The 104,591-nt window shown below is 49.3% G+C and overlaps 1 protein-coding gene across 2 annotated transcripts; it reads left to right on the forward strand.

Annotated features, from left to right (window-relative positions):
• The first annotated feature begins 9,075 nt into the window (after positions 1-9,075).
• SPNS2 (SPNS lysolipid transporter 2, sphingosine-1-phosphate) lies at positions 9,076-95,161 on the forward strand. 2 transcript variants are annotated; one of them, XM_053275586.1, is made up of 13 exons: positions 9,079-9,572; positions 34,090-34,155; positions 51,322-51,458; positions 63,140-63,291; positions 66,471-66,537; positions 69,146-69,288; positions 70,483-70,635; positions 72,191-72,380; positions 72,508-72,573; positions 75,211-75,309; positions 75,844-76,007; positions 85,209-85,255; positions 93,188-95,161. In XM_053275586.1, the coding sequence occupies exons 1-12, from the start codon at positions 9,230-9,232 to the stop codon at positions 85,249-85,251; spliced, it is 1,623 nt and encodes a 540-aa protein (XP_053131561.1). In that variant the 5' UTR covers positions 9,079-9,229; the 3' UTR covers positions 85,252-85,255; positions 93,188-95,161. The 2 variants fall into 2 exon arrangements, with proteins under 2 accessions (XP_053131562.1, XP_053131561.1); XM_053275587.1 differs by lacking the exon at positions 85,209-85,255 and having other exon boundaries at positions 9,076-9,572.
• The last annotated feature ends 9,430 nt before the right edge of the window (positions 95,162-104,591 follow it).

The following is a 104,591-nucleotide window of genomic DNA, read 5'->3' on the forward strand; positions in this document are numbered from 1 at the left end:
AAGAAGAGGCTAGCCAGAAGAGGCTAGATCTTGAAGAAGAGGCTAGCTAGAGAAGGCTAGTTCTCATGGAGTTGGCTAGCTAGAGGAGGCTAGCTCTTGCTGAGGAGGCTAGCTGGAGGAGCCAGAGGAGGCTAGCTCTTGAAGAGTTGAAGAGGAGGCTAGCCAGAGGAGGCTAATTCTTATGAAGCTGGCTAGCCAGCATGCTGGACAGGGGTTGCCCTTCCATGAAGTGAGGTTCCTAGGGCACCAGCAAGGCAGGAAGAGGTTCTCCCATCTCCCTTTAAAAAAATAAAGCCAAAGAGGAAGTCACACGGCGGGGTGCTGACACAGGGTGCCCTGCCTCCCTCATGTGCACAGAGGCCCTGAGCCACCATTGATGCTGGGTTAGAGACCCACTCTGATCAGATCAGATCCACGCACAAGGATTCGTTCCACAATACAAACTCCACTGGAAGGGGAGTTCCACCAGGAACCTGGCTTAGGCAAGGATGCAGAGGCATAATTAGGGGGCGGTCCATGGGGCACATCCTTGAGCAAGTTATGATCAAGTTTAATTATGCAAAGTGGGGCTGTGGGCCTGGGCCCCGGAACTTTTAAGCAACTAGCAGCAGGGGGGAACACGCAGGGACGGAATGCCGGTGCTTCTCAGCTTCTCTGCACTTCTGAACTGGCAACTACCTCACTGCCATGATGCCCTTCCTGACTCGTGAGTTACTTCCTGGTTCTCTCCCTTGGCTGTGATCTCTCTCCCCAGCCCTGGAGAGCTGGTCTTGTGGTAACAAGTGTGGATGGTCCCCTTTGCTAAGCAGGGTCTGCCCTGATTTGCTTTTGGATGGGAGACCACATGTGTGAGCCCTGTAAGATCTTCCCCTTAGGGGATGGGGCTGATCTGGGAAGAGCATCTGCTGGCTTGGAAGGTCCCTCCCTGGCAGCATCTCCAAGATCGGGCTGAGAGAAACTCCTGCCTGCAACCTGGGAGTAGCCGCTGCCAGTCTGGGTAGACAATACTAAGCAAGATGGACCAAGCGTCTGACTCAGTAGAAGGCAGCTGCTTATACAGACTGACAGCGGCTTCTCCAAGGCTGCAGGCAGGACTCTCTCTCCGCCGGGTCTTGGAGATGCTACCAGGGAGGGAACTTGGAACCTTCTGCATGCAAGCAGGCAGGTGCTTCTCCCAGAGAGGCCCCATCTCCTGGGGATATAAGATACTTGTGGAGAAAAGCTCTGCCGAGAGAGAGGGGGGGGGGACTCAGATTCACACTGCCACACCTGCTCTCAGTCTGCTGTGACATTCAGCACAAAGATGTGACTGTGTCACTCATCACGCATCTCCCAGATCTGGAGGCTTCTTTAGCAAACCTCAACAACCAGGATTCCTAGAGAGCGCCTTGAGAAACTTCGCCAAGATCTGCCACAAATTCATCTTGGGGAGTGGCGACCGTCTTCAGGTCATGTGCAAAGGGGAAGCCATCCAAGGAGATTTGCCATCACTGCATCCTGTGGCAGAGAATTCCACAGATTAATTCCACAGACTAATTTCCTGGCAATTGATTTCATGGGACAACCCCTGGTTCTGGTATTGTGAGAGAGGGAGGAAAAGTTCTCTCTGTCCACTCTGTCCAAAACACGCATCCTCTATAATAAAAGGCTTGAGTGTGCACCCGTGTCCTTTTCCGGCCCGTGTCTTTCTCGGCCGTTCTGGGCATGCGCGGAGCATGAAAGATACGGCCGCCCAGACACTGGCGGCCATGTTCAGCGACAGCAGGGGGACTGGGAGGACACAGGCAGCAGCGGGGCAACCGGGAGGGCTGAGGCGGCAGCGGGCGGCGCGCGCGCAGAAGGCTTCCTTCCAAAACATGTTTGCAGAGCAGACAGATGGCAGGGAAGGGGGCGGGCGGGCGGGCATCCCGCTGCTGCGCCGCCCGCCCATTTGTAGAGAGCGTGGTCGGTCCGGGGCGAGATTTAAGGGGGCGAAAGGGGGCGGCAGCAGCAGAGGCCTTCAAGGGGGCGGCAGGGAAGTATCCTGCCGCCTGATTTCTTTAACAGGGAGGCGCCATCGTGTTGAATTGAAGCGGGCGGCGAGGGATCCTGCCGCCCGGATTTTTTCAATAATTACGGTCACTAAAGTGGAAAGCGCGGGAGGGGTAAGTAAAACCCCCTCCAGCCCTAAATAGAACCCCCCACCCCAGTGCCGAACCAAAACCACCCCAAGTCCGGGGGACTGGGCCCGCTGGCAGCCCAAGGCGAGGCTGAGAGCAGCACCCCCCCCCCACTAGAGCCCGTTATTAAAACGGGCTTACAAATACTAGTAATTTTATAAACTTCAACTGTGTCTCCCCTTACTTGTTTTTTTGATGAGCTAAAAAGCCCCAGATATTGTAGCCTTGCCTCAGCATTAAGGTGCTCCAGGCCCCTGATCATCCTAGTTGTCCTTTTCTGCACCTTTTCCAGTCCTAAAATGTCCATTTTGAGATATAGAGCAGTATTCCAATGTGGCTGCACCATAGATTTTGTTTTTATTTGATATTACTGTATTTTGTTTATATGCAAAGACCTATGGCTGAACATAATAAATCTTGATTGCATATTGTATACTGTAAAGGCATTGTCATCTTAGCCTACACCAAGACAGGAATCTCAGATTGATCTCGGGCCGTAAACCACCATGGCGTAGATTCGCACAATCACACGAATGTCGGCAACCCACACGGAACCTCGATTTGGATGACTGTGTGAATTGGGCCATCAGCTTTTAAGAAGTACCACTGTGCATAAGAGGGCAGTCTAACTCTCCAATCTACAAAGATGCAGGTGAGGTGAGCTGTGTTCCTGTAACAGGGACTCCCGGATGTTGACTACAACTCCCATCATCCCCTGCTAAAGGCCATCGCAGCTGGGCATGATGGGAGTTGTAGTCAACAATGTCTGGGAATCTCTGTTACAGATAACATTGCAGGTGAGATAATTTTGGAATCCTAGAAGGCAAGCAGTGATATCTCTTGAGTCAGCCACTCTCTAGAACTTTGCTGGATTGGGGCAATAAAATAAATAAAATCAGTGCTCCGCTCAGATTTTGGTTTTGGGACTTTTGCTCCCCACATTGCTCAAATGTGGAGATCGTCAGCATAGAGAAGGACGCTCAGGGAATCACTATGAGTCATCTGCTTCCCGGACAGCTAAAGCTGCCAAACAGTTCAGAAAACCCCAAATCTTAAGAATATCACAGCGGTCAGGAAAACCTCAGGGCACTTTTTGGCTTTTAGGGCAGGCTACTCTGATTAAAAGTCCTGTGGTTTAGGTATTTCCCCCCTAAAGTTCCCTTATTATTGTTTAACTGCTTGGCAACACTGATTTGGTTTGGTTTAGAAGCTCCGTGACAGCAGTCATATAACAGGAGTTCCAAAACGAGGCTGTCGGGAACCTCTTTGCCGTGGGAAACATGACCGTGGCTTCACCAGGGAGTCGGTGACAGGTTTAGAATGTAGTTGTTTTCTGCTTTGCAAAGGCCCAGATTAAAAAAAAAACATAACATAAAAATGAGTTGGGTGTGTTTGTTTGGGAAGGCTTTTGAGATTTAGTTATCTGGGGAGGAGAGGGAGCACGGCTGAACCCAGAGGAGATAGCAAGTTTAGGGGGAGAATTTGGAGGTGGGGTGAATGTCTACACATTTACTGGCCAAACTATATATTGGGCAAAAAGTTGTCCAAACTATTTTTCCACTTCAGAAATGGCCTAGAGTCTCATAGGAGCAAAGGAGGAAGCTGCCATTTACTGAGTCTGACCACTGGTCTATCTTGCTCAGGACTGTCTGCTCTGACTGGCAGCTGCTCACCAACATTTCAGGCAGGAGTCTCTCCCAACCTAGCCTGGAGATGCTGCCAGGGATTGAACTTGGGACCTTCTGCATTCAAAGCAGATGCTCTACCGCTGAGCTATGGGTCGCATCCATCCCTTTTTCCAGGAATCCAGGAGAATCCAGGTGGCTACTAAAAGCAATTGTGGATATTTAAAATTGCTTGTAATTGTAAAATCTTTGGGTGGAAATATTGGAGGGGGAAGAATCTGCAGGAAGAGCTTCAGACAGAGTTGTCTATCCTTGACATGTCCCTCTCCTCCCCGGGGTACGGTGTTTTCGCCGTTTCTACTGCTTTCGGCCCAGGGGACTCAAAGACGGGAATTCACAACAGCAGATGTGTGTGCATGTTATGTCACAGTGTGGGCCTTATGAATGGCAGGAAAGCATGCATTCCAGGGGCTTTCACTGAGGCCGTTGGTCTCCTTTGCTAGGCATTATTTTTAAAGCACTTTATTCTCAAGATGACAAAGGAAGAAAGAAAAGAGGTGTGGATTGTGGAAATCAGAGCAGGGAGACCGAGATGCAATGGTGTGAATTCTAATTTTGTCTCTCTTTTGCAAATGGCATTGGTGGGAGATCTCCCTGGCTCTGCCCTGGTTGCTGGGGGGAATTATCCAGAGAAGTGGCGTCAAAACTTCTGTAGCCTTTTTGCCATCATCACTCCTGGCAGAGGAGGGCTTTAGTGTGGGTCCAGCGGGTGGAAAGGGGTCACGACCTGGTCTTTAGCCGGTGACCAGAAAAGTGGCCTCTGAGGAGCTCCCAACTTCATTGGCTTTTTAAAATCCCAGCCCATCTTCGGAAGGAGACAGGCTGGCAGATGTCGCCGTAGCTTCCTTGCCTGCATTATCTGCACAATGACCTTGCAAGGTAGGACAGGCACAGGGCCCAACACTCTTTGCTTCTGCACTGCTCACATGAAGGGGCCTCAAACCGTCACAGCGCTGAGGTGGAGGGTTGATTGACCCTGGGCCCTTCTGCATGCAAAGCAGATGCCCTCGCACTGAGCTATGAACATGGGAAGCAGCTTCCTACTGAGTCAGGCCCTCGGTCCATCCAGCTCAGCGTTGGCTACACTGACTGGCAGCAGCTCTGCAGGGTTTAAGACAGGGTCCTTCCCCCCACACCGCCCCAGCCCTAGCAGGAGACGCTGCTAGGGATCGAACCTGGGGCTTTCTGCATGCAAAGCAGATGTTCTGCCCCACTGAGCTACAGGCCCAGACCGCGAAAGCACGGGCTCGCCTTGCTTTCTGAGTTCCCACGATTAAGGACCAAACTTATGACTGCCCAGACGTTTAGGACCGACAAAAGGAAGCCCTTTCTCGCACAACGCACAATTAACCTATGGAACTCTCTGCCACAAGGTGTGGTGACAGCCACTAACCTGGATGGCTTGAAGAGGGGTTTAGATAAATTCACGGAGGAGAGGTTTATCACGGGCTACTAACCTGGAGGGCTATAGGCCACCTCCAGCTTCGGAGCCAGGATGCCGCTGAATACCATTTGCAGGGGAGCAACAGCAGGAGAGGGGGCATGCCTTCACCCCCCCGCCTGTGGGCTTCTCGGAGACACCCGGTGGGCCACTGTGTGAAACAGGATGCTGGACTAGATTGGCCTCCTTGGGCATGATCCTGTTCTCGTGTTCTTATGACTGCCGATCTGGAGTGAACTTGGCTTCCCTACCCTGGCCCTCTGACCCTGTTGATGGTGGTGTGAAGGGTCCTAGGATCGTTCCATTCTCTCTCTGTTCCCACGCAGAGCTGGGGGTGGGTGGGCTGTGTCAAAAGGGCGATGCCGCCCCATATCCGCCCAAGCGTCCGCTCCACTGGAGGCTCCTAAACAGCCGTTCACCAGACCTCCAAGTATTTGGCAGTTCTTAAGAGGCGGATTCTTTGGGTTGTCATTAAATGCACACACGCCACGGCCAGTGGGAAGCCTGAAGCCCTCGGCTGTTTTTGCAGAGAGCCTCTGGTTCTCGCCTGCCTGTGCCTGCTGCCAAGGATGTGGTCCGGAGAAGATTGGAGTCTCTGCTGAGATCTGCAGAGGAGACCACAAGAGTCATTTTGCTCCCGGAACATTGATATCCTGCTGGGGGACAATAAACAACGTGTGTGTGCATGTGTGTGTGTTGGAATCACTGCCGAGGAGAGATTTCTAGATTGGGTTTGCTGGTCCCCGGAGCAATGATTTCTTGTTTGCCGGGGAATGACATATTTCAGGTTGGAAACGACTGAGATCTAGGTGGTGTATAAACGTGGGTTGTTTGCTGCGATTCTTATGAACAGAGTCTGTTTCCCAATCTGTGCGACGGGCAGCGAGCGCGAATGGTCCCCTTTGCTAAGCAGGGCCTGCCCTGGTTTGCATTTGAATGGGAGACCACATGTGAGCACTGGAAGATCTTCCCCTTAGGGGATGGGGCCGCTCTGGGAAGAGCGTCTGCCTGCTTGCCTGCAGAAGGTCCCAAGTTCCCCCCCCGGCAGCATCTCCAAGAGAGGGCGGAGAGCGACTCCTGCTGCCTGCAACCTTGGAGAAGCCGCTGCCAGTCTGGGTAGGCAGTCCTGACCTTGATGGATCAAGGGTCTGATAAGGCAGCTTCCTATGTTCCTATGGGATTCGACACATTCCTGGTGCAGGAGAGGTCTGGCTATTAGCAATGGTGTCTAACTAAAGCCTCAATGTCCAGGGGCAGTATGCCTTTTTAAAATAATTGTGAGCCCCTGAGGGACAGGAGTATAGAAAGAATGATGTAAGTTGCTCTGAGCCTGTGGGGTATACATCAAACACTTCTATCATGGAGGTCAATTGTTGCCTTTGTCCACTTCTTGTGGGCTTTCCAAGGATTCTCAAACTTTGGTTCCCAGATGTGATTGGACTACAACTGCCATCATCCTCAGCCACCGTGGCCAAATGGATGATGGGAAAGGCTGGGCCAGTGGGGCTGAGGGAGATGGGGATTATAGTCCAGCAGCCTCTGGGCCATTGGGGATGGGGATTATGGGATTTGTAGTCCAGCAATACCTGGGCCAGTGGGACTGGGGATGATGGGAGTTGTTGTCCAGCAACACCTGGGCCAATGAGGCTGGGGATGATGGGAGTTGTAGTCCAGCAACACCTGGGCCAGTGGGGCTAGGGATGATGGGAGTTGTGGTCCAGCAACATCTGGGCCATTGGGGCTGGATGATGGGAATTGTAGTCCAGCAGCCCCTGGGCCATTGGGGCTGGGGATGATGGGAGCTGTAATCCAGCCACCTCCAGGGACTCAACTTTGAGAACCCCTTCACTAAGGGAAACCAGATTCTGGGTTCCATAGAGTTTGGGTCTACAGCTGAATATTCTGGAGCTGAATTGCCAGATATCCCGCCAGATGAAATACAGCCAAATTGGTAGCCTATTTTACATGCAGTTTGAAAGGTATGCGTGGGAATCAGTAGGCTGCAATCAGTTGCTTCAACAGGGAACACTCAGAAAGCAGGCAGGGAGCATTTCAGGTGCCTGGGGTGGCATTCTGTAGCGGCAGAGACGACGCTGGCCTACCCCGGACAAGAATTATCCCCCAAGACAGCTGGCATTGAAACTGGCACTGGTGAGCGATCCTGGGACCCCCTGAGCCTTTCCCAGAGCCAAGTCCAGGGGTGGATTCACTACGGATCTTGTGATCGCGCTTCGCCACCCGCAGACACGCTCAGGCCGGCCGGCTCCTATTCATGAGGTCGGCTTCTGCCTCTGCCCAGGAATGCGGCACACCTGCAGCTATCTCTTGCATTGCTTAACCTTTTCAACTCGCTTGGTTCAACACACATGCACACACAATATTTATGCAGTGCATCTGCCAACTGGACCAGGAGGCGCCATTCCCAATGATGGATCTCTCCCCGCTGTCCCCATTCAGCTGAGCATAATATCCCTCCCAGACTGGATGTTGTGGATTTCTCCTCCCTGTTTCATTTTCAATTGGGAGCCTCTTTGGGGCAGGGAACCATCTTTTTTCCTTCTTCTGGGAGGAGAGTGGGTCTTGTGGTTGGTGGTTGTGCCATCGGGTTGGTGTCGACTCCTGGCAGCCACAGAGCCATGTGGTAGCAAGCACGAATTGTCCCCTTTGCTAAGCAGGGCCCATCCTGGTTTGCATTTGGATGGGAGATGCGTGAGCACTGTAAGATGTTCCCCCTTAGGGGATGGGGCCACTCTAGGAAGAGCACCTGCCTGCTTGCGTGCAAATGGTTCTGGGTTCCCTGCCTGACAGCATCTCCAAGGTAGGGGCTGAGAGAGACTCCTGCCTGCAACCTTGGAGAAGCCGCTGCCAGTCTGTGCAGACAATCCTGAGCTAGATGGACCAAGGGCCTGACTCAGTATATGGCAGCTTCCTCTGTTCCTGGGTTCCACCTTTGAGAACATTTTCTTCAGAAGCAGTATATAAAATAGTAGTAGTATTTCTTCATTCTATTTATGTATTTTTACATTTATTTTCCCAATCTTCCTCCGTGGAGTCCAGGGCAGTATACATAACAACAACTGCAACAATAATTTTTTTAAAAATACAACTTTATTTGTTAGCCGCCCCATAATATATTGTTCTCCGGGAGACTCACAACAACACAACATTAGAAAAGAATCCAATAAAAACACAACATAACACCACAAATTACAACACAAAATTTTTAAAAAATACAAAACATTTTAGAAACTGTTTTGGAAATGGTTATCTTCATCCTCACAACAACCCTGCAAGGTAGGTTAGGCTACCTCATAGCCGGTTATGTATTTGTTTGCTGCCTTTACAGAACCTTGGGGCAACCTTAGAGAAGGCCTGGTTCTGGGTCGCCACCAAGTGGGCCAGAGACAACCTCAAGTGGATCTCCCCCGATGATCTTAATTAATTTAATAATAATAATAATAATAATAATAATAATAATAATCAAATAAATAGTTTCCCCCTCTCTCTATGCAGGGTAGATACACCCATCCACTTAACGCCACCCCTTGTCATAGACCCAGGCTTGTAAACACCCCCAGTTCTCACGCTCTCTTCCTTCCTTCCTTTGTTCTGCATGCACACAGCCCTGTCTGCTCTGACTGGCAGCGGCTCTCCCCAGTCTCGGAGAGGGGGGTTCTTTCCTCCTCGGCAGCGGCTCTGCCACGGGGCTTCCTCGCGAGTAGAGGCCGGCGGGGGGAGCGAGAGGGAGGCGCGCCGCGTGCGGGCTGAGCGGCCGCGGCGCGCCGGGGGCGGAGAGCGGCCCGCCCCCTGCCGGCCTGGGCCGGCGGCGCAGCTGCGGCAGGCGAGCTGCAGCGCTGAGCGGGCAGCAGCGGCGGCGGCGGCGGCAAGAGGCAGGAGCAGCCCGGCAGCAGCAGCGGCGACAGCAGGTGCGGCGGCCGCGGCTCATGATGTGCCTGGAGAGCGAGGGCTCCTCGGCGGGCGGCGGCGGCCCCCACGGCTCCAGCGGGCGCCTACGTGCCGTCTCGGCCGCCGGCGGCGACGAGGACGAGGAGGACGACGCGGGCGGCGGCGGCGAAGGAGGCGGAGGCAGCCGCGGCGGCTCCGGGGAATGCGGCGAGGTGCGGACCCTCGCCAAGAGCGCAGCGCCGCTGGCGCCGGCGCAGCAGCAGCAACCCGGCGGCGGCTCCAAGCCTGCGGCCCCGAGCCTGGGCAGAGCCCGCGTGGCCGCCGCCGCCATCCTCAGCGTGGGCAACGTCCTCAACTACCTGGATAGGTACACCGTGGCAGGTGAGCGAGCGAGCGAGGAGCCGGCCGCCTCTGCCCGCCCGAGAGCACCGCCGCGCCCGCCGCTCTCCTGCGCTCGGCGGCTCAGCTGCTGTCCCCCTCCACGCGCCGGTCCTCTTTCTCTCCCGAGTCTTGTTTTCCTGCCTGTCTCGCTCTTTCTTCTCCTCCTCTTTTCCCCGTCTCTTCTCTCTCTCTCTCTCTCTCTCTCTCTTTCTTTCTTTCATTCTCTCTTTTTCTCTTCCCCACCATTCCTTCTTTTTCTCCTCTCTTGTTCTCTCCTCCTTTCTCCCTCTCCCCCCTTTTCTCTCTGCCTCTTCCTTTCCTTCTCTTCCCCATTCTTTCTTTTTGCTTCTCTCTCCTCTCCTTTTCTCCCCCCCCTCTCCCCCCCGCCCCCCCATCCTCTTTCTCTTTTCTCTCCTTCCATCTCTCCTCCTCCCGCTCCATTCTGCACTTCCTGGGAGACCACTCCAGGAAACCGGTGGCACCCTACTCCTGAGGAGCCCGGCAAGCGCTTTCCTTTCCGCTGAGGAGATGGCTCTGGGCTAGAACTTCCTGTCACCTACCCTGGAAGTGTGGTGGTGGTGGTGGGAGGATCAGGATCCAGGCATGAGAAGAAGAACCCCTACCTTTCTCTCCCTTTTCTCCCTATGCAATCTTTCCCCATTCTAGCCTGGGTTTGATCCCCACACACCCCAAATGCTCTTCTCTCCATTCTGGTCCAATTTTTTATTTTTCTGCTTCCATATTTCCCCCTTCCTCCCCCCCATCTCCCCTTCCCGTCTTTCAATTTCTCCTCTGCCTCCCAGCCTTCTCCCCCTGCCCCTCTCTTTCTCTCGGTCAGCTTTTCCTCTTCCACTCCTGCCCTGCTCTGCTCTCCATCCCTGCCTGGCGCTCCTGCTTCCATTTCTGCCCTCTCGCCTCTCTTTCCCTGTCGCATCTCACTGGAGAAAGAGCTTTCCTTGCTTATAATGGGGGCCAGCACAGAAAAGGTGGAAAGGAGCCACCTAGGCAGAGAGGTTCTTTGGAGAGCACTCAAGTGAGGCTCTTTCTGCAATCCGAGGGTGTGCGGAAGAAGGCTTATTAAAGCCGATCCACACGTCTATGGGGCACGTGCAGAGGCACTCTTACACCTGGGCCTCCACAGCCCCTGCCCCCCCATCCTCTTAAGTCTGTCCCAGGTGTTGTGGTCACCTGGCAGAGTACGATGGTGCTTAATTTGTAGGGAGGTGGGCTTCCCAAGGCTTTTGGGTCCCAAATTCCCTGGGTGCTCCTCTCTGGGCATGTGCCCACAGAACATTATTGTGCCAACCTGTTGTCTTGTATCCCGTCTCTTCTATGGGGTGGTGTTGAGAAGTTTGTCCCAGTGGGGAGTAGAGCCCAGAAGGAGCAGGAGAAAATTGAGTTGTTTCCTGAATAAACTTTGCGTTAAATCTATATGCGGCTACTTTTGTGTTGGTGAGGGAGGCAGCGATAACACACGCCGCCTTCCTGCGTTACTCCGCTTTTCCTGGGAGAATCCTCAAGAGCTCACTGACACTCTCACAGGCATATGATCTCTCTCTATGTGTGTGTTTAAGGAGAGAAGAGAAAAATCTACTCAAATCCAAGGGTACCCAGGCTGTGAATCAGCCCAGCCGCCTTTCCACCCGTGTGTGCAATGGCCAGATTGTAGTGCTTTCGTTGGAAATAATAATAATAATTTTAAAAACCAAACAAACCCAGGCCCACACAATGCAATTGACACACTGCACGTGTCGGTTGATCAGCTTGTCAAATTATTCAAATCAAATTATTATTATTATTATTATTTCTTGTTTACACAGTCAGACAGGTGTTATTGACTGGTTTGTTTTATCCAGACATTGAGTCCTTCCCAAGGACCTGGGATGGCTGAATAATAATAATAATAATAATAATAATAATAATTATTATTATTATTATTATTATGGCATTCTTTTCCAATTCTCCCTTCACGGTGTGCCTCTTTTCTCCCCAGCTGAGCATGAAAAATCATGTGTGAGAGGTTTAGGGGGGGCCGGGGGGGAATCGGCAGGGTGTCTTCCATTCTGGATGCTGCTCCAGAAACTCTGTGGGGTTCTGTGTGCTTTGCACATCATGGCTTCCTCGCAGAAAGGGTGTGGGGGAAAGCACAGGGTTATCTGGACGGTTCTCCAGGGCTGACAGCTGCTAGGAGTGAGATAAGGAGCGCTGGGGAAGGAGGCTTTGGAGTGACTGTGGTTTTCCAGGTTATTTGGAAATAGTGTGCACCCAGGTCAGGATTTATGCCCCCCCCCCAACAAACACCAGGAGGGCCGGCTTGATTCTGGATTCGGAAGGCTCTGGCAGCGGTGGAGAGAGGTGGAGGTGAGAAAATGGGTTATGATTTTTTGCCCTGAGGGGAAAGCATGCTGAAAGAGGAGCCGGCAGCAAGCATGAGTGGAGTGTGTGTGTGTGTTTTCCCTCTGTGAAGGGCCGAAGGCTGGGAAATGGTGTGCTCCGTTCCGTTCCGCAGAGCTTTGGAGCTCAGGGTTGATGCTCTGAGCTGGTGTGTGGTTCAGAGAACAGGATCCCTGACTGGTTTTCTGGGGATATTTGAGTAGGATCCCTGACTGGCTTGCTTGGGATCGGTGTGCAGAGTAATAGGGATGCCCAGATGTTGTCGACTACAACTCCCATAATCCACAGCTGCGGCCTTTGGCTGGGGATGGTGGGAATTGTAGTCGGCAACATCTGGGAATCTCTGTTACAGGGAACACTGCTTGGAATCCTTGAACGGGACCCCTGATTCTTGAACGAGACCCCTGATTGGCCTTCCAGGGATGGGCATGCTTGGGCGTCTTGCTATGCCTCAGTTTCTCAGTAGGAACATGATGTTGGCCTGCCTCACAGGTCTGTTGTGAAGTGGACATTGGGATTTCCTTGGGTCACCTTTGAATCATAATATCTGTTGGTTGTATCTGAATCTTGCTTTTTCTCCGATGAGCCTGGCATGCAGTCTAATCCCCTTGGCACCCCTATGAGATAACTCATGCTGAGGACTAGTGACTTGCCCATGGCAATTAGTTTGAGCATGGGGGATTTGAATCCCAGTTCCCCTTTCCAGAGCCAATGTTCTAGCCTAGGGGTAAGCAACTTCTGGCACGTGGAAGGATTCTGAGTGGTTTTCACGCAGAGAGGAGGGCTGGTCTTGTGGTAGCAAGCATGAATGGTCCCTGTGGCTAAGCAGGGTCCACCCTGGTTTGCATTTGAATGGGGCGCTACTTGTGTGAGCACTGGAAGATATTCCTCTTAGGGATAGGGTCTCTCTGGGAAGAGCATCTGCATGCTTGCATGTAGAAGGCTCCAAGTTCCCTCCCTGGCAGCATCTCCAAGAGACGGCTGAGAGACTCCTCCTGCCTGCAGCCTTGGAGAAGCCGCTGCCAGTCTGGGTAGACAATCCTGAGCTAGATGGACCAAAGGTCTGATTCAGTATATGGCTGAAGTAGTGGTATAGAAATAGGATATGATCAATTTCATATTTCTTTTTAGACTGTGACTTTGGGGAGAGGGAGCCCTCTTGCTGGTTTATTCTGTGTAAGCTGCTTTGAGAACTTCTGTCAAGAAGAATATATATATATATATATATATATATATATATATATATATATATACACGCACACGCACACACACACGCGCGCACGCGCGCTAAGGCCATACGTGGCAAGCCCCGCCCATGCAGTGCTTTACCAATTGGAGGTAAGGGAGCAGAAGCACTGTGTTGATTGGGCAGTGGGGATTCCATATGCAGATAGGGAAGAGGAAGAGGGTGGCGGGGAGGGGGTGGCTGAGAGTGGGTGGAACCCCTGGTCTACACTGACTGGCAGCGGCTCTTCAGGGTTTCGGGCAGGGGTCTTTCCCAGGCCTACCTGGAGATGCTGCCAGGGACTGAACCTGGGACCTCCTGCGTACAAAGAGAGGCTCTGCAACTGAGCGATGGATGCTGCTAGTGAGCACATGACGCTGCCAAGCGGAGTCACACCCTTGCTCACTCTCACTCAGAATTGTCAGCACAGGCTGGCAGCCTCTCTCCAGGGCTTCCGTCCTCCCTGGATATGCCAAGGATGGATCCCAGGCCCTTCTGCATGCCAAACAGGGTCTCGGCCACTGAATCGCGGCCCCCCGCCTGTGCCAAGTCCCATATTCTGCCTTCTGCCTATAAGGAAGTTGCTCTCTTCCCCAAGCTACAGCCCCATCCTCAAAGCAGATCTGGGGGAGAGGATTTCTTCCTGCAGGAGAGGAACTGGGGCGGGCGGGGAAAAGCTTGCATTCCTAGAGTCGGGAGGTATTCTGTTTACCTAGCAGAAAGCCCTGCGTTTTGCTTTTGAACAGGAAACCACACACACGAGACCCCCACCTGGCGGTTCTTTCCCGGTCACTCGCGGCCTTTGGCTGCATGAGGCCTGACAGCTGCAGGAAAAGATGAGCACCAGGGCCCTTCCGGCCGCGAGGGGAAGCGGGCCGCTGCCCTCTTCCAGGGACGCCGGGAAACGCCTGCGTAAACAGAGGCTCGCGAGCCCCCTGGGATCGGTGCCATTTCACGTCATGCCGTCTTGCTCGGGGACACCTCTGTTTGGATAGGCCACTGGGCCTTGAAGGCTGCTAAAGGGCCCAGCTTTGCAGTCTGATAGCCGAGGCCAGAGTTACATAGGAAGCTGCCACATACTGAGTCAGACCCTTGCTCCATCAAGTGCAAGAATGTCTGCACAGGCTGGCAGCAGCTTCTCCAAGGATTCAGGCAGGCGTCTCACTCAGCTAACCTCGGAAGCTACAAGAATGCCTCCCTGTTCTGCCAAGTTTCCGTTCAGCCATGGGCAAACCCCGTGGCCTTATATCAGCGCTAGAGGGGCAGTCCGGTGTAGTGGCTAGAACCAGGGTCAGTAGGCTTTTGGGGTGCAGGTTTCTCTCTTGTTATTTTCATCTGTGTGCAGAATGAGTTTTGTTCTGTGCGGCAGGATCGAGGCTGTGTGTGCATTCAGAGTGAGGCCTTCCGGAGTGGGATCTAAAATTAACTGATCAAAAAATGTGTGAGCATGTGCACACGCCTGAGAGGGAGCACTGGAAGGGGAGGAGAGCTGGTCTTGTGGTAGCAAGCATGGCTTGTCCCCTTAGCTAAGCAGGGTCTGCCCTGGTTGCGTATGAATGGGAGACTAGAAGTGTGAGCACTGGAAGAGATTCCCCTTAGGGGATAATGGGGCCGCTCTGGGAAGAGCATCGAGGTTTCAAGTTCCCTCCCTGGCAGCATCATCTTCAAGACAGGGCTGAGAGAGATTCCTGCCTGCAACCTTGGAGAAGCCGCTGCCAGTCTGTGTTGAAGACAATACTGAACAAGATGGACCAAGGGTCTGACTTGGTATTTGGCAGCTTCCTATGTTCCTATGGTTCCTATGAGTGCCAAGTCTTCATTTATTCCCTCTAAATTTAAGGGTTTTTTTGTTGTTGTTCCAGCAATACACGTTAACATAGGAAGCTGCCTTCCACCGAGTCAGACCCTTGGTCCATCTAACTCAGGATCATCTGCACAGACTGGCAACGGCATCTCCGAGGTTGCAGGCAGGAATCTCTCTCCGCCCTCTCTTGGAGATGCTGCCAGGGAGGGGACTTGGAACCTTCTTGCTCTCCCCAGAGCGGCACCATAATCCCTGAAGGGGAATATCTTCCAGTGCTCACTCATGAAGTCTCCCATTCAAATGCAAACCAGGGCAGACCCTGTTTAGCAGAGGGGCCCATTCATGCCAGCTTTCTTCCCTTGGTTCTAGGCAACCTCAGCTCTCCAACTATTGTTGAAGTAAAGGAGAGGTTCATCTCCAGGTGCTTCCAGTTCACCTGGCGGCAACCTGGGATCGGGTCTCTGAAACTTTGCAGAGTCTCTGCCAGTCGTTGCAAACAATACTTAACTAAATAGACCAATGTTCTGAGCCAGCATTTGGCGGCTTCAGATCCTCATCGGGAGCATCTTTAGCTCAGTGGCAGAGTACCTGTTTCATATGTAGGGGGCTCCAGGTTTAATCCCTGATCTTTTTAGGTGGCGATTAGAAACCTTGGAGACACGCTGCCAGCCTGTGTAGACAACACTGAGCTCCATTGACGAATGGCTTGACTCAGGTTACAGCAGCTTCCTGTTTTCCTCTGTAAGGGCCAAGCTGCACAATAAGTTAAACATACGTGTAGTTCCTGACTTTAAGTTTGCTTGTGAGTCACAGCTGCTGTGGTTTGGATCAAGACCACAATGTAAAGATATTTTACCTGTGAGATGTCTGCCTGTCACCCTGTGGCTCTTCACCCCATGAATGCCACAATACTCTATTTACCTGAATCCAAGACTAGGTTCCCCCCACCCCCCTACCAAGTTCTGTGATGTTAGAAATGGGGGTGGGGAGGTCATCTTAAATTCAGAGTGCTGTTCATTTGGGGGTAAATGCAGGCATAACCTCTATTTTTTTAAGGGCTCGTCTTAAATTCGGAGCTGTCTTCTATTCGAGTAAATACTGGTAGCTGATGGCACTTGCAGAATTAATTAGTCACTGGTGGAGAGAAATGTGCAAAGGTTCTCCTGGTGGAATTTTAACCATGTCCATGGAAACACAACAGCCAGGGGTCATAAAGAAGAGATTAGCTCAGGTTCATTGAAGATGCACTATTTTTACGAAGTTCTTTCTTCCCACAACACAGTAAGAATCAAAAGGTCCAATAAATATTATTATACCAATCATAAAAAAAGTTTAATGACACAAAGGATTACCAAGATGTTTCCAATGACAATTTATCATGTTTTGATCCTGCCTGATATGTACCTCTCTAGGCAGTGTACAAAATTTAAAACTATTTTAAAAAAGGAAAGCAGATGAAAAATCCACGAAATGCAATAAAAACCATCTCATAAAACAAGTGGTTAAAATTAATTCCAGGTATGTCTTGAGGGTCTTCCTGAAAACAGAGGAGGAGATGCTCTTTTTTTCAACAGGGCGCATATTCCAAAGCCCTGGGGCAGCCACAGAGAAGGCCCAGTCCTGAGTCGCCACCAAACGAGCTGGTGGCAACCATAACCGGACCTCTCTGTGCTTATATGTTACATCCAAATCATCTCTCTAATTAAAAATAGCAACCCCCGTATATAGGTCAATTATGAAGATCTCTATCCTAGCTACTGAGGCCGATGCATTAATAGAACACAATTGTGCCTGCTGGAGATGCACACAGATCTTTCCCAGAGAGGCAAAGGAATACTGGAACTATTTTTAGGATGACGTTCTCTTTTCCCACCCACCACCATCACCTCTAATTTGGAACTGGTGATTCAGCATTTTGGAGATGCCGCTCTGGACTTCAGATGGTGTCAGCCGTGTGTGTGTACATGTGAATCAGGTCACCAGGAGCCAAATCTGGTTTGGGATAGGTGGTATTTAGCATGAGCTGCCCTCGGAAAACTGTCCCTGGCTAATAACACGGCCGCTCTGGGAACTGGGCATGGCCTCAGATGCCGGGGAGGAAGCGGAGTCAGAGGTTGGGATAGACCCAGGGCCATTTTAGGCAGTCTCTGTCAGAGCAGAGAGGAGGTTTATTCATATCTCAGCCACATCCTTGTGCCTAGCAGGTAAGTAATCACCTGAACCTGCTTGGCAACGTGGCCGAGGAATTCGTGGGTGTGTTTCCTGATACTTCTCTTGAGTAATCTGTGTGTCATCTGTTGACCTGTGGCTTGTCATTCAGATGTGCTTAAAATATTTCAGACAATAATAACAGTTTAAAAAAAACAAAAAACACCAGAAGTGTATCCAGGTACAATCAGCCTCTCCAGGTACAATCAGCCAGAAAGAAAATGAGAGAAAGAAAGCTTCAGAAAGCTGGCTCACTTCATCCCCTTTTAAACTTTTTTGAAATGTCTCCCCTTTCGTGTCCTGAAACACAATTTGCAACAGAAAGCAAAGAACTTGCATCAAGGAAGAAGGTTTCCTGCCTGAGGTTTTCCGTGGGCATGGTCCAATTTCGATGCCACAAGGATAGAGTCCATCCCTGAATAAATTTCTGGTTGGAATCTGAATTGCCTGCCTGCCTAACGTTGTAGGAAAGCAGTGTGTTTCTCACGCCAAGGGATAGGCAAATATCTAACCTTGCTGTACCTCTGATTTATCTCGTAATGGGTATGAGATAATGATACATTTTTAGACATGCAGCAAAGCTAACAAGCCCTGTTTTAGATCCCTAGGATAAAGTGTTCAAATGAAACCCAGAAGGCAGGATTTCAAACTCGGCTCTCCAGGTGTTTTCAGACTCGGGTCTCCAGATATTGTGGACTACAATTCCCAGAATCCTCAGCTGCAATGGGTTTTGCTTGGGGGTTATGGGTGTTGTAGTCCACAACATCTGGGACTCTCTGTTAGAGGGAACACTGATCCCCAGTGACAGTGGCCTTGGGAAGCTGCCGCCTACTGAGTCAGACCCTTGGTCCATCTAGCTCAGTATTGTCTACACTGTTTGGCAGCAGCCCTCCAAGGTTTCAGGAGTCTCTCTCAGCCCTACCTGGAAATGCTGCCAGGGACTGAACCTGCAACCTTCCTCCTGCAAGTAGATACTCTGTCACTGAGCTACAGCCTTATCTTCTAAGGGGAATAATTTAGAGTGCTCCCAGGTAGACACCCATCCAAATTGAAACCAAGGCATGCCCTGCATAGCAAAAGGCACAGTTCATGTTCATGGCCACAAGACCAGCTCTTTTTCACACCAATTCTTGGCAACCCTCTTCTGTTCTTAACCCACTCTTTCTCCAAGAAATTCAAGGTTTTCAATTCAAGAAATCATTCGTGGGTACTTCCTGCTGTTTTATCCTTCGAACGACCCTGCAAGGTAGGCAGAAAAGATGACCAGCCTGAGGTCCTCATTCTGACCAAGGGGGGATTTGAACCCAGGTTCCCACTCTGACACTCTAGCCACTATATCACACTGCTTCTCTCCATAGTCCGTGTGTGATGCAAATTCCACAGAGGGCAGGAGAGTTTCTATGTGGATATGAGAGGGAGCTCTGTCATCGGAGCAATCGCATGACTCTGCTGAGAGAAGGGCCGAGCAGCATTCCAGAGACACCTGTTGGCACAGGGTGGCTCTTTCCTTGCCAGTGACATTTCCGGGGAAATCCAGGTTGCCTTCACGGCTCTGGAATGTTGTTTTGCAGTCCACGCTGCCACCGGGACGACCATTCTCTGTCTTGGCGATACTTGACGTGCTTCCTGCTTCCATATGTTTGCGACCCTGCCTTTTCTTTCTGGAGTGGACCCGGCACTCAGAGTTTTGCAGATGGGGAGGTTCAATGCCGTTTATTACGATCAAAGATCAGCACAAGATGTGGAGGTTATTTCCGGGCTCAGGTCCAGCATGTCATTTACTTGCCTTGGTATCGGAGAGTATTTTCTTTGGTTCTTGCATGTTCTACAGTAATCGGCATAATAACTCCCTTTTTACCCATTCAGAGGGATTCTGTGTTTCATATCTCCTCTCTGATAAGAGCAGGAACATCGGAAGCTGCCACATACTGAGTCAGACCTTTGGTCCATCTAGCTCAGGATTGCCTACCGAGACTGGCAGCGGCTTCTCCAAGGTTGCAGGCAGGAGTCTCTGTCTCTCAGCCCTATGGAGATGCCAGGGAAAGAAGCTTCTGTGCATGCTCTTCCCAGAGCGGCCCCATCCGGGGAATATCTTGGAATACTGACATGAAGTCTCCCATCCGAATGCAAACCAGGGCAGACCCTGCTTAGCAAAGAGGACCATTCAGGCTGGTGACCACCCGGCCAGCTCTCATCCCATAGCACACCCAACACAGCTGACAGTGTTGCTAAATTTTGTGCTATAGTGCACAAAGCTCTCCGTGAACTTAAAAAGGCCCCCTTCCTCTTCCTCACTGAAGCTGTAGTAAGTCAATAAAGGCCTGGGACTAGAGACTCCTGCTTGCAACCTTGGCACGGCGCTGCCAGTCAGTGTTGACAATCCTGAGCTGGATGGCCCAAGGGTCTGACTTGGTAGGAAGCCGCTGCTAACCATATTCCTTTGTTTATCTTCTCTGTTTGCATGCGACCCAAATGTTAGCATTCAAGGTCCTGCTGAGCAAACATTTCAACAAAAACAAAAAATATTTTCATTCCAGGGAGATGCGGGTCTATAGAGACCCTGTATCTTCCTGGCGTGGAAATGTTTTTGGTTGAAGTGTGTGATCCGCAGCATCCCAAATGCTAGTGTTTGCAGGCTTTTCGGTCCAGGCTCCAAAATCACCTAGGTGTACCTCGGGATGCAGTCAGGCTTTTGCCGTCCTGTCTGGCTGGCGTGCAATTGCTGACTCCACCCCAGCAGATAGAACGGTGCCTGCGTTGAGGCTCTGATGTGACACTTCCCCCCACCCCCACCGTCCTTTTGCAGAGGGATCAAAAGGAGGGAGAAAGGAAAAGAATAAAGTAATCATCAGCCTCTCGGAAGGGCCCAGGTCACTGCAAAGCCGTTTCTGCTTGCATCGATGCGTCTGGATGTGGCATCGGTGTGTGCCTCGTGCGCTGTCTGTCGAAAGAGGAGGCCGCGGGCCTTAGAAGCACCACTGCCTGGTTTGGGCGGGGGGCTAGTTCTATTTTTGCACAGGGGGAAGGCTCTGTGTGTGTGTGTGTGTGTGTGTGTGTGTGTGAGAGAGAGAGAGAGAGAGAGAGAGAGAGAGAGAGAGAGAGAGAGAGAGAGAAGCACAGCAAGAAAGAACTTTTGCAAAAGCAGCCATGGGTAAGAGTGCACTGTAATTACACGCGTCCTCTGCAATGCCATCCCTTGCGTATTATTAATGTATATAATTTAGAATATGTAATTTAGATTCTCGTGCGGTGTTACAAGCGTGGAGGACAGGCTGGGGTGGGGTGGGGGGTGCTGCTTTGACTAGTGATGTGGCTGGGTTTTTAGTGATCCCCTGGGCAGAGACCTCTCCAGTTCTGTTCATCTGTGTGTGGACTGCGTTTGGTTCTGGGCAGCAGGATCAAGGCATGGGGGGCACCCAAGGGGGTGGGGTGGGGGCTTCCTAATTCAACCTGAGCAGGATCGAAAATGAAGTGAGCGGGCATCAGAAAACGTGTGAGTGCGTGCACGCCTGTGTTCCTTCTAAGAGGGATTCCCAGATGTAGTTCACTACAGCTCCCAGCATCCTGAGGGCAATAGCCTTTGGCTGAGGATTATGGGAGTTGTAATCCACAACATCTGGACCTACATTCCTGTTAGAGGGAACATTGGCGTGCACATGCCTTAGAGGGAGTACCGCCCGCTGGGGAGGAGCGGGAAGCAGAGAGAGGTGGGTATTTTCTGAAGAGGTCTGAGAGGGGACATGGAACCCCGTGGGGCCATTTTTGATGCCCTTTTGCTTCTCGCAGTGCCGTCTTGTGCACGTCGATGCAGAGGGAAGTTTTCACTGTACAGTATAAGCTGCCATACTGAGTCAAGCCCTTGTTCCATCTCTCTCAGGATTGTCTACACGGACTGGCAGCAGCTTCTCCAAGGTTTCAGGCAGGAGTCTTTCCCAGCCCTCTCTTGGAGATGCTGCCAGGGAGGGAACTTGGAACCTAGATGCTCTTCCCAGAGCGGCAGCTCCATCCCCCTCAGGGGAAGACCTTCCAGGGCTCACACATGCTGTCTCCCCTCCAAATGCAAACCAGGGCAGACCCTGCTTAACAAAGTGGAGAAGTCATGCTTGCTACCACAAGACCAGCTCTCCTCCCACGGAGGGAAGGGGACTGCATTTCTCGGACTGCATTTTCCAGGATGTTGAAGCAGGCCCTTTCTGGGGAGGTGTTCGGTTTTGTGCGGGCGGATCTCTTCTCCATTGGGGCCTGAGGGCTATTGAAGCTCAAGCGGCTGCAGAATTCCCAGCCTCCCCAAAAGGCAGTGCCTGCCACACGCGGTGATCCCCGGCAATCACTCCGTAGCAAACCCATCCATTTGATTGTCACCAGGCCGAGATTTCGAGCAACAGGCCGGGGCTAAATTACAGGGGGGTTGGGGAGGCTGGGTAATTGGCAATTCACAAACACAGTTTGTGTCCTCTGACAGGGCTAGGCGCATGTCCATGTGCAGGGGAAAAACTGAAAGGCTCTGCATGATTTTTTTTGCCGGAGACTGTAAAAACGGGCAGGCATGCAGGAAGCCGTTGTGGGAAAGAGGAAGCGTGACTGGGTGGAAGAAACTCATGTGCTGTGCACGGCAAAGACCTCGGGGCCCAGTCCCCAGCTGTGTGGCTGGTGGGACAGGTTGCTGCCAGCCAGAGTGCTGCTAACCCAGACAGGTCACTGGTGAATGGGTTTTGCTGCCGAAAATGGCCACTGCCCTCCAGTTAAGCTTTTTACACAGGGTTTTTATTTCAAATCCACTCCTGATTGGAATCTACATATTCATTGGAAGCTCCTTCAGGCTATCACGGACCAGGACCGACAAGACTCCCCCCCCCCCCCGAAGTATTCTGGTTTTTAAAAATCCTCTAGTTTCAGTGGCTTGGGCGGGGGGTGGGGTGGGGGACACCCGGGACTTCTGTTCTGCCCCATAGTTCTCTCCGTTATATTTGGGGTGGTCCATGCCAGTAAATTGGCATTTTTGAAAACTCAGTGAAGGGTAGTTTGACAGCTGTTTGGGGTATGGTCTGCTCTCAGTGATTTGCAGTTGTAAGCAGGGTGGGGCGGTGTTGTTGCAGATTGGCTGATACTCTGTGGAGGGAGGGGAAGGGAGACATTCCTGAGTTAAACACCAGCGCAGACTGCAAAATGTATGTCTTGCTATGTTTTACGTAGGCTTTAGATATGCAGAATGGATGTAACCTGAACCCTCTGTTATCTAAGCTGATTCTATTAGGGTGTATGTGTGTGTAAACATTATGTGTTTACGCATAATCCACTTGTGGAATTCTCTGCCACAAGATGTGGTGACAGCCAACAACCTGGATGACTTTAAAGAGGGGTTTGGATCACTTCATGGAGGAGAGGTCTATCAACGGCTACTAGTCGGAGGGCTAAAGGCCACCTCCAGCCTCAAAGGCAGGATGCCTCAGTTGCAGGGGAGCAACAGCAGGAGAGAGGGCCTGCCCCTTTCAACTCCTGCCTGTGGCTTCCAGCAGCATCTGGTGGGCCACTGTGCGAAACAGGATGCTGGACTAGATGGGCTTCCTTGGGCCGGATCCAGCAGGGCTGTTCTGATGTTCTTATGTGCCCTGAAACAAGGAAGTGTTATCAGGAGTTTCTCAGATTAAAGTGCTTGGTAGTGAGCAGGCTTTCCGGACAGGCAGCAGTTCATCGACGGAAGGGTGTGTTGGGGGCGCTCTTGGTTATTAAAATGGCAACCCACGTCAAGGCCTGCTGACCCGATCTTTCGCCGTGCTCTCACGAACAATTCCCGGAGTCCTTTGCAATGGGCCAGGGATCTGCGTCAGACGTGCCAGGCTGATCAACTCCCCTCAGAGAGCATTCCCTGACACCAGCAAGTTCTTCAAAAGCCACAAAACCCAGTGAATTTTCTGCATCCAGGGCGCGAGCCGATGGAGATGCTGCTGGGGTCGAGGAACAGGCTCCTCTCTTGCCCGAGAGCACATGGGACGAATCTTGCCCTGCCTGAAGAGCACGGGCTAATTACGGAGAAGGGTGACTGCAGCCCACCCAATTTCACGGAGACGTGAACAGTTCGTCAGCAAACAAAGCTCTCCCTTTCTGTCTCCCGGCCACTTCATCTCCAACCTCGGGGAGGAAAAAGCTCTGCTCAGAACGAGGGCCCGTCTAATTCTCTGTGTGTGTGTGTTTTGTTTCTCTTACCTCAGCCTTAATTTGTCTTCTCCCTGGTATTCCGGATTCCATGCAGATTACAGGTTTCTCTGTGCAATGGCTCTCCCCATAACGCTATAATTTGGGCTTCGTTGCCACCGAGTAGCCGCCAATTTTGGAGCTGGCACCTCGCTCAGTTCCAGCCAGTCCTGGACCGTTTTGACAGACTCCAAAATAGAGGGCCCGACAGGAAAGTGTGTGTGTGTGTAAGGAAAGTGTCTATTTGCAACACAAGAAGCTGCTGTTTACTGAGTCCGACCATCGGTCCGTCTACCTTAGTGTTGTCTGCTCTGACTGGCAGCGGCTTTCCCAGCGTTACCTGGAGATGATGCCAGGAATCTAACCTGGAGACTTTATTTGGCTTGATCTTGGGAGGGGCGGAAATATTGGGGTTGTGGGGGGATAGCTCAGTCAGTCCTGCTGACAGAACAAAACCACCTGGCGTGATAACCTCTGCCACAACAACCAGGCCACTAAAATGTAGAGTGGTGTCACTTTCTTGTCAACGTCACCTGTAGATAAAATTGCTTCCATGCAGCTCCTGCTTCCTTTTGGAACGGGGAATCTTCCATGTTTAGGAGGAGGGATGTGTCTCCTGCCTTGCAGTTATACAGGACAAGGGAGCTGGTCCTGGGGTCGCAAGCGTGAATGGCAAATACAGATTTGTCAACCAGGGCTGAGCCTGCTGATCAGGGGACAATTTGTGCTTCTTACCACCAGGCAGACTCTCCTCCCAAACAAGCGAGTGTGCATGGCTCGTTCAAGATTATCAAGTGAACGTAAGAACAGCCCTGCTGGATCACACCCAAGGAGGCCCATCTAATCCAGCATCCTGTTCACCACAGTGGCCACACTGTGAAACCACACAACCAGGAGATGAACCCAAGCCCTCTCTCCTGCGTTTGCTCCCCTGCAACTGGGATTGAGAGGCATTGTGCCTCTGAGGCTGGAGATGGCCCACAGCTACCAGACTCGTAGCCATGGATAGACCTGTCCACCATGATGAATCTGTCTAAGCCCCTTTTCAAGCCGTCCAAGCTGGTGGCCATCACTACATCCCGTGGCAGAGAGTTCCATAGATTAATTATGCGCTGTGTGAAAAAGTGCATCCTCTTGTCGGTCCTACATTTCCCGTCTTTCAGTTTCATGGGGTGACCCCTGGTTCTAGTGTTGTGAGAGAGGGAGAGGAATTTCTCTCTGTCCACCCTCTCTGCTCCATGCCTGATTTTATACACCTCAGTCATGTCTCCCCTTAGTTGCCTCTTTTCCAAGGAAAAGAGCCCCAGATGCCTCGTAAGGCTCCCGTCCTTCAGTTTCATGGGGTGACCCTGGTTCTAGTGTTGTGAGAGAGGGAGAGAAGGTTCTTTCTGTCCACCCTCTCTGCTCCATGCCTGATTTTATACACCTCAGTCATGTCTTCCCTTAGCCGCCTCTTTTCTAAGGAAAAGAGCCCCAGATGCTGTAGCCTTGCCTTGTAAGGAAGGTACTCCAGGCCCCCAATCATCTTGGTTGCCCTCTGAACTTATGTCTGAGTGTGGGATTCGAATGTGGGTCTCCCCAGCCCTTGTCTAACACCCGAACCTAGGGCTGCACACTTTAGCCCTTCTGTGGATGTAGGCTCACAGCTCCCATAATCTCTGACTATTGACCACTGTGGATGATGGGCACTGTAGTCCCCCCAAAACAGTTGGAGAACCAGAGTTGAGCAGTCGTGTTCTAACCCCTGCACCATACTACCTCTCACGCTTGCTCTTATCTGCATCTTGAAAACTTGCCTGTGGCAAGATTTTAGTACCATGTAAATGTATTCAAATACAGCTGGTGGGAAAACGATTCTGTTGAACCATTCAGTTCTCCTGATTAAATTCCTTAACCAATTACATTGAAAGGGGGGGAAAACAAAACACTGATTAGTTATTTACCTTCCAACCAATTTAAATTTTAAATGTGTGTGTTGCCGAAACGTTGGTATCAGTAATCCTGCAGGAAGCATAATCCCTAATGGGTGTGTTACCTGAGAATCTTAGAGGTGAGTTCTCAGACCTCCAGTCGTCTCTCTCCCTAGGCGAGCGTGTCTGGCTGTCGTATCGGAAAGCCGAGTTCAAATCCTGCCTGCGACTGGTTGGATGGATCTCAAGGCACGAACTGCTTGCATTGGAAGTTGCCGTCTACTGAGTCAGGCCCTTGTTCCATCTAGCTGGGAAACGTCTACTCTGACTGGCAGCATCTCTCCAGGGTTCTAGGCGGGGGTCTTTCCCAGCCCTGCCCGGAGATGCTGCCAGGGGTTGAACCTGAGATCTCGGGCATGCAAAGCAGATCTCGCCCCCCGCGCACACACACACACACACACACACACACACACACACACACACGTCTTTGGCTGTTCCTGACAAATGCATGAAACTGCCTTTTGCTGAGTCCGGCCCTTGGTCCCACTAGCCCAGTATTGTCTGCACTTACAAGCAGCAGCTCTCCGCAGTTTAAGGCTGGGGGGTCTTTCCTACCTTGAGTTGCCAAGACTGAACCTGGGACCCCTTCCGCCTGCAAACCACATGCTCCTCCACAGTGCTATGGTTCTGTCCGCAGCTTCTGGCTAAGCACTCTCTGTCTGCTCCTGACTTCCTGTGGTGCCCTTGTCAAGAGGAAATGTTGAGGTGGTGGTTGTGTTTTATCATTGAATGATAATATATTTATATCCCTTGCTGCCCTCAAAGGTCCCAGGGCAGCGCCTCCCCTCTTGTTCTTTAAACAACCCTGCGAGGCGGTCTAGGCAGAAAGAGAGAGAGAGAGAGAGAGAGAGAGAGAGAGAGAGAGAGAGAGAGAGAGAGAGACTATACTGGTCTAAGGTCACCCTTTGTGACTGAGCCGAGGTGTGAACTCTGGTCTTAGTCGGACACTCTAATGGTTCCAGGCCTGCACAACATAAGGCCCGGGGGCTGGATTCGGCCTGCAGGGACTATTTCACTGGCCCCCAGGTATACTGCAACAACACAGGAGCTGGAAACTGCCTTATTGTTATGGTCATTTGACCAGCAAAGAAACTACCTTATAGCGCCATCCTGTGCATGCTTTCTCAGAAATATGCTCCATGGTGTGCCCAGCAAGGCTTACTCCCATGTAAGCGTGCCAAGCATTGCAGCAAGAAAGCAACAACAATTTAGGGAGAGGAGAGGACTTGGCATTTGTTTGGGGCTGGCATACACTCCAGGGGCCCCACTGATTGAGCAGGGATGGGACCTATTCTCTGGCCACTATCCTTGATTAAAAACCATGGGTCCATTGACAAGGGGAAGAGATCCACAAGTAACTAATAATATTTAAAGTTAATGTCATAATGTGCTAAAAATTTGACCTCGGCCCCTGCACATCAAGTTGTGGATGGTTCCGGCCCACCAGGGCATTTGAGTTGTGCAGCCCTGCTCTAACCACCACATCACACTGTCTCTTGCAGAAGGTCCCAGGTTCAATCCCTGGCAGCATCTCAAGGTAGGGCTGGGAAACAGCCCCTTGAAAAATCTGGTGAGCTGCCGCCAGACCTTGCTGACAACCTTGAGCTAGATGGGCCAAAGGTCTGACTCAGTCTAAGGCGGCTGGCAGTGTTTTTAAGGGCAGGATCTCAAATGCTGTAGCTTCTCTCAAATCTCTGGAGAGGGCAAAAGTAGGGAAAGCTCAAATTGGGTCCACCGAACGTATCTCGAAGCGGTGCGAGATCCTTGTCACTTGTGAGGTCTACCTGCCGGCAAGACTCCTTCCCAGGAATCCTCGGGGTGAGAAACGAGGTTGGCATTCTGGTTTTCCTTTGGGTTGGCTTTTAATTAGCAAGATCAAAGCCCTGATCCGGGTGTAGCCCTGCAGCCAGGGCCGTTGTGCAAACCCGCTTGCATTCCACCCTCTCGTCTCGGAGATGAGGCGAGGCATCGGGATCGCCACACACACTTTCTTGTCTGCGGGGGACGATTCGGGGAGAGGCCCCTGTGAATTATCCCTCGTGGACAAGGAAAGGAGAAGGAATTTGCAGGAGAAACTTGGGCAGCAGTTTCTTTGCTTTCCTTCTCCTAATTTAGTGGTAGAGTCCCTGTTTTGCAATCGGATCCTTGGTTCAGTCCCTGCATCCCCCAGTAGGGCAGGGGGGAAACACCTGGATCGCTGCTGCCAACCAGTGCAAACAATACTGAGCTGGATGGACTGACAAACTCAGCAGAAGGAAGCTTTAGAGCAGATTATTTTAAACAGCGCACTTGGCTCCCTGGAAGAGCCTCTGCTTCGCATTCTGAAGGTCCAAACTTCAGTCCCTGGCAGCATCTCCAGGTAGGGCTGGGAAAGGGGTCCCCCTGCCTAAAACTCTAGTGGCTGCTGCCAGCCGGTGCCGGCAATACTGAGCCAATGATCTGACTTGGTATACAGCACCTAGCTGACTCCTGTAAAGTGTCCGCCCGCGGTTACAGACCTCCAGCTCCGGTATTCCATAGAGATTTTTAGTGTGTGTGTGTGTGTGTGTGTGTACACATACAACAAATTTAAGTGTTACAGCTAAGGCTATTCCAGTCATAAGAACAGCCCTGCTGGATCAGGCCCAAGGCCCATTCAGTCCAGGATCCTGTTTCTCACAGTGGCCCGCCTGATGCCTCCGAGAAGCCCACAAGCAAGAGGTGAGGGCATGCCCTCTTTCCCCGCAACTGGCACTGAGAGGTATCTTGCCTCGGAGGATGGAGGTGGCCTCTAGCCACTGGACAAGTAGCCATGGATAGACCTGTCCTCTATGAATTTGCCTAGGCCCCTTTTAAAGCCATCCAAGCTGGTGGCTGTCACCCCATCCTGTGGCAGAGAGTTCCACAGATTAATTATGTGCTTCATCTTGTCAGTCCTAGATTTCCCGGCCTTCAGTTTCACGGGGTGGCCCCTGGTTCTAGTGTTGTGAGAGAGAGGGAGAAAAATTTCTCTCTGTCCATTCTCTCTACTCCATGCATAATTGTATACACCCCGATCCTGTCTCCCCGCATTCGCCTCTTTTCCAAACCGAAAAGCCCCGGATGCCATCGCCTTGCCTCACCAGGAAGGTGCTCCAGGCCCTTTTTCATCTGGGTTGCCCTCTTCTGCACTTCTTCCGGTTCTACCGTGGCTTGCTTGCATCCACACGGCGTTACTCACAAGCAGTCTTATTCAAATCAATGGGAGAATTAGGCCTACGACTTTCAATGGGAGTGCTCAGCACTAATTTTTTTGAGGCCTGCCTGTCGGGCTGAGGGGAGGGGCCTGCTGAGCTCCAGCACGTAGCCGGCCAATCGGGAGCAGAGGGGGAGCCTTCTCCCTCCCTCCCTCCCCCTCCGCAGCAGACACATCGGCTTCAAGCCGGCGATCCTCAGGTGGGGAAGAAATAGCCCGGCTCTGCGCACCCCACGGCAGTCCTAAGGGTACCAGGACCCCCTGCACTGGAGACTGAAAAACAAAGGAGAGCCCCAAACCTTGGGGAAGATGTGTGGATTCCACCTGTCCAAGGAGGACTGGTGTGTGTGTGTGTGTCGCTCAAATGTTCGATGGCGTGGCGTCACTCTTTGGGTCCTGCCCGGTGCAGAACACCCAGGCCGGATCGTAACTGCCTCTTATAACCCACCTCATCCCAGCCCCTTCCAGAGCGAACGGCCTCTTGGTTTCTAAAGCGCTTCTCTCTCCTCCGATCTCCTCTTCCCCAGCCTAATTGCTTTGCATTTTCCTCCTCCTGATGATGATGTGCATAATTGCCTCCTCCGTGGGCTGGCGGTGAGCCAGAAGCCCTTTGGGGCTGGAAGGCAGAGTTCAGAGCTCGCCTTGCCACAGAGATGATAACGCTGACGGGGAGAACCTGGCTGGGAGAAATGGATCCTCTTGGGTGGGGCGGGCATCTCAGCCGCCTGCGCTCAGCAAAACTTGCTCTCCGACCGAGAGTTGGATGTTTCCCAGAAGAGCAGGCAGAGAGGACGCTTGGGAAAGCGATTGCGGCAGTCAGCGTAGGGAGCTGCTGTCCGCTGAGTCAGGCCTCTCGACCACCACCCCCCGAGCTCAGGATTGTCAGCACTGACCGGCAGCGGCGCTCCAAAGTTTCAGGCAGGGGCCTTTCCCAGCCCTACCTGGAGACGTTGCCAGGCCTTGAGCCTGGACCGTCTGCATGCAGATTGTCTTCCGCCAAGTTCTCGCCCCACATACTTTACTTTACTTCCGCCAAGTTCTCGCCCCACATACTTTATGTAGCCACCCACCCAAATGCAAACCAAGGCAAGCCCTGCTTAGCAACGGGGACAATTCATGCTGCCTACCACAAGACCAGCTCGCCTCCATAGGAACATAGGAAGCTGCCATATACTGAGTCAGCAACCTTCCCTAGAAATTAAATCACCAAGAAGTTAGAAAGTTTGTTTACTACTTTGTGTTTGGGGTGTGAGTGTGGATGGATATCGACTGTTGACTATCTTAGATATGTTTTGTAAAAACAACCATCACCGCCCGTCAAGGTGAAATAACAAATCATGGAGAGGTAACCTTGGAGGTATTTTAAATAACTACACAAATATAACTTGGGTCAGGCCCTGATGCCAGGCAATCCTAACTTCACCGCTTGGATCCCTGAAGCTGCCAAACCGAGTCCGGCCCTTGGTCCACCTAGCTCAGGATTGTCTGCCCTGACCAGCAACAGCTCTCCAAGCTTACAGGTGGGAGTCTTTCCCAGCCCTACCTGGAGATGCTGCCAGGAATTGAACCTGGGGCCGTCTCCATGCGAGTAGGCAGATGCTCTTCCACTGAGCTACGGCCCCATCCCTGAAGGGGAATACCTTAACAGCTCTCACATATAGTCTCCCATCCTAATGAAGCCAAGGTGAACCTTGCTTAGACCTGAGTGTGGGTGTCCGTGCATGAGTAACAGACACTGCCGGTCCCTACCTCGCAGGGTGGTTGTGCAGAGAAATGCAAGCCAAAGCCTGCCACAAAATTATTTATTTTTAACCGAGTAAATAAATACGGTAAACGAGGCCACAAGGAAACCCACGAGAAGCGATAATGAAGGGTGTTTGCTCCGGGTATAATTGGCTCGCTGCTGTTTATCACCGCTTCTCAAGGCTCTCCTTTTTGCCGCCTCGGCATTCCACAGCATTCTTGGGTTGCCAGTTTGGCTTCTGCTGCCCTGTCGCGGTGCCATCTCTCAGAATCTGAGTGGGTGGGTGGGTGGCTGGCTTGCCTAATTCTGGAGACAGGAGACGTCCAGGGCAGATTCTTGGCAACCTGCGTGTGCCTAACGACCTAATATCTGTGCGCTGTCGGGAATAACTTCTGCACGAGGCACATCCCGTCTGGCCTTCTCCGAACAGGAAGGGGCCTTTTCCCAGCCATGGGCATTGCCTGCTGGCAGAATTGTTGCTCCCTGGCTTCTCCGGAGACACCTTGATGGAGGCTCTGATTAGGCCCGACTTTGCTGCCACCAGTTAACAACTTTGCTGAATCGCCGGTGGCATCAGGTGTCTCGGCTCGGGTGTCGGGCTGCCTTATGTGTCGTTCGAGCCGTTCAGAATATTCCCCCTTTCCTCACTTCGCGCCTGATCTCCGGGCCGCGTCCAAACGACACGAGCTGGTCTTGTGGGAGCAAGCGTGACTTGTCCCCTTAGCTAAGCAGGGTCTGCCCCAGTTTGCGTTTGGATGGGAGATCACATGTGAGCACTGTCAGATATCCCCCTTAGGGGATCATGGGCCCGCTCTGGGAAGAGCATCGAGGGAACTTGGGACCGTCCCAAGTTCCCTCCCTGGCAGCATCTCCAAGATAGGGCTGGGAGAGAGACTCCTGCCTGCAACCTGGGAGAAGCCGCTGCCAATCTGTGCAGACCATCCTGAGACAGATGGACCGAGGGTCTGACTCAGTAGACAGTAGCTTTTAGAGGCAGGGCTATAGCTCAACGGTGGAGCATCTGTTTCACATGCAGAAGTTCCCAGGTTCAGCCCCGGGCAGTATCTCTAAGCAGGGCTGAGAGAGACTCCTGCCTGAAACCATGGAGAGATGCAGCTGCCAGTCTGTGTAGGGATTGAACATAGGACCTTCTGCATGCAAAGCTAGGCAGCTATGGTCTCTCTCTTCTTCTAGTAAGCTGCTGTCTACTGAGTCAGACCATCTAGCTCAGTATTGTCTGCACTTCCAAGGTTACCAGCAGGATACACCCAGCTTTTCCCGGGGATGCTGCCAGGAATTGAACCTGGAGCCTTCTGCATGCAAAGCAGATGCTCTGTCGCTGAGTTACCGCCCTTCCTCCCATCATTCCCATTGGCTGCTGTGGATGATGGGAGTTGTAGTCTGAAAGTTGCTGGCGGGCCGAAGCGGTGCAGCCGATCTTTATCCCCTGGGACTCCTCTGACAAGGAATTGGTTTAGGATTCTCCAACGTGGGCCCCAGGTGGTGTTGGGCTACAACCCCCATCGTCCCCTACCATTGTAGCAGTAGATGATGGGAGTTGTAGGCCACGTGGGGTGATCTGTGATGGGTGGGGTTTTGGGTGCAATACGTGGGGCGGTTGCTGGCTTGAAAGAGAAATCCTCAGAGGGAAGTTTGCCCTGTAAGGGAAGGAGGGCAAGAAGGGTGATCACCCAAGATAGATAGTAGCTGCCAGTGTCTCCTTAATGAAGGCACCTTCCTGCTGGAAAGCCGCAGCGAGGTTTTTGGGTCATTCACAGATGCGAGAGAATGAGGCACGTAACTGAGGCAAGGTGGCATAGGAACATAGGCAGCTGCCATATACCGAGTCAGACCATTGGTCTATCTAGCTCAGTATTGTCTTCACAGACTGGCAGCGGCTTCTCCAAGGTTGCAGGCAGGAGTCTCTCTGCCAGCCCTTTCTCGTTGGAGATGCTGCCAGGGAGGGAACTGGGAACCTTGATGCTCTTCCCAGAGCAGCTCCATCCTCTAAGGGGGGAAGATCTTGCAGTGCTCACATATCAAGTCTCCCATTCAGATGCAACCAGGGCAGACCCTGCTTAGCTATGGGGACAAGTCATGCTGGCTACCACCAGACCAGCTCTCCTTTGCAGCTTACCCCAGGAGGTGCTTCCAGGGCAAGATGTGCAGCCAGGAGCCCCTCTCCCTCCCCCCGGGCGAGCGGCTTGCATCATCGTGGTGGGTCTCCCTGGCTGCTGCCTTGCCAATTTAACTTTTCAGGAACGGTAGGACGCCACCTGTGTGGCCCCGAAGGACCTCATGTGCGGGGAGAGGAAATTGGGTCCAATTAGCGAGGAGCCGACCCCGGGGGGAGGTTTCCTGGGCTGCCGTGCAGGGATCGGAGCAGCGGGTGTATCCAGCTTTTCTGGACCGACTCGGACGCTCGCTTCCCTGTGGGAGGAGAAAGCCGGAGGACAGCAAAAACCCATTTAGTCTTTCCCAAGCAGCTTACCAATGAGGCGCCGTGGTGCAGGCCCCCCTTGCATGCTAGCCAGGGGTAGACTGCTTCTGACTGTGGAGGCTTCATATAACTGTCATGGGGATTGGCCTTGGCATAGGAAGCTGCTTTCTACCGAGTCTGGCCTGGGAAAGTGGTGCATTGTTCCGAGAACTCTTTATTGTTGCAAAGCGGTATCTTTGAGTGCAGGGGTAGAGGCAGCTCTTCCTCAAGTGTACATGCCTGAAAAGTGCATAGTGCATTGACGCTAAGGCCTCAGAACTGCCCCCCCCCTTTTTTTTGGCTGCGGTTGTTACTCAGCGTTTTGCTTCGAATATTCAGCTGAAGGGGGGAAGAAATTCTAAATATTCTCGAATGTATATTAGAAAATGGTTAAACAATCATGAACCACCCAGCATATTTTTGGTATAGGGCAGTATACAAATGCCCCAAATAAAATAAAAAAATAAAATAAGGCTTCTTTCTCCTCTAGCTGGATATTCGAAGCACAGTTCGAATATAAAATTCGAAAATAACCACCCTGTGCCATTTTTTGGAAGGGCGGTATATAAACCAAATAAAGAAATGAAAATACATAACATGTTGAGCAAGGACAGCACAGTTGCCAAGTTCAGAAGAGCCCTGCTAGATCCGGCCCAAGGCCTATCCAGTCCAGCATCCGGCTTCACATAGTCGCCCACCCGATGCCTCTGAGAAGCCCACCCAGGCAAGGGTCGGGGGAGCATGCCTGTGTCCAAGCTGCCCATGCCTTAGTGTTGGTGTGTGAGCGCTTTTGCACATGTGCACTACAGGCAAAGATGCACAAAAGGTGCAGATCGATCAATGGGCGACTGTATTCAGTCAACAACACAGGCCTGTGGTCCGTTCTGGGCGGTGACGTCATGAGCTTTTTTCCTGCCACCACCAAGGAGAGAGGCGGTGGTGGCGAGAACCACCCAAAATGTTAGCCTCAGGCCACCGCCCACATAGCTACCCTAGTGGCTGGATCCACCCATGTGCTCCCAAATGCAGACTCTAGAGGGCGCTAGGCTGAGGACGCCTGTCCTTGAAGGACCCCGCAGATTAGCACCTCACCCTAACGCAGTGTTAACGAGGCATTCTTCAGTAGCAGTAATAAGCAATGCTCCTCGCAACAGAGACTGCCCTTGACAAGCAGAGACCACGGCGGCGTGTTAGGAGAAACCCACCCGCGCGGCTTTCAGAGGCTTTTATATTTGATTTGTATTCATCCAATCCTTTTCTCTCTCTCTCTCTCTCTCTCCCCTCCAGGTGTGTTGCTCGACATTCAGCAGCATTTTGGAGTCAAAGACAGCGGCGCCGGCTTGTTACAAACAGGTAAGAGAGCCGTCCAGCGCTTTGCTTCTGTGTGTCTTGCGGCAGGGTCTCGGTGTCCTTGTGAGTGGTTCTGGCTTTGTTTTGCATCCGAACTAGCTGGCAAGAGCGCGCTTTTCCTTTCATGCCCATGGGGGGGATTTTGGGAGCAGAGCTTGACGCCCAGCTGAGCTCGCGCTAAAAGGGACAGCCAGTTGGGGTGGTTGGTACCGTCTGGGGGGACGGATTCTTGCTGTGATTTTTTTTTGGGGGGGGACAAGGTCCACACCCCTAGAGAAGGGGAAGGAGATGGTAGCATTCCAACTTTCAGTGTCGTATCCGGCCTGTATCCGGGCCTGCAGAGACCACATTAGCCATGTGGCCACAAAACCTCACCAAAAAGAACGACCATATATCCGTGTTGTCGGAGGAATGGAGATGCAAATGGGCAGAAATGTCCTTTTAAAGATGACTCCATGGAGAGAGGACAACCATTTGGTCATTGTTACCCTAACCCTGACAATAATCCTGAGCTCTCATGCTCTCCCATAAAATGTCATCCCTGTTAGAGGAACAGAAATGAAAATGGGCAGCAGTGTCTTCCAAGGATGACTCCATGGAAAGAACACAACTGTTAGTAGATTGTTGCTCTAACCCGGGCCCCAATTGTGAGCCGAATCCTTTCCCTTTGTGCAAACATGACTGCAGCTTGGCCCAAAGGGTTTGGGGGTCAAAAGGAGGAGTGACAACACACAGAAAGTGGTACGTGTCCCCTCTAACAGCGAATCTCAGATGTTGTTGACTACAACTCCCATAGTTCCCAGCCAAAGGCCATTGCAGCTAGGGATGCTGGGAGTTATAGTCAACAACATCTGGAATTCCCTGTCATAGGGAATGCTGATCTTTAGGGGAGCAGACATTGCCAAAAATCACGATGAGCATCATTCCCTGAGATGTTATCTTTGTGGGCCAAATTCTCATATTCTGTCATATGAGGATAATTTAAAAAAACAACACCAAAAACAAAAAACCACACCACCACTGTAATAATAGAAGATCTTTTTTAAGCCCGACTGGATCAAACCCAAAGATCCATCTAGTCCAGCATCTTGTTTCACACAGTGACCAATCAAATGCTTCCCAGAAGCAGGGCGTGAAGGCTACAGCCCTCTTCAGCAGTTGCTATGCAGAGGTACACTGAACCTGGAAGGTTCCGTTTTGCCGTCCGGCCCAAGAGGCACTGGTAACCAAATTCATGCACAATGGGCCCAGTTCCCTTTTTTTCAGCTGCCTGTCACTCATCTAGTGGCAATGAGTTCCACAGGCTAATTAATGTACTTTGCAGTGGAGACTTTTGCTTTGGTCTGTCCTGCATCTCCTGCATGGATGACCCCTGCAGGAGGTGAGAGAGGGAGACAAGCTCCCTCACCCCCGCTTTCCTTCTCTCTTCTCTCCCCCCCCCGCCAACTCTCCATGCACAGTTTTAAAGCTGTGAAACGCCTCTGAATAGCAGTCCTTCTCTCCCCCCCACCCCGCTAAACGAATAAGCCTCAAATGCTATATTTTGAAGCCTTTTCTTGCTGGGAACGTGTTCTAGCCCCCGATCACTCTGGTTGCCTTGTTCTGTACTCTGCAGCAGCTCCTAGGACAATTGGGGCCCCTCCCAGAATGCTAAATTAAATGGGGAAACGATTGTGCTCGTAAGCCTCCTTCAATCCAAACTTGTATTCTGAGCATTGATCAGGACTGATTTCCCGCCAGCCGGGCTTGGCTTGCAAACATGTGGCCAGCTGGTGCTCTTTTCAAAAGGCTGCATTTTGGTAAGCCAATGCAGGTGACTCATGTTGGAAACAGGCGGCCTGAACTTTCCAGAGCGCTGCCAGCGAGAAACGTCACCTATCCGCCACAGGCGGGGTGGTGTAGGCATGCGTGTGTGCCCGAGATTGCCTTAACCACTCATGCTGTCCTGGTATTGTGCGGGGGGAAACAACATTAGAACTTGAAATGTGCTGATGAGGGCCACCAAAATGATCAGCACCTTGGATAGCTCCATGCAGGCTTATGGATCTGGATAGAACAAGACCGGAGGGATGTTGCACCAGCAGCTGCCGAAGCAGGGCCTGACCTGGTTCACGCAACCCTTCACATCTAGGTTTAGTGTGGGTTACTGACATTAGTGTGATTTGTGTGAACCCACACTCAGGTGGGAATCTCAGATTCATCTTGGGTCATAAAGCGCCTTGTCGGGGGTGCTTGACCCACACAGATGTCAGTAACCCACGTTAAGCTTAGCTTCTAATGATTGTATGAATCTGGACAGTCAGTTTTGATGATTGCTTCTCAGGTAGAGTGGATTGACACTGGGGAGGCTCTCTTGTTCAAAATCTTGCCCAGTTTTCCTAAAGGCTGGCTCCAGTGGTGCTATGGGGGTCTCTGCTTAGGCCTGCACATCCTTGAGGAGGGACTCAGAGTCGGAGGATGAAGGCAAGGCCACGTTCTGGGGTTGGGGGATCCCAGGGTTGGGACTTCTCACCTTGCCTCATTCCTTGAAGTGCCCACCTCGTCCGCCAGTTGGTCCTGGATCTGAAGTCATGAATGTCCCCCGCAACAGGGATTCCAAGATGTTGTTGACTACAGTGCCCATCACCCGCTGAGTCACTCTTCATATGTTCTCTTGAACATATGGAACTACCCTACTGAGTCAGAGCCTTGGTCCATCTAGCTCAGTATTGTCTACATTGACTGGCAGCAGCTCACCCATATTTCAGCCAGGGGTCTTTCCCAGCCCTACCTGGAGATGCTGCCAGGGATCAAACCTGGGACTTTCTGCGTGCAAAGCAGATCCTCTGCCACTGAGCAACAGCGCCATCCCCACTTCATCAGGTATCTCACACTCCTGTTTTCTCTTCCCGCTGGCCATCCAGTGTGTATCTCCCGTCTTGCAACAGTGTCCAGGGAAATAAGAACAGAGTGATTCCACTTGATAAAACACAATGATTTGGGGCAGGGTTCTGCATGCGGAATTATGCCTAGATTAATGTTTTGGCAACAAAAAGAGGAGAACGTTTGTGCCGACACAGAGCAGGCTGCATTGTCCTGAATGCCAAAGGCTTTCGTTTTTCTTTGTCCCTGAGCACAGAATGTGCCGAAAATAATCTTCAAAGGTCTTTTCTTTGTAGGTTAAATGCCAGTAATGCTGGGACGGTATGCCTTCCATGGAACCATAAGGGAAGGGATTGAAGGTTACTGTCAGCAAACCTTCCCTCTGAACTGGCTTGATTTCTCTATCTTACTTTCTCTATTTACTTTGTGCCGTGCCCCCATTTTCTAGGGCAAGTGCCGATCCCTGCAGAGAAATTGAACTCGTTTCACTTCCCTGGATCGTTCTCTGGTGTTTAGTCTCACATAGGAACACAGAAAGACAGAACACATCTTACTCATTATTGTCTACACTGACTGGCCCCAAGGTTTCAGGCAGGAGTCTTTGCCAACCCTACCTGGAGATGCTTCCAGGGATTGAACCGGCAACCTTCCCTATGCAGCCAGACACTCAACCACTGAGTTGCAACCACATCCTCTAGGGGGAATATCTTCCAGCGCTCGCATATACTGTCCCATCCAAATGTAGACCCTGCTGGACCCTGCTTAGCAAAAGGTATAACTCATGCTTCCTACCACATCACTGGCTCTCTTCTACAAGACTGGCTCTCTCCTCCTAGCCTTCAAAGTTAGCTTGACATTTATTCTGAATTCCACTTTTGGCTAGTAGGCGGTATAGAAATGCATTCAGTCGATCAAAAGTCAGGGGAACTGTGAAAGGCAAAATTGGGGATATCCATGTAGCCACAACCCAGAGCAATAGTGGAAAGTTATTTGTGTGCCAGTGTCTCTTTCACAGTGGAAGCACGTTCATTTTCTTTTCACACTGAACTCCATTCCAAACGAAAGAGAAAAAAAGAGACCGAAAGAAACGGAATCAAAGGTTCTTGATCCAAAACACTCTCTGCTTGAATTGGAAAGATCACGGGGCAAAATAGGCCCCAAATTAAGCCCCTCTCCATTTTTCGTCCCCTTAGATTGAGAAGGCAGCGATGAAGTATCATTCCAAGGAGGCTTCTGGGTGAGAGGGAGAATGAGGACCCTTCATCATCCCAAGGGCTTTTGCAGGGAATGTGGTGGCTGTTCAGGGACCCACAAATTCAGGCTTAGCTTTACTAACCAGCCATGAATTGTGGTTGCCCCGATCCCCTCTCTCCTCTCAGACAGGAGCATAGGAAGCTGCCATATCCTGAGTCAAACCCTTGATCCAACTAGCTCAGTGTTGTCTACACAGACTGGCAGCGGCTTCTCCAAGGCTGCAGGCAGGAGTCTCTCTCAGCCCCCGAGTGACAGTACTGCCTACATATACTTTATAACCCTGTTGGTTACCAAAACCTTGTGTGTGAATCTTTGTATATATGATGTACAAACAACCACTTTGTATATAATTCTGCTTTGGCAACTTACTGTATGCTTTGATAGTTTATTGGTGCAATAAAAATTTTTGTTGTCCTAAAAAAATAAAAAATTGTTGTCCTGTCTTGGAGAATACAGTACGTTACCAAAGCACAATTATATACAAAGTGGTTGTTTGTACATCATATACACAAAGATTTACACACAAGGTTTTGGTAACCAACAGGGTTACAAAGTATATGCAGGCTGTAATGTAACTCGGGGGTGGGGGATTTCAAGGGACATCAGGTAATCGGGGGGTTTACGTCCAACGTCCATTTCCACAATTTGTCCCATTGCTGTTTAGAAGAGATACACTTGTCTTTCTGCACATAACCATAAAGACTTTTCCAGAAGAAATTTACTGTCTGACCCACGTGAACCTCTTGGTCGCGTCTTCCCTCCCTATTCCTATGCAGGAGCATTGCATAATTGACATACAGGTTTAGTAACCTGATCACCAGAAGGGGAAAGTTCCAGTTCCCTAGTATGAGGGCACCCGCTCCATCCCGTTTCCTTGAGGGCTTCTTTCTGGGACCCTGAAAAAATGTTCTATCTAATGTCCCGAAGTCAATTCTTCCCAAGTCTGTTTTTCCAAATCGGGCCCCTCTAACAGCTTGCTTACTCCCTGCCACACTCTTTTAGCTACCGCACACTCTTTCAAGAAATGTGAGTGGGTTTCCCTGGATGTCCTGCCTACCTGACTAGCTTTCTGTTGGCAAGTGATTTTGGGACACTCTTGCTGGTCCTCTGGAGGGCTAAGAGAGATTCTTGCCTGCAACCTTGGAGAAGCCGCTACCAGCCTGGACCTTGAATCTTGAGCTAGATGGACCAAGGGTCTGACTCAGTATATGGCAGCTTCCTAGGTTCCTAATGGCTCGCCCCCAGCTTTAAATAAAAGGGAGAGGTCCAAAATATGGCAGCCCGTTTGGTTTCCAGGGTCACCTGGAGAGACCATATCATGCCTGTTCTTCATCAGTTGCTGGTATGTTTCTGGGCAAAATATAAAGTGTCCCAAGCCATTTAGGACTTTAAAGGTTAAAACTAGCACTTTGAAATGGGCACGGAAATGGACAGAGCCCTCCCTCCCTCCAGAGGGCCTTCAATGGAGCTGCAAAGACTCACCAGCTTTGCTTTTAATAATTTTTAAATGGCTTTGATGTTTTGTGTCAATGGCTTTCATGATTTGTAAATGGTTTCAATTCACGTTTTATGTTAATACTTTAAATGGCTTTTAGTTTGGATTGTGGACTGCCCTGAGCCATTTATGGAGGGGCAATATAGAAATAAAATAAAATAAAAGGGACACACATTTGGTATCCGGTCCCATGCACACACAGTTCTGCAGCCACCAAAGGACTGCATGTTTTCATATGGCTTGAGCGGACTCTGATTGCAAGATCTGCGGCCACGCGTCCCACTCCCCTCCCTTTGATTTGCTTGACAGGTATCTCTCCGACTCTTGAGGCTCAACAAAGGTTAGGCTCAGCCCAGTTTTGCAAAACACACAATCAACCTACGGAACTCTCTGCCACAAGATGTGGTGACAGCCTGCAGCCTGAATGGCTTTAAGAGGGAGTCTAAGTCAATACCTTAAGTGGCACAGTGGGGAAATGCTGGACTCTCACAAGCACAAGGTTCCTGGTTCGAATCCCTGCTGGTACTCTATCGGGCAGCAGCGATATAGGAAGATGCTGAAAGGCATCAGCTCATATTGCGTGGGAGGAGACAACCGCCTTGGGATTGTTTTAATGAAAGGCGGTATATAAATTTAACAGTAAATAAATAAATGGTCAACCCCTCCTGTAGTCTGCCAAAGAAAACCGCAGGGCTCTGGGTGCCAGGAGTCGAAATTGGCTTGAGGGCACACTTTAGGCATGCCCCCCATAGGCATCTGGTGGGCCACTGTGTGGAACAGGATGGTGGACTCGATGGGCCTGATCCAGCAGGGCTGTTCTTAGGCTCCTGGTTTCAGACATTTCCAGAGATTTGAAATAACTTCAGCAGCGGTGGGGGGAGGGAGGGAGCCATGCATGCCCCTCGCCAGGGGTGAAGGAGATGGTTCCCCCGGCCCTTGCAGTTCTCAGCCACACGCTTGTAACTGTGTCTCGGACGGAAGGGCTTCTGCGTGCCCAGCAGGGCAGCATCAAAGCGGAGCATGCCGCGGAGGTGTGGGTCTGGCTTCCGATCGCTGGGGAGGGCGGCCTGCTTCCCCTTTTCACGCTGGTTGCAATGTTACTCCACTTCCCCCTCATGTTTTCTGTGTGTGTGCGCGCACGCGCGCGTCCACAACTCCTGCAACCACGGCCACCCGTCGAAAAGTCAAAGGTGATAAGCTGCCCTCGCGGGAGATGCTGCCAGGGGTTGAAGCTGGGGCAGAGGCCTTGGGGGCTGGAGGTGGCCTTCTAGCCATCAGACTAGTAGCCGTTGTAGATGGCTAGTAGATGCCCCTCTGCTGAACTTCAGCCCTACAAGGGTATCAACCACCTTTTAATGGGGGGGTTCTCTTATATTTCGCATCCTCCCGTGGCTGTTGGTGTGTGCGCGCATGTAAGAGAGAAGGGGGTGGGCACATGGGTTAGAGAGCGGGGGGCGGGGGCGCATGGACCAGAGTGGGGGGGCTGATGCGCAGGGGGGCTGGTGGGCGGGGGGGCGGGTCAGAGCCAGGGGGCCACTGTGCCGGCTGGCCGGTGGGCGCATGGGCCAGAACGGGGAGGGGGCTGGGGGCGGGCCAGTGCCTGGGGGGGGGCTAGCGGACATGGGGGCCAGGTGGGGGCAGCAGGCACACGGGAGAAAGAATCATTTTCAAGTTGTATATAAATTGCTTTCATAATATACAACCACTTATATACCATTTTAGAACAACAACAACAACAACAACACCGTCCACGTCGGTCTATTGGTCTTCCCACTGGTTCTTCTGTCGCAGATCTTCTGTGGAGATCTCAGTTGACAAAATGGCAGAAGGCCAATGAGCATCAGAATCTGCCTTCAGACCATGCGAGTTAGACCTCGGTGAGCAGACAGGCACATCGGTCAGGGCAGACATCACAACTGGCCTTGGTTTGCGTTCCGCTGCCGTCGTGCAGAATTCTTTTGAGGTCCACGTAGGCAGGGGGCAGGGGGCGGGGGGCATGCACCCGCCTCCGAGATTTAATTGTGGCTCCCTGTGACGCCTGAAGCATCCCGCTGCCTCTCTGACCACCAGATCCTGGGGGATACCTGTGGGGGTTCTCTGGTAGCCTGCTTTGCCTTATCCAGACCCTCAGTCTGATCTCGCCAGACAATCGGTGCTTGTTTAGAACCGTTGCTTGCTTAGGATTTGGAAGTCGAGGGTTAAAAATGTGACTGTGGGGATGATTCTCTTACTATTTTTGTCTGCTTCTCTCCCTGCTGCCCCCCCCCTCGTGTAAAAGTGTATTTCCCAGCAGTTCCCTTTGATACAATTACTCACATGGTTTAAAGAGAAACCCGGAAGTGGGGGGATATCCTTTGCTGAAACTCCCGGGGGCCGTTGCCACGCCAGGGCCATTTTCCACTCTGATTGGCGGAGCTTCAGGCCAAAGCTTTTTCTGACCCCAGCAATCTGCATCTCTTTAACAGGAAACGCCAGACTTCGAACCCGAGACCTTCTACATGCCAAGCAGGGCTAGGAACCTAGGAAGCTGCCGCATACTGAGTCAGACCCTTGGCCCATCTAGCTCAGAATTGTCTACCCAGACTGGCGGCAGCTTCTCCAAGGTTACAGGCAGGAGTCTCTCCCAGCCCTCTCTTGGAAATGCTGCCAGGGAGGGAACTTGGAACCTTCTGCTCTTCCCAGAGCGGCTCCATCATCCCCTGAGGGGGAATCTCTTGCAGTGCTCACACTTCTGGTCTCCCATTCATATGTAACCAGGGCAGACCCTGCTTAGCAAAGAGGACAAGTCATGCTTGCTGCTACGAGACCAGCTCTCCTTTGCATGTACCATTCCTCCCTTTCCGGGGGCAGCTCGTCCACGAGGCAACTGCCTCGGGCATCCTAACATGTCCTCACCCCACCTGGGCATCGCCTCACCTGTTTGCCGCAGGTAGACACTCTGCTGTCCTTCCTGATCACTGAAGGGATGGATTGGGCCGCAAGAAAGGCGGCTGGAGAGGAGGCTGGTGTTTAAAATCATTCCCCACGGTGACTGACGATCAGGGTCTGGGGCAGCACTGTCTGACCCACAGGCCGGACCCCTCTCCGTTGCCACTGATGTGATGATGGCGTGGCCAGGGGGCTTCGCCAAAGTATCACAGGCCTCAGTTCAGGCAGCGCCAGGGATTCAATGGGTGCTGTTGCTTTGAAGCTGCCCTGCTGAGTTCAGAGCCTTGGTCCGTCTGGCTCAGCGTTGTCTTCCCTGATTGGCAGCAGCTCTCCAACATTTCAGTGAAGAGGGCTTTCCCATTTGTGGAATAGTGGTCAGAATCAGAACTAGGTGACCCGGGTTCAAATCCCCGTTCAGCCACGGAACTCACCCTGGGCCGTTTTGTGCAAGCTAGCTTTCTTGCTTCCTCCTTCCTTACTTAAAGGTAAAGTGGTGCCGTCGAGTCGGTGTCGACTCGTGGCGCCCACAGAGCCCTGTGGTTGCCTTGGGTAGAATACAGGAGGGGTTGACCATTGCCTCTTCCTGCGCAGTATGAGATGATGCCTTTCAGCATCTTTCCTATATCTCTGCTGCCCAATATCGGTGTTTCCGTAGTCTGGGAAACACACCAGCAAGGATTCGAACCAGCAACCTCTTGCTCCTCCCTGCTGCGCCTTTCGGTGGCTCCTTATTTACTTACTATTATTTATATGCCAGTGTGCGTTCTTTTTTTTAAGCCTACCACTTGGAGAACCTGTTGTTTGAAAAAATGAAAGGGGTCTCAAAGCAAGTTTGCTTAGGAAAAGGATAAATAAGAAAAGGCAGTGTTGAAATGAATGGAGGACGTTGTAATGAGATAAAATTCTGCCATGAGTTATTTGGGGGGAAAGGTGAAATAAAAATGTAATGGATACTACTACTATTATTTATATGCCATCCCGGCCTCCCACCCCCAACAGAAATGGTTCTCAACACAGTTTATAGGGAATAAATAAAATTTCTCCATTTAAGCCGGAGATGTTGGGGATTGAACCTCTGTGTCCCCTCTAACAGGGATTCCCAGATGTTGTGGTCTACAACTCTCAGAACCCTCAGCGGCCGTGGCTTTTGCTTGGGTATTGTGGGTGTTGTAGGCAACAACATATGGGAATCCCTGTTAGAGGGAACGATGCCTGCATCCTTTGCATGCAGAGGAGATGCTCTCTCACTGAGCTCGGGACCCCTCACACGGCAAATGGCCCTTCCGCTAAAGAAGCCCTGGCACTTTGGGGTGATACTAGCATGAGATTAACCACATAAGGCAGAGGAGCCAGGCTGGCGGGAGCGGCGGGGAGCAGCTTGATGTTCAAAACACATTTCACACATGTGTGCCCGGATTTCTCTCCAGTCAGATCCTGGCTTTGTGGGAAGACCTTGGGAGCCCCCTTAGGGGATGGGGCCGCTCTGGGAAAAGCACCTACCTGCTTGCATGCAGAAGGTCCCAAGTTCCCTCTCTGGCACCTCCAAAGTACAGCTGAGAGAGACTCCTGCCTGCAACCTGGGAGAAGCCGCTGCCAGCCTGGGTTGACAATACTGAGCTAGATGGAGCAAGGGTCTGACTCAGTATATGGCAGCTTCCTATGGGACACTGGGAAAAAATTACTAAAAATATTAAAAAGCAATGAATCTCCTCTCTTTCCTGCCTGTCCATAATTTCGATTGTATCCTCCATTTTCTGTGGGGGTCCCCCCCTCACCCTGCAGCGAATCAGTGCCACCTTGATTTTTCTGACGGAGGCCTGGTGATTGGCAGCTCCTTGGATGAAATCACTGAGCCAGGACTTGTGGGTAGAAGCGCGTGAAGGAAGGAGCGAAAGGAGCTTGGAGACAATGAACTGTATTTCCCTCTTCACATAATTAAAAAAGAGAGAGCGAGACGGAGAGGAAATTCCAACCACATACGGAAAAAGAACAGAGCAAGCCAGAGAGGGTAGCTCCAACCCACCTGTATAGGGCAGGTCGGCCATCCCAAGCCAAAATAGATACATATCCTAGATCGCTAATTAAACCTTTTCCTGTGTTTTTACCACAAATGCGGTGGGAGGGTGCATTTTTCAGACTTTTGCTCCAAAATAGCACCCCAGATCTGTCTGTTTCGGGGAGTAACTGTCGCCTGGCAGGGCGTCGGCGTCCTTGCGTGTGTTATTCTGGTCCAGCTGCCCTTCGGAGCTGGGGTTGGGCTTTCACCCCGCAAAGCCGCACCCAGCTCCATCCTCGGAATGGAACCTGACGTCTTTTTTAGGTGTGTTTCGTGGGGTGGGGTGGGGGGTGCTTAAATATGTATTTATTTTTACATATCCGTCCTGCTCTTCCTCCCAGGAGCCCTGAGCCCATGGTTCCGTTTCTCTTCGCAACGGCCCTGTGCGGTAGGTTAGGCTGAGAGGGAAGTGGCTGGCTCAGAGCCACGTGGCTGAAGGGGGGGATTTGAACTCGGTTCTCCCTGGTCCCGATCCGACACTCTAATCCAGGGCTGTGCCACTTTGTCCCTTCAGTTCTTTTTAGACTACAGCTCCCAGAATCCTCAGCCACAAGGGCCCAAGAGTCGGGGATGTTGGGAGTTGACGTCCAACACCTGCAGGAGGGCTGAGGTTTGGCCGCCCTGCTCTAACCACTAGACCATGCTGTGTGATTCATGTTTCTAAAGGTGACTGCCATTTTGGCTTATTTAATGTGGGGATAGCTGAGGTTGCCCTGTGCTGTTGGATTGCATGAATCAGAAACATATTTCCTGTTTTCCTGTTCGTTTGAGTGTGCCAGAGGGAAGAGCTGGAAATACTTTGAATGAAATCAGTCCATCATTCAATAAAAATCCAATCAGCCGGGGCGGGGTGACGTTTAAGAACACAGGAAGCTAGGAAGCTGCCGTTGGTCCATATAGCTCAGTACTGTCAACCCAAATTGGCAGCGGCCTCTCCAAGGTTGCAGGCAGGAGTCTCTCTCTCTCTCAGCCCTCACTTGGAGATGCTGCCAGGGAGGGAACTTGGAACCTTCTGCATGCAAGCAGGCAGATGCTCTTCCCAGAGCGGCCCCATCCCTGAGAGGAATATCTTGCAGTGCTCACACACGGAGTCTCCCACCCAAATGCAAACCAGGGTGGACCCTGCTTAGCAAAGGGGGCCATTCGTGCTTGCCTCCTCTGCAAGACCAGCTCTCCTCCCTTTCTGGCTGTCTTCAGAATGCCATCCATCATTTCCTAACACCGTCCCAGGAATTGATTTGTGGCTAACAAGACGGGCGGGCTGGCAGGCAATCTGGCCGAGCGTCATTGAATTTGTGGAAGAGTCAATCAGTGTTTTGATGGTCGTGTGTAATTGGAGGCGTCTCTGGGGTCTTCCCGTGGTAGGTTTTGACCTTTCCCCTACCCCCGATCTCCTGGGTTCCCTGTTTATTTCTGTGTTCTGCCTGCATTTTTCTCCTCTCTTGTTCCACGCTGTGGCTCCTTTTTAATCCACTAATCATCGATGAAAAATAGATCTGACTTTCAAATAGAAGGGGAAAGATCAACGCAATATTTTGTACAGCAAAAGCTCACATCTATTTTAGCCAGCTCGTTCGAATCGGAGACAGGCGATCTGGATCGATACGCTCTTCTCTGCTCTGACTTCGTCCATCTGTTTAAATTCTGGCCTGCTTAGCCCGTTAATTATTTATTCTCTTTCATTTCCTCCACTTGTTTACGGCCTCTTCAGCGGCAGGACTTCATAATTAACTGTTTGAATGGAAGATCACTGTCCGTCGTGTCTTTTAATGACTCTCTCAACTTCCATCTCGAGAAATAAAAAACCAAAACATCCATTTGTAGGGCAGGTGCCAGTGGTTACTTAGCTTATTGGCTTGATTAAAAACAAAAACACTTATAAGCCAAAAAAGGTGCCCTCAGTTTTTCAGGCAGCTGATTTGGGAGGAGGGGAGGGAACAAATGTATTTTTTTAAAAAAATCTACAGAAGGCAGGTAGAACTTCTTGGAAAATTCAACATCTTGGAAGAGGCACTCCCTGTTTCTCACCCAGAAGGAATGCATCTTCTAAGATGTTGCCTGCTGCTGTGACGCACCTGTGCAGAAGCTAAGCACCGTCTTACAAGAAGTCTTCTCCCTTTTCTCATACATATAGGGGAATGCCTGTGCGGATGGTAAGCACTGTTTTAGAAGAGGTCTCCTCCATTTCCACAGATAGGAGTGAATGCCTCTTCCGAGGCCATGGCTACTGTGACACCCCTGTGTGGAAGGAAAGCGGTGTCTGAGAAGAGGCATCCCCCTTTTCTCACACATAGGGAATGTCTCTTTAGGCAAATGCATGGAGGACATGTCTCTCAATGGCTGCCGCTCTTGAGGGCACTGTGGAGCCTGCACATTCAGAGGCTGTATACCACTGAATCCCAGTTGCTGGGGAGCAACGACAGGAGAGGGGGCATGCATTCATCTCTTGCTTGGGTTTCCCCAGAGGTGTCTAGTCCACCCCAGGTGGGAAACGGGGTCCTGGGCTGGATAGATCCTGACCTGATCCAGCAGGGCATTTTCTAGTGTTCAGGTTCTTCTGATAACGTAAGAACCTTTTGTGTCCTGCTCTTCTTATGTTCATGTGTGGCTTTAAGATTTCTGTTATTATTTCTTGTTTACACAGTCAGACAGGTGTTATTGACTGGTTTGTTTTATCCAGACATCGAGTCCTGCCCAAGGACCTGGGATGGCTGAATTTTATTATCAGTGTTGTTGCTGTTATTATTATAGATATTGTCGCAGAATATAGGCTGTTCCCAGTAAAGCTGCTTTTTGTAATTGGCTGATGGTGATTTCTGTGGCCCTTATGGTGTTGAGGTGCTCTTCAAGTTGTTTTGGAATTGCGCCTAGGGCGCCAATGACCACTGGGATTATTTGGGTCTTTTTCTGCCACAGCCTTTCAATTTCAATTTGTAGATCTTTGCATTTGGTGTTTTTTTCTATTTCTTTTTCTTCTATTCTGCTATCCCCTGGTATTGCTTTGTAGATTATTTTGACTTGTTTTTCTTTCTTCTCGACTACAGTTATATCTGGTGTATTGTGTGGCAGATGTTTGTCTGTTTGTAGTCGGAAGTCCCATAATATTTTTACATCTTCATTTTCTTCAACTTTTTCAATTTTATGGTCCCACCAATTTTTGGCTACAGGTAGCTTGTATTTTTTACAGATGTTCCAGTGTATCATCCCTGCTACCTTGTCATGCCTTTGTTTGTAGTCAGTCTGTGAGATCTTTTTACAACAGCTGATTAGGTGGTCCACTGTTTCATCTGCTTCTTTACAAAGGCGGCACTTGCTGTTTGTGGTGGATTTTTCTACTTTTGCTCTTATTGCATTTGTTCTTAGTGCCTGTTCTTGTGCAGCCAGTATTAAACCCTGTGTTACTTTCTTCAAGTTGCCATTCTTAAGCCATTGCCAGGTCTTGGTGATGTCTGATTTTCCACTTATATTGTGCAAATATTGACCATGCAGGGGCTTCTTTTTCCATTTTTCTGCTCAGTTCTTGACTTGTTCTTTCTTGTAGGCCTGCTTTGTTTGATTGGTGTTGAATAGTTTCTTGTTCTTGACCATTTGAAGTGCATCTTCTTCACTGTCCTTTATATATTCTTCAAGGCCTCTTTTCTCCTCCTCTACTCTTTGATGGACTTGCAGCATTCCTCTTCCACCTGAGCTGCGAGGGAGGTATAGCCTATCGACATCACCGCAGGGGTGCAGAGCATGATTGATGGTCATGATTTTCCTGGTCTTACGATCTAGCATCTCTAGCTCTGCCTGGGTCCAGTCTATTATTCCTGCAGTGTATCTGATAACAGGTATAGCCCAGGTGTTTATGGCTTGTATGGTGTTCCCGCCATTGAGTTTGGACTTGAGGATTTTTCTAACTCTCCTGCTGTATTCACATCCAATTCTTCTTTTAACTTCAGTGTGTTCAATGTTAGCCTGTAGAATGCCCAAGTATTTATAATGTTCTTTCTATTCCAGGTTCTTGATGTTGCTTCCATTGGGCAGTTCTATTCCTTCAGTTTTTGTTATTTTTCCTCTGTTTATTATTAATGCAGCACACTTGTCTAGTCCAAACTCCATTGCTATATCAGTGATTCGATTTCTGACTGGGACTTTCCATACAACCTCAGATCGTCCATGTACAGCAGATGGTTGATTTGACTGGATGTTTTAGATGTTTGGTATCCGAGGCCTGTTTTGTTTAGTATTTGTGAAAGTGGGGTCATGGCGATTACAAACAACAGAGGGGATAGTGAGTCCCCTTGGAAAATGCCTCTTCTAATGTTAACCTGTCCAAGTGTCTCGCCATTGATTGTTAACTGTGTACTCCACATGCTCATTGCTGTTTTTATAAATACCTGAATGTTTTTGCTGACACCAGTTGTTTCTAAACATTTTAGTATCCATGTGTGAGGCAATGAATCGAAGGCTTTCTTGTAGTCAATCCATGCAACACTTAGATTTGTTTTTCTTCTCTTGCAATTTTCTAAAATCATTTTGTCAATCAGCAGCTGGTCTTTTGTGCCTCTGGTGTTCGGGCAATTTCCTTTCTGTTCAACTGGAAGCTGTTTGTTAGTTAATAAGTGTTGCATCATTTCATCTGCTATTATTCCACTTAATAATTTGAACATGGTTGGCAGGAAGGTTATCGGTCTATAATTACTTGGAACTGCACCTTTTGCTGGGTCTTTCATGATGAGATGAGTTTTCCCAGTTGTTAGCCATTGTTCAATATCACCTCCTTGCAAAATGTGATTGAACTGTTTTGATAGTTGTTTATGAAGGCTTGTTAGGTGTTTAAGCCAGAAGCCATGCAGTTCATCGTCGCCTGGTGCAGTCCAATTTTTAATTTTCTTTGCTCTTTCGCTTATTAATTCTGGTGTTATTATTAGATCATGCATTTGTTGGTTACATTTTTTACCTCTTTCATCCAGCCAGCTTTTTTATTATAATCTATTGGATTGTCCCATAATTTCCCCCAGAATTGCACTGTTTCTTCTTCATTTGGTGTTCCTACGTTTCTTGCAGTTTCTCCTTCTATGCTTTGGTAGAAACGTCTCTGATTCGACTGGAATTGGAGATTCTGCCTGTGTTGTGTAATTCTGGCTTCGTATCTGCTAATCTTCTTTGACACAGCTGTTATTTGCTGCTTTATTATTTCCAGGACTTCTCTAATTCTCCTTGAATCTAGGTGGTATTTTTGGATCAGATACTGTTTGGTGTTTTCATTCTTCAGCTTCTTGTCTTTCATATCTTTCAATTTACTAGCATCTGATCTAAGCCTGGAGATTTTATTTTCTAATCTAATCTTCCATTTAGGTGATATACTGCTTTCTTTTTTTACAGGTCCACTGATCTTATATCCGAGCTCTTGTGTTTTTATTGTTGCTGCACTGTACATTAGTTGGTTTGTTTCTTGCAAATTCTTGGTTGTTATTTCTGCAAGTGCAGCATTGACATCTTTTAATGCCTGAGTGAGTTGTTTTCTGGCAACTGTTTTTAGTGCTGGAAGTCGAACCCTGGTGGTTGTTTGGTTCATGTGCTCCGTTATTTTTTTGCTTTAGTTCTTGTTGCTTTTCTGTTAAATGGCATTTGGGTTTTTGAGGTGAAGGCAAAGGGGAGGTTGCCTGGTTTTGATTTTGGAACAGTTCAGCAACAGTGGCACCCTCTGTTTCCAACACCTCCTCCACCTGCGCCTGAGCAATTTCTTCAGTTGGTGGTAATTCTTCTTCCATATCTTGAGCCTGTGTTGCTCTTTGCAGTTCTTCCAGCTCAACTCCTGTGAATACTTTATTTCTTATTATGAATCTTCTCTGGTCTGCTAGCCTTTGTTCTGTTATTTCTGTATCTGGATGCTTCTCTTTCCAAATTTGGTACATTCTTTTTAAATAAGCTCTTCTAGTTGGACTAGACTTGTAATAGCAGATCATTATTTCCTTGTTGGCATTTTTTGTATATTTTTTTCGGTTAAGCGACGTTTCTTCCAGTAACATTGCAGTCTCCATCCCTGGTTGCTCAACTGAAGATCCTGAGTCCTGTTGCCCACTTGCCACCAGATGTCCAGGGACTATAGCACCTGGTGCGGTCCTTGTTGACCCGGGCGACGACCAATCCGGTATAGATTTATTAAAGTTACGTCTCACCATATTGTTGATGGGAGAGGCACTCATCGTCTGGCTCCTCTGGTGATCTATTATTATTGTTGTTGTTGTTGTTGTTGTTGTTAATAATAATTCACTTTCTATACTGCCTTCCAAAAATGGCACAGGGGTGTCACCAGTAGCCATGGCCTTGGAAGAGGCATTCCCTCCTATCTGTGGGGAAAGATTTAAGAGGAATTCTTGGAGATTCCTCTTCTCTTCTAGCGCTTGCCAGTGTGGGATTATGGTCTTTTTGCAGACAGTTGGCCGCCTGTGATGTGGCAGGATCCTTACCCACAGAACACAGGATTAGCCCTGGGTTGGAAGTCCCCAGAAAAGAGGGTGTGTGCGGAATCCTTCCCGATGGAAACCAGATTCAACCCCTCTTTCCTCTTTCTCCTTCTGCTCTGCAGTCTTCATCTGCAGCTTCATGGTAGCAGCCCCGATCTTCGGTTACCTTGGCGACCGTTTCAACAGGAAGATTATCCTCAGCTGTGGAATATTTTTCTGGTCGATCATCACTTTCTCCAGCTCCTTCATCACCAAGCAGGTAAGCCCTTCACAGGGGGAACGGGAATTCTGCGGCTGGTGCTGGGCCCTGCTGGCAGCAGCGTGTGAGTCACGGGTGCTGGGATCATGAGAGTATAGGTAGGAGGGCCCTTCCTGAAATTCACAAGCCACACTAGCCAATTGGGTTGTTGACACTGACTGGCAGCAGTTTTCCTGCAGTTTCAGATGCGAGTTTTCCCCAGCTCTGACTAGAGATACTGGGGATTGAACCCTACTTTCGTCATGCAAAGCAGACGTTCTGCCACTGGACTATGGGCCCATCCCCTAAACCATAGGAACATAGGAAGTTGCTGTCTACTGAGTCTGACTCTCATTATATCTGGCTCAGGATTCTCAACACGGACTGGCAGCTGCTCTGCAGAATTTCAGATGAGAGTAATTTCCTGCCTGACCTGGAGATGCTGCCGGCAGGACTTGAAACTCGGAGCTTGGGCATGCTAAGCAGATGCTCTGTCACTGATATATGGCCCCAGTCCCAAAGGTGGCATACATGGGTCTCCCATCCAGGCACTGACCACACCAACAGTGCTTGGCTTCAGCAAGGTGGCTGTCGTCCGGAATATAGGAAGCTGCTTCATGCTGAGTCTGACCTTTGGTCCATCTAGCTCAGCATTGCCAACACTGACGGGCAGCAGCTTTCCAGGGTTTAAGAACATAAGAACAGCCCTGCTGAATCAGGCCCAAAGAAGACTAGAGTCCAGCATCCTGTTTCACACAGAGGCCCACCAGATGCCGCTGGAAGCCACAGGCGGGAGTTGAGGGCATGTCCTCTCTCCTGCTGTTGCTCCCCCACAATTGTTACTCAGAGGCATCCTGCCTTGGAGGCTGGAGGTGGCCTGTAGCCTTCCGACTAGTAGCCGATGACAGACCTCTCCTCTATGAAGTTATCCAAACCCCTCTTCAAGCCATCCAGGTTGTTGGCTGTCACCACCTCTCGTGGCAGAGAATTCCACAAGTTGATGATGCGTTGCGTGGAAAAATACTTCCGTTTGCTGGTCCTAAATCTCCCGGCAGTCAGTTTCATGGGATGACCCCTGGTTTCAGATGGGAGTCTTCCCGAGCTCGACCTCCACCACTGAGCTGTGCCCCCTGGCCAAGAAAGCCGTGTCCCCAACTGCCTCCCTTTTTGCCAAGAACTATTCCTGGATTCCTGTCACTTTTCTTTGCTCGCTGCCCTTGCGAGGCATTTTCCAGGGTTCCACTCCCTCCCCAGAGAGCCTCTAGAAGTGGAAATTTCCAAGTGGGGAGCAGACCAATCTCTCTAGAGTGCACATATAAACGCATGCGCATTGGCCCCAGTTGCCTGCTTGCGCAAGCGCACTGATAGGTTTCAGTCCCTGCAGCTGCTGTGCCACATGTTTGGCGCGGGGTTTGAAAGTGTTTGTTTTCCAAGTGTATCCTTGGACTAAAAGAACGCCTGGCCTCTCACCTTTTTAATTCGACAGCAGGCGGGGGACTGCAGAGTAAATAGCAATAGCAATAGCACTTACATTTATATACCGCTCTGTAGCTGGAAGCTCTCTAAGCGGTTTACAATGATTTAGCATATTGCCCCCCAACATTCTGGGCACTCATTTTACCGACCTCGGAAGGATGGAAGGCTGAGTCAACCTTGAGCCCCTGGTCAGGATCGAACTTGTAACCTTCTGGTTACAGGGCGGCAGTTTTACCACTGCGCCACCAGGGGCTCATAAAAAAAAAAAAATTCTTTTTACTCCAGAGGCTCCAAGGTATTTCTGAAATAAAATTAGAGGTCTCCGCTTCAATATTCAAGAGAACTTCATGTAAGCTTTTGCTCCAAATAGACTCAGACAAGATGACAAGTATAATGTTCTTGCAAGCGAACTTTGTGTTTCTACAAAAATAAGTTCACTTGCTGCAGAAATATGAATTCAGACATATTTAGGAGAGGGAATACATAACAACTATTACAATTAAAAGAGTGCTATTCCCCAATTTATTCTTTCTGAAAAGTCTCCAATACAATTCTCCCTTTGAGTTTACATTACTGGCACAGAACTATTACTGCCTTGTGAAACCTGGCAAGAGATGTATTCTGCTTAGTGCTGATCTTATTTCCCAAGCAGAAGATAAGAGTGGAAGACCCACCAACATCGCTTGATTATCTTATATGTTCTGGACCTAAGATATATCCCAGAAGCGTTTTCCAAAGCTGCACAATACAACCCTGGTTTGAATGTGATTTCTAGACACAGATTTGCCAAGTCCATGAATTTGGAATCATAAGATGTCCATTATTGTTATATGGTCAGCCAGCTTGGATTAAAAAGGGATCCTGACAGAAGCAAAGGCAGCAGGAGTGGCCTTATCTAGGTCACAAATAACACGGGGGGGGGAGGAGTCATTCTGCAGTGATGCTCCATATAGAAATGAATCTTGCCAGTTGACAGGCCATGAGGCTTACTGCAGAACATTTGTGTTCCTGTGGGCTTGGGGAAATGGGAGATTCCATCTATTTTTCCTTGCTCTAATTTCTACAACATCGATTCATCATCGATTCAGCCATTGGTTATTCTTGATCCTGGGCGGTCTTTGGGGATCTAAGCAAAGTTAGGAACATAGGAAGCTGCCGTATACTGAGTCAGACCCTGGTCCATCGAACTCAGGATTGTCTGCACAGACAGGCAGCAGCTTTTCCAAGGCTGCAGGCAGGAGTATTTCTCTGCCCTCTCTGGAGATGCCAGGGAGAGAACTTGGAACCTAGATGCTCTTCCCAGAGCGGCTCCATCCACCGAGCGGAATATCTTCCAGTGACCACACGTGAAGCGTCCCATTCAAATGCAAACCAGGGTGGACCCTGCTTAGCAAAGGGAACAAGTCATGTTCGCTACCACAGGACCAGTTTTTACTAGCTGATGCTGGGTTGTCTGTTATGAGAAAAGGATCCAGCTTCTTATTTTCTGCCATCAAAGTACGTGGCAAGGTCATACCTCCTAACCCTAACCCATATTTACCCAAATACAAGAAGACTCTGAATTTAAGACGAGCCCCTTAAAAAAATAGAGGTTAAAAGACAAGTTCTGCCCTTACTTACCCCAAAGGAGGAGGCCTCTGAATTTAAGATGGCCTCCTAACTTCTAACATCAAAGAACTTGTGGGGAATGTACTTTAGATAAATCCAGTAATAGTGCTGAATTGTTCCGAGCTTGTGTTTCCATTTTTGACATCCTGTGAATTTTTGTCTATGCTGTTGTTTTTTATTTTATTTATTACATGTATATCCCGCTCTTCCTCCAAGGAGCCTAGAGTGGTGCACGTGGTTATGTTTCTCCTCACAACAACCCTGTGAGGTAGGTTAGGCTGAGAGAGACACGCCTGGCCCAGGGTCACCCAGTGAGTGTCATGGCTGAATGGAGATTTGAACTCGGGTCTTAGTCCAACACCCTAACCACTAACAAATGTCTTTGTTATGGCTATGACTAAACAAAATGATCTGACTGTTGAAATGCATGCCAACATCCCTCTGTTCCTGGGCGAAATGTGAGGAAATGGTCCACACCGTCCCTTTCTTTTCTGCGGCCGGCCAGAAGTTAGTTTAGGTGTGACTCTGTGTGTGCGCACGCGCATGGAGAAGGTGTCTCTGGCACCTAATTTTGGGCGGCTAAATTTAGCGCCAGCCGGCAACCTATGATGAGTGATGCGACCTTGTCATGAGGCTTGCCTGCCAGTACAGGATCTTTCCCGCTGCCGGCACCGTTCTGGAGACCTGTCACACACACACACCCCGGCACGCATTCCTGGGGAGAGCGCTTTTCAATCACAGCACGGCTCTGTGGAGTGATGGTTCCCCTCCAGGGCTCCGGCCGGGCCAGGCTCATCCCTGTAGCCTGCCTGCATTCCACAGGTTGCCCGGATCCCCATCACGCCCTGCCGGGCGGCTAACCAACCACCCGCCCACCCTGCAGCTGTGTCCTTCCTCCTAAATGGCTGTGGCAGCGTCATAGGAAGGGGGAGGAAATGGCAGGCCGGCTGGTCACCCAGGTGGATTTCCCAGCAGTGATCCTGGCTCTCGTGTTAAGGTTTTCTACAAGGGTGCCTCGTGGCCTGAGTTCAAATCCCCCCTCAGCCGTCAAGCTGGCCATGAGCCAATCATAACGAGGCCAGCCCCTGCGAATTCGGCCAAGAGGCACCTTTTCAAGGGGAGGCTTTCTTGCATTGAGCAATGGAAGAGCAACCAGTGGGGGAGGCTAGGGTGAGCGCCCCCCCCCCGGGAACATTTCTCTGCCCCCCCTACTAAATAATATATATAATTATTTCAGAAATAATTTATAAGTATATAATTACTAAGTAGTTACAATTATTTCATAAATATTTGGAAACAATTTCACAGAACAGAACTTTATTACAGGCATAGACCGATATACAAGAAATACAAACCATGCATTTATAAATTTAGATTTCTGGCTTGAAATGTCTTAAGGTGGCCTTTAAATGATTTTAACGGCTGAAATGATTTAGCCTGGGTTTTAATTGTTCGTTGAGTTCAGTTGTTTTTATTTTGGGGTCAACCGCCCTGAGCCTTTTTTTTTTGGTGGTGGTGGGGGGGGAAGGGCGGTATAGAAATCAATCAAATAAATAAATGATGCAAATAATTGCATTATTGCAAATGATGTCGCCGGCCGGAAGCTGTCGGTCCCCCACCTTATTTTTTGCTCCCCCACACAACTTTTAGGCTGGTCATTCCAGCATAGCATCCCTCCAGTGGTTCTTGTTGGTGTGTGTGTGTGTGTGTGTGTGTGTGTGTGTGTGTGTGTGTGTGTGTGTGTGTAGATTGTGAGCCCTCTGGGGACAGGAAACCATTTTCTCATACCTTTTAGTTGGGCTAACAGCTCACTGTGTACACCTAAAGCTGCCTCCGATTGAGTCAGCCCATTCGTCCGTCTCGCTTAGGATTGCCTGCCCTAGCCAGCACTGCCTTTCCAGGGTTTCAAACCAGGGTCTCCTCTCCAGAGAGGAGAGCCGGTCTTGTGGGTCGCAAGCATGACTGCTCCCCTTAGCTAAGCAGGGTCCACCCTAGTTGCATATGCATGGGAGACTTCATGTGTGAGCACACTTGTGGCAGCCAGTGTGGATGGTCCCCTTTGCTAAGCAGGGTCTACCCTGGTTTGCATTTCAGTGGGAGACCACATGTGTGAGCACTGTAAGAGATTCTCCTGAGGGGATAATGGGGCCGCTCTGGGAAGATCACTTGCCTGCTTGCACGCAGAAGGCCCCAAGTTCACTAATAAATGTGTTAGTCTTCCAGTCTCTTTGTTGTGTTTCAGTGGTAAGGGCCATGCTATGGAAATAGGCGAGTATTCCAAAAGCATTCCTGGTTGTTGTTTCCCCCCCGCCCATGTGTCAAACGCCAGGGGGGATGCCTTCACCGTTTCACGATTGCAAGCTCCAAGCAGAGGATTTCCTCCCTTCAGTGTGTGTGTCCGTTCTGAATGGAAGAATCTCGGTTTGGGGAAAGGTAGTCCTTTTTCATTTGGCCACGGTTCCCCGAGGATCTCACGTGCCACTAGCACAGCCCTCCATGTTTTTCCCCAACGTGGCCACGTTGCTTTTATTTCAATTTTAACATCTCCCCTGCCCCGTCCCTTCACCTCTACCCATCTGGCAGATGTGTCATGAGGGAGCGTTGAAGTGCTTAATATGCAAGCAATTAACAGGAAATCTGGTGGAGAAGGTTGGCATCATTGCATCCCCTTGCTGGCGTAGCCAGATGTAAGAATTGCTCCCTTTATTGTTTTTCGGGATCCTTTTGTTTCTGGAACTTTGGCAGCGAGCAAAAGCGCTTCCCATATTCTGGAGGGACAGGGTGGCGTGAGAACGTTTGGCCTCTTTGGGAATCCCCACAATAAATCGAATTAATACCTCCTTGCTACCGGAAGGTGTGGGGATGTGATGGTCAACTACGTCAGCTGTCTTTCAAAGGGGATATGGATGGAACTGTTGGCTATGGTGATTCAATTGAACCTCCATGCTCAGAGGCAGTATACCCCCAACTGTTGAGATTGGCAATGTGTTGAGAGCCGGTGCCGATGTACGAGTTACAGCAGGGGTGGGCAGCCATAGCTCTCCAGCTGTGGTTGAACTACAGATCCCATCATCCCCAGTCACAATAAATTGTAGCTGGGGGTGGTGGGTGCTGTCGGCCCCATTATCCCCAAAGGGGAATATCTGACAGGGCTCACAGATGTAGACTCCCATTCAAATGCAAACCAGGGCTGACCCTGCTTAGCAAAAGGGGCCCATTTGTGCTTGCTCCCCCGGGACCAGCTCTCCTCCCACAGTGCCGTGCCCAAGTTTCCAAACTGCTTGGGGGAAGGAGCCCTCAACTGCAAAGACGTTGGCCTCAGCCTTCCAGCACTCTCTCCGGGACCTCTTTGCAGGCTCTGTCTTGCATCACGTGCAGTTCCTCCTGCTCCGTGACCTGGGATTTGGAGCTCATGTGCTTTCAGCGATGGCAGGACCGATGCCTCTGGACTTTCGGCATACCGCGGCGGATTACAGCTTTATCAGTGGCCGCGAAACCTCTTGGAGAACAGTAGCGTCGTTCTCTTTTTGTAGAGCCATCAAAGAGGGCATCTGTAGGCTTCTTAGAGTGTGGATTACTCGCTTGGGCAGTGTGAGGGCTTTGGGGTCTCTCCCCCACCCCCTCCCCCTCATACCTTTTGAAAACCTGAACCTTGAAAACAAATTATGTGGTGAAAGCATTCAGAAACAGGGGAATGGTCAGGAAAGACAGATGGCAGAGAAACAAAGATGGATGAAACATAGGAAGCTGCCATACACCGAGTCATACCATTGGTCCATCTAGCTCAGTATTGTCTTCACAGACTGGCAGCGGCTTCTCCAAGGTGGCAGGCAGGAGTCTCTCTCAGCCCTCTCTTGGAGATGCTGCCAGGGAGGGGACTTGGAGCCTTCTTCAGCCCTGAGCTGGATGGACTTACGGGGCTGTCCCAACAGAAGGCAGCTTTGTAAGCTCATTGGGGGTATCTGTAGCTCAGTGATCGGGCATGTGCTTTGCATGCAGATGGTCCCACATTTCAATCCCTGAAAGCAGCTCCCAGAAGGCTGGGAGACTCTTGCCTGAAGTCCTGGAGAGCTGCTGCCAGTCAGTGCAGACAACCCTGAGAGAGATGGAGCAAGGGCTTGACTCAGTAGGCAGCTTTGTAAATTCACAGGCAGCATCCATAACTTGGTGGTTAGAGAGAGTATCTGCTTTGCATGAAGAAGTTCCCAGGTTCAATCCTCGGCAGCATCCCCAGGAAGGGCTGGGAGAGACTCCTGCCTGCAACCTTGGAGAAGCTGCTGCCCATCAGTGCAGACAATACTGAGCTAGATGGGCCAAGAGTCTGACCTGGTATAAGAGAGCCTCCTATGTTCATTTATTGTGGGGAAAATGGGGCCGTAATTCAACAGTAGAGCATGCAGAAGGTTCCAAGTCCCCTCCCTGGCATCTCCAGGTAGGGCTGGGAGAGACTCCTGCCCAAAACCTTGGAGAGCCGCTGCCAGTCAGTGTTGAGCATCCTGAGCTAGATAGACCAAGGGTCTGACTCTGCATGCAGCAGCGTTCACGGTTGCTCTCTGCCGCTGCAGTGCTGTTTTCTTCTTTTAAAAGCAGCACAACGATCTTGTTGGTGGTGATGTGATCCCACCCACTCAGAACTACGTAGCCAGTCTGATTGTATCGCTGTGTGCCACTGCTCCAGATCCAGGCACCCCCTGCTATCAAACGAGGCATCTCATGTCCTGGAGGATGGATTCACCGCCTAGAGATTTACATATCAGGCGGTATAAAAATATGATTGATAAATTGTGGAGAGACCTCGGAAGTAAACACCTTCCCGAAAGATTTCCAAAGATGGGCAATTCCAGGAGGCAGCCATGCCTCCATGGTCAATGCCTGTGGCGGTCTGACACCATCCCCAGAGCCATCTGAAGTGTGAGAAGACACCCCCCCCCCGCAATACCACACTGAACCCAGGGAAACAGGCTGTTCTCCGACACCTGCAAAATAAGGCACAGCCCCTTTAAATCTAGGCATTTTCTCTCCAAGTGGGGAGGAGCCTGGGTCACCCATCACACTGCAGGGCGTCAGACTATTGCTGGAGCAACATCCCAGGTTCTCTGGTTCTTGCCCTCCCTTGTAACTAGTCTCGTGCTGAGCTATCCATGGTCCTGACCTCCTGCAAACTAGCCTGGATTTGTGATGTGCTCTGCTTGGCTGATTCCCCACCCCACCGCCTGCCGCTTCCATTATGCAACAGGGCACTCTGCCCCCCTCCTCCCCGCCGCACTGATGCTTTAGAATTTAAAAAAACAAAAGATGAGATTTCATCCCTGATCTCCTGTGTGAAGCAAATATTTGTCCAGGGGCTCAGACAGTGAGATTTCGAATGCCATGAAAAATTCAAACTAGGGATGCTGCTGAAAATTAGGGGGCGGGTGAGTGGAATTTGAAAAGAATGTCCGGGTTTCTCGCAAAGAGGAACATCTGAAATTTTTCTTAGGCATTTCCTCCACATCTCTAAAAATGCAAACCCCACTTCTTCCTGGTCGGGACTAGCTTCTCTAGCCCCCACACTCCTGGTCCCTGCATTTCAATCACAAAGTGTTCGAAGATCGAGAGCACAGGTTTTTTTAGTTGAATTGCTGAATTATAATTTATTCCCTCAGCAGGCGTTTTCCAGCCGTGGAAAAAGCTCCGTCCTCCCCTTGTTACCTTCGAGCGCTTCTGTGATCTCTTCCCCCTTTGTATGAAACGCTTCACGCTCGGTCAGGGGACAGGGGAAACTTGACTCACCTTCAAGCATGGAAGCATATTTTCTTTTCACGCAAAATTAAACCCACTAAATGCCGTCTTTTCGGGGAGCTTTCCTTTCTTTCTCTACCGCCATCGCCTCCATCGGCTGAAATACGTTGGTAGGGCAGAAAATAATCCTCTCTTGCGCTGATACGGAATTTGTTCAGAGCGGATACTAAACTGACAGCATGAGAACCATACATACCAGTTAGGGATGCGCCTGAATTGCGGCCTTCCCAAAAGGCCATGTATGGTTGTGGCCATCAGCTGCACGGCGGAGGAGCAGGTAAAGACCTGCATACATCCTCCTCAAAGCTACCATTCCACACACACCCCCGCCAACATGTTTCGGGTGTGGCCACCTGAATCGTCTCTAATGAGGTGCTGAAACGATTCAGGCACATCCTGAATACCAGCAACCGTTGGCCAGATAGCGGTCGCCATTTCTTGCGTCTCAAACAGGGCTGCTCAACTTCGGCCCTCCTGCAGATGATGGCCTACAGTTTCCTTAATCTCTGGCTATTGGCCGCCGTGGCTGGGGATTATGGGAGTTGTAGTCCAAAAACAGCTGGGGGGCCTGCGTTGAGCAGGCCTAGAGGTTCACTGGGGATGGCGTTACATCGCATGCTCTGTAGCAGTGAAAGGAAGGCCAGGGCAGTTTGGGGGTCCTTCCCACCCTCCACATTTCAAGCCAAATGTTGTGGGAGAATTTCTAGCTCGGAAGTTGCCAGCGGAGTGGACTAGTACCCCTAGGGGTTCTTGAAAGGCGCCCACGGGGTGCTTAGAGCCCTCCATTCCCCATCCGCGGATCGCCAACTTGAAGCCGACGTGCTCGCTGCAGAAGGGGAGGGAGAAGGGTGAAGCCCCTCCTCCTGGGCTCCTGATTGACTGGCTGAGTGCTGGAGCTCAGCGGGTCCCTCCCCTCAGCCTGACTGACAGGTTTCGGGAAATTAGCACTGAGTACTCCCACTGACATTAATGAGACCAGGAAACTCGTGAGTAATGTAGGGTGGGTGTGAGCCAGTGACTGGATTAGCCTCTCTCGGAACTGTAGCATTTAAGTAAGTGTGTGTGTGTGTGTGTGTGTGTGTGTGTGTGTGTGTGTGTACATGCACATGCACATGCACACGCACACAATCTCTGTGGGGTACTTGAGCGTAAGGTGTGCGATAGAAATGGTACACTTGTTTTAAAAAAGGTTGTAAACCCCTGTTCTAATTCCACTCAAATTAAGAACATAGGCAGCGGCCTTCTACTGAGTTTAGAACCTTGGTCCATCTAGCCCAGTATTGTCAACCCAGACTGGCAGCGGCTTCTCCCAGGTTGCAGGCAGGAGTCTCTCTTGGCCCCTGTCTTGGAGATGCTGCCCGGGAGGGAACTTGGAGCCTCAGATGCTCTTCCCGGAGCGGCCCCATCCCCTAAAGGGAATCTCTTCCAGTGTTCACACACGTAGTCTCCCATTCAAATGCAAACCAGGACAGACCCTGCTTAGCCACAGGGACAATCCATGCTTACTCTCCCAAGACCAGCTTTCCTTCTCAGTAGTTCTGGTTGAGAAGGGTGCCTCCGTGGTTTTTCCATTGTCATTTTTCATTCTTGTTAGGCCTGGCTCATTTGCTCAGGACATGCTTGGGTGAAAATTATGCTCCCTCTGAAATGACTCTTGGCTCCCATCCAGTCCTGGCTTCGGCAGCACTCCAGAGTGGTTTGGTGGCCCTGAGTCACGAGCTTGGCCTTTAGGACTCGGCCCCACGCACATCTGTCTCCAATAAGATGAGGAGAGCAGGAAGGCGCTTAATTATACCTGTAATTATAGGACGCTTGGTGACCTTTCAGTTCTCGAAATAGGTATTGGTGGAAAACTGCTGGCACTCCAAGGAGGAAGGGTGACAGCAGAGAGGAACTGTGTCAGACCCTTGGTCCCTCTAACTCAGGATTGTCTTCACAGACTGGCAGCGACTTCTCCGAGGTTGCAGGCAGGAATCTCTCTCAGCCCTCTCTTGGAGATGCTGCCCGGGAGGGAACTTGGAGCCTCAGATGCTCTTCCCGGAGCGGCCCCATCCCCTCAGGGGCATATCTTCCAGTGCTCACACACGTAGTCTCCCATTCAAATGCAACCAGGGTGGACCCTGCTTAGCAAGGGGGGCCATTCATGTCTCCTCTCCTCCCTTAAGCTCTGTTGTGCAGGGTTAGCCGAGGTGTCAGGATGGTGCTTTGAAGGGAAAACGTCTTTCAGCACAGTTTAAAACACAGGTGGACTCACCGTAGAGAGGTGATGGTTCCTGGTGGCGTAAGGAGCCCAACTTCAATACCCATCTTAACTTAACCTCAAGTGAGACTGGGGAAACCCCACTTCCTGAAACCTTGGAAAACGGCTGCCAGTCAGTGTAGACAGTACTGAGCTAGGCGGACCGAGGGCCTGACTCGGGATAAAGTAGCTTCGCACACCTGCAGAGGGGTCCCTGGCCGATGTGTGGTTCGAAGAGCAGGCCTCGTGATTCGTAGCTTGGTCTCTTAGCCAGCATGGTGTAGTGGTCAGAGCGTTGGGCTAGGCCCAGGGAGACCCGAGTTCAAATTCCCTGTTCAGCCGTGAAACTCCCCAGGTGACTCTGCGCCAAGCACTTCTCTCTCAGCCTAGCCTTCCTCACAAGGTTGTTGTGAAGATAAACCTAACCATGTGCTCTGCTTCTCCTGGGCTCCTTAGAAGAGGAGCAGGGTGTAAGCACAGCAAATAAATAAACAATAAATAACCTTTTCTGGTGGGCTGTATGTGGACCACAAAGCCTTTTAAAATAGCGCTGTTAAAAATGATATTGGGTTGATTTTTCCTCCCTCCTTTCCTCCAGTATTTCTGGCTCTTTGTCCTCTCGCGAGGTTTGGTCGGCATCGGTGAAGCCAGCTACTCCACGATCGCCCCCACCATCATCGGAGATCTCTTCACCAAGAACACCCGGACGCTGATGCTCTCTGTCTTCTACTTTGCGATCCCTTTGGGCAGGTAGGCGCCTCTGGTTAACTCTCTGCGCCCTATGTTCAGGTTGGTTTCTCAAGGTTGCCGGCCTGCCTTTCCACACAGCGACCTCCGAGGTAGCTGTAAAGCACGTGCAAAGCAATCTGGCTTGCCTCCGAAAGAGGCAGTCGCGCAGACTGTACCATTTTAGTCGGCGGGCAGCGGTGTGTGTGTGTTTTAGGGATGTGCATGGAACCGGTTTGGAGGCCCTTTCTTGGCCTCCGAACCAGTTCGAACAACCACCGGTTCGAAGTTGGGGGGTTGACTTTAAGGGCGGGGGAAGGTCTACCTCCCTGCCGCCCCGTTCCCTTGTAGGACCCTACATCAGCGGAAGTAGCCGACGTGCCTGTGCGCACGCACATTGGGTGTGCACGTGCAGGCACATCAGGTACTTCTGCTGTTGTAGGGTCTGATGAGGGAACGGGGTGGCAGGGAGGTGCACCCTCCCTGCCCTTAAAGTCAAACCCCCCTGCCTTCGAACTTTCCCCACCTGGATCCATGCACATCCCGTGTGTGTGTGTGTGTGTGTGTGTGTGTGTGTGTGTGTGTGTGTGTGTGAGATCTCCCGTATCCCGGCTTCCTGTGAGTTGTCCACATTGAATATCATAGAACGTAACCTTGTTTTAAATTGTCTTTAGCTTTTTCGTTTTGTTTTAAATGGTGTTTCATTGTAAACCGCCCAGAGATGTGAGTTTTGGGTGGTGTATACATATGTTAAATCCATGAATGGGGTAGCTTTTCCAAGCAGTTCCCACCAGGGAACGCCGTTTTTCAAGACCGATGGACATCTTATCATGACTGCTAGATTGGCTGCAGTTAATCAGCGAACGCAGATAAAGGGTTCTTTCCCAAAAGGCTTTATTCCCACACTTCATCTGTAACTGTAGAGTGACAGTACAGATTTATTTAAAAGATTCTGACGTTTACTAAACTTTTTTTCTTTCTTTTCCAAACCCACTGTTAGGAATACATTGCTCTAGTATCAAAAAAACCCCTTCCGTTTCAAAGGCGGCAATGACAAATTAACTGGTGCCCTGAAAATATGGAGATTGTAAGCTAAGGCGCCCTCCTCTGTAACCTTGTGTGTTCTGCTTATCTGGCATGGAAGGAAGCTAAGGCGCACAAGCACCTTAGGTGGGATTGGACATCCTATTCCAGCGGGCTTCACTGTTTTTCAAGCAGTGGCCACTTTGACGGGGCGGTGGGGAATCTTCCATGTGAGAAACATTTCCCACCAGGCTGTCGTCTTCACAGGACGGTGCTTTTCTCAGTGGTTTGAGGCTGCACTGGGTGGGAGGGCAATTTATTAAGGGAGGAGAGCTGGCCTTGTGGGAGGAAGCACAAATTGTACCCTTTGCTAAGCAGGCAACACCCTGGTTTGGATTTGGATGGGAGACTACATGCATGAGCACTTCTAAGATGTTCCCCTCAGGACATGGGGCTGCTCTGGGAAGAGCATTTTGCGTGCTTGCATGCAGAAGGTTCCAAGTCCCCTCCCTGACAGCTTCTCCAAGATAAGCCTGAGAGAGACTCTTGCCTGCATCCTTGGAGAAGCTGCTGCCAGTCTGGGTTGACAGTACTGAGCTAGATGGACCAATGGTCTGACTCTATAGACGGCAGCTTCCAATGTTCACACAGGCCCAATAAACGATTAATCAGGGAGCTGCCTTGAGGGTTCATGGGGGGTCCTTGGGTCTTGCCATATCTGCTCTCTGCCGACCCATGTTTAAGAGAGGTGGGGCTTCGACTCGTAGCCATTGATAGACCGGTCCTCCATGAATCTGTCTAAGCCCTACAGCTCCCATCACCCTCTGTCGTGTGGCAGGGGATGATGGGATTTGTAGTCCAACGCCATCTGGGGGGTGGGCAAGCTAGCAAAGCCCTGGCATTTCCTGCTCTGCCGCCTTTCCCTTATCAGCCGCGTGCAGGATCCGATTCCGTGGCCCTGAGGAATGTTGCCCTCCACAGTGACAGCCGGGACAGGCACGAGGGGGGCGAGGTCCCGAAATTCCAGCCCGCAAGGCCATTTCCTGCAGGGAAATCCAACGCTGTTTTGTTTCTGCCAGGGGAAACCTTTCCAGCAATCAGCTGGCCGGCCGGATGTCTGTGGTAGGAAGGTCGACTGTCCCAGACTAGGAACGGCCAACCTTGAAACAAAGTCTTGAAAGTATTTCTTCTGTTCTTCAGGCAGGGGGAAATATATATATAAAAAATTAAGTGTAAGATTGATGGAGGCGGCTTTTTCCCGGAGACCAGCAGGAAGTTGGAGGGTTGATGTTTACGGTTGGCACTGACTTATTCCTTAAAACCGGGGTTCTCAAAGATGGGTCCCCAGATTTTGTGGGACTCCAACTCCCATCATCCTTGGCATTTGCAGGAGGGCGAAAAGTGAGCAGCTCTTAAGAGCTGGTCTTGTTGTAGCGAGCATGCACTGTCCCCTTTGCTAAGCAGGGTCCACCCTGGTTTCCATTTGGATGGGGGACATGTGTGAGCACGGCAAGAGATTCCCCTCAAGGGATCATGGGGCCACTCTGGGAAGAGCAGAAGGTTCCCAGTTCCCTCCCTGGCAGCATCTCCAAGAGAGGGCTGAGAGAGACTCCTGCCTGCAACCTGGGAGAAGCTGTTGCCAGTCTGTGAAGACAATACAGAGCTAGCTAGACCAAGGGTCTGACTCCGTATAGGGCAGCTGCCTATGTTCCTAATAATGGATGCCAACGTTCTGCATCTTTTCATTTATCTGTACCAGCATCCTGTGGTTACTTATCAAGCATGGACATAACACTTGCATTTGAGCCACACTTGCTGGTTAATTGCAGTCGGTTTGGCTGGAATGACGTGTCCGTTGGTCACCCTGGCCTTGAAAACACAGCATGCATTGTGGGAATTTTGGGGCAAGTCTACATTTTGAGGGGAATGCCTGTGCAGAAACGGCCAAGTTCTTCTGGGAAGCCCAGAAGCAGGTACCCAAAGGCAGCTGTTACTCTTGAATATTATTTCCAGGCAGCTGGAATTTGGAGATAGACTGCCTCTGAAGCTGCAAGTTCTACTTGGCTGTCCGTATGATGGTCGCTGCTAGATCGGAACAAAATCTTTGACGAATGGATGTTGCAATGCTTCATTTTGCATCTGGCGCCATTTTGATGTGTCTCTCTCTCTTGTTTTTCCAGTGGCTTAGGGTATATCACTGGATCAAGCGTCAAGCAAGTTGCTGGTGATTGGCATTGGGCATTGAGGGTGAGTGGCAGCTTCCTTTTGGCTTCTTATGTGCTTAAACGGCTTTTGTCTAGATCTCCGCTTCCTTGCCCCGAGTTCCAGTCTGTGCATTCAGCAGAATGTGACGGGAACAAACCAGTGGAGTTCTTGAGGGGGCAGAGAGGACTGTACCACTTTATTCCGCAGCTGGAGATACCCTTTTGAATGTTCTCTTGTGGCGGGAAGAGAGCCCATCTTGCAAGCGGAAAGCTAGTATATCAAGGAGTGAGCTAGGTGAAAGAGCAAGTTTTCTACTTGCAGGGAAGGTGTCTCTTTTTATTAACTCAAAAGAGGATTTTAAAAAACGACAAGACGCTTCCGTTGTAATAAGTATCTCTATCAAAGACGATTCTGAAATCTGCTGCCCAGTTAACAGGGGCGGGGGCATATTTTTGACAATTTAAAAAAGAAAAACAATTAACCTAACCAATTATTTCTTTATTTTATTTATTCTTTATTTGATTTCTATACTGCCCTTCCAAAATGGCTCAGGGCAGTTTACATTAAAACAGAACTAAAATCAGTTAACTCTTAAAATCGAAAACTGTAAAAACAACATAAAGCCATTATTGAAACAATTAAAACAGTTTTTAAAACCCTGGAAATCAGTCAGTCTGCAGGGCAGTCCTAAGCAGGTTTACTCAGAAGCAAGTCCCACAGAGCTGAATGGGTCTCCTTCCCTTGCAGCCGTGCATGGATCGCAGTCCTAACTTCAGTGTTCCTCCGGCTTAAAAAGACTGATCGCTGCACAGGCAGATCTTGTTTGTCTAGGAAAATGTCCTGGGCTCAAAAGAACGTGGTACAGTCCTTCCCAGGCTGCTTCTTGCTAGAACAGAAATAACATTTGAATTGGAGTTTAGGGACAGGTGTTTTCCATCTTGGGTCCTCAGGTGTTGAACTACAGCTCCCATCATGGAGCTGGCCAAGGCCATTGTGGCAGGGGATGATGGGAGTTGTAGTTCAACAACATCTAGGAACCTTCGTTTCAGAATCCCAGGTTCAGGGCATTGCTGGGCCACGGTGGCACAAAAGCAACGATTGCAGCTTCTATAACCCCGCGGTTGTTTATTCCCGGCACGGTCATGACATTCTGGAAAGGATATTTTCCTGTTTTCGAGGACGGCCCTTTTGTCTCGCCCCGCGTTTATTTTTCTGCACGGAGGCGCTCTGTTTCCTTCCGTTCCTTGGGGAATGTGAGAAATGTGTTGGGAAGAATAGCACACACGCAGACAGAAGCGGGACTGGGCCACCCGAAAGGCCAGTGGGAAACGGGCAACAGACCTGTTTCCTGACCTTTGGCCCCGGTTGGAGTCGAGCCAGCTGAGCGGGCCTGCGCGCTTTCTGCATGGCTGGCATTTCGTGAAGGTGGTGTCATGTGGGTGCTCAGATGGCTTCAACCTTGACTCAAATGACTTCAACCTTGAAGTAGTTTGTGATTCCATATGTTTGTGCCAGGGGTCTCCAACTTTGGGGCCCCAGATGATGATGGACTACAGCTCCCATCATCTCCCACCACAGTGGCCTTGGGCTCCCCAGATCTTGCTGGACGACAGATCCCATAATTTCTGGCCACAGTGGCTTTGATTCCCAACCCTGAGTCTCCAGATCTTGCTGGACTACAGCTCCCATCATCCCCCGCCATAGTCTAGAAACATCAGAGGGCCTAAGGCTGGGAAGTCCTGAACCTGCAGGCATAGATCCATCGCCTCAACTGTTCTGATGCTGTGATTCTTTTTAACAGGGAAAGGTTGGGTGTCTGGCAGAGGACACCCAAGATACTTAATTTTTTTTTTTTAAGGTTGCACCTTTAAAAAAAGATAGCACCTTTTTAAAAAGGTAGCAGGAAGCGCGTCCGGGATGTGAGAAGAAGGAGGAGCATCATCTAGAAGCCACAAAAGTGTCTTCTTAAACAACCATCTGTGCATTCAGTCATAAGTCAGGCATGCAGCAGGGGTGTGCACGGATGGTTTGTCCCAAATCGGTTCGCTTCCAACCGAGCCCGGTTCGGCCCATGATCGAACCGAACTGGGGCCGGTTCAGGCGAAATGGTTCAGGATGGACGAAAAGGGGCAGTAGGAGTGGGGAACCTGCTTACCCTAGACCAGCACGGCTGCCAGTGGACAAAGAACTGGATCAGGCCAGGTCGGTTTGAATCCAGTTCGGATTCAAACCAAACCGGTTACGTGCACACCCCTAGCGTGCAGTTATTTAATTGGTTTTCTGTGCAACATACGCTCTTCCCCTTGTGGGTGTACTTCCCTTTAGGAAAACCTTAAATCCCCGACTATTGTTCTCCAGATGTTGCTGAACACGATCAAGGGGGAAGATGGGAGTTGTAGTTCCGGGGCATCCAGAGGGCCCCAGGTTGGGCACCCGTGCTTGAAATGAAAGCCTGAAGGCTTTCTTTCTGGAATGCCTTAAGGTGCTGCTTGAGCATTTCCCATCTCGCTGTCCTCGCCACCATGAGGACTAGCAGCTCATTTGTTTCTTTTAAAGCAGAGACCAGGCTAGGGCAGGGGAGTGCTCGAAGGCAGGCCTAATGGTTCTTGGCTCTCAGACACTCATGGCTGGTTCCTCCTCTCCTTGCCAGGTCTCCCCTCTTCTGGGTATGATCACGGGGACGCTCATCCTAATATTTGTCCCTGCTGCTAAGCGAGGCAACGTGGAACAGCTCGGGGCACAGCTGAAGGCCCGGACCTCGTGGCTGAGAGACATGAAGGCCTTGATAAGAAAGTAAGCAAACTCTGCTTTGCAGTCCCTAAGCTTGAGCAGAGCTGGCCTTGTGGCTGCAAGCATGAGCAATCCCCTTTGCTAAGCAGGGTCCACCCTGGTTTGCATTTGGATGGGAGACTGCATGTGAGCACTGGAAAATATTCCCCGTAGGGGATGGGGCCGCTCTGGGAAGAGCGCCTGCATACTTGCATGCAGAAAGTTCCCAGTTCCCTCCCTGGCAGCATCTCCAAAATCGGGCTGAGAGAGACTCCTGCCCGCAACCTTGGAGAAGCCGCTGCCAGTCTGTGTAGACAATACTGAGCTAGATGGACCAAAGGTCTGATTCAGTATAAGTCCCTGTGTTCTTGTACCTTTCCCTGCATGATTCCTGTGTTTGCATGAATGATCCTTGTGTTTGCATTTGCGGGTGGGTGTGCAGCTTTCAACTTGGTTTGCATGGATGGCACGGGTCATTATTTTGGGTTCAGTTTTCTCCCCAAGGGCCCTTGAAGTTAAGTATCAGAACAGGTGGCTGGATCTCTTTTAATCTTTAGTGCGCATGTGTGTGTGTACATTAAACGCATGTGCATTAAGTGCAGCAGCCTACCCCGTTGCTCTCCGCAGCTGCCGGGATCCATTTTGGACTGTCAAAAACATATTGGACAACATAAGCCACGTTCATACATTACGTTCAGTGGATGCACAATCTGTGTCTAGTGTGCCCATCTACAGATCTGTCCACACAAACACAGTGTTTCATGCCTTATATTTAGGGCATATGCTTCCGATCTGAATCCTGCACCTGAGTGGAGCTGTTCATCGGCATGTAGGAAGCTGCCCCATACAGAGTCCGACCCTCGCTCCATCGAGCTCAGGATGGTCTACCCTGACTGGCAGCAGCACTCTTAACATTTCAGGCAGGAGTCTCTCCCACACCTCCCTGGAGATGCTGCCTGAGATTGAACCTGGGATCCTCTGCATGCCAAGCAGATGCTCTCCCCCTGAGATACAGGCCCATCCCCGAAGGGGAATGCTGTACACACGGAGTCCCCCATCCAAATGCAAACCAGGGTGGGCCCTGCTTAGCAAAGGGGACCGTTCATGCTCAGCACCACCAGCCCAGCTCCGCTCTGGAAGATTTACTTCTCTGATTGTTGCATGCGCGTTCAGGATAACCCGCTAGTGCTCACCCCTGCCTCCTTTTCGTCTCCCCAGCCGCAGTTATGTCTTCTCGTCTCTGGCCACCTCGGCCGTCTCCTTTGCCACGGGGGCTCTAGGGATGTGGATCCCCCTCTACCTTCACCGGGCGCAGGTGGTTCAGAAAACGGCGGAGACCTGCATTTCCCAGCCTTGCGGGACCAGGGACAGGTGAGTTCCTTCTCCTCCTTTTCAGTCTCTTCAACCCGGTTGTGCGGGGGCCACCACCGATCAGGCCCCGAAGCGGGGACTAGGCTCAAACATTGTGCTTTGCAACGGATTCCTTCGTGCATTTAGCAGCAGGTCGTCGCGAGATGAAATCGGTGGGGAGATGCATCCAAATCTAAGCCCTTGTTTTAAAATAATCGGCGCTGTCCTTCCTCCATGACTGATGAAACTTTGCAGGGGATGTGAAAAGTTCACTCCCCAGACCTTATATCAGGGGTAGGCCATCTTGGCTCTCGAGCTCTTGTGGAACTACCACTCGCCTTGTCTCCAGCCACAATAAATTTTGGAGAGTTCAACAGCTGGAGAGCCAACATTGCCTGCCCTTGCTTTACATGTCCCTGATGCTGCTATGCGGAACTTTTTCAATGAGTGACTTGACCAAGGCCAGACGGTGAATGTGTGGCAGAGGATGAAATAAATATATTTCCACATCACAGCCCTCGGCAAAGGTTCCTCTTCTGAAAATGGTGGCAATTTCCCTGAATTACACGAGAGAGGAGAGCTGGTCTTGTCACAAGCCTGACTTGTCCCCTTAGCTAAGCAGGGTCTGCCCTTGTTGCATGTGAATGGGAGACTAGAAGTGTGAGCGCTGTCAGATATTCCCCTTAGGAGATAATGGGGCCGCTCTGGGAAGAGCATCCAGGTTCCAAGTTCCCTCCCTGGCAGCATCTTCAAGAGAGGGCTGAGAGAGACTCCTGCCTGCAACCTTGGAGAAGCCGCTGCTGGTCTGTGTAGACAATTCTGAGCAAGATGGACCAATGGTCTGACTCAGTATATGGCAACTCCCCATGTTCCTATGAGAGCCTCCGATTCCCACGCACAATTCAGACAGTCCCCTGCACCTGAGCGTTTTTCACACATCTCCTCTGGAATGGGGTGGGGTGTGTTGACGTATCGGCCAGATTTACCCCGAAATCCCTGCGAGCGGTCAGGGAGAACTTCACACATGATTTGGATTTTTCATGGCGTGTTAGTGTAGTTCTTTTTGTTTGTTTATTGAATTTCTATACCGCCTAATACAGAAATCTCTAGGTGGTTTACAGAATTAAAACATATAACATAACATAACATAACATAACATAACAGAAATTGAATGAATGAATGAATAAATAAATAAAAATAAACATACATAACATAACATATAAAACATTTAAAATTCATAAAAAGATAAAAATCATAGTAGATAAAAACACATTAAAATTTAAAAATTAATTTTTTAAATTTTTTTTCCGTTTTAGTGTAGTGTTTTCTATCCAGAGGTGTTTTTTCCCAAAACCCCACTTTTGGGGCCACTTCAAACTTGCAGTAAACTTGCGGTAAAGCCTGCTGTGTGAAAAATGCCGAGGGGATCCTGTAAACGTCAGGTTTTTGCTACCAATGTCTGATTCGTGGCTTTGGGTTTTCTGGGTTCTCCCGTATCTGCCTCTCTAGCCTTCCTGCCTGTGTATAAATAACCCATACAAATGAGACACCCCTTTATTTTTGGAATCTTCCACAGCTTGATCTTTGGAGCCATCACATGCTTCACTGGGTTTCTGGGCGTCATCACGGGGGCCGGAGCAACGAAATGGTGCCGCTCAAAAACGCAGCGGGCCGACCCCCTGGTCTGCGCAGTCGGGATGCTGGGGTCGGCCATTTTCACCTGCCTGATCTTCGTGGCGGCAAAGAGCAGCATTGTGGGAGCTTACGTATGTATCGAGTTTGGACCACTTTTTTAAGGGGTGGCTGCAATTTTTCGGGAAACTTGGTGGGAGATGCTTTTCATTGTTGTAGTTCTCACAAGTAACCCCTTGCGTCTCTGTGCTTCCCCGATAGGTCTGCATTTTTATCGGTGAAACGCTTCTCTTTTCCAATTGGGCCATCACTGCAGACATCCTCATGGTAAGTTCCGTGGGCGGAGTGCCTGCACCTCCCTTTTGGTCGGTGTGCCGTGATTCTGCAGACATTCTGATGCAATGACTCCGCAATCGGGGATTCTGCAATCTTTCGCAGAATGAGGGGGGATTCTGCAATCTTTCGCAGAATGAGGGGGGATTCTGCAATCTTTCGCAGAATGAGCAGGGATTCTGCAATCTTTTGCAGAATGAGTGGGGATTCTGCAATCTTTTGCAGAACAAGGGGGATTCTGCAATCTTTCACAGAAAGGGGGGATTCTGCAGTCTTTCGCAGAACGAGGGGGGATTCTGCAATCTTTCGCAGAATGAGGGGGGATTCTGCAATCTTTCGCAGAATGAGCAGGGATTTTGCAATCTTTCGCAGAATGAGCGGGGATTCTGCAATCTTTTGCAGAACAAGGGGGATTCTGCAATCTTTCGCAGAAGGGGGATTCTGCAGTCTTTTGCAGAACGTGCGGGGATTCTGCAATCTTTTGCAGAATACGTGGGGATTCTGCAATGTTTCGCAGAATCCGTGGGACTTCATCGGTGGTTCTGTTTGTTTTTTTGGTATGGACACACATGGTGATCTCCCAAGTCGTCTTCCTTTGGAGAGTAGACTAATACATGAATATTATTATTATTATTATTAGTAGTAGTAGTAGTATTTTTACATTTATATCCCGCTCTTCTTCCAAGGAGCCCAGAGCGATGTACTACATACTTGAGTTTCTCTTTCACAACAACCCTGTGAAGTAGGCTAGGCTGAGAGCAAAGTGACTGGCCCAGAGTCACCCAGCTAGTTTCATGGCTGAATGGGGATTTGAACTCAGGTCTCCCCGGTCCTAGTCCAGCACTCTAATATTAAGCTATCATTTCAGATCCCAGTTAGGAGCAAGCCCTGCAATGCATGCCCCTGAAGCATCTGGCCTTCCAGATGTTGGGAACAGGTTGTTGGGAATGTTGGAAGCTGCCTTCTACTGAGTCACGCCATTGGTCCATCTAGCTTTGCATTGACTGGCAGCAGCATCTTGGAGGTTTCAGGCAGGAGTCTTTCCCAGCTCGACCTGGAGATGCTGCCAGGGAGGGAACCTGGGACCTTGTGCATTTCCACTGAGTTCTGGCCCCATCCCCAATAAGATGGAACATGATGAACTAGAGCAGGGGGTGGAGAGCTGTTCTTGTAGTAGCAAGCATGAATTGTCCCATTTGCTAAGCAGGGTCTGCCCTGGTTTACATTTGAATGGGTGACAGTGTGTGAGTGCTCACTCCCTGGCCGCATGTCCATAAGAACGGCCCTGCTGGATCAGGCCCAAGGCCTAAATAGTCCAGAATCCGTTCCACACAATGGCCCACCAGATGCCACTGGGAGGCCTCGGGTTGAACCCCTGGTAACAGGTGGGATTGGAAAAGATTCCTTCCTGAAACCTTGGAGACGGTGCTCCCCGTCGATGATATGTACAGTACAGAGCTAGAAGAACCAATGGTCCAATTTGGTATGAGGCAGCTTCCCTGTGTGACCTTATAGTGAGAAATTTAGCCTCCATTTCCAGTGGCAGTCTATCTTACAGGTGCTGGAGACAAACTGGGGAGGTCCCTGTCCAGCTCCCCTCCGGGCTTTGATTTCTGTTCGGGGGGCTTCGGCCCCCTTCCCCTGTGGGATGGTACCCACTTGTGGATGTTGCTTGGAAGGGACTCCTGCCGTCCCCCGGAAAGCGTCGCTGCGGTTCTCTCCTCACGGGGCGGGCGTTCGAATCGGTGCAGGAACCCTCCACGAGGCACACCCATCGGCGGCTCAGATTCCCTATGAATAGCTCTGGTGGGGTTTTGTGGCAGGAAGAGGACGCTGGGGGCAAAACCCGAGAGTCCTCTGCAGCCTCTACTTACGAGGTGTGGTCCGCCCTCTCGGCCCCCACGCTTCCTGAGCGATGGGTCCCGCCGAGCACAGGGCCACCAGGGTGACCCCAGGTCCTCCCTCAGCCCTTGGCCGACGTAGCCAAACCACTTCCATCTTGGGCCGGGACCCCCGAGCCAGCCCTGTGGTGTGCCTTTTGGCTGCCGCTCTATTTTCAGACGCAACAAAGCTCTTCTCTGTAATTATCTCCGTCTCCAAACACTGGGAGTTGCTCTGACTAAGTGCTCTTTCTGCCGTAGCTCCGCATCTGCTTGGCATGCAGGAGGTCCTTGGTTCAGTCCCTGGAGTTCACTCCAGGTAGGGCTGGGAGAGACTCCTGCCTGGAACCTTGGAGAGCTGCTGCCGGTCAGTGCTGACAATCCTGAGCTAGATGGACCAAGGGCCTGACTCGGTAGACAGCAGCTTCCTTTATAGTATTACCTCAAGGACTTAGCCTTCAAGCTTTTCAGATCCAGGGCACACTTTTAACTTGCACCAGGGACACACCTCATCTGCATTTTCTAATATGTACCTGTCTTTAAAAGGGAGAAGGGTTAAAAAAAATCACATTAGAAATTTCATCAACTAAAATAAAAAATAAATGTTAAAGGAGTAAAAAAAAACCAACCACCTGTAGTTCTGTTATCCGGGCCCCACTTTTAACTCCGCCAAAATGCTTTTAAATGCTGAATATATCGATGTGCCCCAAACGTTAACTCTTTCCCTCTTTGCCTGTCCTTTCCCGCTTAGTATGTGGTCATTCCGACTCGCCGGGCGACGGCCGTGGCGTTACAGAGCTTCACCTCGCACCTTCTGGGAGATGCTGGAAGTCCTTACCTGATCGGTTTTGTAAGTGCCCCTTTTGAGATTCCGACTTTGGGGAAGTGGCCAGGGGTCCTTTCGCAGTGGAACGGCCTACCCCGCCCCCAGGACGTACTGGGATTGAAGCTCCCCATCTCTGTCCGTGAGCCAGGCCCACACGTTTTGCTGTAGGTACGATCAGAGACCGGCAACAGCCACTGGAGGGATGGATACGGCCAGTTGATCTCCCCACTGCTAAGTATCAGAGCGTCTCCACTTTTAAAAGTGGCCTCTTTGCTCAGCAGCAGAGCGAAAGGGAGTTTAATTAATGGTCCACCGAGGCCCCAAATGCTCCATGAAAAAAAATGGTGTTTGAAATCTCTGCCCTAGGTCAGTTGCTGGCGAAAGCCGCCTCTGTACGGATCGCCTCCCTTTGTGAGGTTTGCTTTTCGGTGGACATCCGAGTCTCTTGCTGCGGAAAGAATTGCTTTTCTCTGTCACATTGAATAAATGGCCGCAATCTGAGCGCCCGGAAGCATGCTTACGCCTCTCCCCCCCCCCCCGATTCTGCTTCCCCTCCAGATCTCGGATGTGATACGGCAGAGCACTCGGGAGTCTCCGCTTTGGGAGTTCCTGAGCTTAGGCTATGCGCTGATGCTGTGCCCCTTCGTCGTCGTCTTGGGGGGGATGTTCTTCCTTGCCACAGCCCTTTTCTTCCTCGGAGATCGATCCAGAGCTGAACAGCAGTGAGTATCGTGTGCCGCCGCGTCTCGGCTGTGTCCGAGAAAGTGTGTGTCGGGTTCATACGGGCATCCCGGCCAGCATCGGATGAAAAAAGGACGTTGGGTGGGGTACATGAGCAATAGAGATTTTCAAGCCAGTTTCAGACCCCATTAATTGCCAAGGGGGCTGTAGTTAATAGCATAGGAAGCTGCCATATACTGAGTCAGACCCTTGGTCCATCTAGCTCAATATTGTCTTCACAGACTGGCAGCTGCTTCTCCAAGGTTGCAGGCAGGAATCTCTCTCTCAGCCCTGTCTTGGAGATGCTGCCAGGGAAGGAATTTGGGGTGTTCTGCATGCAAGCAGGCAGGTGCTCTTCCCAGAGCGGCCCCATTTATCCCCTAAGGGGACTACCTCCCAGTGCTCACGCATTGGTCTCTCATTCAAATGCAAACCAGGATGGACCCTGCTTAGCAAAGGGGGACAATCCATGCTTCCTACCACAAGGTCATTTCTCCTCCCTTAAAAGTGCAAACTGTCGTTAGTGGAGAAATACCAGCCCCTTGCTAAACGACCGCTCCAAAGGGTTATTTGCAGCCAGGTCCCACCTGCCAAAGCCACCTAATGGCACAGCAGGCAAATGCTTGACTCACAAGCAGAAGGTTGCCGGTTCGAATCCCCTCTGGTACTTTATCGGGCAGCAGCAACATAGGAAGAGGTTGAAAGGCATCCTCTCATACTGTGAGGGAGGAGGCAATGGTCAACCTCTCCTGTATTCTACCAAAGAAAACTACAAGGCTCAGTGGGTGCCAGGAGTTGAAATCGACTTGATGGCACACTTTATTTTATGCAGCAGCCAATCCACTTACGGACCAGTTTGAATTTTCAATGTATGGTGGAACACAGGAAGCTGCCATATACTGAGTCCGACCATTGGTCTGTCTAGCTCAGTATTGTCTACCCAGACTGGCAGCGGCTTCTCCAAGGTTGCAGGCAGGAGTCTCTCTCAGCTTTCTCTTGGAGATGCCGGGGAAGGAACTTGGAACCTTCTCCTCTTCCCAGAGCCAGCCCCGTCCCGAGGAGAAGACCTTCCAGTCCTCACACATGGAGTCTCCCATCCAATTGCAAGCCAAGGCAGACCCTGCTTAGCAAAGGGGACAATTCATGCTGGCTACCACAAGACCAGCTCTCCTCTCTGGTGGAAGTGGCTTGTCAGCCAGCTGCGCTTGGTGGATGGCCACATTCTTCGACTATTGGGCCACCATGTCTGCTAGCCACCGCCCTCCTCATCTGCCGCCATTGGCAGAGAGCTGGTGGGGCTGGCTGGTGACATCACTGTCTGGTGACGTGCTGGCCATTGTCGACAGTGGACAGCACTCTTGACATGCTCAGAGGCTGGCAGCTCGGATTCCCATCCTTTTGCAAGCAGTGCCTGGAGAGCCCGTGTGGGGCTGTGACCAGACTTGGACTGATGAGACGCGTGTTCAACATCTTGTTCAGCCATGACTCTGGTTGACCCAGAAGTCACCCTTTTGGCCTACCTTGCAGGGTGGTTGTGAGGAAGAAAGGGAGGAGAGCCTTCTGCGCCCTCCTCGGAGAAAAGGAGGGATAGGAAAGATAGATATAAATTGTGCATGTGTATATATAATATTATTCGAGGCTCCCAAGTCACTCCCTGAAAGGTGATGCTTTCCGGAGCCTTTACTATTGTTTGGGGAAACAGAGAAAAAGATCTACCTGGGCTCCGTGTTTTGCAGTACCGATCTGGACCGTCTCCCTGTGGGCAACTCCAGTAATTCGGAAGACTCTGCCACTTGATAAATCCCACATGAGATTTTTGGGGGTTAGTTGGTTTTTTCCCCGCTTTTCTACTCGCCAGCCAGGAGTGGCTGAGTGGGTGGGTAAGTTCTGCCATATATATAAATATTTCGGTAGCCAACATAAGACGTGGAGAATGCTGACATCCTCCTTGGAAAGAGAGAGCTTTGGAACGGGCCGGATTTTAAAAAATTATCATTTGTGGGCGGACGTTCCCAAACATGTGGTCTCGCAAGCATCTTTGGGGTTCGTCCTCTGTGATGCGGTTTTTTAAGCTTGTGTGTTTAGTGCTTTTGCCATACCCCTGTCTTTATTTTAACTTATTATGAGTTTAGGGCTCATAATCCCGCCAGCAATTCTGTGGCTCAGTTGGGCAGATGGCAAATTTCCTTTGTTTGGAATGGGCCAGGCCTTCAGCTGTGGCTAAAACAAAGAAATTCCAGGAGTTCCCAACCTTGGGGCCCCAGATGATGTTGTTGGACTACAACTCCCATCATCCCCAGCTGCAATAGCCTTGGTTCCCAACCTTGGAGCCCCAGATGATGTTGGATTCCAACTCCCATCATCCCCAGCCACAATGGCCTTGGTTCCCAACCTTTGGGGCCCCAGATCTTGTTGGACTACAACTCCCATCATCCCCAGCCTCAATGGCCTTGGTTTCCAACAGTATCAGAGGACCTAAGGTAGGGAAGATCTGATTTATTAAGTTGTTTTTAAAAAATCATTTTGCACAATCTAGTCTGGCTTTGTTGATCATGGGGACAGGGACCAGCTATTCACGGTACCAGAGCTTTGGCACTTATTGCTGTAGGTTTCCTCATCTCTCCCATACTCATGGACTTCCGAAAAGCTAGCTTCCAAACATCATCTTCCTAACTATGAGGACTAGTGCTATGCTGCTTGCTCAAAGAACAAAACGAAGCTACGATTTCTCGGAAGCTGAGTTCTGAGACCCACTGAATCTGGCCTCTCTGCCACAAATGTCTGAGTCTTCAGTAGGCACCACTCCCATGCTTTCAAGCATTGTCATCACCACGAGGACTAGCACCATGCGGGTTGTTTTTAAAAAGAAGCTGGATTCTGGGCTCAGCCTGATTTTGTGTGCTGCTCTGATGAATACCAGCCCAATTTTTCCTTCGCGACCTCCACAGGGAGTGAATCTACCCCCTACCCCATTTTTTTGCGGGGGAGACTTTCTCAAATATTTATATGTATGGTGGGAATCATCTACGCAGTCGGGGCTACTGCCTGCTCAGAAGGGGCGCAGTATTGGCAGGCTACTCATGATTGAAAAACAAAACCCAACGCCATGAATCAGGCGATTGTAAACTTGGCTCCGAAACCATGAAATTAAGTAAATTGCTTAACGCCGCAGGAGGAGGAATTGGCAATACTGCTCAAGTGCGGTGGGAGGAGGAGACGGATCTTCTGAAAGCATACGCTGCTTCCTTTACGGTTGCATTGCATGTGTTTCCACTGTACTGTGCAACACACGCACACACCCCAAAAAACTTTGCACAGGCACAGTGTCACTGAAGAGGGGGTCCACCAATCCACACGCCACTGGGGTGGCTGCTCCGTTAAAGAAATCGTGGCCGGCTGATCATACGGGCGTGACTCAGTTAAATGTGTGCATGTTTCCATAGGAATATGATTGATATCGCTGATTCATTCGGATCTATTTAGAATTCTGTTCTTCGGCGCTCTAAGGGAACAGAGCAATAGTTGGGAAGGGTGCTCTTTGTTTTTCGCTGATGGGACGGGTCACAGAAGGCACCTTCTCAAGAGACTCGCTCCTGGACAGGAGAAGAGGCAGCTTGCCTCTTCAGCAGCGGCAGAGGGGTGACTTGCCTCCTCTTGCAGTGGCCGAATATCTTCTTTATTTTTAGTTGATGGGCAGGGTCACAGAAGGCACCTTCTCAAGAGACTCTCTCTCCTGTACAGGAGAAGGGGTGGCTTACCTCTATGGTGGTGAAGGGGTGGCTTGCCTCTTTGGCGGTGGCTGAATATCTTCTTTATTTTTAGTTGATGGGCAGAGTCACAAAGGGCACCTTTTCAAGAGACTCTCTCTCCTGTATGGGAGAAGGGGTGGCTTGCCTCTTTGGCAGCGAAGAGGTGGCTTGCCTCTTTGGCAGTGGCTGAATATCTTCTTTATTTTTAGTTGATGGGCAGAGTCACAAAGGGCACCTTTTCAAGAGACTCTCTCTCCTGTATGGGAGAAGGGGTGGCTTGCCTCTTTGGCAGCGAAGAGGTGGCTTGCCTCTTTGGGGGTGGCTGAATATTTTCTTTATTTTTAGTTGATGGGCAGGGTCACAGAAGGCCCCTTCTCAAGAGACTCTCTCCTGGATAGGAGAAGAGGCAGCTTGACTCTTTGGTGGAGGGATGGCTTGCTTCTTCCAGCCTATCTGTAGCTTTCACAAATCAGAAATGGGTCTTTTCCGGAGATTTCCTGAACCTGTCTCAGGTGTACGTACGCTTGAGAAATCATGGCTGTGGGATATGGTGTGAATTTGGTCCCAGTGCCAGGAGATTTTCAGCGGGGGAGTGAAAACATCTAATGCTAAATGAAACTGAACGTTTCGTGCTAAAACAAACGTTAGCATCGGTCTTTTTAGCAACAAGGATTTGATACAGGAGGGAGGGAGCCCTCCCCAGGCAACTTGTCTATTTTTATTTCCGTCTCCCCTCCAACATCCTTCCTCTTTCCATTTCTACCATCTGACTCGTCTAGGGATGTTACTCCGCAGCCAGCCTCCAAACCGTCTTGCCCCACTGATCCAGGAGACCAGGACGGGTCCTATAGAATGAATTTATTTTCTGGCTTTCTGGCTTTCACTGCAGAATCCGCATTTGACCTCTTTTTCCACATTTGGTCCAAGACCAAATTCAGCACAGACCATTCTTTAAAAAACCACACCACCAAAATCAACATACCTGTCAATCAAGTAGCAAATAAAGTGGTAAACACAAGATTATTTATTTATTTTAATCAACCTCTGATAAATTTGGATGGTCTTTCTCCTGACAACTTGATGGGGAAAGCGTAGGTGTCAAGCAGACATTTCTGGGGTATTCCAGAGGTGGAACCGAGGAAGCTGCCATATACTGAGTCAGACCATGGGTCCATCTAGCTCAGTATTGTCAACCCAGACTGGCAGCGGCTTCTCGAAGGTTGCAGGCAGAAATCTCTCTCAGCCCTATCTTGGAGATGCTGCCAGGGAGGGAACTGGGAACCTTCTGCATATAAAGCAGATGTTCAGCCACTAACTTGCGGCCCCATCCCCAAATCTATAGTCACATTTTCTTCTTTTTAAAAAAATCAAATACTCTTGAATTCAGGTAAATACAGTCGACATCCTTCACAGGCCTCCTGTGACGCTTTTAATTCTAATTAGGAATAGCCACTTTGGGCTTAAGATTAAACCCATTTGTCACGAGCTCGGTTGGGTGTTCAGGGCCGCAGGCTTTGCTAATGCATGGATCCGGGTGTCGTACTGTCCTGAGAAGCAGTTGGGGGTTGGAACAATTCCTGCGGGGAAATCCCTTATCAGCCCTATAGGTTAGTTAGCGAGTGCAAGCTTTGGGACTCGCCCGTAAATGATCCCCGTTGTGCTGACAAAGCAGATTCCTATCCAGAGCAGGGGCTGATCTTGATGACCTCTAAGGTCCCTTCCTACTCTTAACATGCTCTGACTTGATCTGTCACTCACATGCAGAGTCCTGGCTCCTTGCTGTGTCTTCTTGATCTGGACTCCTACCCGCCCCCTCCACCCTTGTGGGAGGAAGCCACATTTTTCGGTGATCTAATCAGCAGTGGCTTTTCCTTCGGGCGCATCGGCCCCTCTTTCAGCAAACAGACCCGGCTCCCTTGAGGGTTGGGGGTAGCTGTCATGGTGCATCAGGAGCTTGGTTACTGGACAGAGTATTTTTAGCTCTGAAGCCTTTTCCCCCTCTCAAAACCACAGGGACACAGGCAGCTGCTGCCTACTGAGTCAGACCCTTGGTCCATCTAGCTCAGTATTGTCTACCCAGACTGGCAGCGGCTTCTCCAGGGTTGCAGGCAGGAGTCTCTCTTAGCCCTATCTGGAGATGCTTCCAGGGATTGAACCGGGAATCAGACCCTCAGTTTGTTTAGCCGAGTATTGTACACACAGACTGGCAGCATCTCTCTTATTAAAAAAATGTTCATGATAAAAGAACGTAAAAATTCAAGTACCAGGTGCCAGCTTCCAATATGGTGTTCTTGTTTGCGGATGAGAGAATGCCTCTCCTGACCCAGAACCCTTACCACCTGCATGGGAGCCATGGTTGCTAATAGAACCTCCATGTTCAAGGGCAGTGAACATGTTCAAGGGCAGTTCAGTACTAGTGACTGGGAGACAGACGAGGGAGGGTTACTTTATTCAGACCCTGAGCTTCTCAAAAATGCCCCAGCCAGGTCCTCAACACAAGTGCCTTTCTGAGATGTAATGAGCCCGTAATTTGACTTTGCAGAGCTCTTTATTTATTTATTATTTATTTATTTTTACATTTCTATATCGCCTTTCGTTAAAAGAAAACCCCAAGGCGGTTTACAAAAATTAAAACATACAATAAAAGCAATAAAAACACCAAGCAATAAAAACACCAAGCTAAAAACATATCAAACAAGCATAAAAAACAAGACAACAGATAAAAACACACAGAAGCCGCAGTAAAAACGATCATGTAAAAGCCTGGGTAAAAAGCCAAGTCTTTAAAAGCTTTCTAAAAGCTGTGATGGAGTCTGAGGAACGAATGGCCACTGGGAGAGCATTCCAGAGTCTAGGAGCAGCAACAGAGAAGGCCCTGTCCCGAGTGCACGACAGCCGAGCCTCCCTCATTGTCGGCACCCGGAGCAGGGCCCCCTCAGATGTCCTCGTCAAGTGGGCAGCAACCCTTGGGAGCAGGTGGTCCCTCAAATACCCTGGGCCCAAACCGTTTAGGGCTTTAAAGGTCAAAACCAGCACCTTGAATTGGACCCGGAAACGAACCGGCAGCCAGTGCAGCTCTTTCAAAATGGGGGTGATATGTTCCCAATGGGCAGCTCCAGATAAAACCCTCGCTGCCACGTTTTGCACTAGCTGCAGTTTCCGGATATTCTTCAAGGGCAGCCCCACGTAGAGTGTGTTACAGTAATCCAGCTGCGACGTGACTAAGGCGTGGGTAACCATGGCCAGATCTGCCTTCTCGAGAAAGGGACGCAGCTGGCGCACCAGCCGAAGCCGTGCAAAGGCACCCCTGGCCACCGCCTCCACCTGAGCTTCCCAAAGCAGAGCCGGGTCCAGTAGTACCCCCAAGCTGTGTACTTGCTCCTTCAAGGGGAGTGCAACCCCATCAAGAACCGGTAAAATCTCCTCATCCCGATTGGCTCTCCTACTGACCAACAGTACCTCCGTCTTAATCCGGATTCAATTTCAGTTTATTAGCCCACATCCACCCCATCACGGCCTCCAGCCCCCGATTCAGGACATCCACCACCTCCCTAGGATCAGATGACAAGGAGAGATAGAGCTGAGTGTTATCCGCATATTGCTGACAACTCAGTCCATGTCCCCGGATGACCTCTCCCAGCGGCTTCATGTAGATGTTAAACAGCATGGGGGACAAGACCAATCCCTGCGGGACCCCACAGGCCAACGGCCACGGGGCCGAGCAGTAGTCCCCCAGCACCACCTTCTGGAACCTCCCCCCAAGAAAGGACCGGAACCACTGCAACGCAGTGCCTCCGATTCCCATACTCAAGAGGCGGCCCAGAAGGATACCATGGTCAATGGTATCGAATGCCACCGAGAGGTCCAGCAGAACCAACAGGGACGCACTCCCCCTGTCTAGTTCCCGGCGTAGGTCATCCACTAGAGCGACCAAGGCAGTCTCAGTCCCATACCCGGGGTGGAAGCCAGATTGAAAAGGGTCCAGATAATCCGTATCATCCTAGACCCTCTGCAGCTCTTCTGATGATATACATGGTACAGCTTGCGATTTCGTTAGCAGCTTGGTCAGTTTTTCTAGGATTGATGGGAGTAGGGCATTCAGATGAAACCAGAGATTTAAGTATTATCCTAATAGATAAAGCCCCTTGTTGGACTTCCAGGCAAGTTCAGGAAATTAATTCTACGTCATAGAATGTTTTAATGCAGTGCTTGCAAATTAAAAGAACAGTTTGAAATGTGTGGGGTTTCAGCTTCAGACATGATTCACTTTATAGAATAACTAATATGGTAAATTGGAATCATCGTCAATTTGGATCTTAGACCTTCTGTTTCCCTTGGGCGTAATGTTTTTTGTGAATTATAGTGATCTGATTGTCGAGTGTTAAAAAGAAAAATCTGTTGAGAACAGTAAACCGTTAAAAAATAGGATCATTTTCAGCATTTCTGCTAAAACGAAAACAAGCCTCAAACTATTTAATTTATTAATTTAATCCCACTGTGAAATGAAATGCATTCCGCTAATTTCGGTGGTAGGATCCACTCTGCAAGATTTGGTGTCTGTAGGTAATCAGGAAACATGGCTTTATTTTGCACAAATGAATTCTTCAAAATATATTCGATTGTTTAACAATAATTCAACATGGGAGAGGCATTTTGGAAAGTCCAGCTCTTCCTGAAATCCTCCGGCAAACCCTTCCTGGCATCCATTTAGATCTCTTTTTAATTTTTTTTTAAATTAATGACTCATTTCTGAGCGTGTGGGCATGGATAAAATAGCGGCTGCTATAAATTCTCCTTAATTATAGAAGCTTGCAAAGGTGGTGGAATTGAGTTAATCCTGCTGGGAGGAGAGAAGGCGGAGAATTCTTGCAAGGAGCAACAGATCTATGGGGGGAAAGCAGAGAACTGTGACAACAGGTGAAAAGAGGGTTTCCAAATTCCAAGATCTGGTTTTTCTGCCTGTCTTAAAAAAGGGAGTTAGCTTAGAATCTGTGTCGGGATTCTCTGACCTGCCAGTGTTTTGCCTCCATAATGGACTGGGGCACTCTCTCCCACTGGATCCTCAAACCAGCACTGGCTAGTTGTTCGCAGGCCATCCGCGCAGTGGTTCTACCTGGTGAATTAGCAGCCTGCATAGCTCAATTTAAAGCCAGGGCTCCACACTTCTCAGCTGGGGGTGGGGGGTCACCAGAATCACTCACCTAGGGTGCCAAAAACCTTAAGGTCCATGCGGATAGTAAGGCGGTTAAGCCTAGGGAATGACAAGAAGCAGGACCCCTTGGCAATTTCCCCATTGGAGTGGAAAGGGGCCTCCTGGTACAGGTTTGCACAAACTCCACAGAACTGATGCTCAGATACAAGGTGGATGGATCTCTGCTCTTGACATCTGGAGTGGGGTGGGGAGGTTTCGTTTGCAGGGTTTTGCCAATGTGTCACCACCTCCTTCCTCCACAGGGTGAATCAACTTATGGTTCCTCCCACCTCCGTGAAAGTCTGAGTCGGTGAGTAGATCCAAATATTATTATTATTATTTCTTGTTTACACAGTCAGACAGGTGTTATTGACTGGTTTGTTTTATCCAGACATCGAGTCCTTCCCAAGGACCTGGGATGCCAGAATTTTATTGTCAATGGTTATAGATATCGTCGCAGAATATAGGCTGTTCCCAGTAAAGCTGCTTTTTGTAGTTGGCTGATGGTGATTTCTGTGGCCCCGATGGTGTTGAGGTGCTCTTCAAGGTCTTTTGGGACTGCACCCAGGGCGCCAATTACCACTGGGATTATTTGGGTCTTTTTCTGCCACAGCCTTTGAATTTCAATTTGTAGATCTTTGTATTTGGTGATTTTTTCTATTTCTTTTTCTTCTATTCTGCTATCCCCTGGTACTGCTATATCGATTATTTTAACTTGTTTTTCTTTCTTCTCGACTACAGTGATATCTGGTGTATTGTGTAGCAGATGTTTGTCTGTTTGTATTAAGAAGTCCCATAATATTTTTACATCTTCATTTTCTTCAACTTTTTCAATTTTATGGTCCCACCAATTCTTGGCTACAGGTAGCTTGTATTTTTTGCAGATGTTCCAGTGTATCATCCCTGCTACCTTGTCATGCCTTTGTTTGTAGTCAGTCTGTGCGGTCTTTTTACAACAGCTGATCAGGTGGTCCACTGTTTCATCTGCTTCTTTACAAAGGCGGCACTTGCTGTTTGTTGTGGATTTTTCTACTTTTGCTCTTATTGCATTTGTTCTTAGTGCCTGTTCTTGTGCAGCCAGTATTAAACCTTCTGTTTCTTTCTTCAAGTTGCCATTCTTAAGCCATTGCCAGGTCTTGGTGATGTCTGATTTTCCACTTATATTGTGCAAATATTGACCATGAAGGGGCTTATTTCTCCATTTCTCTGCTCGGTTCTTGACTTGTTCTTTCTTGTAGGCCTGTTTTGTTTCATTGGTGTTGAATAGTTTCGCGTTCTTGACCATTTGAAGTGCATCTTCTTCACTGTCCTTGGTATATTCTTCAAGGCCTCTTTTCTCCTCCTCTACTGTTTGATGGACTTGCAGCATTCCTCTTCCACCTGAGCTGCGAGGGAGGTAGAGCCTATCGACATCACTGCGGGGGTGCAGAGCATGATTGATGGTCATGATTTTCCTGGTCTTACGCTCTAGCGTCTCTAGCTCTGCCTGGGTCCAGTCTATTATTCCTGCAGTGTATCTGATAACAGGTATAGCCCAGGTGCTTATGGCTTGTATGGTGTTCCCGCCATTGAGTTTGGATTTGAGGATTTTTCTGACTCTCCTGATGTATTCACTTCCAATTTTTCTTTTAACTTCAGTGTGTGCAATGTTATCAGCCTGGAGAATGCCCAAGTATTTGTAAGGTTCTTTCTCTTCCAGGTTCTTGATGTTGCTTCCATTGGGCAGTTCTATTCCTTCTGTTTTTGTTATTTTCCCTCTTTTCATTATTTATGTAGCACACTTGTCTAGTCCAAACTCCATTGCTATATCGCTACTGAATATACGGACAGTGTTTAGCAGTGATTCGATTTCTGACTGGGACTTTCCATCCAACTTCAGATCGTCCATGTACAGCAGATGGTTGATTTTACTGGATGTTTTTGTTTGGTATCCGAGGCCTGTTTTGTTTAGTATTTGTGAAAGTGGGGTCATGGCGATTACAAACAATAGAGGGGATAGTGCTTGGAAAATGCCTCTTCTAATGCTAACCTGTCCAAGTGCCTCGCCATTGATTGTGTACTCCACATGCTCATTGCTTTTTTAATAAATATCTGAATGTTTTTGCTGACACCAGTTATTTCTAAACATTTTAGTATCCATGTGTGAGGCAATAAATCGAAGGCTTTCTTGTAGTCAATCCATGCAACACTTAGATGTGTTTTTCTTCTCTTGCAGTTTTCTAAAATCATTTTGTCAATCAGCAGCTGGTCTTTTGTGCCTCTAGTGTTTGGGCAATTTCCTTTCTGTTCAACTGGAAGCTGTTTGTTAAGTGTTGCATCACTTCATCTGCTATTATTCCATTTAATAATTTGAACATGGTTGGCAGGCAGGTTATCAGTCTATAATTACTTGGAACTGCACCTTTTGCTGGGTCTTTCATGATGAGATGAGTTTTCCCAGTTGTTAGCCATTGTTCAATATCACCGCCTTGTGATTGAACTGTTTTGATAGTTGTTTATGAAGGCTTGTTAGGTGTTTAAGCCAGAAGCCATGCAGTTCATCGTCGCCTGGCGCAGTCCAATTTTTAATTTTCTTTGCTCTTTCACTTATTAATTCTGGTGTTATTATTAGATCTTGCATTTGTTGGTTACATTTTTTGACCTCTTTCATCCAGCCTGCTTTTTTATTATAATCTATTGGATTGTCCCATAATTTCCGCTAGAATTGCACTGTTTCTTCTTTATTTGGTGTTTCTACGTTTTTTGCAGTTTCTCCTTCTATGCTTTGGTAGAAACGTCTCTGATTCGACTGGAATTGGAGATTCTGCCTGTGTTGTGTAATTCTGGCTTCGTATCTGCTAATCTTCTTTGACACTGCTGTTATTTGCTGCTTTATTATTTCCAGGACTTCTCTAATTTTCCTTGAATCTAGGTGGTATTTTTGGATCAGATACTGTTTGGTGTTTTCATTCTTCAGCTTCTTGTCTTTCATATCTTTCAATTTACTAGCATCTGATCTAAGCCTGGAGATTTTATTTTCTAATCTAATCTTCCATTTAGGTGATGTACTGCTTTCTTTTTTTTACAGGTCCACTGATCTTATATCCGAGCTCTTGTGTTGTTATTGTTGCTGCACTGTACATTAGTTGGTTTGTTTCTTGCAAATTCTTGGTTGTTATTTCTGCAAGTGCAGCATTGACATCTTTTAATGCCTGAGTGAGTTGTTTTCTGGCAACTGTTTTTAGAGCGGGAAGTTTACAAGTCGTATCTGTGCCTGTGTGTGTGCAGGAGCTCTTTGGAGATGGATTTTGGGGTCCCCCGGTTTAAAACAGCAGAATAGATGTTAAAACCCACTACAGCAGGAAGCGGCCTTACACAGGAACATAGGAAGCTGCCATATACTGAGTCAGACCCTTGGTCCATCTAGCTCAGTATTGTCTTCACAGACTGGCAGCGGCTTCTGCAAGGTTGCAGGCAGGAATCTCTCTCAGCCCGATCTCGGAGATGCTGCCAGGGAGGGAACTTGGGGCGTTCTGCATGCAAGCAGGCAGGCGCTCTTCCCAGAGCGGCCCCATTTATCCGCCAAGGGGACTACCTCCCAGTGCTCATGCGTGTGGTCTCTCATTCAAATGAAAATCAGGGCAGATCCTGCTTAGCAAAGGGGACAATTCATGCTTGCTGCCACTAGGCCAGCTCGCCTCCATTGGGATCAAAATATGGATTCAATCTCAACATATAAACTAAAAGTGTAGCCCATAGGTGGACCATGGGTCGGTCTGACTTGTTATGAGGCAGCTTCCAATATTCCTGTGAATCGTGGGTCGGTGTTGCATCACTGCTTTGAATTCTGGCTTTGAGAATCATTTTAGTCCTTTTTCTGTTATGTTTCAATGGATGCACAGCCTGTGTCCCAATTTATTTATTATTGATTCATTTGATTTATAGACCGCCCTTCCAACAATGGCTCTGGGTGGTTTACATCAAAACAAAAGCCATGAAAATCAATTCAGCAATTTAAAATCATTTCAACGCTAAAACCATTACCGTTAAAAATCTTTTAAAACCCACATTAAAAAATTTAAAACCATACCTCTAATTAAAAGCCTGGGTGAATAAATGTCTCCTCAGTGCCTTTTTAAAAGTTGCCAGAGATGGGGAGGCTCTTGTTTCGACAGGGAGCGCCTTCCAAAGTCAAAATTTATGCACGTACATACAGTTACTCACCCAAGTGTATGGACACTTGTGCGCCCCCTTTGCTAAGCAGGGTTTTGTTCTGGTTTGTATTTGGATGGGCAACTCCATGTGAGCACTGTAAGATGTTCGCCATAGGCAGAACATCTCACTGGCAGCATCTCCAGGTAGGGCTGGGTGAGACTCTTGCCTGAAACCTTGGAGGGCTGCTGCCAGTCCGTGTAGGCCATACTGAGCGAGATGGATCAGAGGTCTGACTCCGTATGAGGCAGCTTTCTCTGTTCCCCCTAAATTGCCATATCTGAACAGGGCTTTTACACCCCTGCACGTCCGGGCAGGGAGCTGTGGGTCCCTCACAGCTGGCCAGTTGGGATTCAGAGACGGTTCCCTGCTCTGCAGCGCGGTTGCTGGGTTCAGCGAGCAGCTGCAGCCGTCTTTTTGTCTTCTCCGAGCCTCAATGCTGGGCAGTCACGCAGAGAAGCCCTGGTTCCCAGCCAAGCGCAAACCCCGCACGGGCTATTCTTAGCAACCTCCAGGCAGGCAGCGTGGCCATTTTGAAGGCAGGCTGATGAAGAAATGCTTCCCTGTTGGGTCTCACTGCAGACAATTCCATCAGCCTGGCATTGTCTCTGTTCGGGGCACCAAAAGAAGGCCTCATTGTGGATAAAAACCCGAAATTAGGGGTGAACTGACAAGAATGTGTGCCTGTGTTCTGGATGCATTCTCAACCCACAACTCTCAGATTTCAGGAGAGAAATCTAAAAGCCACTGCCATCAGTTGGCATGTGGCTAACAAATTTTAAGCCCAGCTTCACAGAGGGTGCTGATTTGACTAGCAGCCGTCGGAGTAGGGTGGTGATTCTGTGGGGCTGCCATCAAAAAATATGATCTGGTGGGAAACGCCGCCTGATAATGGAATCTACAGTGGTGTTGCCATTGGGAAATCCCAAATGAGAAGTCACGAATTGTTGCCTTTGCTAAACAGGGTCTGCCCTGGTTTGCATCTGAATGGGAGACTACACATGCGCACTGTAAGAGATTCCCCTTAGGGAATGGGGCCTCTCTGGGAACAGCGTCTACTTGCATGCAGACGTTTCCAGGTTCACTCCCTGGTAGCATCTCCAAGATTAAGGCTGAGAGAGATTCCTGCCTGCAACCTTGGAGAAGCCGCTGCCAGTCTGGGAAGACAATCCTGAGCTAGATGGACCAAGGGTCTGACTCAGTATATGACAGCTTCCTGTGTTCCCCTTTGACACTGCTGTTGGAATAAATAGAAAATACCTAGCATAGATAGATAGATAGATAGATAGATAGATAGATAGATAGATAGATAGATAGATAGATAGAATTCTAACATGGGGTCTCCAACAGGGAGTACTAATTTCCCTAGTACAGTGGTTGCCAGGATGTTGTCCTCCCAGATGTTGTGGAACTACAACTCCCAGCATCCACAGCAACAACTAATTGTGGGTGGGGATGATGGGAGTTGTCATTCAGGAAGATCTGGAGGACCACTGATCAGGAAGCCCTTGCAGTGCTCACAAATGTCATCACCCGTCCAAATGCAAACCAAGGCAAACGCTGCTTAGCAAAGGGGGCCATTCATGCTCGCTACGCAATACCAGCGGTCCAACCCCGAAATGAAGCCACCCATTTCCTTGGGATGTAACCGTGATCAATTAGAAAGCAAGAGCAGCCAGCAAACAGTAATGAAGGATGTTTTAATTGGTGTTTAACCAATTAAACTTAACCAACCATGTTAATTGGTAGGGGTTACTTTATTTACTTATTTATTAGATTTATATACCGCCCTTCCAATACGGCTCAGGGCGGTTCACAACATGATAAAAACAATTAAAAACAAATTAACAATTAAAATCAAACTATTAAAGCACAATAAAACCAATAAAACAGCTAAAAGCCCTGAAAATCAGGGCAACAGTTTAAAACAGTTTAAAACAATTAATCATTTAAAACTCTGGAAGGCCAGGCCAAATAAGTACATTTTAAGGGCTCTCTTGAAGGACAGCAATGATCTCAAATTACGGATTTCTGCCGGGAGTGCATTCCACAGCCCGGGAGCAGCTACAGAGAAGGCCCGCCTCTACGTCGCCACCAGACGAACTGGTGGCAACTGGAGACGGACCTCTTCAGATGACCTTAACGTGCGGTGGGGATCATGTAAAAGAAGGCGCTCTCTTAAATAACTCGGACCTAAGCCATTCAGGGCTTTAAAGGTGATAACCAGCACTTTGTATTTTGCCCGGAAACATATTGGCAGCCAGTGTAGCTGTTTCAAAACAGGAAAAATATGGTCTCTCCGGGTTGCCCCAGAGACCGGTCTGGCTGCCGAATTCTGAACTAACTGAAGTTTCCAGACTACGAACAAAGGCAGCCCCACGTAGAGCGCATTGCAGTAGTCAAGCCGGGAGGTTACCAGCTGATGCACCACTGTTTTGAGGTCATCCCCTCCGAGGAATGGACGCAGCTGTCAAATCAGCCAAAGGTGATAGAAAGCACTCCTGGTCATGGCCTCCACCTGAGATACCAGGGTGAGGCCTGGGTCCAGGAGTACTCCCAAGCTGCGCACCTGCTCCTTCTGGGGGAGTGTAACCCCATTCAGCACAGGGAAATCTAACTCATCCCTCAGATTCTGAGCCCCCACAATGAGCACCTCCGTCTTACTTGGATTCAGCTTCAATTTGTTCTCCCTCATCCAGCCCATTACGGCCTGTAGGCAGGTATTTAGAGAATGAGTGCCATTTCCTGAAGATGAAAAGGGGAAGTAGATTTGGGTGTCATCAGCATACTGATAGCACTCAGCACCAAATCTCCTGATGTCCTCACCCAGCAGTTTCATGTAGATATTAAAAAGCATTGGTGACAGAAGTGCGCTTTGAAGTGCACTTTGAAGTGCGCTTGCTTGAAATTCCAGATAGGAAATTCAGGGTTTAGACCAGACCTGTGCTACTGTATGTCTGTTGAACACAATATCTCAACATCTGCGTATGAGTACAAATCTGTATTTCTTTATTAAAAATCTGTATGGCATACATTGTCCTCAGATTTGATGTGCATTGGACCTACAATCAGGAGGAGAGCTGGTCTTGGGGTGAATTGTCCCCTTTTCTAAGCAGGATCTGCCCTGGTTTGCATTTGGATGGGAGACTACATGTGAGCACTGTAAGATATTCCCTTCAGGGGATGGGTCCGCTCTGGGAAGAGCATCTGCCTGCTTGCTTGGAGAAGGTCCTAGATTCCCTCCCTGGCAGCATCTCCAGATAGGGCTGAGGGAGACCCCTGCCTGTAACCTCGGAGAAGCCACTGCCAGTCTGGGTTGACAGTACTGAGCTAAATGGACCACGAGTCTGACTAAGTATAAGGCAGCTTCAATGCGTGAAATTGTACACACGTACAAAGTAATGTCTGATTCTGTTCACATGATGATCAATGCAGGTACAATCTGTCTAGTGTATGCACAGTTGACATTATGTTCAATGCATGTAAAGTAGTAGACCCTGCTTTTAAGAGGATCAGTACCCAAGTCCGCTTTTACAGTGAATGCATGCACAGCCATTCATACAGAACACAGACTTCTGTGCAAGCATGCATATGCGCAGACAGCGTAAGGTCCGAAATAAAGCTTGTGTGAATGGCGATACACGCCTTTTATTCCAGAAGCAAATCTGGAGACAGGCCCTCTGAAACGTTGGGTGCAAATAGGAAATGTTCTACCATGCATGCGTTCAACACAGCATGCGAGCAACTGCGCATGTGCACACAGATTGAATGTGTATGCTTGCTTGCTTGCTTAGCAGCCAGGCAGTCTGAATAAGTGGCATGGCTTCCTTTCAAATCAGGAACGCAGGAATCCTAAAGGCCGCCATGCTTTCCGTCGAAAACAAGGTTTTGTTTTTCTCCTCTGGACTGCTGCCCCTTGGATTCCAGCCACGTTAGCTTAATGGTCCAAGTTAGTGTCTCCGTACGAAGGATGGGACAGACACGCGACCGTCGCTCTTTGAAGGCCTGCACCCCACACGCTAACAGCATCTCTTTGTTCCTTTCTCTACAGCTGCTATCTCGGACGATGAAGGAAACCTTTTGTGAGCGCCAGGGGCTGCTGGACCCCCGAGACCACCTGCAAGAGACCTCCTGCTCCACCACCCTTGCTTCCCTCCCTGTGCTTGGAGTGAGGGGATAATCCAACTGGGGAGAAGACCAGGAGACCTGTTGTGACAGCAAGCTGGCGTTGCTTCAACCTCAACTGTGGACTTGTATGGACAGCGCTAGGGTTCACAGTCAGACTAAGCAAGGTCCCTCACCCCCATTCCTGTGGGCCTCTTCCAATGGCGTCTGTGCCCCCCCCCCCGAGAAGGGTTCACCCAAAGGACTGTGAGTACAGCTGCACTGTCGGCGGACGGAGATGCTCATTTGGGTCAATGGGACAAAACGTTCCTCCAGTTTAAAACATTGCTGTGTTGTTCAGCAAACTCCTCTCTAGCTGGAGATGACCTCCCAGCATGAGAAACCAGCCAAACGTCATGATACCTTCTTACGAGTTCACCACCTCCTAAGAATCTTTCTCTTTTCAAATGGCTGAAGCAGTGGGATGGAGCATGTTTGGAAGGGTGTGTTTGAGCTACCTCGGACCCTCCTGCCCCCCACTAGTGGGTTTCTCTTTAGACCAGCAGGAATTTGTGTTTTTCAAATTCCCCTTAAGAAATCCAGGCGTAATTTCAGTGGTCTTGTGAGGTGTGGTGGGGTGCAATGGCGGTCCAAGAGCTCTAGCGTAGAATCTTCAGTGGGAATGGTCCTCCAGGGCAGAGAGAGAGAGTTGGCTAGAGTGCCCGTTTTCAATGGCAACCGATTGCTCAACACGATGCAAGAGATTATTCCCCAGCAGAGGGGAACGGCGTTAAGGTTTAGTTCTGTGTTTTTGCTGGGAAATGAAGTGTGTTGCTGCTGGATAAGAACGCGGGAACAGAGGATCTCTGTCGTAATGGCGGTTGCGAAAGCTTGGTTCTAGAGGGACGGGTGGCTGTGAGCCAATGATTCCGAGGATTTAATTTCCGTCAGCAACGCTTGTGCTTTCCGAGTCATAGATGCACAGATGCCCTTTGGACTACACAGAGTCAGTTCTCACCGCAGATCGCTGCTGGTCCAGAAAGAGATGCTGGTTCAGCACTGGCATGCCAAATCTCTCCCCCGCAACTCGGACATACTTTCTTCCTGTTACATAGGAACATAGGAAACTGCCATATACTGAGTCAGACCATCGGTCTATCTAGCTCAGTATTGTCTTCACAGACTGGCAGCGACTTCTCCAAGGTTGCAGGCAGGAATCTTTGGAGACTCTTCAAATCTCTGGAGACTGTTCAAATTCCTGTGGTGTTGGCGCTACAGTCATTTGGGAAAGAGCTGGACCCAAGATGGACAAAATACTGCGGACTGCAAAAACGAGGCATTCTTCCTTGTGAGTGGCGTGGGAAGTTCTGAGCAAGCTTCAGGGTTGCACAGAACTCTTCAGCAAAGGGACTGGAGAAAGGTAGCGGATTCTCAGTGCATAGTAGCAGATCAGGCAGAAGTATGCATCGGAGTTGGAAAAACATCAGAATGGTGTTTAATCTCTGCTACCAAAAACGCCTGAAAAGGGTATATAAAGAAAGTTTAATGCCGTCCATGGAGGTAAATGTTTGTCTCCTTTGCCCCACGCCACCGACGAATGATTTGGGTCATTTTGCCCTGTAGCTCTTTTGTAAAGTGACACTTTAACAAATCACTTTGGCAACACGAAGGGATGGGAGTATTCTATGTATGTTTTCTTGTTATACAAGGGTCAGCAATAGTTTTCTGATTTTTTTTCAGAAGCAAAAAAAAAATCTATAAAATGGCTATTTTATTTTTTAAGAGTTATACAAATGGATTGTGGATCTCAGAGTATAAAGAAAAAAATAGTCACATTCTATATAAATATAAATATATATATATGACACATATATACAACGCTATGTAAATTAAGGAATAAAAGAAAAGTATTTAAAACACACTTCTCACCTTGCCGGTATCCTTTCTCTCATGCCTGGGGTTGCCATCTCTGCTTACCATGGCTTGCTTTGAAATAAATCTCTTCCTCGAGTGTTTTACAGGCTCTCCTGTAGAGGCAAGATCTGAAGAGTCTCAGCGCCCACCAAGAGCACAGGAGATCTACTTAACGGTATGATGCTTTCATTGCCGAGTCTAAGATAAAATGATTGGGTTATCTGCTTCGATTAAAAAGCCAGACCACCAGAAAGAGATACTGAATGGTTTGCGGAAGAGGACTGCTTAAGTTGCTTGTCCTCAGGGCCTAGATTCAATACCCTAGCTTGAAACTAGGGTGTTATTTCACACCACCTCTGCTAGGGCTTTTTTTTTTTTTACAAAGCTGGGGTGATGGACACCATCAGGGGGAAGGAATGCTCATTGGTGATTTTTGCCGCCTGCCCCCCAGAGATGAGGTGAGAGGGTTTCAGCTTTCCGTGTGCTTTCCTTGTCCCGACAATTGAGCCAAATTTGCAACGGTATTCCAAAAGCTTTAAAAACTTACAAACCATAATCTGTGGAATTCCCTGACACAGGATGTGGCAATGGCCACTAGCTTGGACGGCGTTAAAAGGGGCTTGGACAAAATCATGGCGGACGGGTCTGTTCATGGCTGTCCTCATCATCTGTGCACCAGTATCTGTATATTGACAGTATCTGTATCATCCTTTTGACATCTTTTTCAGACTGCACTTATAGCTATGGAAGCCCTCAGCAACTCCCAGAAATTCCTCCCGGCTATGACTAGCCTATTTTTAAACCATCTGTGAGACTTCTAAATATTAGGGAAATATCCCAACTTCACACCAAAAACCAGGATGTGTCCCATCTTGTTGACGCTGTCCTTGCTTTGTAGGTATTAATGTGGTGAACGACTCCTAGTAAAGTCGTCTATTCCTTTCTCTTTATTGTTAGATACCGGCCATGTAGGGAATTCCCTTCTTTCGTAACTGAAGCCGAGTTTAACAAACTACTCCCGGAAATATCACCTTGCTATTTCTACGCCTTATATTTTAGCGACTCTCCCCCCCTCCCCCCCGCCGAATTGCTCAAAATTGCAAGCATTTCCCTAGGTTTGTCCCACAAAAAAACTGTTGGGAAGGTCGCCATTATGCTGAAAGTTCCCTTGTTTCATAGCTGAGGGTTATGTTGAACAAAAGGGCTTCCAGAAATATCTCCTGACTCTTGTTCTCCCTTTATCTTTTCCAGCCATTTTCTTTTGCCTGCCGGATTTCGGAGGACGGCCGATATTCTCCATTTCCCCACCTACGTGGTCATGTCACTAAGGTCAGTACCGTCATATGGAAAGTTCTTTGCAATGCCTTTTCCTTATATTTTAGAGCAGTTTGCCTGCCAGATTAATGAAAACTTCTCCCAGACAACTAGAGGGTCGTAACTTTATTGGGGCAGAACTCTTCTTCAGGATGGTTGTTCCGCAGAAAACGGTTGGGGGAGGCAGGAAGGGGAAATGGGGCACGACAGAACACCCCCCCCTCCAGCTCCACAGTATGGAGTGGGGGGGGGCAGAGATACCCTGCAGGGGTACGTCAGCCCCTTAACTTTTGCGTGCAGGCAAATTGTGCCAATGTCACCCTTGACATTGTGGGCGTTGGAAGCCTGTGTCGGCTGCAGAGAATGAAGGTGGAGCCCTGAGCCCAAGAACATGTTTTCAGGACCAGAACTGAGCTCCATGAATTGTCCCCTTTGCTAAGCAGGGTCCATCCTGGTTTGCATTTGAACGGGAGATTCCATGTGTGAGCCCTGGAAGATCTTCCCCTCAGGGGATAATGGGGCCACTCTGGGAAGAGCATCTAGGTCCCAAGTTCCCTCCCTGGCAGCATCTCCAAGATAGGGCTGAGAGAGATTCCTGCCTGCAACCTCGGAGAAGCTGCTTCCAGTCTGTGAAGCCATCCCTGAGCTAGATTGAACAAGGGTCTGACTCAGTATATGGCAGCTGCCTATCAGCCTGATTGGGGAGCAGGAGAAACCTTGTAGTTGTTTCAAGACCTGGGAGTCAAAAACCTTGCTGGGTCTGTTGCAAAACCACCCAGGGATGGACCAGCAGGTTCCAGTCTAAGGCATGGAACTCACAACCCATGTTCCCTGTAATAGGAAATACCAGAAGTTAACTACAATTTTTTTAAAAAAATTACGTTTTATATCCCGCTCTTCCTCCAAGGAGTCCAGAGTGGTGTACTACATGCTTAAGTTTCTCCTCACAACAACCCTGTGGAGTAGGTTAGGCTGCGGGTTCCCAGGATCCTCAGCTGCAATGGCCTTTGGCAGGGGATGCTGGGAGTTGTAGTCAACAGCTGGGAATCCCTCTTACAGGGAACACTGCTCTTACCATTTTATATGCCAAAACCTCATAAAAACTCCTTTTCCCTCAGTGCTCTGCCAGGTTGCTCTGCGGGAAGTTGCTGAATCTGCACTCCGACATGAGCCTCCACGTCCATGTATGTGCTGTGTCTTGCCTCGGGCAAGCCCTGCTCAACCATCACAGCAGCTCTTCGCTTGAACGTGAATTTTTGTGCATTTCATTCAGGTTTTCCCTCCAGGGGCTATTGCTGGTCTCTTATTTTGTTTCTTGTTTAGATTGCGAGTCCTTCGGCAACAGGGAGCAATTCTATTTTTTGATTTATAGCCACTTTGGGGACTTGGGTGGAAAAGCGGCATATAAATATCCGTTGTATTTGTTATGTCATCATGTGTGGGACGGCTCATACCATTTCATTCTTGGCACATGGGATTACGATGGGGACACACTGGGAATGTCCTTCTTGTGACGTCTGCAGAGGAAGTCACAATAGGATGCTCTTGGCCGATCCTCTTCATAATCTTGTGGGCTGGGGGCAGTATTGTTTGAACCCCCTCTGTGTAACGAATGTATTAAGGTACTTAATACCTGCAGGTATTAAGGCCCCTTTCCTTGGCTGGAAGACCCAGTTCCAGGAACACACTTAGCAAAATTCTTGTTTTAAAATCAGATTTCAACTTTATTGTATTCTGGATCTGTTCCAACATTCTTGAACCAACCAATATTTCTGTAGAGCAGAATCCTCAATCTTGGGTCCTTAGATGTTGAACTTCCATCAGGGCAAGATGTCGAGAAAAAATCCCACTGCTGTTTATGGATGTTTTAATATAATACTCATAAAGCGGAATGGCTAAGAACTCTCTGGACTAGATGAAATATAATGAACCTAAATCAATACAATATAGCTATATACTACAATCACGTGGGTGGGAATGGATCAATAAAATTTCATTAAAATAATCTCGGTGTGTTGGATTGGCAAGATTGACTGATAATTTGTTTCCAAAATGTCCATGTCATCGATGAATGTCCCCATTTAGTCACATTGGATTGAAAGGTAAATAGTCAGATATTGGGTTTTGTTTATTTATTGTTGGATTTCTATACTGCTTTTCATTAAAATAATCTCAAAGCGGTTTTGACATTGGTTTTGCCACACGTTTCAAATAGACTGAGTCTTCATCAGTGGCAATTACTGTAATTTTGGGCAGAAAAATTACAGAAATGCCACATTGGCATAAACGCCACAGTTAAGAGGGGGAACATCATGCATTATTTTTTTGGATGATTTGAACACTTAAAATTTTACTACAGCTTGATCCTGAATTCTAGCGTAAACGCCACTGTCAGCAATAAAGAACTTTTAATATTGTATCCACCATGGGCTTTCTACCTAAAATTACAGTATCTAAATAATTCTTACTTCTACAGCGAGTATCCATTCCCAACATGGCGATTAAACTGGCACCAGTTTCTCCCTTCATCTGGTGCCAGTTTTGAGTGTTGAACATTTTGTCCACACTTCTCCCATTCTTTGATGACATGACATTTTGGAAACAAATGATTGGATTCAACCTTTCCAATCGGACCCACCGAGACTATTTTAAAGAGATTTTATCGATCTTTTCGCCTCTGCTCTGTTGTAGTAAATAGCTAGATTGTATTGATTTAGATGCATTATAGAATGCCAAGTCCGGATACTTCTTAATCATTGCGTTTACTTGCTCTTATATTAAAACATTAGTATAGAGCATTTGGATTCTTTCTTGGTGTCTTGATCTTGTCGAATCCAAACAGGGCTTTGTCTTCTGATGTCGGCCATCATAGCTGAGTGCCTCTTTCCCATTATGTTTTATAAGGTGTGCAGCGTGCTGTGTGAACTGGAAGGTAGGCACTCCAGCAGAGTGGGATCTGGCTGAAACTGCTCGGGAAGGCAGCAGTGAGGGATCTGGTCTTACTCAAGTCTGCAAGGCTGAGAAGGCGAGCAAGCTGGTTCGTTTTTGTATTTTGTACTTTTGCCAGTTGTACTCACCTCCCAATGTTTCTGTACCGTTTGGATGTTGGCAACCTTTGAATCTCAGTAAACTTCTTGTTTTTACTCTATTTTACTGGTGTCCGTCACTTATTTCAGGTCCACTTTACACCTACCTACCCATCTATGGGGGCAGCGGATGCTTTGGTTGGGGGCCAGCTGTGGTTGTGCCAACGCAGGCAAATTCCAGCATGGATGTGGGCGGGGGCCTGGGTCAGTGGTGAATGGGGCAGGAGTTGAAGTCAACTGCCCAAGGAGGGAGTGTAGATTCCCACCCAGGGGGTGTTGAGCACCTACTCCTCACTGCAGTGGAAGTCTGCCCCGAGGGGGGAGTGTTATCCTCCTCCCTCCCATGATGGGAAAACGTTCAAGGATTCAAAGGGTGCAAAGGTGCAAAGGGTCAGTGGGTCAATGGTACAAAGGGTGGATGGGTGAAAGGGTGGATGGGTGAAAGGGTGGATGGGTGAAAGGGTGTAAGGGTCGATGGGTGAAAGGGTCAAAGGTACCTTTGTACCTAGGGTCAATGGGTCAAAGGTACCTTGGTACAAAGGTACCTTGGTACCTTGGTACAAAGGTACCTTGGTAAAAAGGTACAAAGGTACAATGGTTCAAAGGTACAATGGTTCAAAGGTTCAAAGGTACCTTTGTACAATGGTTCAAAGGTACAATGGTTCAAAGGCACAATGGTTCAAAGGCACAATGGTTCATTGAACCTTTGAACCATTGAATGTTTAAACGTTTGAACCATTGAAAGTTTGAACCATGGACTCGGCCCGCTGGAGATGGGGGGTGTAGAGAGAGAGGTAGCCGGCCCCAAAGAGCACACAGATGCTCTGTGCGGGGTCGGCTTGTAGAAGTATAAATCACAACACTTTGCTTTACATTGGGAATGCAATGATATCATCAGATGATCAATGTCAGACAGGTTTCATGTCTGGGTTGCAGTCATTCCCGAAAACAAAAGGGTCATTTCTCCTATATGGTCTGTATAGATGTTCTTAAAACATCCAACTGACATAGTGAAACCAGACTAACCTCCCCATTTTGGGAACAGATGAAAAAGAAAAGAAATAAATGACAAAAAAATCTTAATCTGCCAGTTTTTGACTCATACTTCTGGTCAGAAGTATAAATCAAAAGCATAAATAAAAAATCCCCTCTTATTCAATATATTGGAGTACAATGAGGCATCAAACCATATCAACACTGTGTGTGTATCTAGATACCTTGATAACAATTTGTGAATTTAAAATCAAATCAGTGCTCTAATGGACATAGACTGCAAGGGCAGTCACTACTTCTCCTTTCCTTGTGGTCAGCCAAGCAGCTGGTACAATGAATTTCATCAGAACACCGGGAGCAAAGTGCTTTTTCTGCCTGATCGCAATCAGCAAAGGGTCATAGCTATAGAACCAGCCCCCCCGACGACTGATGTGTGTACATAATTACAAATAATAAGTACACACAGAAGATTCCCTTATATAAAGTACAACCATTCAAACAGTATCAAATTGATTACATAGCTATAAATGCAAAACAGAAAGGTTCAACATAAGAGTTCATCCCAAGTTTCATTGCCCTGTTCAGAGTCGCATATATGACGACATTTCCATAATGCTAACAGCAGACTGTTCTTGCAGACAAGCAAAACTCCAAAATAGGCAGGCAGCAAGCGGCATTGTGGTCAGACACGAGCCAAAGATTTCTATGGCTGCAAAATAAAGGCTTAAGTTATCAAAATACAATTAAAAGAATGTGATACCATACAAGACAATGGGTATTTAATAAAACTACCTAAGTGAGATACAGATCTGTATTTGTATGTGAAATGGGACAATAAAAAAGCAGCCTCTATCTATCTATCAATTTATTTCAGTCATTGACCAAAAACATTTCATTACACAATAGCCAATCGCAATTTACATAAAATGTGACAAAAAGTGGCCACTATATTTGTATACTTAAAATTTGTGAATAATAAGAGTAAATAAAATTCATCCAAATGTCCTGGAAACCTCTCAAGCAAAGGAGCAATAAGACCATCCTTGTAAAGTGCACCATGTAGGATAACATGCTCAATAGATTCAATAACACCCATTCCACAAGGGCAAAGGCGAGATGTATACCGCACTCCTCTAAACCTCCCAAAAAGTACCGCTGAGGGTAGCACATTTAAATGTGCCAAAGACAGGGCCCGCCTGAACTTAGGGAGAGTGATGTTAATTAAATAAGTAGCCAGTTTACTACTGAAAATCTGATCCCCTAAGTATGAGCCTTTCGGAATTTTAGCAGCTTCAGACTGTAAATCGGTGTCGGAAATATGTTGCTTGATAACTTTCCCCGTGAGATACAGATCTGTATATGTATATGAAATGAGACAATAAAAAAGCAGCCCCTATCTATCTATCTGGAGATATATATTGAAAGCAGTGTTCCCTCTAACAGGGATTTCCAGATGTTATTGACTACAACTCCCAGAATCCCCAGCTACAATGGTCTTTGTTTGGGGATTCTGGGAGTTGCAGCCAACAACATCTGGGAATCCCTGTTAGAAGTAACATTACGAGGATGAAAAAGTGTTGCAATTTCTACATAAACCTAACATTTGAGGAAATGGTAAATTGGCCATTAAAGTCCTAGGATGAAAGCTATCATATTAAAACAGGGCATTTGCATCTGTTGTCTTTTGATATACATCCGTACCAAGGTTGTCACTGATCTTGCTGATTTCAACATTCAGGAAATCTATCTTATGTCCATATCGGTGGATACTATTCAGAAAGGACACAAAACTGAGCAGATGGTCTTCCGAGCCTGTCCAAATTATGAAAATATCATCCCGATATCTCTTACACAGTCCAATACATTGAACAAACCTATTGTATTTTAAGATATGGGACTGCTCAAAGTGCTATTGTAGCTAAATCCTTAAATGTGGTGGGAGGAACAAGAACAGAACTTTGATCTAGCGCCATTTCTATAGTTTGTAATGCCTCATCCTGCGGTATATTGGTGTACAGAGAAACCACATCAACAGGGGCCAAAAGTCAGCAAGGCCAAAGTAGCTTATATCTTCTCAGACGAACGAGACAATCCATAGTGTCTCTTTAAGATAACCTGGCATGTTGCTAACCAATGGCTTCAGAAATGATGCCAGATATATAGCAATTGGTTCAAAAATGGAGCCACTCCCTGATGCTATAGGTCTACCAGGTACAGGCACAATGTTTTTATGGATTTTAGGAAGAACAGAGAAAACTGGTACCTTTTGTTCTGAGTCTAATCAAAATTGGGATATATTTTGAGAAATATATCCCAAATGTAAACTCTCATCTAATATTTCCATGCAAGCCACGCAAAGCCCCCTTGCTGTTCTCCCGCTGGGCCGCTTTGCTTCGTGTCCCCTTTGACTCTCTGCAGACCTGCACAACAACTTCTTCCTGCCCCTGCAGACTGAAGGGAGGCCCTTTCAGATTCCAGACGGCACTCATTTCCTGCTGCCCCAGTGAACGTGAAGGCCAGCATCCTCTTCCACACAGTGGCCCACCAGTTGCCTCCGGGAAGCCCACAGGCAAGAGGGGAACCTCTGCTGCTGCTGCTCCCCTGCAACTGGGATTCAGAGGCATTTTGCCTTCGAGGCTGGAGGTGGCCTGTAGCCACCAGATTTCAGGACCAACAAGAGGAAGTAGGTTTTTACACAGCACATCATTAATCTGTGGAATTCTCTGCCATGGGATGTGGTGATGGCCACCAGCTTGGATGGCTTTAAAAGGGGCTTAGACATATTCATGGAGGAGTCAGCTCTAACAACAGCTACTGGTCTGGTGGCTATGAGCCACCTCCAGCCTCAGAGGCACGATGCCTCTAAATACCAGTTGCAGGGGAGCCCCAGCAGCAGGAGAGAGGGCAATGTCCTCACCCTCTTGCCTGTGGCCTTCTCAGAGGCATCTGGTGGGCCACTGTGTGATACAGGATGCTGGACTAGACGGGTCTTGAGCCTGATCCAGCAGGGCTGTTCTTGTGCTCTCATGACTAGTGGCCATTGATAATAAGGACGCCTTTCCACACTTTATGCTTCCTACAGCAGCCAATGCTGCAGCTGTGTGTGGACTGCCACAGCCTTATGGGCAAAATGGAAGTAGTAGCAAGTCTACAGAGAGGTTCCCATTACGTTGATGGCGGTGAGTACGTTGATGGCGGCCGTCTCCCAGTCGTAGCCTTCAGTCCGAGAACACACACACACCCTCCGTGTGTCAAGACCGAGTCGGATCCTGAAGAGCCGGGATCACCTCTAGAACTAGAGCATGAAGCAACAAGTAGTACCAGGACAAGAGACATCTATTATAAAAGTTTTAATTAATAAAATTTGTACATGTTGGCCATAGAATCAGTTCTATCTTGCCAGTTAGGAAAGGTTCTCTTCTTCTTTCCCACTGGCTTCATCTTTGCGCCCCTCCCAGCTTAGTGGAGCTTGGCTTGCCTGAGGTGGTTAGCTTATAGAAGGAAGAACAGGCCCTGCTGGAGGAGAACCAGCATGACTTCTGCAACTCTTGCCTCATCATGCGCCCATCCAACCCAGCCTCCTGTTTCTTACAGATGCCTCAGGTTCTCCTTACCATAACTGGCCTTGAGTGAATTTAATCAGCCAAGACTTTGAACTTGGATTCAACACAGGCTGCTCGAGAACATGAGACCACTCTGTAGTCACACATGCTCTCTGGCACCGTGGCCCACCATGGGCCAGGTTCTAGAGTGCTCAAGAACATGGGGAGTCTCTTCTAGAGCTGGATCCCCTGGACACGGGGACCTTTTCTAGAAAACTAGCGCAGCCCTGCCTGATCAGGTCCAAGGCCTCTGTCGTCCCACATGCTCTCTCACACCGTGGCCTTCAAGGCGAAGACCACGGCGGGATTCCAAATGAAATGATGCATCCCTCATCCCGTCACACCAGGAGGATTCCTATGCCAGGAAGAGATGAGGACCATCACTGCCCATTCCTAACCACATTTGTTATATAGCCAGGGAGTATTTCCCATGGTCTATTCC

The sequence above is a fragment of the Hemicordylus capensis genome, chromosome 12, assembly GCF_027244095.1.
Source record: "Hemicordylus capensis ecotype Gifberg chromosome 12, rHemCap1.1.pri, whole genome shotgun sequence".
Classification (NCBI taxonomy): Eukaryota; Metazoa; Chordata; class Lepidosauria; order Squamata; family Cordylidae; genus Hemicordylus; species Hemicordylus capensis.

Excerpts from the sequence above, each read along its gene's own strand:
- SPNS2 (XM_053275586.1), top strand. The coding sequence starts at position 9,230 with ATGATGTGCCTGGAGAGCGAGGGCTCCTCGGCGGGCGGCGGCGGCCCC. Across the intron at positions 34,156-51,321 it reads CGCCGGCTTGTTACAAACAG|TCTTCATCTGCAGCTTCATG; the intron begins GTAAGAGAGCCG and ends TCTGCTCTGCAG. Across the intron at positions 70,636-72,190 it reads CCTTGCGGGACCAGGGACAG|CTTGATCTTTGGAGCCATCA; the intron begins GTGAGTTCCTTC and ends AATCTTCCACAG.